This window comes from Palaemon carinicauda, chromosome 32 (genome assembly GCF_036898095.1).
Source record: "Palaemon carinicauda isolate YSFRI2023 chromosome 32, ASM3689809v2, whole genome shotgun sequence".
Classification (NCBI taxonomy): domain Eukaryota; kingdom Metazoa; phylum Arthropoda; class Malacostraca; order Decapoda; family Palaemonidae; genus Palaemon; species Palaemon carinicauda.
This window is the reverse complement of record NC_090756.1, coordinates 23835291-23979469: the sequence shown is the minus strand read 5'-3', so window position 1 is coordinate 23979469 and position 144179 is coordinate 23835291. Positions and strand designations below refer to the sequence as shown.

At 39.6% G+C, this 144179-nt stretch overlaps 4 protein-coding genes across 6 annotated transcripts in view; 1 reads left to right on the top strand and 3 right to left on the bottom strand.

Annotated features, from left to right (window-relative positions):
• The window catches only part of LOC137625334 (serine-rich adhesin for platelets-like), a 109399-nt gene extending 85996 nt beyond the window's left edge, over positions 1-23403 (bottom strand). The window contains exon 1 of the mRNA XM_068356177.1: positions 23251-23403. The gene's annotated coding sequence lies outside the window, so the exon portion shown is untranslated. The remainder of the gene's footprint in view (positions 1-23250) is intronic.
• A 3402-nt stretch (positions 23404-26805) lies between these two features.
• LOC137625333 (methylcrotonoyl-CoA carboxylase beta chain, mitochondrial-like) lies at positions 26806-102291 on the bottom strand. Of its 2 annotated transcripts, none has more exons than XM_068356175.1 (13): positions 102133-102291; positions 99478-99681; positions 82054-82218; positions 80293-80471; positions 79905-80019; positions 79233-79377; positions 77832-77977; positions 67008-67143; positions 65790-65904; positions 64620-64790; positions 38553-38678; positions 31356-31469; positions 26806-29291 (listed from the first exon to the last, which is right to left on the bottom strand). In XM_068356175.1, exons 2-13 carry the CDS (start codon positions 99665-99667, stop codon positions 29208-29210), a joined length of 1686 nt encoding a protein of 561 aa, XP_068212276.1. In that variant the 5' UTR covers positions 99668-99681; positions 102133-102291; the 3' UTR covers positions 26806-29207. The 2 variants fall into 2 exon arrangements, with proteins under 2 accessions (XP_068212276.1, XP_068212275.1); XM_068356174.1 differs by having other exon boundaries at positions 102127-102290.
• Positions 102292-105950: 3659 nt separating this feature from the next.
• On the top strand, positions 105951-130030 carry LOC137625739 (probable peptidyl-tRNA hydrolase 2). 2 transcript variants are annotated; one of them, XM_068356628.1, is made up of 6 exons: positions 105951-106042; positions 115941-116316; positions 124962-125064; positions 125742-125857; positions 126994-127082; positions 129302-130030. In XM_068356628.1, exons 2-6 carry the CDS (start codon positions 115996-115998, stop codon positions 129501-129503), a joined length of 831 nt encoding a protein of 276 aa, XP_068212729.1. In that variant the 5' UTR covers positions 105951-106042; positions 115941-115995; the 3' UTR covers positions 129504-130030. The 2 variants fall into 2 exon arrangements, with proteins under 2 accessions (XP_068212729.1, XP_068212730.1); XM_068356629.1 differs by having other exon boundaries at positions 106013-106067.
• A 1714-nt stretch (positions 130031-131744) lies between these two features.
• Positions 131745-144179, bottom strand: part of LOC137625332 (uncharacterized) — a 25636-nt gene continuing 13201 nt past the window's right edge. Inside the window, exon 4 of the mRNA XM_068356173.1 lies at positions 131745-135658. Coding sequence (XP_068212274.1) covers positions 131840-135658 — 3819 coding nt within the window. The 3' untranslated portion in view covers positions 131745-131839. The remainder of the gene's footprint in view (positions 135659-144179) is intronic.

Here is a 144179-nt window from a genome sequence, read left to right as displayed (position 1 = left end):
ACTGTGGGAAGAGGAAGGTAAAAAGTTCAGGATCTTCAACTCTGGGAACAATGAAGAAGGTAAAAAGTTCAGGAAATTGAACTAGGGAAACACAGAGGAAGACAAAAGGGTTTGGATCTTGAACTGTGGGAACAAACGATAGTAAAAAGTTCAGGAACTTGAACTGTGGGAACACAGTGGAAGGCAAAAAGTTCTGGATCTTGAACTGTGGGAACAAGTGGTGGGTAAAAAGTTCAGGAAATTGAATTGTCGAAACACAAGCGAAAGGCAAAAAGTTCCGGATCTTTAACTATGGGAACAAAAGGTGGGAAAAGAGTTCTGGATCTTGAATAGAGGGAACAAAAGGTGAGAAAAAAGTTCAGGAACTTGAACTGGGGGAACACAGGAAGGCAAAAAGTTCTGGATCTTGAACTGTGGGAACAAACAGGAAATTAAAAAGTTTAGGAACTTGAACTGTGGGAACTCATAGGAAGGTAAAAAGTTTAGGAACTTCAACTGTGGGAACAGAGGAAGGCAAAAAGTTCCCGGAACTTGAACAGTGGGAACAAGCGGAAGGCAAAAAGTTCCGGATCTTGAACTGTGGGAACAAGTGGTGAGTAAAAAGTTCAGGAAATTGAACTGTGGGAACAAGTGGTGGGTAAAAAGTTCAGGAACTCGAACTGTGGGAACACAGAGGAAGGTAAAAAGTTACGGATCTTGAACTGTGGGAACAAGCGGTTCAGGAAATTGAACTGTGGGAACACAAGCGGAGGGCAAATACTTCCGGATCTTGAACTGTGGGAACAAAATGTGGGAAAACAGTTCAGGAACTTGAACTGTGGGAACACAGAGGAAGGCAAAAAGTTCCGGATCTTGAACAGTGGGAACAAAAGGTGAGAAAAAAGTTCAGAAACTTGAACTGTGGGAACACAGAGGAAGGCAGAAAGTTCCGGATCTTGAACTGTGGGAACAAAGAGGAAGGTAAAAAGTTTAGGAACTTGAACTGTGGGAAAACATAGGAAGGTAAAAAGTTTAGGAACTTGAACTGTGGGAACACATAGGAAGGTAAAAAGTTCTGGAACTTGAACTGTGGGAACAGAGGAAGGCAAAAAGTTCCGGATCTTGAACTGTGGGAACAAACGGTGGGTAAAAAGTTCAGGAACTTGAAACTTTGAGAAAAAAATAAAGGCATAAGGTTTGAGCGCTTTAAATTGTGGGAATAAAGATGACAGCAAAAAGTTCATGAACTGTGGGAACAAGGAGGGTAAAAAGTTCAGGAACTTGAACTGTGGGAACAAGGAGGAAGGTAAAAAGTTCAGGAACTTGAACTGTGGGAACAAAGAGTAATGCAAAAAGTTCTGGCACTCAAACTGTTGGAGCAAAAAGGAAGACAAAATGCCCTGTCACTTGAACTGTAAGAACAAATAAAACAAAAAATTCCAGGAGTTTAAACTGTGGGAACAGTGAGGAAGGCAAATAATTCCAGTACTTAAACTGTGGGAACAAAGAGGAAGACAAAGTTCATGAGCTTATTGAGAACAAAGAGGGAAGCAAAAAAATTCAAGAGCTTAAGAAGTGGCAAGGCATTTTAAACAAGACAGTATAGAAGTTCATTCTGAGCCTAAACGTCTATTGGAAAACCCAAGATCCGAGCTCGGAGATCAACAGCGGGAATCTTAAAATGACTTACGAGAGCTGATCAAAACAGCACCAGAAGAAAAAATATGGCACTCGACTCAAAATAGCTTGAATGTGGATCATGAAGCGGGGCAACCGAAGTAGATAGAAGCACTCATACCCAAGAGATCATGATGAAGGGTAGATGAAGATGGTTTGGGGATGCTCTCCTCACTCCCCAAGAGAGATTAGTTCACCAAACTTATAGCATGGCTCCACAAGGCACTAAAAGAGTTGGAAGAGCCACGCCTTCATGGCTGAGGACTATGAAGAGTGAAGTAGATGATGAATAGAGTATTGTATTAAAAGCTCAAGATAGAGATGACTGGCGAAATCTAACTGAGGCCCTTTGCGTCAATAGGCGTAGGAGGAGATGATGATGACAAGAGAAGCACAGATAGCACCAGTCAGGGACGTTACCACAACCCTATTTTCCAAATACAACCCTACTTACATTTACAATCTTGGCTTGTTAAAACTAACTTTGCTTCAACTTCAACCATTATGAGGTGCTTAATCGCAGGCTGCTCGTAGCAACCAATAAGCTCAGGATGCAGACATTTCATAGAGGAACTATTCTTCATATACATTACTATGAAACAGTGAGTTTCATACTGTACACTTCAAATTGTGCTTGTTGCTGTTTAATTCACAAAGCATGGTAACTTAAAATGAGAAGTCAAAATATAATCAATATATGTAAGATAGCTTTTTCCAAAGAATATCACTGTATACTGTATATAGATAGTTTTTTCCAAAGAAAACCACTGTATATTGTATTCAGATACATTTTTTTCCAAAGAATATCACTGTATTCTGTATACAGTATAGGTAGTTTTTTTTTCCAAAGAATATCACTATTCTGTATATGTATAAGTATTTTCTATTTCAAAGAATATCACCCTATACTATATATAGATCTTATATAAGATTGAAGCATCCCTGGCAATGTTATGTGAATATTTATCTCTGTTACAAACGAGCACATACATTTTCAACTTTTAATAGAAGGAGCAGTGGATCTAAAGTACTATTGGGACTGGGCTCAGGTGGTAACGAAAGCTTCGAACGCAACCTCCCAGTGCTGCTAAGTAACCAGGGCAATCATATTCACAGAATACTTTTTGCCATCTCAATAATTAACAATAAAGAAACTGAACATGTCTTATTTCATTGAAAAATTTCTTACAATGGCGAGCTATTGAGTTTTATAAGGACTATTTCTTCTTGTGTTCTCATCTCCAAAATATAGGTGATGCCATACCTACTGGATATGTCAACATGTCACATCTTCATTACTTATCCATTTCATTAGGATACAAATATGTTTTGGCCAAGCCACTATGGATACCCAAACATAGCACCTACTAACCCAGATAAGACTTCAATTTCTTTTGACTTATCAACAGTATATGTAAGGATGCTAGAAAACTTCAAATAAATCAATCAATCAACAGCATCCATTCTCTACTCAGGTCCAGCAGCAAAACCACAACTTGGATATGCTGTGAATACCTCTTTAACATTACCAGCCAATCTTAATTATGATATGACTGTTACTGGAGTCAATATTCCTGAAAAGAACAGGAAAACTAAAAAACTTCTGACATCTAATGTCAAGTTTGGCTATACTTTGGGCTTATAGCATCCTGGTTTTCTAACCAGAGTTGAAGCTTAGGAAGTAATAATAATAATAATGATACCCAAAAGCTCGAACAGGAAAAATAGCTCATTGGGGAAAGGAAATAAGGAAATATACTACAAGAGAAGTTTAAGAATAATAATATCAAAAATAAATCTATTATATATAAGCTATAAAAACTTCAAAATAACAAGAGGAAGATAAATAAGATAGATTAGAGTACATAAGTGTATCCTCAAGCAAGAGAACTCTATCCAAAGACAGTGAAAGACCATGGTACAGAGGCTATGGCCCTACCCAAGACTAGAGAATAATTATTTGATTTTGGAGTGTCCCTCTCCTAGAAGAACAGCTTGCCACATCTAATGAGTCTCTTCTACCCTTACCAAGTGGAAAATAGATACTGAACAATTACAGTGCAGTAGTTAACACCTTGAGAGAAGAACAATTGTTTGTTAATCTCTGTGTTGTCAAGTGTATGAGGACAGAGGAGAATGTGGAAAGAATAGGCCAGACTATTCAGTGTACAGTATGTGTAGGCAAAGGAAAAATGAGATGTAACCAGAGAGAGGGATCCAATGTAATACTGTCTGGCCATTCAAAGGACGCCATAACTTTTTAGCGGTAGTATCGACAAAGTTTTTTATCAACTCCCCAATCAAATCTTGATAAACCTTTCAGAACATTTAGGAAATTTTTTCAGCATCCTTTAGATTGTCTATACGATCCGCCCAATTATGTTTTTCATCAAGGGCCATACCTTTAAATTTCACCTTTTATTCATTGGGTAAAATATAATCTAAAGAGATGGAATATGTTATTTTCATTAGTAAAATAAATTTTTGAATATACTTACCCGATAATCATGTAGCTGTCAACTCTGTTGCCGACAGAAATCTACGGACGGGATACGCCAGCGATCGCTATACAGGTGGGGGTGAACACCACAGCGCCATCTGTGGTCAGGTACTCTAGTACTTCTTGTCAACACCACCTCAATTTTTTCCTCGGTCCACTGGTTCTCTATGGGGAGGAAGGGTGGGTCAATTAAATCATGATTATCGGGTAAGTATATTCAAAAATTTATTTTACTAATGAAAATAACATTTTTCAATATTAATCTTACCCGATAATCATGTAGCTGATTCACACCCAGGGTGGTGGGTGGAGACCAGCATACATGTTAACACAGAAGCTAAGTATCCCGTATTTTATTTTATTAGTTATTCAAAAATAACATAAAATAAATAAGTACCTGGTAAGGAAGACGACTTGAACCATTACTCTGCCTTTATTAAGTACGTCTTTCTTACTGAGCGTAGCGGTCCTCTTAGGATGCTGAACGACTCTTAGGTGCTGAAGTATAAAGGGCTGCAACCCATACTAAAGGACCTCATCACAACCTTTAACCTCGGCGCTTCTCAAGAAAGAATTGACCACCCGCCAAATCAACAAGGATGTGGAAGGCTTCTTAGCCAACCGTACAACCCATAAAAAGTATTCAAGAGAAAGGTTAAAAAGGTTATGGGATTATGGGAATGTAGTGGCTGAGCCCCCGCCTACTACTGCATTCGTTGCTACGAATGGTCCCAGAGTGTAGCAGTTCTCGTAAAGAGACTGGACATCTTTGAGATAGAATGATGCGAACACTGACTTGCTTCTCCAATAGGTTGCATCCATAACACACTGCAGAGAACGGTTCTGTTTGAGGGCCACTGAAGTAGCCACAGCTCTCACTTCATGTGTCCTTACCTTCAGCAAAGCAAGGTCTTCTTCCTTCAGATGAGAATGTGCTTCCCTAATCAGGAGCCTGAATAGGTAAGAAACTGAGTTCTTAGACCTTGGAAGAGAAGGCTTCTTGATAGCCCACCATAAGGCTTCTGATTGTCCTCGTAAAGGTTATGACCTTTTTAGATAGTACCTAAGAGCTCTAACTGGGCAAAGTACTCTCTCCAGTTCGTCCCCCACCAAGTTGGACAGGCTTGGGATCTCGAACGACTTAGGCCAAGGACGTGAAGGAAGCTCGTTTTAGCAAAAAACCGAGCTGCAAGGAACATGTAGCCGTTTCAGATGTGAAAACTATGTTCCTGCTGAAGGCGTGGATCTCACTTACTCTTTTAGCTGTTGTCAAGCACACGAGGAAAAGAGTTTTTAATGTGAGGTCCTTAAAAGAGGCTGATTGGAGAGGTTCAAATCTTGATGACATAAGGAACCTTAGGACCACGTCTAGATTCCAGCCTGGAGTGGACAACCGACGTTCCTTTGAGGTCTTAAAAGACCTAAGGAGGTCCTGTAGATCTTTGTTGGTGGAAAGATCCAAGCCTCTGTGGCGGAAAACCGCTGCCAAAATACTTCTGTAACCCTTAATCGTAGGAGCTGAAAGGGATCTTACGTTCCTTAGATGTAACAGGAAGTCAGCAATCTGGGTTACAGTGGTACTGGATGAGGAAACTGCATTGGCCTTGTACCAGCTTCGGAAGACTTCCCCTTAGACTGATAGACTCTGAGAGTGGATGTCCTCCTTGCTCTGGCAATCGCTCTGGCTGCCTCCTTCGAAAAGCCCCTAGCTCTTGAGAGTCTTTCGAAAGTCTGAAGGCAGTCAGACGAAGAGCGTGGAGGTTTGGATGTACCTTCTTTACGTGAGGTAGACGTAGAAGGTCCACTCCTAGAGGAAGAGTCCTGGGAATGTCGACCAGCCATTGCAGTACCTCTATGAACCATTCTCTCGCGGGCCAGAGCGGAGCCAACCAACGTCAGCCGTGTCCCTTTGCGAGAGGCGAACTTCTGAAGTACCCTGTTGACAATCTTGAACGGCGGGAATGCATACAGGTCGAGATGGGACCAATCCAGCAGAAAAGCATCCACGTGAACTGCTGCTGGGTCCAGAATCGGAGAACAATACAACGGGAGCCTCTAGGTTATCGAGGTAGCGAACAGATCTATGGTTGGCTGACCCCACAGGGCCCAAAGTCTGCTGCAAACATTCTTGTGAAGGGTCCACTCTGTGGGGATGACCTGACCCTTCCGGCTAAGGCGATCTGCCATGACATTCATATCGCCCTGAATGAACCTCGTTACCAGCGTGAGCTTTCGATCTTTTAACCAGATGAGGAGGTCCCTTGCGATCTAGAACAACTTCCACGAATGAGTCCCTCCCTGCTTGGAGATGTAAGCCAAGGCTGTGGTGTTGTCAGAGTCCACCTCCACCACCTTGTTAAGCTGGAGGGACTTGAAGTTTATCAAGGTCAGACGAACCGCCAACAGCTACTTGCAATAGATGTGAAGTGTCCTTAGCTCCTGATTCCATGTTCCCGAGCATTCCTGTCCGTCCAAAGTCGCACCCCAGCCCGTGTCTGATGCGTCAGAGAAGAGACGGCGGTCGGGTTTCTGAACAGCCAAAGGTAGACTTCCTTGAGAAGAAAGCTGTTCTTTCACCACGTGAGAGTAGACCTCCTCTCTTCGGAAACAGGAACTGAGATCGTCTCTAGCGTCATGTCCTTTATCCAGTGAGCCGCTAGATGATACTGAAGGGGGGGAGGTGGGGTCTCCCTAACTCGATGAACAGTGCCAGCGATGAAAGTGTCCCTGTTAGACTCATCCACTACCTGACTGAGCATCGGTTCCTTCTCAGCATGCTCTGGATGCAATCTAGGGCTTAGTATATCTTTGGGGCCGACGGAAAAGCCCGAAAAGCTCGACTCTGAAGATCCATTCCCAGGAGACAATGGTCTGGGATGGGACGAGCTGGGACTCCTCAAAATTGACCAGGAGGCCCAGTTCCTTGGTCAGATCCATAGTCCATCTGAGAATCTCCAGACAGCGACGACTTGTGGGAGCTCTTAAAAGCTAGTCGTCTGACGGAGCCGGACACAAGATCATGGTACTGCTGCACAGTCTGTGAACTGTCAACCATGGGGAAGCGAGGAAGTACAGTGACAACCCGAAGCTGTCTAGACTGTCTGGGTCGTACAGACAACTCCTTATCGGGTTGCTGAGGTTGCCGCACTGCGTCACAACAAGACACTTCTGCTGGTTGTTGAACGTCTTCCCAGTGACACACTGACTCCGTAAACAAAAAATCCTCTAACAAGGACTAAGCTTGGACTGCATGTCTTGCAACACAGCTCAAGGTCTATGGGAGCAGGTGTGGTAACAGACGGGGTTAGCGACTGAAGTGGAACCATTACCCTCCCTGGAAGCATGCTATGCTTAAATAAAAGTCCATAGGAGGCTAAGCAGCTAAAGGCTCCTCTCCAAATGACAGAGTCCTCAAGGGAAAATCAGAAGGAGGGAGAATAGCACTTTCTCATCTACAGGAACCATATCCGAGAAAAGCTAAGTTCTCTCAGTGAGGGTTTCACTGGTGCAAAAGCAGCAGACTAGAAGGCAACGTTATGAAACTGCTTGACAGTCTAGTGAGTTGGCAACAACCAAAGATGTGTGACTGAGAAGCATGCGGTAAGGTATGCAGAGCATGCTGTATGTAGAGCATGCTGTAAGGTAAGCAGAGCATGTTGCATGGCGTGCGGCTTATGCTGCATGGGATGAGGCTCATGCTGCATGGGATGAGGCTCATGCTGCATGGTATGAGACTCATGCTGCATGGGATGAGGCTCAAGCTGCAAGGGATGAGGGTTATGCCGCATGCGTTGAGGAGGATGCCGCATAGAATGAGGCTCCTGCCTCATGGGTTGAGGCGGTTGCCGCATAGCATGAGGCTTTTGCCTCATGGTTTGAGGAGGATGCCGCATAGCATGAGGCTCCTCATAAGCATGAGGCTGCCTCATGGGTAGAGGAGGATTTTTAAAGAAATCTGAACCTGACACTAATCTAGCTGTCCGAGGATTTACCTGGTGAGAAATCAGTCTCTTTACCAGCGAGTTTTACCAGATTTCCCCGGGCCACCACGTGACACAATTGGTAGTAATTCATTCAAATTACCCCTAATGAGTCAATATGGATAAATATCAACACAACATCGTGTTCAAATAGAAATAAATTTCTACCTCATACTTGGGATCGAACGCTAGCCCCTTCTAATGAAAGGCCAGGTCGAAACCAACCATGCCACGAGAGCCCATTCAAGAGTTGAGGTTCTTGCCTCAAGAGTGGAGGTGGCTGCCGCAAGAGTTGAGGCTGCTGCCTCAAGGATGGTGGAGGTTGCCGCAACGCAAGAGGTTGCTGCATAGCGCTGGTATCTGGCAACTCCCAATGCGGCAGCTCACGCGTGGAGGTAGGTTGAGGAACCTCAACATCATACGTCTGGCAGGGTGGACTGCGCAGAGGTGGAGTTGAGGTTGCTGCCTCGAGGATGGTGGAGGTTGTCGCACCGCAAGAGGTAGCTGCCTCGAGGATGGAGGAGGTAGTCGCAACGCAAGAGGCTCCTACCTCAAGGGTAGAGGAGGTTGCTGCAAAGCATAAGGCTCCTGCCTCAAGTGTTGAGGAGGTTGCCGCGTGGCAAGAGGCTCCTGCCTCAAGGAAAGTGGAGGTTGCTGCACAGAGCTGGTATCTGGCAACTCCCAAAGCGGCAGCTCACGCATGGAGGTAGCTTGAGGAACCTCAACATCATACGTCTGGCAGGCTGGACTGCGTAGAGGTGGAGGAGCGCTCGCAGGAGGAGGTGTGTTAACCTTCTCTGCCTGAAACTCCTGCATCAACACCGCAAGCTGAGACTGCATTGTCAGCAGCATAGACCACTAGAGTTAAAGAAAGACAACAACAAACGGAGCTACTGTCCGTTGAAACTGAGGGTCTAAAACAGCTGGTGCGGCAACAGACGGAGTTACTGTCTGTTGCGATACCACCTTGCCTCTCTGGGAGGTGTGCAGTTGTCGTACTGCAGCAAGTCCGAACTGACCCAGTGCTAATGGCACCACCTAGGAGTTGGACTTGCGCGGAAGGGACCGACTTGCACTTAAAAGCTGCAAGATTTGGTCCATGGTTTCTGCGAGAAACCTCTTCCGCAGACGAGGAATAAATGGGCTCTCTCGTCTTTGTGTGGGTGGGGTGATCACGTCGGCTACGTGAGTTGGTTACACCCGAAACCACGGAGGGAAACGTCTGTTCGTCGATCAAGGCCTGCTGAACCCATAAGTCCTTCGACATTACTTCTCCCCTGGGCTTGGGAGCTTGTAAGAGGTCCCAGACTAGGCGAACAACTGGCACGAACAGACGAACCCTCGAACGCAACACTGTAACACTTTGCGCTTATCACTTTCTTTTGATTTTCTGTTTGCACTTATTTCACTGAACTCGAAACTTTAAGTGGTTTGTACCTGAAACACGCAATTCTATCCTTCATTAAAAGTTAGTAATTGCGAAAACAGTATTACAATGTAACAGAAAAACATAATGAAAGATAAATAATTCAGTGGCTGGAAAAGAGATTAAACACTAGATCAAATAAACTACGTTAAAAATCTCTCACCGCATAAAGTCTGAGAACAAGAATAAAACTCTAGAAACGTTTACCTTCTTCCCCTAAAGAGACTAGGAAGAAGAGCAAAAACGATAACAACGTTACCCGCTTGAACGAAACGTTTATCCTCCTCTCTCTTCCTCCGTCTCTATCTCTCTCTCTCTCTCTCTTGACTTAGCACCTGAGAGAAGAGCCCAATTATATATATCGTTAAAACATGTTATTGTTAAAGGAAAAAAAAAAAAAACTGAAAGGTTTCCCAAATAAAAAGTTCCTTTATAGAATAGAACCATTTAAGCTAAGAAAGAATGAACAAAACGCTAGAATCGGTTTACTCTTACTGCAACGTGACACCGTGATAGACTCTCTCTCTATCGTAACGATAGAGCGCAAGTTGAACGTTCTGAATGTCAACAACTGCAGAGACAAAACAAAACGTTAGTTCAACTTTGAAAACAGTACAAGACTATCAAAGAAATTCTTTCAAAAACTTTAAAATGGCATAATATGTTAACAGGTAAAAACGAAATGACGGGCTCAAAGTTAATTAACTTCGGTTCCAAGAAAAGACCGCCTACTATTAGGAAAGGTCGAATATAAACAAATATAAAAATTAATTTTAATAAGTTTATAATAAAAGGAAGTTAATCAAAGAGGCCTATAAAAGGCGGAGAGATATAAAATAAATCTATAACTTTGTTAAGCAAAATTAAGAGAGTCTATACTCTCTTCGACACCAACACTTCCGTCTAAGGGAAGGGTCGGCCATTTAAAAGTGAAAGAGAGTTCATACTCTCTTCGTACCAAAATTAAATAAAAAATTAAATCAAATTAATTCCAAAAACTTGCTAAGCTAATGATATAGCTTCCTGAATAGCGAAGGCTAAACTCTAGAGCAAATACATCACCAAATCGTGAGCAATAACTCCAGAATCAACAGCGTATCCATGTAGGTCTAGCCGGAGGCACGACAGAGGAAAAATTGAGGTGGTGTTGACAAGAAGTACTAGAGTACCTGACCACAGATGGCGCTGTGGTGTTCACCCCCACCTGTATAGCGATCGCTGGCGTATCCCGTCCGTAGATTTCTGTCGGCAACAGAGTTGACAGCTACATGATTATCGGGTAAGATTAATATTGAAAATTCCTTAGTAGCCCACCATTTTGAGAACCTTATGATGGTACACTCATGCACGCTATTCTATCTTGTTTCCCTTCCGCTTGTTTCTATAAAGTTTTCATAGTTTATATAAGATAAATCTAATTTAATATTGTTAATAATCTTAAAATATTTTATTTTGATTGTGCATTACTTCTCTTGCAGTTTATTTATTTCCTTGTTCCCTCTCCTCACTGGGCTATTTTTCCCTGTTGGAGACCTTGGGTTTACAGCATCATGCTTTTCCAACTAGGGTTATAGCGTGCTTGCTAACCGAATCAATAGATTCTTGCATGTATTCAACAGGTAGACGCTGCATCATATCCAGTACAATATAAGGCAAAACCCTCAATAAATAGTGAGCCTCTTAAAACTCTGCTGATGACATTCTATATCTTCAAAGACATAAAGCTTGTATATGTGCGGGAACAAACATACTAACAAATCCTTCAAGTTACCCCAATAAGAGTCTAGAGATGTTACGCTGTAATCAAGATGATCAGTCTTAGAAAAATAAAGTACTGTAGTTTGCTAATGATACAAACATCTTCAAGGACAAATCAAAAACAATGAATGTACATTAAAGGTTTGACAGACTTTCAACAAACCTTCACAAACACCTCCATAAACTAAGGATTATATTACACAAAAATAGCAACGTAGTTCTCAACTGACTTAACCCTTTTACCCCCAAAGGACGTACTGGTACGTTTCACAAAACTCATCCCTTTACCCCCATGGACGTACCGGTACGTCCTTGCAAAAAATGCTATAAAATTTTTTTTTTCATATTTTTGATAATTTTTTTGAGAAAATTCAGGCATTTTCCAAGAGAATGAGACCAACCTGACCTCTCTATGACAAAAATTAATGCTGTTAGATCAATTTAAAAAAAATATACTGTAAAATGTGCTGGAAAAAAAATAACCCCCTGGGGGTTAAGGGTTGGAAATTTCCAAATAGCCTGGGGGTAAAAGGGTTAATCTGTAGCTTATTTGGAATGTGCCATAATAGGATGAAAGCAGCAATGTGCAATAAGGCCAGGAGTGATTCTCATGGAATAGTTAAATTTTGGTAGATTTAGAGAAAAGCGGCTAATCCAACAAAACGTGGACCCTAAATGCCAAGTCATATTTTTCAACACTAATTCTGACAACCAGAATTAACTTGCCAGAATAAATGGATTTGCAGGTAATACACAATGCATAGTTACTAAAGTATTGAATTAACCCTTTTACCCCCAGGCTCTTTGGAAATTTCCAACCCTTAACCCCAAGGGGGTTATTTTTTTCCCAGCACATTTTGCAGTATATTTTTTTTAAATTGCTCTAACAGCCTCAATTCTTGTCATAGAGAGGTCAGGTTGGTCTCATTCTCTTGGAAAATGCCTGAATTTTCTCAAAAAATTATCAAAAATATGAAAAAAAAATTCTTATAGCATTTTTTTGCAAGGACGTACCGGTACGTTCATGGGGGTAAAGGGATGGGTTTTGTGAAACGTACCAGTACGTCCTTTGGGGGTAAAAGGGTTAACTTGCTAGAGTAATTGCATTTGCAGGTAATACACAATGCATAGTTACTCAAGTATTGAATTAATTGAGTGTAACCCATCCTTACCCCTAAGCCCCAAAGTAATTATTGAGCCAACACATATCCCCCTGATATAGTAAATATCGAAAAAAATGTTATTTTCATTAGTAAAATAAATTTTTGAATATACTTACCCAGTGATCATATAGCTGTCAGCTCTGCTGCCCGACAGAAAAACCTACGAACGGAATACGCCAGCGATCGCTATACAGGTGGGGGTGTACATCAACAGCGCCATCTGTCGAGCAGGTACTCAAGTACTCGATGTCAACACAGAACCAATTTTCTCCTCGGTCCACTGGGTCTCTATTGGGGAGGAAGGTTGGGTCCTTTAATTTATGATCACCGGGTAAGTATATTCAAAAATTTATTTTACTAATGAAAATAACATTTTTCAATATTAAACTTAGCCGGTGATCATATAGCTGATTCACACCCAGGGGGGTGGGTAGAGACCAGCATATATGTTAACATTAAGAGCTAAGTATTCCGTATTTCATTTTAGCAGTTATTCAAAATAACAAACATAAAATTAATAAGTACCTGGTAAGGAAGTCGACTTGAACAATTACTCTGCCTTTTTAAGTACGTCTTCCTTACTGAGCCTCGCGATCCTCACAGGATGCTGAGCGACTCCTAGGAGCTGAAGTATGAAGGGTTGCAACCCATACTAAAGGACCTCATCAAAACCTCTAATCTAGGCGCTTCTCAAGAAAGAATTTGACCACCCGCCAAATCAACCAGGATGCGAAAGGCTTCTTAGCCTTCCGGACAACCCAAAAAACAACAATAAAAAACATTTCAAGAGAAAGATTAAAAAGGTTATGGGATTATGGGAATGTAGTGGTTGAGCCCTCACCCACTACTGCACTCGCTGCTACGAATGGTCCCAGGGTGTAGCAGTTCTCGTAAAGAGACTGGACATCTTTAAGGTAAAATGATGCGAACACTGACTTGCTTCTCCAATAGGTTGCATCCATTACACTCTGCAGAGATCTGTTTTGTTTGAAGGCCACTGAAGTCGCGACAGCTCTAACTTCATGTGTCCTTACCTTCAGCAAAGCATGGTCCTCCTCATTCAGATGGGAATGAGCTTCTCGAATCAAAAGTCTGATATAATAAGAAACTGTATTCTTCGACATAGGTAAAGAAGGTTTCTTAATGGCGCACCATAAAGCTTCTGACTGGCCACGTAATGGTTTAGTACGTTTCAAATAGTACTTAAGAGCTCTTACAGGGCATAGTACTCTTTCTTGTTCATTTCCAACCAAATTAGAAAGGCTTGGAATCTCGAACGATTTGGGCCAAGGACGAGAAGGAAGTTCGTTTTTGGCTAAAAAAACCAAGCTGTAAGGAACATGTAGCCGTTTCAGATGTAAATCCAATGTTCCTGCTGAAGGCGTGTATCTCACTGACTCTTTTAGCTGTTGCTAAGCAGACGAGGAAAAGAGTTTTCAAAGTGAGATCTTTTAAAGAGGCTGATTGAAGTGGTTCGAACCTTGCTGACATAAGGAATCTTAGTACCACGTCTAAGTTCCAACCTGGTGTGGCCAACCGACGCTCCTTCGAGGTCTCAAAAGACTTAAGGAGGTCCTGTAGATCTTTGTTGTTGGAAAGATCTAAGCCTCTGTGACGGAAGACTGCTGCCAACATGCTTCTGTAACCCTTGATCGTGGGAGCTGAAAGGGATCTTTCCTTCCTTAGGTATAAAAGGAAGTCAGCTATCTGAGTTACAGAGGTACTGGTTGAGGATACTGATACCGACTTGCACCAGCTTCGGAAGACTTCCCACTTCGACTGGTAGACTTTGAGAGTGGATGTCCTCCTAGCTCTAGCAATCGCTCTGGCTGCCTCCTTCGAAAAGCCTCTAGCTCTCGAGAGTCTTTCGATAGTCTGAAGGCAGTCAGACGAAGAGCGTGGAGGCTTGGGTGTACCTTCTTTACATGCGGCTGACGCAGAAGGTCCACTCTTAGAGGAAGTGTTCTGGGAACGTCTACTAGCCATTGCAGTACCTCGGTGAACCATTCTCTCGCGGGCCAGAGGGGAGCAACCAACGTCAACCTTGTCCCTTCGTGAGAGGCGAACTTCTGCAGTACTCTGTTGACAATCTTGAACGGGGGGGAACGCATAAAGGTCTAGATGGGACCAATCCAGAAGAAAGGCATCTATGTGAACTGCTGCTGGGTCCGGAATCGGTGAACAATAAATTGGGAGCCTCTTGGTCATCGAGGTTGCGAACAGATCTATGGTGGGTTGGCCCCACAATTCCCATAGTCTGTTGCATACATTCTTGTGAAGGGTCCACTCTGTTGGGATGATTTGACCCTTCCGGCTGAGGCGGTCTGCCATGACATTCATGTCGCCTTGAATGAACCTCGTTACTAGGGATATGTTTCGATCTCTTGACCAGGTGAGGAGGTCCCTTGCGATCTCGTACAACGTCATCGAATGAGTCCCTCCTTGCTTGGAGATGTACGCCAAGGCTGTGGTGTTGTCGGAGTTCACCTCCACCACCTTGCCTAGAAGGAGGGACTTGAAGCTTCTCAAGGCCAGATGAACTGCCAGTAGCTCCTTGCAGTTGATGTGCAACTCGCTTTGAACCGCATTCCACGTGCCAAAGCATTCCCGACCGTCCAATGTCGCACCCCAGCCCGTGTCCAATGCGTCCAAGAAGAGAAGGTGGTCGGGGGTCTGAACAGCCAGTGGCAGACCCTCCCTGAGGAGAATGTTGTTCTTCCACCAAGTCAGTGACGACTTCATCTTCTCGGAAATAGGAACCGAGACCGCTTCTAGCGTCTTGTCCTTTCTCCAGTGAGCAGCTAAGTGAAATTGAAGGGGGCGGAGGTGGAGTCTCCCTAACGCGATGAACTGGTCCAGTGATGAAAGCGTCCCTATCAGACTCATCCACTGTCTGACTGAACATCGGTCCTTCTTCAGCATGGACTGGATGCATTCTTGGGCTTGACTGATTCTGGGGGCCGACGGAAAAGCCCGAAAAGCTTGACTCTGAATCTCCATTCCTAGGTATACTATAGTTTGGGATGGGAAGAGTTGGGACTTTTCTATATTGACCAGGAGACCCAATTCCTTGGTCAGATCTAGAGTCCACTGTAGATTCTCCAGACAGCGACGACTTGACGCAGCTCTTAAAAGCCAGTCGTCCAAATAGAGGGAGGCTCTGATGTTTGCTAAATGCAGGAATTTGGGAATATTCCTCATCAGTTTGGTAAAAACTAGAGGTGCCGTTCTTAGGCCAAAGCACAGGGCTTGGAACTGGTATACAACCTTCCCGAAAACGAACCTTAGAAAAGGTTGGGAATCTGAGTGGATGGGGACGTGAAAGTAAGCGTCCTTTAGGTCTAACGAGACCATCCAGTCTTCCTTCCTGACCGATGCTAGAACCGACTTTGTCGTCTCCATGGTGAACGTCTGCTTTGTGACAAAGACATTCAGAGCACTGACGTCTAGCACCGGTCTCCACCCTCCTGTCTTCTTCGGCACTAAGAAGAGGCGGTTGTAGAAGCCCGGGGATTGATGGTCCCGGACTATGACTACCGCTCCCTTTTGCAGTAAGAGAGACACCTCTTGTTGTAAGGCTAGTCTCTTGTCCTCCTCTCTGTACCTGGGAGAGAGGTCGATGGGAGTTGTTGCTAGAGGGGGCTTGCGCAAGAATGGAATCTTGTACCCCTCCCTTAGTAACTTCACAGACTGTGCGTCTGCGCCCCTGTTCTCCCAGGCCTGCCAGTAGTTCTTGAGCCTGGCTCCCACTGCTGTCTGAAGAAGGTGGCAGTCAGACTCTGCCTCTAGAGGACTTGGAACCCTTCTTCTTGCTCCCACGTTGACTTCCGGCACGAGCACCTCCTCTGCTGGAGGCTCTGCCACGAAAGGGCGGAATGAACCTTGAAGCTGGAGTGTCCATCCTGGGTCTAGGCACGGAGGGCAAAGGGGTGGCTTTGCGTGCGGATGACGCCACCAGGTCATGGGTGTCTTTCTGGATCAAGGAGGCAGCAATCTCCTTGATCAACTCTTCAGGGAAGAGACACTTCTAGAGTGGAGCAAACATAAGCTCCGACTTTTGACATGGGGTAACTCCAGCTGACAAGAAGGAGCAAAGGTGATCCCGCTTCTTGAGGACCCCAGACACGAAAGAAGCCGCAAGCTCACTAGAACCATCCCGTATGGCTTTGTCCATGCAGGACATGATGAGCATGGAAGTTTCCTTATCAGAAGGGGAGGTCTTCCTGCTCAACGCTCCCAAACACCAGTCCAAGAAGTTAAAGACTTCGAATGCACGGAAAACTCCCTTCATAAGATGGTCCATATCCGAAGGAGTCCAGCAAATCTTGGAGCGTCTCATAGCCAACCTGCGGGGAGAGTCTACCAGACTTGAGAAGTCGCCCTGGGCAGAGGCAGGAACTCCCAAGCCGAGAACTTCTCCCGTGGCATACCAGACGCTAGATCTGGAAGCAAGCTTGACTGGGGGAAACATGAAGGATGTCTTCCCAAGTTGCTTCTTGGACTGCAACCACTCTCCCAGTACCCTTAAAGCTCTCTTGGACGAGCGAGCGAGTACGAGCTTCGTAAAGGCAGGTGCTGCTGACTGCATGCCTAAAGCGAACTCAGAGGGAGGCGAGCGTGGTGCTGCAGACACAAAATGATCCGGATATAAATCCTTGAACAGCGCAAGCACTTTCCTAAAGTCTAAGGAGGGAGGCGTGGTCTTGGGTTCTTCGATGTCCGAGTGTAGTTCGTCAAGATGTGCAGCTTCGTCATCATCAGAGATACCATCGTCTGAATGTTGAGGAGGAAGAGGCAACGGAGTAGGCTGGACGGCTGAGTCCGGCAGCACGGGAGCATGCGTGGCTGCACTGGACCCAACGTCATGCCACTGTTGGTCAGTCTGAGAACTGGCAACAACCAAAGCTGAGTGGGTGCGCAAAGCGTCTACTCCCGACTGTGGAAGGATAGCGGAGACCACCGTGGGTTGCGGAGGCTGACGCACCGCGTCAAAACACGGCAGCCTAACTCCACCCTCCTGTTGTTGCGGTAGCTCACGCACGGCAACGGAGGGTTCCGTGCGTCTGTGAACGTCAGCATGCGTCTGGCAGGGTCGACTGCGCATGGGTGGAGGAGCTCTCACAGCTGGAGTGTGGGAGCAGGCAGCCTCAGCGTCTGCTGGGCGCACAACCGTGGCAGGTTGTAGGCTAACGGGTGCAGCGTCAGCCTTCTCCGCACGAAACTCCTGCATAACAGCAGCTAACTGAGTCTGCATAGACTGCAGCAAAGACCACTTAGGGTCTACAAAAGCGGGTGCGGCAACAGACGGAGTTACTGTCCTTTGTGACTGAGGGTCTATAACAGCGGGTGCGGCAACAGACGGAGTTACTGCCTGTTGCGGTACCACTTTGCCTCTCTTAGGAGGTGTGCAGTCGTCGGAGGACTGCAGCGAGTCCGAACTGACCCAGTGGCTACACCTGGGCCGTTGGACTTGCTCGGAAGGGACCTTACGTTTAAGAGGCCGTGAGACCTTGGTCCATCGTTTCTGTCGAGAAACCTCTTCCGCAGACGAGGAATGAACGGGCTCACTCGTCTTCTTGTGGGTGGGACGATCTAGGTAAGATACGTCCGAAACCACGGAGGGTACGTCTGTCCGCTGATTAAAGCCTGTCGAACCCTTTGGTCGTACGACATTGCTTCTCCCCTGGGCTTGGGAGCTTGCAAGAGGTCCCGGACTGGGAGGACGACAGGCACGAACAGACGCACCCTCATGCGTAACACTGACACTTTTCACTGCACTGACACTCACTTCACTTCCCACTGCACTTTTACCTTTCAACTCTCTGACGTCAGCCATGAGTTGATTGCGGTCATTCGCCAATGACTCGACTCTCTCACCTAGAGCCTGGATGGCACGCATCATATCTGCCATTGAAGGTTGATGAGAGCTAGCAGGGGGGTCGGGTGCAACCACTACAGGGGAAGGAATAGGTTGAGGGGCATGGGGAGAGGAAAAATCAATTGAGCGAGACGAACTCCTCCTGATCCTATCCTTCTCTAGCCTACGTGCATATTTCAGGAATTCTTGAAACCCGAATTCCGAAAGCCCAGCGCATTCCTCACATCGATCTTCCAATTGACAGGCTTTACCCCTACAATTGGAACAAACGGTGTGCGGATCGATAGAGGCCTTCGGAAGACGCCTTGAACAGTCCCTAGCGCTACATTTCCTGTACTTGGGGACTTGAGAAGGGTCAGACATCTTGAATTAGTCAAAGGGGGGAATTCAAAATCTATCCAAGTCGTCAACAAATAATCCAAAATCCAAAAAAGAATGCAAGGAAGTATTGAAGATAACTTCTGCACAGCGATAGCTAATAACCAGAAATGAATACTTCACCAAATAACGTGAAAATCAATCCAGAAAACAAGAGCGTATTCAGTAGGTCTTGCCGGTGGCACGACAGAGAGAAAATTGGTTCTGTGTTGACATCGAGTACTTGAGTACCTGCTCGACAGATGGCGCTGTTGATGTACACCCCCACCTGTATAGCGATCGCTGGCGTATTCCGTCCGTAGGTTTTTCTGTCGGGCAGCAGAGCTGACAGCTATATGATCACCGGGTAAGTTTAATATTGAAAAATACAATTTCCTACAGAAATACAATACTGTACATTTAACCTGAAGCCTATTGTAAGAAAATAGGGCTATAATAAAAATATCCTTAGTCTACAAGATGAAGAATGGAGAAGTATTCATATAAAAGCTCAAGATAGTAACGAATGGTGAAATCTATCAAGGCCCTTTGCGTCCATAGGCGTGGAAGATGATGATCATGACTAGCCTTGACTAAATATTTACTATTTCTCAAGATTTCTCAATATTGAAGGATTTGGTAAGATTTCTCAATGCTCTAGGAAATGGAAAGATTTAGGTCCACAAGTTTGATATTTCTTTTTTTTTCTCATGTGCCATAGAAGAATAATGGAAAATATCATAATTAACAGCTGTTTTTATTATAAACTTAAGCATAAATGAATGCAGTAGAATCAAATTCCTACCTAAAATGTACCTATTGTAGGTCATACAGCCACCAAGATCAAATGACCAAGGGCACTTTAAAGAATGAATTGAATATAGGATTTAGGCATTAAGCCAAGCACTGGGGCATCAAAGGCCATTCAGTGCTATATAACGAAAATCATTCAATCATATCTGTACACTCACACCATTTAGTATCATTTTAACCTTTAATACAAATCGTAACACTTTCATACAATAAAATCTAGATGTGAAATAAATAGGGATTAAAAGGGTAAAATAAATAAACAAATTAATAAAATCAATTATAGCTCGTAATATAACCCAATACTTTGTATAAATTTTCTCAAGTTCAGGGTATTACAGTTTTCCCCCAATATATCTCTTAAAGGTTTGTCCTGGAGTTTAAAGAAGTCAACAGGTAAAGGAGAAAGAAAGGTGCCTAACCCCAGTGATGCATAGTTCGGTGTTACGTTAGGATAAGTTACTTGAATTTGTTGCGTTATGGTGGGTTTACATGGTCAAACGGTTCTTCAAACACATTTCGACCGACAAGTGTTTGAAGTGATGTTCGAACGTGTGAACAGGGTATTTGGTTGTCGAACACGTTCCTCGAAAGGTTCAAAGAAAGTATGTTCTCGCCTGACTTTTGTGGGTGGAGCTTCATTGTCCATAAACATTATGCATTTGTGGCTGACTCCACCTCTTCGAACTGTCTGGTAAGCAGGTTCGACGAACTGTTTCACTGTGTCAACCGCACTTTAGTTTAAGTTATAGTACAGTACTCGAGTCAGGAGAAAGAATTTATGTATAGTATATTGGACAGGGGCAAGGGGCTAGCTCATACATGACATTGTCCTAACTAAGGTTAGGTTAGGTAAGGAAGAATTGTATCTTAGTGTACTTTTACCACTTTCGGAGAAAATCTGTTCACAGTCAAATCAACCGATCTACAGCGCTTATATTGTGAGCTTACTTCACAACAGCTATTAATGCTAACCACTTGGGGTACTGTATTCTAGTTTACCCCCAAATCACTAGTGTGCTATATTTGGAGAAGGTGCAAGAAATGGTTTGCCAAAATATATACAAGACACAAAGTAGGTTAAGCAAAAAATAAAACTTCATGTACTTCAAAAGAAATCAATATGTCACATTACTAACAAATATGGATTCTTTTTATGGTTACATGTTATTAATGTACCACCTATCACCCTACCATACAATTCAATCCTAAACAATTTGCTAAATGATCATTAAAATGATAAATCAACATCAATTACTGGGTACCTTCAAATAAACTTTTTCATACCTGAAGTATGATGTTTATCAAGAACCTCTACAAATCATAGGACATTTCCCACTTAATGCCAAAATCGTCGGAAATGATTCCTATTCAAAGTACGGAGGTAAACTTTTATTAGAATACAGTATTACATAGTCACTATTTTTTGGTTCTTTTCAAAGATTTTTCCCATGCCCGATAGCTCTTCTGGAAACCCGGTCTATGTTTTCCATGTCATCACAGTACATATACACATACCATACTACACATATAGCCTTAGTCTTCTTATCATTCATGCACATCAATTGTGAACAGCTTGACTAAGCGAATAATGCCAATGACGGCAACTGGTATGAATCAGTAATTTTTAATATATCCCTGTACTGATGTTGCTTTACTTTTTACCACTTTTTACCAAATCTATTACTCAAAGTTAATTAAGGGAGGCAAAACACTCGGCCATGCATAAGCAACGACCTCAATTAGGTTAGGTTACAAAGCATACGTTTCCTGTAAGGAGGGCGAGGTTACTTACTTACTTTTACGGGTTTATTTCTCGCCCTCCATCAGACACTAAAGGTCTGTTCAGGTGGGCCTTGGTGTGTGAAAATAATTTCTTTCCAGTTAATATTTTGCTCTGTATCATTATCAGTTATTTCGCTAGCATTTGTATTCAGGCTTAATAGATTTCAGGTCACTATTATAACACTTTCTAAAAAGATAAGTCTTCAGGTTTTTCTTGAAAGCTGCCACATTTTTGCTATTCTTGACATCGAGTGGAAGGTCGTTGAAGAGTCTTGGTGCAGCATAGCTGAACGTTCTTCCTCCTATTGCATGATTCACACTAATTTTGAATAGTCTATGTGGGTCATCAGCATGTCTAACTCTTACAGCAGCGCTGGTAGCTTCAGGGTAGGGGACCAAGCAATCACGAAGATATTTAGGCTTATCACTTGTAAGTGCTTGAGAGTCAACAAGCAAATCTTAAATTCAATTCTAGCCTTAACAGGTAACCAATGTAGATCAATCAATGCAGGAGTTATTCTCTCTCTTAGTTTAATGCCTTTTATCAGTCTAGCCGCCCGGTTTTGCACATTTTGAAGCTTTCTTAGTAGTGGGTCTCGAATCCCAATCCAACAGATCGCAAGGCAGGAACGCTTCCAATAGGATATCACACACCAAAAGGAAAGAGAAAAACAGTTAATAGTAGAGGCCCATGGTGAGATAGACCCCTAGGCTAGGTAGAGATGTATGAATCATATCATTCAGCCGATTCGCTTGAATTTTGAGATATTCCGGCGTGACGGTCTGCACGATCCCCCGGTCTCAGAATTCTCCTTGATAATCTGCGCATGCGCGAACATTACCGTTTACCAGTGCATACGAGGCTGATGTTTTATTTTTCTGTAATGTTAGCGTGCGCAGCTCAACATTACCGCTTGCCAGTACATACAAGCTTGATGTTTTATTTCCATGCGAGCGAAGCGAGCTAATGGCGGAAAAGAACCATTATACAATGTCAAGGAGAATTCTGAAACCGGGGGATCGTTCAGACCGTCACACCGGCATGGCTAATAAGGAGATAATACGCATTCTGCGCTCGACATATTATTGCTGTAAGATGAAGCAATGCTACGCTTTTTAAAAATGTGGTTTATCCAATCCGGCAGAATTTTATTTAAATCTTATAAATTCCATATTCAAATAGTGCTTCATATTAGGGTATATCAGGCCAATATAAAGAAAATTTTCCCCATACAGAAAAAACGTTTTGACAAGTAATATTTAAGACATAGCCTTTCCAACAAACTACATTCACTAAGGGGTTTAAGGTAGCCACCATTTTTGTACTAAACTGCAGGTTCGTTTACTAGTTACCATTAATATAAGGGGTTAGTAAAATAACTAACATTAAAGTCAGCGATGTAACTATGTTAGTAACATCAAATCACATGAAGAAAGTGTTTAGCAGAAACGTCAATAAATACCAGATGATATACAAACAAAACATTAAATCACACACATCTAATTCCCCTAAAAAATTTTTCCTCTAGTATATAAAAACGAGAGAGAGAATAACCCATTCTGGGTAGCATGTCAATTGAAATGACCCAGAATCTGGGTCAACATTCCCATAGTTATGAAAAAAAAAAAAATCGTTTATTCACCTTGACCTGGCCCTTCCAACATCGAGAAAAAAACATATTTGAAACGTTTCTACCGAGTTTGTCAATTGTCCCAAAATACAATAGACGATGATATAGTTAAGGATAAACCTTCTATTATGTCTGTAATATATAAAACCTTTACTATAAAACGAGAAATGATAAATGACGATTATTTTTTTTTTCCACTCAGCGAAGGGTTTGTCGCTCATAGCAGATATTTAAAGGAAAGAAGTCTTTCCTAATCAATACGTTGCAACCATATACAGAATGACAGCTGCACTGTCACATACTCACATTACAGCGTCTGGGGCGTCCTCATTCTTTGCCCTTAAGACCCTAACATGTTAAATTATCCTGATGGTTAAGACGGGGGAGGGTCAGGGACTTCGTTTCGCCCCCATCGGCGAAACACAGCTGATCATAACAACGTCTGCAGTGACACTGAGATCGAACTTCTGTTTTCTGCTACAGAGCCAATCAAATTAGAGTCTATTGTATATGTGGTTTCCTCCACACATTTATGAAATAAGAATAAATATATAATCTTAATAAATTAATATATTTTATAATATATTTATTAAATAATATCATTGTTAGGCCTGTCATTGATATATTTATACTAACATGAATTATATCGATATTTTACTGACCCCGTTAATTCAAATACCGCGGTTTATAGCAGACGAAACTAATTAAAATAGCTTATCATTAAATTTTATCGCTATGAATCGTATAAATATATTTTTGGTAAAAAAATATCTTATTCTTTGCCTCTTTATAGAGCTATTAACCATATTGACAATTCATTAACTCTGCCGATATAAACGACGTATTTCGCGGCATAGCAGACGAAACAAAACTGCAATATCGTATAAAAAAAAATTTCCTCACCATAAGAAAATAGTAAATGCACCAAGATATATTGATTTAAAATAATTTAATAAAGTAGAATTTGTTTTCCAATAGCCTTATTTTCTACTAATTAATAAATTATGAATAATTATATAGGAAATGGGAATTTTTTAGGTCTACAAAGTTCATGGGTGACTCATTTTTTTAGTGGCTGATCACAATTTCATTAGGAATATGCTGACATTTTCCATTTTTATATTAGTGGTTAACTTTTTATAAACAGAGGAATCAAATTATAAGTTAGAATTTATGATTAAGTTCATATTAGTTCAATGAGATTAAAGCAATTGTTTGATTTTTATGTTCATAACCTATATGATCTGATCCTTATCGTAAAATAATTTTATGAAGTCATAGTCTACCATTATTTACAAGGTTATTTTGTCTGTTTTTTAATATTAGATATTTGGGATTATGGTAAAGCTTTTATATTGGACTCATCATCATCTCTTCCTACGCCTTTTGACACAAGGCCTCGGTTACATTTCGCCAGTCGTCTCTATCTCGAGCTTTTAAATCAATATTTCCACATTCATCATCTCCTACTTCACGCTTCATAATCCTCATCCATGTAGGGCTGGGTCTTCCAATTCTTCTAGTGCCTTGTGGAGCCCAGCTAAACGTTTGGTGAACTAACCACTCTTGGAGAGTGTTTAGTCATAATGCCGAGAACTATCTCTATCTACCCCTTACCTTAATCTCATCCTCATATGGCACTCTAGTAATCTATCTTATAGTTTCATTTTTAATCCTTTCTAAATGATGAAACATAATGATGCCAGAGCTAAACATGGGATGATGGGTGTAGTAATGGAGTCTTTATAATAAGCATCCATTTGGGAGAGAGTATTGCTACATGCAGATTCATATTAGATATGCTACTAATGCTGTGATTCACATTAAAAGGGTATAAGTAAAAGATTCTAATAGGGCTCTAATCTACCCTATATAATAACTAGCAGTGTCTGACTATATATGTATATATATATATATATATATATATATATATATATATATATATATATATATATATATATATATATATATATATATATATATATATATATATATATATATATATATATATATATATATATATATATATATATATATATATATATATATATATCTATATATATATATATATATATATATATATATATATATATATATATATATATATATATATATATATATATGATCATGCTCAGTTCTTGCAGTCCCTTGGTAGAGGGAAGAAGGAGTAGTCATAACCTGGTAAGAGGGGGAAGTATGTGTAGCCTATGCTTATAATTCAACAGCTACACTTCATTACTGCAAGGCTCCACATCCCCTTCCTACAATCCTTGGTCTCCATAGCTACCCCAATTCTATTTTTTCTTTCTTTTGCAAACAAAAAATTCCCTTTCTTGATTCACTGCCCTTTTACAAATGTTGATTAAATTCATTCCACTATAAAATACGCCACCTATACGAATCAAAACCTGTACCGTTCTTCAACGCATTAACTTTCAGTAAAAATAAAAATGGAAGCGCTATTACTATTATTCTTCTTCTTCTTTGTCTAGATCTTTTCCCACTTCTATTTGGGGTCGATGTTTCTGGACAGCTTTCTCCATCTACCTCTGTCCCACACCTCATCACCGGTTAATCCCTTTGATCGAAGGTCATCCTTGATACAGACCACCCACCTTCGCTTTGGTCTCCCTCTCCATCTCACTCCCCGTACTTACATTTCCATCACTCTCCTCCCAATATACTATTCATCTCTTCTCATGATATGACCATACCACCTCAGTCTACTTTCTTGGATCTTATCTGATAGTTTTTTAACTCCTGTGGTACCCCTAATTACCTCATTCTGTCCGTATCTTATCTATTCTTGTCACCCCACACATCCATCTCAACATTCTCATTTCTGCCACATCCATCTTCTTCTCTTCTGTCTTCTTTATTGCCCATGTCTCCGCTCCATACATCATTGCCGGTCTCACAACTGTCTTGTTTGAGGGTACCCTTTGGGCACACTATTCTATCTTATTTCTCTTCCTTTTGAATTGTTAAAGGTTTTACATTTTTTATATGAAATATTAATTTCAATGTTGTCACTGTTCGTAAAATATTTTATGCTATTACTATTATTATTATTATTATTATTATTATTACTTGCTAAGCTACAACCCTAGTTGGAAAAGCATGATGCTATAAGTCCAGAGGCTCCAACAAGGAAAATAGCCCTGTGAAGAAAGGAAACAATGAGATATTAAATATTTTACGAAGTGACATTAAAATTAATATTTCTTATATGAACTGTAAAACCTTTAACAAAACAAAAGGAAGAGAAATAAAATAGAGTAGTGTGCCCTAGAGTACCCTCAAGCAAGAGAACTTTAACCCAAAACAGTGGAAGACCATGGTTCAAAGGCTATGGCACTACCCAAGACTAGAGAACAATAGTTTGATTTTGGAGTGTCCTTATCCTAGAAGAGCTGCTAACCATAGCTAAAGAGTCTCTTCTACCCTTACAAAGAGGAAAGTGGCCACTGAATAATTACAATGCAGTAGTTAACCCCTTGAGTGAAGAATTGTTTGTTAATCTCAGTGTTGTCAGGTGTATAAGGACAGAGGAGAATATGTAAAGAATAGGCCAGCCTATTCTGTGTATGTGTAGGCAAAAGGAAAATGAACTGTAACAAGAGAGAAGGATCCAATGTAGTACTGTCTGGCCAGTCAAAGGACACCATAACTCCCAAGCTGTAGTATCTCAAATACAGTACTTTAGTGTGAGGTTCAAGATGACTTGAATTGAACACAGAACACACCATCTCTACTCCATCCAACATTATGAAACAGTCCTATTTTATATCACAATTCAATATTTACATATACCATTCATTACAGAATCAGAGGGGAAATAAAAATAATAGCAGTAAGAAGCACAGTATATTCACAATTTCAAAAAAATTACGAATACCAATAATATTACAAAACTATTGCCTAGTTTTTCTTACCTTACTTGCATTGATATAGTTGCATAACAGAAAGGCACCATTAAAAAGTAATGCTAGAATAATTCTATAAGGTAAAAACAAACTTATGCTACCAAATACCGCCGTAATAGAAACAATGAAAGATGTGAACGCATCATTTCATTCGTGTTACTTGGTATTTTCTGAGCAACTTAAGGTCCTTCCACACGAGGGGCAAGTGCACGGCGGCCAGACAGTTACCAGTTTTGTTGTATGGGTGACGATCACGAGTGTAGATGACGTCATAGAGGAGGAAACACGGGCAAACTATCGAAGTGGCCTTGCCCATTATTGAGGTACTAGGTAGGCGCCTGACTATTGTCAGACGCAACTCTGACCGCACTCTGCCCAGGGTCTGGCCCATGTTATTCATTCGCCTGCCTGTGCCTACTGACTGCCTTGGACTTTTTGATCTGGTAACAATGTTTCAAAGCGAAAGAATTACCGGCAAATCAGAGTCTCCGCCTTGCAATTGCCCTCCGTATGGAAGGGCCCTAAAAATCAGGTTCTTGCTCATGCCCATAATAAGTCAAATGTAAAATTTTCCAAGGCAATGAATGCCTGGCAAGAAACTACAAGTACTTATTAAAATTGCATTAAACTCTAATATAGTATGGCTCAATCTATTCCCTGTTGATTCTTTTGCATATTTCTACATAACAATGGATAATGGCATACAGTACTCTTAAGGAGGTAAGATATTGAACAAAAAAACTAATTTACTGAGGTATTTCTTATGCAAGACTATATATGTGAATCAATATATTTACATTTTTCTTCTTAGAGAATAATTCTAATTAAACCTTCCTACGTGTATTGCATAAAAATGGTAAAACAGTACATAAAATCATTCTAAAACAATTTTCATATTTACATTCATACTGTCGTTACAACTTTATGGAAGATTTCAATGCCTTAAATTTGCTCATACATAATTCAAAGTTTTAATATGAAATAAGAGATGGATAGATTGCATATAAGACCTTCCCCAGATTGACTCATTTCAGCTGCAGAATTTTGAAGCTTCTTTCTTTTGTACGTGAAAATGGTTGGAAGTGCAAGTGCATTTTATCAAGTAGTTCAGCAGGGTGGGCTGTGGCACACCAGCAGTACCAGCCAAACTTGGCTAAATCCCTCGTCAGGCTGGGAGAAGCAGAGAGAGGAAAGGTCCCTTTTTGTTCCTTTGTTTGATGTTAGCTACACCCCAAAATTGGGGGAAGTGACTTGGTAAATAGATAGATAGAGTAGTTTAGCAAAACCACTGGATCACATTTCTAGATTCTGATACAGCTCACCAATAAAGGTTTGTTTTTAAAGGAGAAAATTCTAGCAGGGTAAGTTAAGAGTAAAGGAAAGCTAGATGGGATGGGTCCAAAAAAAATACAGTACAGCTGTAGATGAAAAGTTAAATGCAAAAGGCAATGTACTCTTTGCCAAATGTACACTGTACAGACCTTGAGTGACATATAAGTATGCCATATAAGGTACACTGATGGGTGGATAAAAGGCGGTGAAAAATTCTAATACAACAAAGTTGAAAATGCTGGATACTAGGAGGGATGGCTTCAATGGAAATAAATGATAAGTACATACGCATACATACATATACCAAGGCACTTCCCCCAATTTTGGGGGGTAGCCGACATCAACAAATGAACAAAAACAAAAAAGGGGACCTCTATTTTCTACGTTCCTCCCAGCCTAACAAGGGACTCAACCGAGTTCAGCTGGTACTGCTAGGGTGCCACAGCCCACCCTCCCCCGTTATCCACCACAGATGAAGCTTCATAATGCTGAATCCCCTACTGCTGCTACCTCCGCGGTCATCTAAGGCATCGGAGGAAGCAGCAACTGGTGTTGAAAAGATGCTACGAAGAACCGCACCTACCTTAATAGCCTTTAATGAGCCTCAGGTCTCAACAGTTTAGAAATTGAAGTTTTTGTAAAGTAGTAGCTATGTTTTATGAATGAACACAAGACAGAGAACCTATTTCAAATGAGCTACCCACAAAATTTTCATCAAAGAAATCATTCATTCCAATACAGGTTTCCAAGAAAGCCACAGCAAACAGGCAAGTCCTGGACCTACCAGGTTTGGACCGATATGCACAGAGTCCTAATTTTAGAAAATATGCATAATCCCTGAAAAATTCACACTACTGTTTCATAGCTAATATAAAAATCTAAAAATATATAGCACCTCTTTTCTTCTGTTTGGCTACAAAGAGCCATAACCACAATCATTACAGTAAGAAATCCTCTAAGATCTTTATTAAAAGTATTTATGTAAATTACATATCTAAAAATGTATTAAAGTCTGAACACTGGGAAATCCTTTGAACTATTCACCAGCGATTCTTGCTGGCGGCATATTTGCAAGCATTTGGCAACAACCTGCGAAATACGTGGAAAAATATAATCAGTAATTATGATTAATACTGCAATAAACTATCAGTACAAACAAAATATTTAAAAAGAACTGCAGTCCTTCAATATCACTCGGAGCTACAAAAAAAAAAAAAAAGGACCATAAAAATTCAAATGTAAAATGTACAATTATAAATGGATGAGATCATGGTGAGCGGTAAATGGAGATGATTTGGGCACGCTCTTTGCACTAACCAAGAGAGATTAGTTCAACCAACATTTAATGGGGCTCCACCAGGTATCAGAGGAGTTGAAAGACCCAGGCCCACATGACTGAGGACTATGAAGCATGAAGCAGGATATGATGAATGGAGAAATTTTAAATTAAAAGTTCAAGATACAGACAACTGGTGAAATCTAACCGAGGCTTTTTGCGTCAATAGGCGTAGGAGATGATGATGATGAAAATAATTGGGATAAACGTGTAAAGAAACGCCTGAAAAAAAAATACCAAAACAATATAAAACATCTAAAACAAAATTAAACTGTAAAAAATTATGAAAAATAAGGAACAAATTTCGATGTTATGGAACTTGAAAACACTTTCACAAGAATTATTCATAAAAATAAAGAAAATGATTTGTCTCACAATTCTTGTAAAAATACTGTCAAAGTTTCAAACCATAGGTGATATTCATCTAAAATTGGCTTTGGAAATTTAGTAAAAGCTACATATTTTTGCGTACACATCTATTGAACATTGCATCAATTTCACGATCAGAGTAAAATATTTATCAATTTATCATTTTTCCCTTTTATTTCCTGGACAGATTAAAACCAGGCGCCAACTTGCCATACTTTGTTACAGATTGAAAGGATTCTCGGCAGACTGGATCCACGAATGGTTCCTTTGATAGAAACAGATCCTCAGAAGCAGACGGTAAGAATTATTATCAAGACTTGAAATTTATCAGTTGAGAGAGAGAGAGAGAGAGAGAGAGAGAGAGAGAGAGAGAGAGAGAGAGAGAGAGAGAGAGAGAGAGAGAGAGAGAGAGAATCCTGTCTATAGCTTGTTATTTTCCTTATAAATAAAACGTATTCTGTTTTATTTCTATTGAATATAAGTTCAGCGTAAGATCCTTAACTTACAAACGTTCGGAGATAGACACAAATCCAAATGAAAATAACAAAGATAATGAAATACTGTACTGTAAAAAAATAATAAATCATTTGACACAGAAAGCAAAACGACATTTGTAATAACCTGATATCTATTTCATATGAAACCCAGCTCTTGCTTGAGGGTACACTCGCGCACATTATTCTATCTTATTTCTCTTCCTCTTATTTTGTTAAAGTTTTTATAGTTTATATAGGAGATATTTATTTTAATAACGTTCTTAAAATGTTTTATTTTTCTTTGTTTCCTTTCCTCACTGAGCTATTTTCCCTGTTGGAGCCCCTGGGGTTATAGCATCCTGCTTTTCCAATTAGTGTTGTAGCTTAACAAGTAATAATAATAATAATAATAATAATAATAATAATAATAATGATAATAATCATTTTTATTGACTTTTGTAACTGGAAATCATAGGCATGGGATTCAGGTTAGGCCTACCCTACGCCAAAACTTAACAGAATTCAACTTACAAACAGCTTCTTGAAACCTATTAAATAAGTTGAGGACTTTCTGTATACTAATAAACTAAACTATTTATCATTGACAAATCATCAGCAAAGTGTAATGTTAAATTATACTTCTCTATTTCTTAACCCTTTTACCCCCTGGCTATTTGGAAATTTCCAACCCTTAACCCCCAAGGGGTTATTTTTTTCCCCAGCACATTTTGCAGTATATTTTTTTTAAATTGCTCTAACAGCCTTAATTTTTGTCATAGAGAGGTCAGGTTGGTCTCATTCTCTTGGAAAATGCCTGAATTATCTAAAAAAAATTATCAAAAATATAAAAAAAAAAAAATTTATAGCATTTTTTGCAAGGACGTACCGGTACGTCCATGGGGGTAAAGGGGCTTTTGTGAAACGTACCAGTACGTCCTTTGAGGGTAAAAGGGTTAAACACGTCGCACTCACCTTCCTCGTATCTGAAGGAACTATGATCCCATCGATGAGAGACTCTGCGGCCATGTAAAACGAGCTGCCAACAGGAAAATTGAATGCAGAAAGAGATCTGGGTTTCTTTTTGTCCTGAAAAGAAATATATAATCATGAGATAATTAAATAAAGTGGACCATTCCTAATATGGTATGGTGAAAGAAGCTCAAACTAAGACCTGGTAACAGTAAATTCAGTCCTAAGCTCAAATGTTCATGGGAAGTGAGACTAATATTATGACAGGAAACATTTTCTTTAAAATTTGGTTTTGAAACTGTAAGATGTATGTGAGAAATGTAGACAGAAATTATAATACTTGTGATACTTTTCAAAGGCATTTATTTATTGCACATATGAAGGTTGACGTACTGTACAAACAGATAGGCAATACTAACAAGACCGAAGTTATTTTCCTAAAATAAAAAAGCAAATTATGTATAGGGGCACTATACAAATCTGGTAACTCTTGAAATTGCCCTAAAAGGCAAATCTGGTAACACTTGAAATTCCCCTAAAACAGGGAAAGCAAATCTGGTAAATCTTGAAATTCCCTAAAACAGAGAAGCAAATCTGGTAACACTTGAAATTGCCCTAAAACAGAGAAGCAAATCTGGTAACACTTGAAATTGCCCTAAAACAGAGAAGCAAATCTGGTAACACTTGAAATTGCCCTAAAATAGAGAAGCTAATCTGGTAACACTTGAAATTGCCCTAAAACAGAGAAACAAATCTGGTAACACTTGAAATTGCCCTAAAATAGAGAAGCTAATCTGGTAACACTTGAAATTGCCCTAAAACAGAAAAGCAAATCTGGTAACACTTGAAATTGCCCTAAAACAGAAAAGCAAATCTGGTAACACTTGAAATTGTCCTAAAACAGAAAAGCAAATCTGGTAAGACTTGAAATTCCCCTAAAACGGAAAAGCAAATCTGGTAACACTTGAAATTCCCCTAAAACGGAAAAGCAAATCTGGTAAGACTTGAAATTTCCCTAAAATGGAAAATCAAATCAGGTAACACTTGAAATTGCCCTAAAACAGAAAATCAAATCTGGTAACACTTGAAATTGCCCTAAAACGGAAAAGCAAATCTGGTAACACTTGAAATTCCCCTAAAACGGAAAATCAAATCTGGTAACACTTGAAATTCCCCTAAATCGGAAAAGCAAATCTGGTAAGACTTGAAATTCCCCTAAAACGGAAAAGCAAATCTGGTAAGACTTGAAATTCCCCTAAAACCGAAAATCAAATCTGGTAACACTTGAAATTGTCCTAAAACAGAAAAGCAAATCTGGTAACACTTGAAATTCCCCTAAAATGGAAAAGCAAATCTGGTAACACTTGAAATTCCCCTAAAATGGAAAAGCAAATCTGGTAACACTTGAAATTGCCCTAAAACAGAAAAGCAAATCTGGTAACACTTGAAATTCCCCTAAAATGGAAAAGCAAATCTGGTAACACTTGAAATTCCCCTAAAACGGAAAAGCAAATCTGGTAACACTTGAAATTCCCCTAAAACAGAAAAGCAAATCTGGTAACACTTGAAATTGCCCTAAAACAGAAAAGCAAATCTGGTAACACTTGAAATTCCCCTAAAACAGGGAAAGCAAATCTGGTAACACTTGAAATTCCCCTAAAACGGAAAAGCAAATCTGGTAACACTTGAAATTCCCCTAAAACAGGGAAAGCAAATCTGGTAACACTTGAAATTGTCCTAAAACAGAAAAGCAAATCTGGTAAGACTTGAAATTCCCCTAAAACGGAAAAGCAAATCTGGTAACACTTGAAATTCCCCTAAAACGGAAATTCAAATCTGGTAACACTTGAAATTGTCCTAAAACAGAAAAGCAAATCTGGTAACACTTGAAATTCCCCTAAAACGGAAAAGCAAATCTGGTAACACTTGAAATTCCCCTAAAACAGAAAAGCAAATCTGGTAACACTTGAAATTGCCCTAAAACAGAAAAGCAAATCTGGTAACACTTGAAATTCCCCTAAAACAGGGAAAGCAAATCTGGTAACACTTGAAATTGCCCTAAAACGGAAAAGCAAATATGGTAACACTTGAAATTGCCCTAAAACAGAAAAGCAAATATGGTAACACTTGAAATTGCCCTAAAACGGAAAAGCAAATCTGGTAACACTTGAAATTCCCCTAAAACAGAAAATCAAATATGGAAACACTTGAAATTGCCCTAAAACAGAAAAGCAAATCTGGTAAGACTTGAAATTCCCCTAAAACGGAAAAGCAAATCTGGTAAGACTTGAAATTCCCCTAAAACGGAAAAGCAAATCTGGTAAGACTTGAAATTCCCCTAAAACAGAAAAGCAAATCTGGTAACACTTGAAATTCCCCTAAAACAGAAAAGCAAATCTGGTAAGACTTGAAATTCCCCTAAAATAAAAAAGCAATTCTGGTAAAACTTGAAGCTAATTAATCTTATCAGATTATGCAAAGGTAAATTTAGCACGCATTTCTCTTCATATATTACTTGCTTCAATAGCTTTTTTAATGGCCCAAATTCCTCTAACAACTGATTGAAATATTTTTCTCAAATAAAATATAAATGCATATATATTATATACTCTATAATGAAAAAGTAATTTGGGGCTTTTTTGTTCTATAGAACTGGTAACATCCATGACTGGTGATCGCCACACTGGGGTTCGAGTCCCGCTCAAACTCGCTAGTTCCTTTGGTCTCTACAACCTCAACATCCTTGTGAGCTAAGGATGGGGGGTTTGAGGGAGCCTATAGGTCTATCAGCAGAGTCATCAGCAGTCATTGCCCGGCCATCCTTGGTCCTAGATTGGGTGGAGAGGGGGCTTGGATGCTGATCATATATATACTGTATATGGTCAGTCTCTAGGGCATTGTCCTGCATGATAGGGCAATGTCACTGACCCTTACCTCTGCCATTCATAAGTAGCCTTTAAGCCTTTAAACACATAGCTGAAGAATAAGGCTTTAACTCCTACTAGACAGGTGGGATGCCAGCATCCAAATTCATATGATGAATCAGCAAATGGATAGGATGTTGCCATTTGGGAGTTTTCTGATTACACTAGGGTAACTGAAAACACCCGTCAGGGAGATGAAGTGAGCTAGGGTGGCCTGGCGCATAGATGTTAATAAAAAACTTGAAATGATCCATCTAATAAGTAAGATGTTAAAGATGTAAAATGTTAAAGAAAAAACTATTCCCCATAAGTACTTAATCAATAAAAGCTGATGAATAACATCTTTATTGTACTTTATCTTTATTGTACTGTATCTTGAAAAGTGGATATAAACCCAAAATGGCCTTCCCTACACCTAATAACTATAAATCATACCATAGAGAAAAGAAAATTCCATTGACTGTGTTGGTTGCAGACTCAAGAAGAGAAGCTGTGTCGATTAGTGACAGAGTTTGGAAGGGTGTGTGAGAGAAGGAAGTTGCGAGTAAATGTGTGTAAGAGTAGGGTAATGAGGTACACAAGAGGTGAGGGCGGTGAAAGACTGGATGGAGTGTTGAATAGAGAGTTACTTGAGGAAGTAGATCAGTTTAAGTACTTGGGGTCTGTTGTTGCTGCAAATGGTGAAGTGGAAGCAGATGTACTTCAGAGGGTGAATGAAGGATGTAAAGTGCTGGGGTCAGTGAAGGGAGTGGTAAAGAATAGAGGGTTAGGAATGAACATTAAGAGAGTTCTGTATGAGAAAATGACTGTACCAACTATGATGCATAGATTGGAGTTGTGGAAAATGAAAGTGACGGAGAGACTGTAATTGAAGAGATGAAGTGTCTGAGGAGAATAGCTAGTGTATCTCGATTGGATAGGGTTAAGAACAAAGTAGTAAGAGTGAGAACTGGTGAGAGGAATGAATTAGCAGCTAAAGTGGCTATGAATGTGTTGAGGTGGTTTGGTCATGTAGAGAGGATGGAAAATGGCAGTCTGCTAAAGAAGGCAAGAGTTTGGGTGGATGAGTGAAGTGAAGAAAACAGTAGGGGACAGGAGGATAGATGTGTGAAAGGCAAAAGAGTATGCTAGGAATAGAAATGAATGGCAAGCGATTGTGACACACTGTAGTTTTCACAGACCCTGCTGCTACCTCGGGTCACAGCTGAGGTAGCGGCAGAAGCAAAGTCAGCATATGAAACTTCATTTGTGGTGAAAGATGGGGGGAGAGTGGGCTATGGCACCCTAGCAGTTCTAACTAAACTCGGTCGAGCCTCTCGTCAGGCAAGGATGAACAAAAGAAAATTTTCCCTTTTGTTTCTTTAGATGTTGGCTAACTACCAAAATTGAGGTAAGTGCCATAGTAAATAGAAAGATTCCAAGTACAGTGGAACCTCTACACACGAACGTATCTACATCCGAATTTTCCAACATCCGAAGTAAAATTCGAGCAAATTTTTGACTCTACACCCAAATTTTATTTCGACACACGAAGTAGCAATTTTCGTCGTACCGGTTGTATCCGAATTTTTCGACACGCGAAGTACAATTCGAACACGTTCCGACTCTACACCCGAATGTTTTTTTCGACACCCGAAGTAAACAATACTCGTACGCGTAGTCGGTGCTCATAGCGCCTGAAGTGTTTTTTATTTCCGCCGATAGAAGGCAGCACATCGACCTAGGAGGGACGCTCAATTAGCGCGGCTTGGGTCAGTCCTCTGTTCTCGTCGGCTTCTTGCGATTGTGCTCTTTGCGTTCTAATATTAACTGTGAATTAATCGTGATTTTTTACGTGCATCCATTAACGATAATTTACGTAAATCATGGGTCCAAAAAGGCTTAGTTTTGCCAGTGGTAGTGGTAGTGGTGAGAAAAGGAAGAAGGAAATGCTTTCTATAGAAATTAAGCAGGAAATTATTGAAAAACATGAGCGTGGCATCCGCGTGAGTGAACTTGCTAAACAGTATGGCCGTAATATGTCGACGATCTCGACAATCCTTAAACAGAAGGAAGCTATTAAAGCAGTGAAACCTTCTAAGGGGATCACTATAATTTCCAAACGCCGTACCCCTATCATAGAAGAGATGGAACAACTTCTACTAGTGTGGATTAAGGATAGAGAGATCGTTGGCGACACCATCACCGAAACCGTTATCTGCGAGAAGGCGCACGCCATCTTTACGGACTTGAAGGAGGAGAGCTCTGGGGGTGATGCTGGGGAGAGTTCAACCGAGCCTTCCTCAGATGATTTCAAGGCATCTCGTGGCTGGTTCGAGAAATTTAAGAAACGGTCCGGGATTCATTCAGTTGTTCGCCACGGAGAGGCTGCTAGTGCGGACACAAAGGCTGCAACTGACTTTGTTAAGAAATTCGAAAATATCGTAAAGGAAGAAGGCTACGTAGAGCAGCAGGTGTTCAATTGTGATGAAACCGGGCTGTTTTGGAAGAAGATGCCGAGTCGAACCTACATCACTGCTGAAGAGAAGAAATTGCCTGGGCATAAGCCAATGAAGGATCGGTTGACTCTTGCTCTATGTGCCAACGCTAGCGGGGACTTTAAAGTCAAGCCCTTGCTTGTTTACCATTCGGAGAACCCTAGGGCCTTTAAAGCACACAACGTCGATAAGGATCAGCTTCATGTTTTCTGGCGATCCAACTCGAAGGCCTGGGTCACTAGGCAATTCTTTGTGCAATGGGTAAACCAAGTTTTCGGTCCTTCTGTGAAGAAGTATCTTCATGAGCAGAAATTGCCTTTAAAGTGCCTGCTATGCCTTGCCAATGCACCCGCTCACCCCCCCGGACTTGAAGATGATATCTTCGATGAATACAAGTTCATAAAGGTGCTGTATCTTCCACCAAATACCACCTCTATCCTCCAGCCCATGGACCAGCAAGTCATCTCTAATTTTAAGAAGCTGTACACCAAGCACTTATTCAAGCAGTGCTTTAATGTCACGCAAAGCACCAACTTAACTTTGCGTGAATTTTGGAGGGGCCACTTCAATATCGTGCACTGCTTAAAGATCATTGATCAGGCTTGGGTGGGATTAACTCGACGGACCCTCAATTCTGCATGGAAGAAGCTGTGGCCTGATGCAGTTTCTCCCCGAGATTTCGAGGGTTTTGACCCCGAACCTGATCCCGTGGTCGGTGCAGCAGAAGCCGTAGAGGAAATAGTCTCCCTTGGCAAGTCCATGGGTCTGGAGGTCAACGCAGATGACGTTAAGGAACTCATCGCCGAACATCACGACGAACTGACGACGGATGAGCTCAAGGCACTCCATGCTATGTCGGAGCACATGAGTGATGACGAGGAAGAGAGCGAGGAGGTAGAACATGTGTTAGGTTCAGCGCAAATAAAAGAGGTGTTAGGAAAATATCAAGACGTGGTCGACTTCATCGACAAATACCATCCAAAGAAATTGCAGGTTTGTCGTGTAGTTTCTCAATTCGATGATGTTTGCCTAACGCACTTTCGAAACATTCTGAAAAGCCGTAAGAAGCAATTATCTATCGATGCTTTCTTTAAAAAAACTGCGAAGCGAACTCGCGATGAAGAGGATGTAAGTGAACCGAAGAAAACGGCAAAGAGTGAAGAGGAAGAAAGTGAAACACAGAAAACGGAAAAGAGTGAAGCAAAAGAAATTCAGTCAATTTTAAATGTAAGTGATAGTGATTAAAATTACGTAATCATCAAAAAGAAAAAAAGAAAATGTAAAAAAAAATATAAAATGTAAAAATAAAAAAAAAAATAAGCTAAGTTATGTTAAAGTTCACTTAGTGTAAGTTAGAATAAGTTACGGTAGTGTTACGTTTATCGTAGTTAACCTCTCTACCTCCTCGCCGTCCGTCCGTCTCCTCTCTCCTCTCTGCGTAGCGAAGACGAACAACACCTGCGCTGGAGTTTCTAAGGTAAAGTGACGCTAAAAACCCGTTTCTTATTTATCATTTTTTGCTAATTCTTCTTATTTACATGTCTATTCTTCTTATTTACATGTCTATTATCTAATTTAGTGTTCATTATTCTCATGGGAAAGTTATGTGTAGTAGTTTATTAAGAAGTTATCATAGGTTTTTGGGCTCAACCACGGATTAATCCTATTTCAATGTATTCTTATGGGAAAATTCGTTTCTACATCCGAACAATTTCTACATCCGAAGTTGGTTCTGGAACGGATTAAATTCGTATGTAGAGGTTCCACTGTAATACTAAATATAAAGCTAAGTACTTTACCTTTCCACCTGCACCTGAGGATTCTGTGGGCTTCGCGGGAAGAGGGACACAAGGTGGGTTCAAAGTGTGGGTCACCGTAGTACCCGGCCATGAAAAAATGAAGTTTGGGGAAAATGATGGTCCACACTGGAAAGGAAAGAATAAAATGCAAAGTTATACAAAGGTGTACAAAGTTTTACAATAGAATGATAACTTACATGGACCTATCAATATTAATCTACAAATTTACAAAAAATTTAGCTCACATTCACTGAAACAAAACTATAGTAATCAAGATACAAATCCCTGAAGTATTGATTTAACTGTCCGCCCCTAAGGAATATCTTCTAGTTTCAAAACTGAAATATAAAGCTATACCAAGATTGAAGTTAATTAAACCACCGAAACCTTAATACAACAGCTTTTGCAAGTACTACACTGCAATGTGAGCTTATCATCAATTCTCAAGTTGCTATGTTCAACTCTTTAAGTAGGTAAGAATTGCTACCTTACAGGCCACCTTACTTATTACATATAGCACATTAATTGCACAGATAATGAGTCACCTGACCCATGAAATTTTATTTCAACTATAATAACCTGGAAATGGCAAATAATCATTATACTGTCTATATAATCAGGATTTCTAACAAAACACATCAGTACACGACTCAAAACGCTTTAATCTCATGGGGTTCGATAGAAAATTTTAAAAATCAAATAATAATCATTAACCCTTTTACCCCCAAAGGACGTACTGGTACGTTTCACAAAAGCCATCCCTTTACCCCCATGGACGTACCGGTACGTCCTTGCATAAAATGCTATAAAATTCAGGCATTTTCCAAGAGAATGAGACCAACCTGACCTCTCTATGACAAAAATTAAGGCTATTAGAGCAATTAAAAAAAATATACTGCAAAATGTGCTGGGAAAAAAATAACCCCCTGGGGGTTAAGGGTTGGAAATTTCCAAATAGCCTAGGGGTAAAAGGGTTAAAACTGCATAAAGATTAGTCAATCCCAACCTTCCCCCATAGATGTACAGCACGTCTGAAAGAAATAAACTTGAACAAGCAAAATTATGGAAGAAGTAAAAATGTTCCAAATAGAACTTTAAACGGTTCCCAGTTTTATTTACAATGGAAGCCAAACAGGTACAAAAATCTACAATTATGATACATGTATTATACCAACACCATCACATAAGAAGTATCTAATTTTTACGGTGATGTTTTCTTAATGCTCAAGTGGTTAATTGACAGGAGGTAAAAATGTCTAATGGGAGAAGGTTGATAGTGAAGAAAGGAGAAAATATTGCTCTGATTAAGTCATTATCATATTTATCATGTGATAGACTCGAAATGATATCAATATAAAAATTTAACAGTTATTTCATTTCTATTGAGGTAGAAACAATTAAAAAATCACAGAAGCAACTAAATTTTAAAGTAATTGGTATATTTAAAAAAAATACTTTAGTGTAAACAAAATGTATAATTATTTACAGCAAAAAATGTACTCTTGCTTGAAGGTACACTCGGCCACGCTGTTCTATCTCATTTCTCTTCCTCTTGTTTTTCTTTAAGTTTTTATAGTTTATATATGAAAGATCTACTTTAATGTTGTGACTGTTCTTGAAATAATTCATTTTGTTTCTTTATTCCTTCTCTTGTAGTTTGGTTCTTTCCTAGCTACCTATCCTCACGGTGCTATCTTTTGCTGTTGGAGCCCTGATGTTTATAGTATCTTGCTTTTCCAGCTAGGATTAAAAACGATCTTGTAAATATCATAATCATAATAATAATAATAATAATAATAATAATGATAATAATAATAATAATAATGAATAATAATAGTAAAAATATATAATAATAACAAATAATGATAGTGTTAAATAATAATAATAATAATAATAATAATAATAATAATAATAACAATAAATAATAATAATTAATAATAATAATAATAATAATAATAATAATAATAATAATAATAACAATAAATAATAATAATTAATAATAATAATAATAATAATAATAATAATAATAATAATAATCATAATACAAATAATAATAATAAATAATAATATATAATAATATCAATAATAATAATAATATTAATAATTAAAAATTAAAAATAATAGTAATGATAATAATAATACTAATAATACTAATAATAATAATAATAATAATAATAATAAATAATAAATAATAAAAATGATAATAATAAGTAATGATTATAATTATAATAACAATTAATTATAGTAATCATTATTAATTACATTATCAAAAATTATAATAATTATAATTAGAAGAGGTAGGGGTTGTATGAATCAGATTTTTACGGTACGGCAGATATGCGAGAAATATTTAGCAAAAGGTAAGGGGGTGTATGTTGCGTTTATGGATCTGGAGAAAGCATATGATAGAGTTGATACGGAAGCAATATGGAATGTGATGAGGTTATATGGAGTTGGTGGAAGGTTGTTGCAAGCAGTGAAAAGTTTCTACAAAGGTAGTAAAGCATGTGTTAGGATAGGAAATGAAGTGAGTGATTGGTTTCCGGTGAGAGTGGGGCTGAGACAGGGATGTGTGATGTCGCCGTGGTTGTTTAACTTGTATGTTGATGGAGTGGTGAGAGAGGTGAATGCTCGAGTGCTTGGACGAGGATTAAAACTGGTAGACGAGAATGACCATGAATGGGAGGTAAATCAGTTGTTGTTTGCGGATGATACTGTACTGGTTGCAGACACAGAAGAGAAGCTTGGAAGATTAGTGACAGAATTTGGAAGGGTGTGTGAGAGAAGGAAGTTGAGAGTTAATGTGGGTAAGAGTAAGGTTATGAGATGTACGAGAAGGGAAGGTGGTGCAAGGTTGAATGTCATGTTGAATGGAGAGTTACTTGAGGAGGTGGATCAGTTTAAGTACTTGGGGTCTGTTGTTGCAGCAAATGGTGGAGGGGAAGCAGATGTACATAAGAGAGTGAATGAAGGTTGCAAAGTGTTGGGGGCAGTTAAGGGAGTAGTAAAAAATAGAGGGTTGGGCATGAATGTAAAGAGAGTTCTATATGAGAAAGTGATTGTACCAACTGTGGTGTATGGATCAGAGTTGTGGGGAATGAAAGTGATGGAGAGACAGAAATTGAATGTGTTTGAGATGAAGTGTCTAAGGAGTATGGCTGGTGTATCTCAAGTACATAGAGTTAGGAACAAAGTGGTGAGGGAGAGAACGGGTTTAAGAAATGAGTTAGCAGCTAGAGTGGATATGAATGTGTTAAGGTGGTTTGGCCATGTTGAGAGAATGGAAAATGGCTGTCTGCTAAAGAAGGTGATGAATGCAAGAGTTGATGGGAGAAGTACGAGAGGAAGGCCAAGGTTTGGGTGGATGGATGGAGTGAAGGAAGCTCTGGGTGATAGGAGGATAGATGTGAGCGAGGCAAGAGAGCGTGCTAGAAATAGGAATGAATGGCGAGCGATTGTGACGTAGTTCCGGTAGGCCCTGCTGCTGCCTCCGATGCCTTAGATGACCGCGGAGGTAGCAGCAGTCCGGGATTCAGCATTATGAAGCTTTATCTGTGGTGGATAATGTGGGAGGGTGGGCTGTGACACCCTAGCAGTACCAGCTGAACTCGGTTGAGTCCCTTGTTAGGCTGGGAGGAATGTAGAGAGTAGGGGTCCCCTTTTTGTTTTTGTTTCTTTGTTGATGTCGGCTACCCCCCAAAATTGGGGGAAGTGCCTTGGTAAATGTATGTATGTATAACTAATAATAATTATTAATAACAATAATTGTTGATAATAATGATTATTACTACTACTAATAGTAATAATAATAATAATAATAATAATAATAATAATAATAATAATAATAATAATAATAACTAAAAAAATAACTATTAATAATACTGAGAATAATTATTAATAATAATAATTATCAATAATAACAATAATTATTATTATGAATAATAATAATAATAATAATAATGATAATAATAACAATAATAATAATAAAAATAATAAAAATAATAATAAATAATAATTAATAAAAATAATCATTAATAAAAATAATCATTAATAATAATAATTAATAATAATGATGGTTATTAATAATAAAAATATCAACAATATTATTGATAATTATCGATAATAATAATTATTAATTTGAATAATAATCATTAGTAATAATAATTAATAATGATAATAATAAAAAAAATAATAATTGTTAATAATAATGATAACAATAATATTAATTAATAATAATAATTATCATTAATATGAATTATTACTAATAATACTAATCAATACATTATAATTATTAAAAATAATTACTAATTAAAAATATTATTTATAATATTGAAAATTATTATTAATAAAAAATATTATCAATATTAAAAACATTTAATAATAATAATGATTAATATTAATAAAAATTATCAATTCCAATAATCATAACAACAATAATTATGAATAATTATTCATAATAAAAAAATAATAATAATTAGTAATGATAATAATTATTATTTCCAATAATCATTAGTAATATCTCTTAATGATAATAATTATTAATAATAATAGTTAATAATTATAACTAATAATAATAATAATAATTAATTATATCAATTAATAATAATTTATAATAAATACTAATAATACTAATATTAATTAATAATAATAATAATTAATAATACTGATAAATAATAATAATAATAATTATAATAATCTTATTAAATATAATAATAATAATAATAATAATAATAATAATAATAATAATAATTCCTAATAGAATAATACTTATTAATAATAAAATAACTAAGATTAATAATAGTTATTATCAATAATAAAAAAAAATTAATAATTTTCAGTAATATTAATAATAATCAATAATAATAATAATAATTAATATTAATGATTATTATTATTAAAAAGTAATTATTATCAATAATGAATAATAATCATAATTATAATATTTATCATAATGATAATTATTAACAATAATAATAATGATAATCAATTATTATAATATTAATAATAATAATTTTTAATTATTATTTTAACAATAATTGTTATTGATAATAATTATATTTATTCAAAATCATAATAATTATTGATAATACTATTCTTCTTTAAAATAATTGTTAAAAATAGTAATGGTTATTTTTATTAATAATAATAATTAATGATAATAATAATTCACAATAATAATAATTATTTTCTATAATATCGTTAATAATAAAAAATCATAATAATTAATAAAATTAATTACATATAATGATAATTATAAACTATAATAAAAATTAGTAATAATGATAATAATAAAAATTATCATTATTATTACTAATAATAATTACTAATAATATTAAGAATAATTATTGATAATAATAATAATTTACGATGGAAATAATCAATAATAATTATTACTTTATAATCATAATTACTAATGATAAAATATTATAACAATAATCATTTATATAAATAATAATAATTATTCACAATATTAATAAAGATTATTAACCCTGGATAGGTACGATGGGTCGTTCGCGACCCCGAGCGTAAAAAAAAAACAGGTTTTTCTCACGTGACTCACCCCCGTGACTGAATTTGTGGGTGATCGACCTGCAGGAGGTGTCTCCCCTACACGCTCTAGTAGTGTCCAGATGTGCATTGCTGTAGCTGTACTCCTTCCCCGATTTCTGAGACGCGTCGGGGTCGAGCGCGACCGAGTTTACCCTTCTAAGGTAGTTTGCATAATTATCAAAGTTATTACGTATTATGAAATTGTCGTAGAATGGTGCAACTTGTATAGGTTATCAGTTGAGGAAAGTCTTGGTGGATTGTTTGGCTACCATGTGCATGATTTTTTTTTTAGTTAAAATGTCGTTCATTACCACGAGGACCATTTTACCGCGAGTGCCCCTTTTTCATTTTTTTTCATTTTTTTGCCAAGTCATTTTTCCGTAAGATATTGCCAAATAGTGTCGTAAAACTTTTGCTTGTTTAGTGTTGGAAAGTGTGTCTAGATGATCTGGCTACCCATGCATGACTTTGTTTTTGTCAGATACGACGTAGTTATTGGTATATTGGGTATTTAACTGCGGTTACCAATTTCTGTTTTTTTTCAATATTTGTAAAAATTACTACGTAGTAAGGAATTGCCGTATATTATTCATTTTTTTTTTCATGTTTATGTGTTAGAAAGTGTGCCTTGATGGTTGGGCTAACACGTGCATGTCTTTTTTTTTATCTGAGATGCCGTATATTAGAATGTCGGGCATTTTACCGCGAGTACCCCTTTTTCATTTTTTTTCATTTTTTTGTCAAGTCATTTTTCCGTAAGATATTGCGAAATAGTGTCGTAAAACTTTTGCTTTTTTAGTGTTGGAAAGTGTGTCTAGATGATCTGGCTACCCATGCGTGATTTTGTTTTTGTCAGATACGACGTAGTTATTGGTATATTGGGTATTTAACTGCGGTTGCCAATTTCTGTTTTTTTTCAATATTTGTAAAAATTTACTACGTAGTAAGGAATTGCCGTATATTATTCATTTTTTTTCATGTTTATGTGTTAGAAAGTGTGCCTTGATGGTTGGGCTAACACGTGCATGTCTTTTTTTTTATCTGAGATGCCGTATATTAGAATGTTGGGCATTTTTCCGCGAGTGCCACTTTTTATTTGTTTTGCATTTTTTTGCTTAGTCATGTTACCGTAAGGAATTGGCAAGTAGTGTCGCAAAACTTATATCTTTATAGTGTTGGAAAGTGTTTCTAGATGATCTGGCTACCCATGCCTATTTTTTTTTTAGCCAGATATGGCGTATATATAAGTATGTGTTCGATTTTCCTGTGATTGCCATTTTTTTGTTTTTTCCCATTTCTTTCAAAATTACTACGTACTAAGGAACTATCACAGAGTAATGATTCATTTATATGTTTATTTGTCGGAAAATGTGCCTTGATGGTTTGCCTAGCACGTGGCTGAAATTTTTTTTTCTGAAATGCCGTATATTAGAATGGCCATTTTTCCACGAGTGCCCCTTTTTATTTGTTTTGCATTTTTTTGCTTAGTCATGTTACCGTAAGGAATTGGCAAGTAGTGTCGCAAAACTTATAATTTTATAGTGTTGGAAAGTGTTTCTAGATGATCTGGCTACCCATGCCTATCTTTTTTTTTTTAGCCAGATATGGCGTATATATAGGTATGTGTTCGATTTTCCTGTGATTGCCATTTTTTCGTATTTTCCCATTTCTTTCAAAATTACTACGTACTAAGGAACTATCACAGAGTAATGATTCATTTAGATGTTTATTTGTCGGAAAATGTGCCTTGATGGTTTGCCTAGCACGTGGCTGAATTTTTTTTTTCTGAAATGCCGTATATTAGAATGTTAGCCATTTTTCCGCGAGTGCCCCTTTTTATTTGTTTTGCATTTTTTCGCTTAGTCATGTTACCGTAAGGAATTGGCAAGTAGTGTCGCAAAACTTATATTTTTATAGTGTTGGAAAGTGTTTCTAGATGATCTGGCTACCCATGCCTATCTTTTTTTTAGCCAGATATGGCGTATATATAGGTATGTGTTCGATTTTCCGGTGATTGCCATTTTTTCGTTTTTTCCCAATTCTTTCAAAATTACTACGTACTAAGGAACTATCACAGAGTAATGATTCCTCTAGATGTTTATTTGTCGGAAAATTTTGTTTACTTTTTTTTTTGATTGAATATCATCAAATTTTTTTAGCTAAAATATTATATTGTTTTACATTTTTTTTTTTTCGATTTTATTTCCCTTCAAAAAAATTTTTTTGGGTCAGAATTTCAATTTTATAGTCGTAAAATAATCGACAATTATCCAGCAACCCACCATACAATTTTTATGCATATCCAATAATAATTAGATTAGTAAATAACACCTTGAAATTGACATACCCTTCCTACATTTCAAGTGGCAGATTAGGGAGTCTGAGTCAGTGTGGTTGGCGGCCATTTTGTGGACATATCCGAAGCGTAAGCTGCCCTATCTATATATATTCTTGTTCCCTATAGAATTTGTGATATTTTGGTATATTTTTACCTGCATAAATATCATATTATATATTAAATATATGTATTTTTTTACGAAATTTCTAAGTACTCAAAAAATTACCTTTAGATATGGCCCCTGATATAAATGTAATTTACAAAATAATGAAGATTTTTTTACATATTTCTATTTTAGGATAACATATGTTTATTCCCTAAAAAAATTAGCCACTTCCTATTTCATTTGGGTACCCAAAAAAATTCATGAAATTTGGACAAATTTTTTTGGCCAAAAAAAGTTACTCTTTTTTTCTCATTTCAGATCTTCACCTCCATGGGTCTGACTTCATCCAAAATACATCAAGATGTGTCCTAAACATTCAAGAATCAATTCCTAAAAGGATTTGTGTATATATGTATAAACTTTTTTTTTATGAATTTTTATGTCAGGTCTTTTTTTTTCTACTTAATTTTTTAAAATATTTATAATAAAGTTTTTCTGCAGATGAGTAGTATTTATTTTTACAGTTGTTTTAAGCATTCATTGAAGTTTTTTTTGGCAAAAGAACAAAGGAGGTTACTGCAAAAACTGATTTTTCAAGAATTTTTTTTGGCGTCGGGGTCGTTCGCGTCCGAGTATACCCTTAAAGGGGTGTCCGAGGAGCGTACCTATCCAGGGTTAATAAGGATAATAATAATAATAATAATTTCAATAACAACAATAATAATTATCATTATAAATAATAACTATTAATAATAATGATAGTAATAATATGAATAATTATTATTATCAATATTAATTATTCATAATAAAATCAATCATGAATAATTATCAATAATAATAATAATCATTAATAATAATAATAATAATAATAATATTAACGACAAATAATAATAATAATAATAACAATAATAATAATAATAATAATATTAATAATAATAATATTAATAATAATAATTCAAAATAATGACAATTAATACATACATATACCAAGGCACTTCCCCAAATTTTGGGGGGTAGCCAACATCAACAAATGAAACAAAACAAAAAAGGGGGACCTCTACTCTCTACGTTCCTCCAGCCTAACAAGGAACTCAACCGAGTTCAGCTGGTACTGCTAGGGTGCCACAGCCCACCCTCCCACATTATCCACCACAGATGAAGCTTCATAATGCTAAATCCCCTACTGCTGCTACCTCCGTGGTCATCTAAGGCATCGGAGGCAGCAGCAGGGCCTACCAGAACTGCGTCACAATCGCTCATCATTCATTCCTATTTCTAGCACGCTCTCTTGCCTCTCTCACATCTATCCTCCTATCACCCAGAGCTTTGTTCACTTCATCCATCCACCCAAACCTTGGCCTTCCTCTAGTACTTCTCCCATCAACTCTTGCATTCATCACCTTCTTTAGCAGACAGCCATTTTCCATTCTCTCAACATGGCCAAACCACCTCAACACATTCATATCCACTCTAGCTGCTAACTCATTTCTTGCACCCGTTCTCACTCTCACCACTTCGTTCCTAACCCTATCTACTCGAGATACACCAGCCATAATCCTTAGACACTTCATCTCAAACACATTCAATTTCTGTCTCTCCGTCACTTTCATTCCCCACAACTCCGATCCATACATCACAGTTGGTACAATCACTTTCTCATATAGAACTTTATTTACATTCATGCCCAACCCTCTATTTTTTACTACTCCCTTAACTGCCCCCAACACTTTGCAACCTTCATTCACTCTCTGACGTACATCTGCTTCCACTCCACCATTTGCTGTAACAACAGACCCCAAGTACTTAAACTGATCCACTTCCTCAAGTAACTCTCCATTCAACATGACATTCAACCTTGCACCACCTTCCCTTCTCGTACATCTCATAACCTTACTCTTACCCACATTAACTCTCAACTTCCTTCTCTCACACACTCTTCCAAATTCTGTCACTAATCGGCCAAGCTTCTCTTCTGTGTCTGCAACCAGTACAGTATCATCCGCAAACAACAACTGATTTACCTCCCATTCATGGTCATTCTCGTCTATCTGTTGTAATCCTCGTCCAAGCACTCGAGCATTCACCTCTCTCACCACTCCATCAACATACAAGTTAAACAACCACGGTGACATCACACATCCCTGTCTCAGCCCCACTCTCACCGGAAACCAATCACTCACTTCATTTCCTATCCTAACACATGCTTTACTACCTTTGTAGAAACTTTTCACTGCTTGCAACAACTTTCCACCAACTCCATATAACCTCATCACATTCCACATTGCTTCCCTATCAACTCTATCATACGCTTTCTCCAAATCCATAAACGCAACATACACCTCCTTACCTTCTGCTAAATATTTCTCACATATCTGCCTTACTGTAAAAATCTGATTCATACAACCCCTTCCTCTTCTAAAACCACCCTGTATTTCTAAGATTGCATTCTCTGTTTTATCCTTGATCCTATTAATCATTACTCTACCATACACTTTTCCAACTACGCTTAACAAACTAATACCTCTTGAATTACAACACTCATGCACATCTCCCTTACCCTTATATAGTGGTACAATACACGCACAAACCCAATCTACTGGTACCATTGACAACACAAAACACATATTACACAATCTCACCAACCATTCAAGTACAGTCACACCCCCTTCCTTCAACATCTCAACAACACCATCCATACATCCATAATTAATAATAATTATAATCAATATTAATAGTAATAATTTATAATAATAATAGTTATTGAAAATAATTATCATTAATAACAATAATAATAATAATAATAATAATAATAATAATAATAATAATAATAAAAATTAATACTAATAAACATTTATAATAATAATTATTAATATAAAATAATTGATAATAATAATAATTAATAATAATAATAATAATAATAATAATAATAATAATAATAATAATAATAATAATAATTAATAATAATAATTAATAATAATTATCAATAATAATTATTTAAAACAAAAACAATTAATAATAACATTAATTATTTATAATAATAATAGTTAATAATAATAAAATTAATATTTATAAATAATAATTATAATTACTAAAAATAATATTAATTATTGGTTATAATAACAATTATTAAGATATATTATTTATTGATAATAACAATTATCATCATTATTATTATTATTATTATTATTATTATTATTATTATTATTATTATTATTACTATTTTATCTCAATAATAAGCAAAATTATTAACAATAATAATATTAATTATCATTATTAAAAAAAGTAAATACTAATGATAAAAAAATATTATTGATATTAAAAGAAATTAATAATAATAATTAATAATAATAATTATCAATATTAGTAATAATCCTTAATAATAATTTTTAATTAATAATAATTATTAATAATATTATTAACAATTATTATTAATAATAATTAAAATATTGATAATTATCATCAATAACAATAATTATAACAATAATAATAACAAAAATAATTATTTATAATAACAATTATTAATAATCATAATAACCATTAATGATAATAATGATAATTAATAATAATAATTATACATATTAATAATAGTTGAAAATAATATTTATCATCATTATCACAATGATAATGATAATCATTTTTATTATTATTATTATTATTATCATTATTATTATTATTATTATTATTATTATTATTAATAATAATAATAATAATCATAATAATAATAACAATAAACAGTAATAATAATAATAATAATAAATATATATAATTAATAAGCATAATTGATATTATAATTAATTATTATTAATAATTATATTTATTAATATCATATTATTAATAGAAATAAAAAAAATATAATAATAATAATTGATATTAATAATAGTAATTAATAATAAAAATATAAATTAATAATAAAAATTATAATAATTAATATTATAATATTAACTATTATTAACAATAATTATAAATAAGAATAATAATCATTGACAATAAACAAAAAATTTTTAATAATAATAATAATTTTTTATAATAATATTAATACTAATAATAATAATTTTAAATTATAGCATAATAATATTTATAAATAATAATAATAATAATAATAATAATAATAATAATAATAATAACAACAACAATAATAATGATAATAATTATTAATAATAATAATAATTAATAATAATAATAATAATAATAATAATAATAATAATAATAATAATAATAATAATAATTGATGATAATGGTGGTTATCAGTAATAAAAATAATTATCATTATTAATGATAAATAATCATAATGAAAATAATTACTAATAATTAATAAAAATAATTATCATTAATATTTATAAATAATATAAATAATAATAATAATAATAATAATTGATAATATTATCATTAATAGTAATTATCAAAATTAATAAAAGACAACAATAATGATTAATAATAAAAATAATAATGATAATTATTTGAAATAACAATTAATAATGATAATTATTTATAATAACTATAATAATATTAATAATAATAAATAATAATATTATTCATTATTAGTATCAATAATAATAATAATAATAATAATAATAATAATAATAATAATAATAATAATAATAATAATAATAATAATAATAATGAACTAAGGAACCTCGGTAACGAGGCTATAATATCGACAATCAAAAGCCACAGTAGTGTTGAAATATATTATTGTAAAATGGTGAAAAATATACAAGGAGAGACTTCCAGATACTGCTCCGTATCCCTCCTCAGTCCTACTGACGGTTAAACAATGGAGGGATCGTTACAACAGTGAAAAAAAAAATAATAACAACTGGTTCAAGGCGGATGGATCTAAGTGTTGGTCAGGTAATCCCTGTCCGGTTGTTTCTGTTGGCGAGACGGCTGGAACGGCGAAGTGGTCGTTCAGGTGATTCCAGCTGAGCAGACACTCCATCGGTGCCATGACTGGCTGTAATAACCTCAGTGCTATGACTGGCTGTAATAACCTCAGTCATCTGAGGTTATTACAGCCAGTCATGGCACCGATGGAGTGTCTGCTCAGCTGGAATCACCTGAACGACCACTTCGCCGTTCCAGCCGTCTCGCCAACAGAAACAACCGGACAGGGATTACCTGACCAACACTTAGATCCATCCGCCTTGAACCAGTTGTTATTATTTTTTTTTCACTGTTGTAACGATCCCTCCATTGTTTAACCGTCAGTAGGACTGAGGAGGGATACGGAGCAGTATCTGGAAGTCTCTCCTTGTATATTTTTCACCATTTTACAATAATATATTTCAACACTACTGTGGCTTTTGATTGTCAATAATAATAATAATATGGATTATTAATAATAATATTTTAAAATTATATAAATAATTATTATAATATCAGTAATAATATTAATTATTATTAATGAAAATAATAATTACTACTAATAATAGAAATTATTGAAAATAATGATAATAATTTCTAATAAATTATTATCATCATTAATAGTAATAATAATTAATAATAATAATTTTCATTATTAATAATAATATTAATAATAATTAATAATAATAAATATTAGCAATAACAAAAATGAAAATAATTATTAATATTTATAGTTATTAGTAATAATAATAACCATTAATAATAATAATGATTAATTATAATAAATAATCATAAATATAAAAATAACAATTAATAATTATTAATAATAATGTTAATTATTATTATTAATAATAATTAATATTAATTATTATTAATAATATTCATTATTCATATTAAAATTAATTAATAATATTTATTATCACTTATAATAATGATTATTAATAATAATAATAATAGATATTATTTTAAAAAATAATAATTAATGATAGTTATTTAAAATAATAATTATTAATAATTAATAAATAATAATAAAAATATTTATAAATAAAAATAATTATTAATGATAATAATATTAAAATTAATAGTAATTAATAAAATCAATAATAATCAATAATAAAAATAATATCATTTTTATTATTGTTAAAAATAGTTATTTATAATAAAAATAATATATTATCAGTAATAATAATTGATAATGATAATTATTAATAATATTCATTTATAAATATTATAAAATTTATTTATTGTTAATATTAATAACCATTATAAATAATAATAGTAATTATTAATAATAATATTTAATAATATTCATAAAAAAATAATAATAATTATAAAATATAAAGATTTGCAATAATAAAATTAACAACATTAATAATAAAAATCATTATAATTGCTAAAAATGAATAATAATATTTATAATAGTCATTAAAAACAGTAATAGTTTCAAATGATAATAGCAATAAATAATAATTATCACAATAATTGATAATATTAATTACTAATAATAGTAATAACTATTTTTAAAAATAATTGGTAATAAGTAATAATAATAATTATCAATTACTGTATAATAATTAATACTAATAATAAATATGATTAATAATAATAATTATATATATATATAATATTTTTATATCAATAATAATTATTAATAATAAAAAATTATAAAAATAGCAATTAATAGCAATAATGATAATGAAAAATAACAATTATTATTTTTATTGATAATGATTATTATTACTTATTACCATTACTAATAATAATTTTATAATTAACAATAATAATTATTATTATTAATTATCATCACTATATTATTTATTATTATTAATAAATATTATTAAGTATTATTATAATTATTAGTAATAATAATAAATTACTATCATTAATAATTATTATCATCATTAATAATTCTTATTAATTATTATCAATTATTATTATTATTATTATAATTATTATTATTATTATTTCAAATACTTATCATTATCATTAATAATTGATAATAATAATAATTAATATATACATACATACATATAAATATACATATATATGCATATGTATATGTATATATATATACCTATATATATATATATATATATATATATATATATATATATATATATATATATATATATATATACATATATTTAATTATATATATATATGTATATATATATATATATATATATATATATATATATATATATATATATATATATATATATACATATATTTAATTATATATATATATGTATATATATATATATATATATATATATATATATATATATATATATATATATATATATATATATATATGTGTGTGTGTATATATATATTAATATATATATATATATATATATATATATATATATATATATATATATATATATATATATATATATATATATATATATATATATATATATATACACACACATATATATATATATATATATATTAATATATATATATATATATATATATATATATATATATATATATATATATATATATATATATATATATATATATATAACGGATTTTGAGCGAAGCGAAAAATCTATTTTTGGGTGAGATAGCCATGGCGTCCTGATGGAAGGTTCCTGTTTGGTAGCTTCCTTGGGTATAAGACTACTAAGATATTCCCAGAGAATTTAACCACAGGTTATCACAGAATTCTAACTTCTGGAGCGAGTATCTCAAAGGTTTCCCTTTAAGACATCGTAATACAACAGGGGACACGCATGTCTGAACGTGCCACATAGCTATCTCCACCCCGAACAGAGTTAATGCTTCGGTGTGTAAGGGCTGAGAATAGCTGGGAGCCGTTCCACAGCTAATCTCACTCGTGGCTACTACTGATACTCGAGACGTAAACAAACGGACGCCATTGCTCTAATGACGTCACGCGCGTCTTTATCCTGGCGCCAGTTGCTGCCCATCACCATGATACAATTGTGTAGGGTGGGAACAAACTGAACGAAGTAGTAGGGAGGGTCCATCAGGACGCCATGGCTATCTCACCCAAAAATAGATTTTTCGCTTCGCTCAAAATCCGTTTTTTGGGCTCAAGCCATGGCGTCCTGATGGAAGAGTACCAGAGAATCAATGTATCGTGGTAGATTTTCCCCCAAGGTTAAGTGCCTAGGCATTGACAAAACAGCAAAGTAATCTTAGGTAAGAACCCTAGGAACGAAGTATCCTGCCCCCCATTGGTAGGAAGTACCCATGGGCTATGCCGACGTCAAAGTGGTATTGAAGGGCTATTCATCTTGACAGAAGAACTTGTAAGAGCTTAGAGATGAAGCAGAATGTTTGATATTTGTATAGGAACATTCTGAAGTAGGTCAGTGGTGGTTGGGCACTGAGTATAGAGTTCATCTCCTGATTATCAGAAGTAAGTATTCGTGTAGGAACCTTACTGAGACAAGGTGAATATAATTTAGGATTAGACATCTTAAATTCTTCATGACCATAAAGGAGGAGTAAATAAAACTATGACAGTATGTATTTCATAGTAAGTAGGAGCTGAAAGAGACGCATAAGTAATAAAATAGAAATTTTATTTCACAATGCAGAAATTAAATAATTTACAGCAAAAGTAAAGTTCATTTACAGTAATAATAATGTACATAGAAATAAAGGCTTGCTCTTGAATCTGAAAAGGAATTTCAGGATTAGTAGGTACTCGTTCTCGAGGAACGCAAGTCTTTAAACAACACATCATGCTCAAGGCATGCGGCACTTGTGTGACACTATGACATTTCACCTGGGATAAGAACAGTTATAAAAGCACTAAGTGTTTTTAGACATCACTATGAATCGCTCGAGGGTCAACATAGGCACCCGAAGAGTTAGAGTCCCAAGTAACTCACTGTTCTACGCAGAGTTAGGTGCAGGTTTCATAACACTACCTGCGGCTACCACAAAATGTTTGATTTCGTGCACTTGTTTCGCATAATGTTTAAAGAAAACTCGCGAGGACTTCCAGCCCGTAAAGTTTTTAAGGCTCTCAAAGTCCATGCTCTGAAAGAAGTTCAGAGAAGATGCCACTTTTCTAGGATCATGACCAGCGGGTGTACTGTTCGGATCCGCTCTGCGAATGAAGTAGGTGATTTTCGCTCTTAATTGTTTCAGTGACAGGTCGCTGCCCGATGTTTCTCCTTTGAAGAGTTGGCCTCCACCAAAGTTCGAAGTTCTGCGAAGATAGACCTTGAGACTCTCTACTGGACATAGAGAGACATCCTCCTTCAGGGGGCATATTCTCCAAGGGCCCCATCTTTTGGTGGGTAATTAATTTTTGGCGAGAAACGTCGGATCAGGGGAGAGGGTCACTTCTCCTGAATCAGCAAACAGGATGTGTCCCTCCTCTCTTGATAATGCCACTATTTCGCTGACTCGAGCTCCCGAAGCGAGAGCAAATAAAAATATAACTTTCTGAGTCAGATCCTTGAGGGGGCATGAATCGTTGTCCAAGTTGGAGGCGAAATGGAGCACCTTGTCTAGTGACCAGGAGATCGGTTTCGGAGGGGGTGCTGGGCGTAGGCGAGCACATGCTTTTGGTAATTTGTTAAAGATGTCGTTGGACAGATCAATTTGGAAAGCATATAGAATTGGTCTAGTCAAAGCCGATTTGCAGGTTGAAATCGTATTGGCTGCTAATCCTTGTCCATGAAGGTGAATGAAGAAGGACATACAGAAATCAATGGTGATTTCTTTAGGATTTTTTGCTTTAACAAAGGAGACCCATTTCCTCCAGGATGATTCATATTGCCGTCTCGTGGATTCGGTCTTGTATTCCTCTAGGAAGTCTAGACTTTTCTTCGAGATCCCAAACCTCTTCTTTGCGGCAAGGGAGAGAAAATCATGAGATGAAGGTCCTTGATTTTCGATGATGAAGCGAAGACAGTCGACTTCTGTACTTGTTGAGAGAGAACTGGGCCCGGGAGAGGGATCAGCTTGGGCTGCAGCTCCAGGACCAGGGGGTACCAGTTGCTCCGGGGCCACTTGGGAGCCACTAGGGCCGCTGTCCCTTTGAAGGTTCTCAGTTTGGAGAGGACTTTCAACAGAAGGTTGGTGGGAGGGAACAGGTATATCTTGGACCATCTGTTCCAGTCCAGTGACATGGCGTCCACCGCTTCTGCTTTGGGGTCCTCGTACGGGGCTACGTACAGAGGAAGTTGATTGTTGTCGCTCGTTGCAAAGAGATCTATCTGAAGTTCTGGGACTTGATGAGAGATGAAGGAGAATGATCTTGCGTCTAGAGACCATTCCGACTCTATCGGGTTTGTCCGAGATAGAGCATCCGCTGTCACGTTGCGGAATCCTTGAAGATGAACTGCAGACAGGTGCCACTTCTTCTTCTCCGCCAGACGGAAGATTGGGAGAAGCACCTGATTTATCTGGGGCGATCTTGAGCCCTGGCGATTGAGACAACGAACTACCACCGAGTTGTCTAGGGTTAGACGGATGTGGATCGAGGGCGGCGGGGATAACTTCTTCAGAGTAAGAAGGACCGCCATGGCCTCCAAGATGTTTATATGGAACGTCTTGAATAGTGGAGACCAGGTCCCTTGAGCTTGTTTCAGGTGGGAGTGACCTCCCCAGCCCTCCAGTGAGGCATCCGTGTGGATGTTGAGAGATGGAGGAGGGTGTTGGAGAGGAATGGACCTTTTCAGGGCCTTTGCTTCCGACCACGGCTTTAGGAGGCGTCGAAGTCTGTTTGGAAGCCGTCTCTTGAGGTCTCTTCGAGCGATGGATGCCGATCGTCTCCAGACTCCCGCGGCATCCTTTAGCTGTGCGCGAAGCACTGGGTTTGTCACTGAGGCGAATTGTAGAGAGCCTAGAACTCGTTCCTGCTGTCGTCTTGAAATGCGTTTGGATTTCAGTAGTCGCTTGACAGACCCTGCTATTTCCTTCCTTTTCTTCTGGGGGATGGAAAGGCGGTGTGACTGAAGATTCCAGTGGATTCCCAGCCACTGAAACTTCTGAGCTGGAGAGAGGCGAGATTTCTTCTCGTTGATCTTGAATCCCAGGTGTTCTAAGTACTGGGTAACTTCGTCGCAAGACTTTGCACACTCTTCGGGCGATGGAGCCCAGACTAGCCAGTCGTCGAGGTAGGCCATCACCTGGACGTTTCTTAGGCGGAGCTGTTGTACTATGGCATCCGCCAGCTTTGTGAAGATCCGAGGGGCCACATTGAGGCCGAATGGCATGGCCCGGAAGGCGTAGCTTTTCCTTTGGAGTCGAAATCCTAGGTAGGAGGAAGCATGATGGTTCATTGGAATGTGCCAATAGGCATCCGCCAGGTCTATAGAGACCGTGTAGGAACCTTGAGGCAGAAGGGTCCTTATTTGTTGAAGCGTCAGCATCTTGAATTTGTTGTTCTCTATGAACTTGTTGAGGGGGGATAAGTCCAGAATGACTCTGAGCTTGTCTGAGTCCTTCTTGGGAACGCAAAACAGTCTCCCTTGGAACCTGGTGGACTTTACCTTCCTTATCACCTTCTTGTTCAAGAGGTCTAGAACATATTCTTCCAGAATGGGGGTCGATTGTTGAAAGAACCGCTGGAAGATTGGGGGTGGTTGCACCCAACTCCAGCCTAGACCGTTCTTGATGATGCTGTGTGCCCAAGGATCGAAGGTCCAACGATCCTGGAATTGGCGGAGTCTTCCTCCCACCGGAAGCACTTCATTGCTTCTGGTGTCCCGAGGACTTGTTGCCTCGGCCGCTAGCTCCCTTTCCTCCTCTACCTCTGGAGGGACGACGAGAGGCGTCTCTGCTTGCACCCCTGGACGAGCCTCTACCTCTGGCATGAAAGGTAGTGGATGGCTGCTCAAAGGCAGGGGTGAAGACCGGTGACTGTGACAACACCGGTTGGGGGACCAATTGAAAGGTCTGCTGTGGTTGGGCAACCACTTGGGAGGTAGCGGGTCCCGGAAACTGACGTCGTTGTTGACGTTGCTGGGGTTTTGGCTTCTGAGGTTTCCTCTTAGGCTGAGGTCCATCGTCCTGAGAGGGTTTCCTTTTTCTGGACATGCCCCACTTGTGGAGAAGGTTCCTATTCTCCGTGGCGGCTCTGTCAGTTATTTCCTTGACAAGGTCAGAAGGAAACAGGTGCTTTCCCCAGATGTTGGAGGAAATCAGCCTCCGGGGTTCGTGTTTCACGGTGGCACCGACAAACACGAATTCACGACAGGCTCTACGAGCCTTTATGAAATGGTACAAGTCCTTCATTACTGTAAGTAAGTGGGATTTGGCTAGTACCATGTAGTGATCAGGTACTCTTGTGTCACAGGCCATAACTTCAAGTTGGACTTGATGAGAAAGAGATGCCGCAAGCCTCTCCTTCGTGTCTTGTTCCCGGCGAAGGAGGTGATCATTGAGCTTAGGGAGGTCCTCATTAAACTGACGTCCGGCGACGTCAGGATCGAGCCTACCCACGACGAAAGTATGTTGAACATCTTTCCATTGTCTAGTGTCAGGGGGTGTCACGATGGAGAAGGGTCTGCACTCCTCCAGTGCAGGGCAGGGTTTTCCTTCTTCCGCCGCTTTAAGGCATGCAGCTAAGGCCTTTTCCAGGAAAGGAAGAACCGCAGTGTCAGGTGCGACATAAGTAGGATGCTTCTTGCTCAAGGCAGGAAGCTTAGAGCAGGTAAAGCCCCTGCTCTTAAATGCGGAGGCTAGCATAGCCTGGGCCTTTGCGAGATCGAACACTATCTCTTCTTTAGGTTCGGTCTCCTCCTTCGAGGCAGGTTCGGAACGAAGCCGGACGTAACAGTCCGGGTAGGCCTCGAAGCTTGGGAAGAACTCCACATCTTCCAACGGGACCGTGCCAATCTTGTCACTAACAAAGATCCTGCCGGTCGCAATAACCATATGCTCTGCATACCTCCACGGGTTGGCATGAGAGCAAGCTGGGAGATCCTTAACCGAGATCTTCTTCGGTTCTCTGGATCCAATCATTGACCTGATGGACTCCTGGTTCTCCTTCAGTCTGTCGTCCATGACAGCTCTAATCAGCCGGATCAGTTCTTGGGTAGACGAAGAGGGATCCGGGGTCGAGGAGGTAGACGGAATGGACACATCCGTCGGTGTAGGAGTAGGCGGAGGGATGGATGAGGGAGGAGCTCCAAGCTCCGACTCGGTGTATTCCACCTTGTCTTCGTCCTCTTCGGCTCCTTGAGCCATAAGCGTCTTCTCCGTGTCTTCCGAGACGTCAGAGATCTGCTCATCATCCTCGGAATCTAATCGACACTCATGCATGGACTGAGCCATGACCACATCAGGTTCCACCGTAATTTGGACAGTGGGGATTGCGTCTTTCGGAACCACTGAGTCAGGGGAGGCCTTAGGGAACAACAGGGACCTCAGTTCTTCGGTGGCCAGGTACGGTCCGGTAGCATTTTTCTGAAAGCCACGCACCCACTTGCGCAGCTTTTCGCGAGAAATGTCTCTAACCTCCGCTGAGGGAGGGTTATGGAAGGCCTCAACTAGGTGGGCCTGGCAGACCGTACAATCCAGTGGATTCCAGAACTTCAAATCCCCTTTCTTGTCTGCACAAGGGGCGTGAGTCCTACAAGCCGTATGCCCGTAAAACTGCGGGCGTTTCACAGCGCAGAAGGCGAAGTCACACTTCATCTGCTCCTCCTGTGGAAGAAAGAGAAAATGAGTATGGGGGAGTCATAGGAATGGCTCTTAAACTAAGTTAATATTAATCATTAATTTTAACTTAAGAAAGTGTGATGCATAGAGAATGAAAACAGTAAAGGAGAACACGCTCCATGCATCTCGCCCGGCTGGTTACCATAAGCTTGGTCCTGGGATAATCCAAATGACCGAGATCATTGGATATAGTTTCCTAGGATTCCCATTATATTGGAACTCCATGGAAAGCCAAGGACAAGGTTGGGATCGAATTCATTCAGTTCCCAGTTAAGAGCCAGAAGGCCTCATAAAGGTAACTGCTTCTGGCAACCAGCCGTGCTAAGATGCACATAGCATGCTGGAATTAGAAGAATGCAAAGAGACAGCATGATCACTAATAAAGCAGTACTAGGTACTGATCTTAAAAGCAAAGCAGCTTATCTATTTGCTATGTAGGGCTATCTTAGTCTTATGATAGCTACAGTGAGGGGGTGCAAGTATTCTTGACGCCTCCGGGGCATCCGGCAAGCCGCCGGCATGCCGGAGCTCGCTCCAGCATAGATTCTGGCATTAGAACAGACAATTTTCAAAAGTCAGTTAGATACCAGGATGGCGGCCGCCGGCACAGCGGCGGCACGCCGGCAAGGAGTGGCGGCTCCGGCAGCCGGAGGATGCCAGGTTGGTGACTGGGATAAGGATGGTACAGGTAGTATCGGGTTGCTGGCAGTATATGCCGGCACTCCGGTGATCGACCGGCAAGCGGACGATTAGATAGGAGTAGGAGAGCCGCCGGTAGTAGCCGGCGGCAGCCGGCAGTCCCTCGGTACACGGGGGGCTGGCGGCAAGAATAGGGAAGTCACCAAGAGGGAGGCAGGTATTGCCGACAGTAGAGGCGGCAAGAGACTGGCACCCGGATAGATAGAGAGACAGGGGGAGGGGGGAAGGAATGCAGGAAGTACCGTCAGGGTTCCAGACATCCCTCCCCTCCCTGAGAGGGTGTACCCATGATAGAGACAGGCTCTAACATCCATAAGCAGGGGTCACTAGGGACCGGGAGCAGGTAGCCCAAGGGAGGGCTAGGGAACACCCAAGAGGGGGGGGGGAGACTCCCCTATGCAGAACTACACTAGTAACTAACCTTATAGGACACTATGAAGGTATATGTACCAGAGCGGACTGCACAGGGAAGCTCGGGTAGCCCTACTCATCCACCCTAAGGAGGATTTGTAGGACAGGGGACAGATGAGTATAAACTAACCTAAGCATAGGCTAGGCTATACAAGAGATAGGTGGGGAGGGAGAAGAGAGAGGTCTTCCCAGGAAGGGTTTCTGTACCAGAGCGGCCACTAAGGGAAGGGAGGACACTCCCTAACCTAAGATCAGGCTGATCGGCTAAAACGGTGCAAGAGTACAGTTTCAGCATGGAACAGAGAAACCTTCCTAACCCGACCTAGAGCAGGGCTAAAAGTCCTGAACTAGGCAAGGAAGAAGACATATCGCTATCGCAGGAAAGTCATAGACTATCCTAGCCATAGAGGTAGGCTAGCCTAACCTCACTCTCAGACGCAATCCTAAAGGGGGTTCATTCCTTTAGGGAGGACTGAGAGGCAATATATATATACTCTATTAGACAATTAATCCCTTTACTCAGAAAAGGGATCAAGGCTAAATAGAGGGAATGCCAAGGCAGGGGATGAAGGAAGCATATAGGGGTCCTAAGGTTAGGTTAGGCTAGAAAGAATCACTGACTAGCCTATCCCCTATATGGTCCCTGAAGGCGAAAACATTTGCATCACTAGTCAAAAGTATTGTAAAATAATAATGCCACTATCTTCATAACTTAGTCTAGGATCACTAATAAATCATGCATGAACACTTGTATGTAGGCTCCTGGCCTGGGGGCTATAGTAGCCGACTGGTATGAGGTCAATCGATGACCGATAAAAAGCGTCTAAACACGATATAAAAGTTCCTAGCTATGAAGACTAAATAAACTAATGTATTCGATTAGTATATAATGCCGGAAGCGTTGTTGTGGCTAACTAAATAAGACATGCAAAACAACAACGACGCCATAAAATGGCGGGTCCGGTAGAGGCACAGCTCTGCCACAAAACATCAATTATTTCGCAAAATAATATTTACTTTACGGCCAGAGCTTAATTAAACAATACTGGAACCTTGTACTCAACTTTCCAGAAGAAGGCGAGGCTGAAGGTAACGACATAGCGAAGATGCAAAGCGATAAAGTTAACACAAGGGAAAATCCGTCTAAGTAGGGCAGCTACTAAACAAAGGATGGAGACGCGCGTGACGTCATTAGAGCAATGGCGTCCGTTTGTTTACGTCTCGAGTATCAGTAGTAGCCACGAGTGAGATTAGCTGTGGAACGGCTCCCAGCTATTCTCAGCCCTTACACACCGAAGCATTAACTCTGTTCGGGGTGGAGATAGCTATGTGGCACGTTCAGACATGCGTGTCCCCTGTTGTATTACGATGTCTTAAAGGGAAACCTTTGAGATACTCGCTCCAGAAGTTAGAATTCTGTGATAACCTGTGGTTAAATTCTCTGGGAATATCTTAGTAGTCTTATACCCAAGGAAGCTACCAAACAGGAACCTTCCATCAGGACGCCATGGCTTGAGCCCAAAAATATATATATATACATACATAGGCTACATATATTTAAACAAATGAAATAATATTTACTAATAATTAAAATAATCAATTTTAATAATAGTTATTAATAATAAGTTTTATTAATGATAAAAATTAATAATAATGATGATATCAATAATATAAATAATAATAATAGTAATAATAATGACTAATAATATTTAGAATTAATAATAAAATAATTCATTAATAATAATCATCATAATTAATAATATTAATAATTGAATAATAATGAATATTATTATTAATAAAAATTTATTAAAATAATAATAATTATTATTAAAAATACTAATAATAATCATTATCCTTATCAATAATAACAATTTATAATAGTTATGGAAATAAAAATTTTCAATAATATTGATAATTATTAATTATAATAATCATAATATATATAATAATACTTATTATTTATAATAATAATGATAACTATTATTAATAGCAATAATAAATAATATTCATTATTCATAATAATTATTAATAAAAGTAATAATAATAATAATCAATAATCAGAAATAATAATAATAATTAATTATAATAATCAATAATTATAATAATTAATTTTAATAATAATGATAATAAATAATATAATTAATAGTAATAATTAATAATTATAATAATCAATAATAATTATTATTAATAATTAATAATAATAACTAATATTAATAATCAATATTAATAATAATTACTAATAATAATAAATAATAATAAATAATAATAAATAATAATAATAATTATTACTATTAACAAAAATATTCATAAGTAATAATAATAATAATAATAATAATAATTGATTATTATTATTAATAATTATAATTATTATTATTACAAATAATAATAATCATTAATAATAATAATTAATAATAATAAATCTTAATAATAATGATAATGATTAATAATAATAATAATTAATAATAGTAATAACTAATAATATTAATAATCATTAATAATAAATAATAATAATATTAATTAACATTAATAATTAATCATAATAATAATAATAATAATAATAATAATAATAATAATAATAATAATAATAAATAATAATTATAATTAAATAATTAATAATTAAGAAATAAAATAATTAAATAATGAAAACTTAATAATTAAAAATACATAATACGTAATAAATAATGATAAACAATTATAATAATAAATAAAAAAAAATAATAATATAATAATAAATAATAATGATAAATAATAATAAATAATAATAATAATAATAATAATAATAATAATAAATAAAAACAACAACAGCAATAATAATAATAATAATAAAAATAATGATTAAAATAACAAATAAATAACAAAATAATAAAGGGAATAATAATAATAAATAATAATAATACAAATAATATTAATAATAATTAATAATAAATAATAATATTTATTAATAATAATAATTATTAATCATAATAATAATAGTAATAATAAATAATAATTATAATTAATAATTAAAAAATAAAATAACTAAATAATGAAAACTTAATAATTAAAAATACATAATACATGATAAATAATGATAAACAATTATAATAATAAATAATAAAAAAATAATATAATAAATGATAATAAATAATAATGATAAACAATAATTAATAATAATAATAACAATAATAATAATAATAATAAATAAAAACAACAACAACAGCAATAATAATAATAATAATAATAATAAAAATAATGATTAAAATAACAAATAAATAACAAAATAATAAATTAATAATAATAATAATAAAGGGAATAATAATAATAAATAATAATAATACAAATAATACTAAAAATAATAATAATAATAATAATAATAATAATAATAATAATAATAATAATAATAATAATAGCAATAATAATAAATAACAATACTAATAACAGTAGTAGTAGCACTAACCATAGTGTAATTATCATCTGCATGACAGTTTCCGATATTAATCGCTATCTTGGGGACGGTTATGCAAGAGAGGGCCCCCATCATTGCAACCCTTCCTTTGATGGCTTGATAGGACTCTTCGGTAGTTAAACATTTCACAGAAGATTCGTAAAATGGTAAGGGACCTGAATTCTGAAATAGATTATCTTTATAAATTCTCGATAATATATTCAATGCAATTGTTGTTAATATTATCATTATTACGTAATTTAACCCTTTTACCCCCAAAGGACGTACTGGTACGTTTCACAAAACCCATCCCTTAACCCCCATGGACGTACCGGTACGTCGTTGAAAAAAAATGCTATAAATTTTTTTTTTTCATATTTTTGATAATTTTTGAAAAAATTCAGGCACTTTCCAAGAGAATGAGACCAACCTGACCTCTCTATGACAAAAATTAAGGCTGTTAGAGCAATTTAAAAAATATATACTGCAAAATGGGCTGGGAAAAAAATAACCCCTTGGGGGTTAAGGGTTGGAAATTTCCAAAGAGCCTGGGGGTAAAAGGGTTAACCAGACGACTTAGTCAAAACACTTAGAATAAGAAGGCATTACATGTATATAGTGAGGAACTGATTTTACCTCATGATAATAATAATCTATTTTATAACCAATAATTTCTATATATAGATTAAATAACAGGTCTGGTAACTCGAAGAGCGTGCGCTCATCTTTTAGAAATTTCAATTCAGTATTGTGGAAAAGAAATACCAGCCATTTTGCGTGATTCTGAGCTCATCAATTCTATAAAAAAAACAGCCAACTCTTTAACATTCAGTGACAATTTACAATAGGAGCACAAAGGATTTTGTGTTAAATACAAAAAGATTTAGCAATATCGATATACCAAATAATCTCTTCCCTAAAATAATGGATAAAAAGAAAAATCTACAAAATTTCTAAAAAAATATCATTCTACAGAATGATATTGATCATAAATTTCAGATAAACTTTCCTCAACATAAACAGCTTTATATACAAATATGACAAAGTAATTATCTATATTTAAAAAAATAATAAAATAAAAAACAACATAAAAGACAACTATATTTTAAAGGTATTCTTTTATAAAAATTCAAATTATATCACCAAACTAAGAGGGGAAAATGAAGACGACAAGACACTCACCTGCAAGAAAATAACTGGTAGTTTCCTTTGCTGACATATCTGCAGAAAGTGTGATCCTTTCAGGCCATCTTGGTAGGATAAGGGCCCAGCATTAGCTATCACTCCGACGCACCTCCTGAGATTGAGAGTTTACTTCAGTGTAACTTAACCCTTTTACCCCTAAAGGACGTACAGGTACGTTTCACAAAACTCATCCCTTTACCCCCTTGGACGTACCAGTACGTCCTTGAAAAAAAAAGGTATTTAAATTTTTTTTTGCATATTTTAGATAACTTTATGAAAAACTTCAGGCATTTTCCAAAAGAATGAGACCAACCTGACCTCTCTATGACGAAAATTAAGGCTGTTAGAGCAATTTAAAAAAAATATATACTGCAAAATGTGCTTGAAAAAAAATAACCCCTGGGGGTTAAGGGTTGGAAAGTTCCAAATAGCCTGGGGGTAAAAGGGATAAAGCCATGCAATATTACCTCGGCCTTCACATAGATATTTAATAAATATCACTGCAGGTTAGAGGCAATAAAGAGAACAGACTATCAATAACATCAATGTCCACAATCAAGTTGACTATTATGAAACGGATTTGTTTCAATTCCTGCCTATATGCAATCAGTAACTAATCAGTTCTGGGTCCACTACGAGGTCTGTTCCACCCACAATTTCATGGCGTATTTGTTGTCCCCGTGAGGACAAGGAGACTGGTTCCAGGAATCTTTGCATATATATATAAAATCTTTTTCTGGTTCCAAGGGACTTTTGGATACTGTATTTGTACAATCCTCTGATGGTTCTTGAAAATCCTTGCATACTTGTACAATCCTCTGTTACCTAGGAACCTTTGCATATCTATAAAATTTTCTACTAGTTCCCTGGAACTCTTTCTACTAGTTCCCTGGAACTCTTGCATATTAATACAAATTTCCAGAAACATATTAGTACAATCTTTTATGGGTTCTCAAAATAATTTGAAAGCTGAAAATTGGAGCTGGATAAATTCCAAGACACGGGAAAAGACCTGAGGTACGAATGAATAGTCCACATCTAAAATAGCATTACTATATATCTACTTACCATAGTACTTCCCTCAATTTTGAGGGTAGCCAACATCAAAGAAACAAAAGGGAGATATTTCAATTTCCTTGTCTGACGAGGGACTCAGCTGATGGTAGGCAATGCATTATGAATATCTAATAATAACTTGAATAAAAACCAACCTACCCTTCGATAAATGCATAACCTGAGGTCAGATTCTTCCCATACTGTTGCTTGAACTCTCGAAACCGTCCCCCGTCAACAATCCTTGCAATGACGCCATACAATTTCTTCCTGTCAATAGCTTCGATGCCACTTAAATCTGAAATTTCCAAATAAAACATTAATAACAAAACATAACCCAAAGTTATCAGTTTGTTTGTATGAATAGGCCCATGATGTACAGTTGGATACAGGAGTCGCTGGTACACCTTGCTACGAAGAAGTGGCCCCTGTGATACCTTTACTTCGTGGCAAGTAACCAAACAGATAGTGTAGGAAGAGACGGCAGAGGTGGTGGGAAGGGAAAAAACACAGGAACTCTCTATGCAGTGAGGGTGTGGCTGGGTGCCCTTCTTAAGAACAATGTTTAAAGGCTTAAAGGCCACTCATGAATGGCAGGACAATGCCTTAGAGACTAACCATATACACATATGATCAGTGCCCAAGGCCCCTCTCCACCCAAGCTACGACCAAAGAGGGGCAGGCAATGGCTGCTGATGACTCAACAGATAGACCTATAGGCTCCCCCAAACCCCACCATTGGCCATCACAATCCAGAATTCCTGCGTACAACTGTTAAATAGACAGATATTTGGCCTTTCATGGCCTCATCTAAACATTCATGGTCCGTATTTTCTGCTAATCTCTTCCATTCCAAGTCATAAGCTTTGCAATTTTTTGAATTCTCTATGTAATAATCTGGTTTGTTGTACTTAGTACAGTGTACTAACTATAGTCCATTTCTTTTAGCGATGCATATTTGCACCGACTCGCAGCGGTGCCCTTTTAGCTCGGAAAAGTTTCCGGATCGCTGATTGGTTGGACGAGATAATTCCAACCAATCAGCGATCACGAAACTTTTCCGCGCTAAAAGGGCACCGCTGCGAGTCGGTGCAAGGATGCATCGCTAAAAGAAATGGACTGTAGATCAAACCAAATTATAAACAGTGATCCAGTCTTTGATATGTAGTTTTCTAACTTGAAAGGTAAAAATAAGAAAAATCTATAAATGTAGCATGAAAAGATGCTCTATGCAACTCACAATCATTATGTTTTAAATTTTTTTTTTCATGCAGCACTATCAAAGAATAAGAAACCATCCAAAAATCGGTGCTACTATAGCGTGATTCCTACCCGCATTTTCTCTTCCTACCTCAATATGAAGATTCAAATCTACTATATTATTATTATTATTATTACTATTACTAGCCAAGCTACAACCCTAGTTGGAAAAGCAAGATGCTATAAACCCAAGGGCTCCAACAGGGAAAAATAGCCCAGTGAGGAAAGGAAATAAATAAATGATGAGAATAAATTAACAATATATCATTCTAAAAACAGTAACAGTGTCAAAACAGATAAGTCCTGCATAAACTATTAACAACGTCAAAAACAGATATGTCATATATAAACTATAAAAAGACTCATGTCAGCCTGGTCGACATAAAAACATTTGCTCCAACTTTTAACTTTTCCTACCATGCAAACAACCAAATAATGTAATATTCCCCTTCCAAGGTGTTATTACAAGAGTAACGTTTCAATTAAGCGTTACCAAACCAATTAAACAAGCAAACAGTGCAAAAAAAAAAAGCCATTTTACCTAACCTAACCTAAAGTGCATTTTATGGATTTTTCAGCATGTTTTATAGAATAGAATAGATTAAAATAGTGTTAAGAAGTAGGTTTTATCTATCCTCCTTTGGTAGGAATCATCTCATACCCGAAAAATAAGGTAGGAATCACACTACAGTAGAATCCTGATGGTAAGAATCACACTATAATAGCACCCAAAAAACTTTACAAATTACTGTATTGCAAAAGGAAAACATTAACTATTTCTTTCAACATGAAAATATATTTACAAAAATTTACTAAATATCTAAGGTTTGTTCAAAATGGCTAAGGCAGAATATTGTTAAAATCTATTTTTGAAGTAATTCCATACATAGTGAAAAAAAATATTGCAAGACCAGCAATTTTTGCACATACATAGTCTTAGGATTTGTTTGCCGAAGACTCAATAACAATATAGAATAGCTAGAGTTATTGGGCAAGCAGTTGGGTTTCCTAACCAACATACAGCAGGTTCTAAACTTACAAACTTAACCCTTTTACCCCCAGGCTATTTGGAAATTTCCAACCCTTAACCCCCAGGGGTTAATTTTTTTCAGGCACATTTTGCAGTATATATTTTTTAAATTGCTCTAACAGCCTTAATTTATGTCATAGAGAGGTCAGGTTGGTCTCATTCTCTTGGAAAATGCCTGAAATTTCTCAAAAAATTATCAAAAATATGCAAAAACAAAATGTAAATAGCAGTTTTTAAATCTTTAACTTAGCCGGTGAATATATAGCTGCAACTCTGTTGCTAGACAGACAAAAAACTGTACAAAAAAAAACTCGCTAGCGATCGCTATACAGGTTGCGGGTGTGCTCATCAGCGCCAACTGTCGGCCAGATACCAAACTCTATGTAAACAAAGACTAAATTTTCTCTCTGTCGACGTGTCGACAAGACGTACTTTACTCGCTGTTGAAACCTGGAGTTTTTCCCATCATCTTTGGTGAAGTACTATATTCTGGTTTGAGCTTTCGCAGTGCAGGTGTTTTATCTTCATCTTAAATCTTGAACTCGTTTTGGATAGATTTAATTTTTGGTGACAAAGAGAGTATGGACTTTCTTTGACTTTTAAATGGCCGACCCTTCCCTTAGACGGAAGTGTGTTTAGGTTTTTAGTAATTATCTTATCACGTTATAAATTAATTATAGTTTTTCCTCTTCGATTAACTTTCCATTTATAATAAACATAAAAAATAAATTTTTAATGTTTTGTTTATATGCGACCTTTCCTGAGAGTAGGCGGTCCTAACTTGGAAACCGAAGTTAATCAACGTTGAGCCCTTTAAATCGTAAATAGCTTTTAAAGAGCTAAGGATTTAAAACTTTTTAAATGAAATATTTTATGAAAGAATTTCTTTGAATAGTCTTCGTACTGTTTTCAAAGATGAACTAACGTTTAGTTTATTTATGCTACGCAGTTTGCGCTCTATCGTTACGATAGAGAGAGAGTGTATCACGGTTTCACTTTGCAGAAAGAGTAAATCGATTCTGATGTTTTGTTCATTCTTTCAAAGCTTAAATGTTTTAAATTCTATTTTAAAGGAACTTTTTAATTGAAAAACCTTTCAGTTTTTTCCTTTGGTCAAATAACATGTTTTTTTGACGAAACGTAATTGGGCTCTTCTCTTAGGTGCGAAATCAAGAGAGAAAGAGAGAGAGATATAGAGACGGAGGGAGAGAGAGGAGAGAAAACGTTCCGTTCAAGCGGGTAACGTTGTTCTCGAGTTACTCTCGTCCCTAGTCTCTGTACGGGGAGAAAGGATAAAACGTTTTTAGTTTTATTCTCGTCCCCAGGCAATGTACGGTGAGAGATTGAAAACATAGTTTTGAATGAACTAGTGTTTATTCTCTTCCCCAACCACTGAATTTTTTTTTTTTTTTTTTTTTTTTTTATCTTAAAAGATGTTTACTGTTTTTTTCTGGTATTAATATGCTTGCATTATACGCCTGATTTCGCATTTACTACCTTTTGATGAGGGTAGAATTGCGTGCTTCAGGTAGAAATCAGTAAAAGGTTTGATTTCAGTGTAATAAGTGCAAAACAGAAAATCGTAGTGATAAAGTGTATTGCGCAAAGTGTTACAGTGTTGCGTCCGAGGGTTCGTCTGTTCGCGCCTGTCGTTCACCTAGTCCGGGACCTCTTGCAAGCTCCCAAGCCCAGGGGAGAAGTAATGTCATACGACTTATGGGTTCGAGAGGCCTTGATCAACGAACAGACGTTTCCCTCTATGGTATCGGGTGTATCTTACCAAGATCTCCCCTACCATAAGGCGAGAGAGACGTTTTTCTCCTCGTCATCCGAAGGCTTTTCGCATAAGAAACCTGTAACAAGGTTTCGAGACCCTTAAGCGAAAGTCAGTCCTTTCAGGACAGGTCCAGCGTCCTGGTTGAGCCATTAGGACAGCTCTGACCCTATGCAGTCATCGGAAAACTGCTCGCCGCCTAACAAAAGCGTAACACAGACTCCGAGAGTCTTTTTTGTTGGCCAAGTGTTGCGGTCACAGATGTTACCCTCGTCTCTTACCGCAACCATTTCCGTGGATCCTTAATGGGTTGTACGGCAAGACATGCAGAATATGCTTGCCTCCCTTATGGAAGACTATTCTGCCGATTAGTCCGTTGAGTCTAGCCGTTTATCTCATCGATATCCTGGCTTTCAGCCAACCTAACGTTCCTTTGTGCATCCTGTTGACGTTGGCGTAGCTAAGTCACGTCAGTCAGGTTGTTTAGAACCACACTCGATGCGGTCTCGTGTGGATTTTCAGCCACATTTGGACGTTAGGCCACTTGCTGATGCTCCTGTTGACGTTCAGGACGTTCGCTGACAATCGGAGTTGACTTGTTTTGACGCTGTGCGTCAACCTCCGCATTCTAGAGTTGTTTTGACTGCTCAGTCTAGACAGTCAAAGCAGTCTCGAGTGGACGCTGTGCGTCCCCACGCACCTGTTGTTGTTGACAGTTCAGTTGTTGACAGTTCACAGACTGTCAAGCAGTTACATGACGTTGCGTCCTGGTCCGCTACTAATGCACCAGTGTGTGTGGACTCTGCTTGTAAAGCATTGCCACCACGGTAGGTCTCTCCCTTGCTTGAGACTCAGCTTTTATCGGACAAGGTTCCTTTAGATGAGGAAGTTGCTGTTCCCCCTCCTACTGATATTCCCTTGAGGACTCTGTCAGACGGAGAGGAGCCTAAAGCTGCTTAGCCCTCTATGGACTTTAATTAAATCATGCTGATTTTTAAGGATATTTGTCCGGATCTTTTTGTAACTGCTGCTCCTCGTTCGCCTAAACGTCAGAGCTTACACTAGGCCTAGCTACTTCGAAGCCATTGTTTATAAGCTAGTGCTCTCTCGCTCTCCTAGAGAGCTTTACGTCTGCTAGGCGACTGGTTTATCACCAGGAGGAGTTTGGGGGATACAGCCTTTGCTTTCCCTTCTTTTAAACTGGTTTATAGAGCGAGAGTCTGATATGACACGAGAGAAGTTCTCGGCTTGGGAGTTCCTGCCTCTGCCCAGATAGACTTCTCAAATCTCGTAGACTCTCCCTGGCGCCTGGCCAGGAGACGCTCCAAGTTTTTTACAGGTCAACTTCACAGCTGTTTTCGAGCCTTTGAAGTTTTGCTGTACAACTATGTCATGCATTAACAAGGCTTTCAGGGATGGAAAGCGGTACCGCCTCAGTCGCTAACCCCGTCTGTTGCCGCACCTGCTCCCGTAGACCCTAAATGGGCTTTGCTGCAAGACATGCAGTCCAAGCTTGCGTCCTTGATAGAGGACTTTAATGCGGAGAAGGTTACTGCTGAACCTTCTGGCCAACAACCTTCCAACCGGTCGGTTGTGCGTCCTGTTGACGCTGAGGTAACCTTCTCGCGTCTACCAGTTGAGGTGGTTCCTCCACCGATGCGACCCAGTGTGGGTTGCCAGCCGCACGTTGACGTTAAGCGACGCTCGGAGGTGGTTGTTGACGTTCAGGACGTTCAACAACCATCAGAGGTGACTTGTTTTGATGCGGTGCGTCAACCTCAGCAACCCGGTATGGTGTTGACTGCACAACCCAGACGGTCTAGACAGTCTCGGGTGGACACTGTGCTTCCTCGCGCACCCATGGTTGTTGACAGTTCACAGACTGTGCAGCAATTCCATGACGTTGCGTCCGGCTCCGTCACGCATGCACCAGTGCGACCGGACTCAGCGAGCCAGACGTTACCCACTCCGTTGCCGTTTCCTCATCAGTTTTCGGATGAGGAACTATCTGATGAGGACGTTGCTGAACAACAAGACGATCAGCCCCCAGAATAGATCAAGCCCTGCTATCCATCCAGAAGATGCTGAAAAAGGAACGCTGCTCAGTCAGGCTGTGGATGAGTCTGGTGGGGACGCTGTCATCCCTGGAACAGTTTGTATCACTAGGAAGACTACACCTCCGTCCTCTTCAATACCATCTGGCTTTTCACTGGAAAAAGGACAAGACGCTAGAAGCGGTCTCGATCCCGATTTCCGGAAAGATAAAGTCTTGTCTGACTTGGTGGAAGGACAATATCAACCTAAGAGAGGGTCTTCCCCTGGCTGTTCAGACTCCCCACCACGTTCTCTTCTCGGACGCATCGGACTTGGGCTGGGGCGCGTCACTGGACGGTCGGGAATGCTCAGGTCTGTGGAACTCGAGTCAGAGGAGCATGCATATCAACTGCAAGGAGCTGTTGGCAGTTTATCTGGCCTTGAAAAGCTTTGAGTATCTCCTTCGAGGCAAAGTGGTGGAAGTAAACTCGGACAACACCACGGCCTTGGCGTACATCTCCAAACAAGGAGGTACCCACTCACTGACGTTGTACGAGATCGCAAGGGACCTGCTCATCTGGTCAAAAGGTCAAGACATCTCCCTAGTAACGAGGTTCATCCAAGGCGACTTGAACGTCATAGCAGATTGTCTCAGTCGGAAAGGGCAAGTAATTCCAACAGAATGGACCCTCCACAAGGATGTGTGCAAGAGACTTTGGGCCACTTGGGGTAAACCATCCATAGATCTCTTTGCAACCTCGCTGACCAAGAGGCTTCCAATCTATTGCTCTCCAGTCCCGGACCCAGCAGCAATACATATAGATGCTTTCCTCCTAGATTGGTCACATCTGGATCTCTACGCATTCCCACCGTTCAAGATTGTCAACAAGGTACTGCAGAAGTTCGCCTCTCACGAAGGGACAAGGTTGACGTTAGTTGCTTCCCTCTGGCCCACGAGAGAATGGTTCACCGAGATACTTCGATGGTTAGTAGACGTTCCCAGAAGTCTTCCTCTAAGGGTAGACCTACGTCAGCCACACGTAAAGAAGGTACTCCAAAGCCTCCACGCTCTTCGTCTGACTGCCTTCAGACTATCGAAAGACTCTCGAGAGCTAGAGGCTTTTCGAAGGAGGCAGCCAGTGCGATTGCTAGAGCAAGGAGAGCGTCTTCCATTAGAGTCTACCAATCGAAGTGGGAAGTCTTCCGAGACTGGTGCAAGTCAGTTTCTGTATCCTCGACCAGTACCTCTGTAGCTCAAATAGCTGATTTTCTCTTATACCTGAGAAAAGGACGATCCCTTTCAGCTCCCACTATCAAGGGCTACAGAACCATGTTGGCATCGGTCTTCCGGCATAGAGGCTTAGATCTTTCCAACATAAAGATCTGCAAGACCTCCTTAAGTCTTTTGAGACCACCAAGGAGCGTCGTTTGGCTACCCCTGGATGGAATTTAGACGTGGTACTAAGATTCCTCATGTCAGACAGGTTGGAGCCGTTACAATCAGCCTCCCTGAAAGATCTCACTCTTAAGACTCTTTTCCTGGTATGCTTAGCCTCGGCTAGAAGAGTCAGTGAGATTCATGCCTTCAGCAAGAACATCGGATTTTCGTCGGAAAAAGCCACTTGTTCGCTGCAACTTGGTTTTCTAGCCAAAAATGAGCTGCCTTCTCGGCCTTGGCCTAAATCTTTCGATATTCCCAGCTTATCGGAGATCGTAGGCAATGAACTAGAAAGAGTCTTATGCCCTGTTAGAGCTCTTAAGTTCTATTTAAAGCGTACTAAACCTTTACGAGGCCAATCTGAAGCTTTATGGTGTTCAGTTAAGAAACCATCCTTGCCTATGTCAAAGAATGCTTGGTCAGACTTTATCAGATTGTTAATACGAGAAGCTCATTCACATCTGAGTGAGGAAGACCGAACTTTGCTTAAGGTGAAGACGCACGAAGTTAGAGCTGTAACAACTTCCGTGGCCTTTAAGCAAAATATATCTCTGCAAAGTATAATGGACGCAACCTATTGGAGAAGCAAGTCAGTGTTCGCGTCATTTTTACTTGAAAGATGTCCAGTCTCTTTACGAGAACTGCTACACACTGGGACCATTCGTAGCAGCGAGTGCAGTAGTGGGTGAGGGCTCAACCACTACAATTCCCTAATTCCATATCCTTTTAATCTGTCTCTTGAAATGTTGTTTTTTATGGGTTGTCCGGAAGGCTAAGAAGCCTTTCGCATCCTGGTTGATTTGGCGGGTGGTCAAAGTCATTTCTTGAGAGTGCCCAGATTAGGGGTTTGAGGAGGTCCTGTTGTATGGGTTGCAGCCCTTGATACTTCAACTCCTAGGGGTCTGTCAGCATCCTAAGAGGATCGCGAGGCTCCGTAAGGAAGACGTACTTATAAGGCAGAGTAATCGTCTAAGTCGACTTCCTTACCAGGTACCTATTTATTTTGTTTTTGTTATTTTGATAACTTCTAAAATGAAATAAAAACTCTTAGCTCATAAGATGTAAACATATTTAACTGGTCTCTACCCACCACCCTGGGTGTGAATCAGCTATATATTCACCGGCTAAGTTAAATATTTAAAAATGATATTTTAATTATAAAATAAATTTTTGAATATACTTACCCGGTAAATATAAATTAAACGGCCCTCCCTTCCTCCCCAATAGAGACGCAGTGGGATGAGGAGAAAATTGAGTCTTTGTTTACATAGAGTTTGGTATCTGGCCGACAGTTGGCGCTGGTGAGCGCACCCGCAGCCTGTGTGGCGATCGCTAGCGAGTTTTTTTGTACAGTTTTTTGTCTGTCGAGCAACAGAGTTGCAGCTATATATTCACCGGGTAAGTATATTCAAAAATTTATTTTATAATTAAAATATCATTTTTTGCAAGGACGTACCGGTACGTCCATGGGGGTAAAGGGATGAGTTTTGTGAAACGTACCAGTACGTCCTTTGGGGGTAAAAGGGTTAAGATTTGTTTGCCAAAGACTCCATAACAATATAGAATAGCTAGAGTTATTGGGCAAGCAGTTGGGTTTCCTAACCAACATACAGCCGGTTCTCAACTTACAAACTTAATAGGGTTCAAGTAGCTGATTTTAAGTTGAATTTCGATAGATTTTGGCCTAGGGTAGGCCTAACCTAAAATCCATGAAGTCAATAAATAGGTTTCATATGTAATAAACAACTACATACATACATATACCAAGGCCCTTCCCCCAATTTTGGGGGGTAGCCGACATCAATCAAATGAAAAAAGGGGGACCTTTCCTCTCTATGTTCCTCCCAGCCTGACAAGGGACTCAACCGAGTTCGGCTGGTACTGCTAGGGTGCCACAGCCCACCCTTCCCCGTTATCCAACTGGTTATTACAAATGTTGTTTTGCTTACTCTATTAACCCTTTTACCCCCAAAGGACGTACTGGTACGTTTCACAAAACTCATCCCCTTACCCCCATGGACGTACCGGTACGTCCTTGCAAAAAACTGCTATTTAAAATTTTTTTTGCATATTTTTGATAATTTTTTGAGAAACTTCAGGCATTTTCCAAGAGAATGAGACCAACCTGACCTGTCTATGACAAAAATTAAGGCAGTTAGAGCAATTTTAAAAATATATACTGCAAAATGTGCTTGAAAAAAAATAACCCTTGGGGGTTAAGGGTTGGAAATTTCCAAATACCCTGGGGGTAAAAGGGTTAAATGATATGATATTGTTTTATTACAATATTTCTTTATCTTATCTTTGTTATTTTTAGTTGGATTTGTTTGTAAGTTAAATGTTTGCAAGTTGGGAGCCTTCTGTATTGTATGTAGAAGTCATTTTCATAGCAAGGATAGTGGATGGTTCGCCTTCCTCTTTTAGTTATTATGAATGAGGTCTAGTTATTTGCCGCTTTTTCCTTTCTAAATTACACCAAAATTTAGAGACAGTTTAATAATCACTTAAAAATGTAAAGCTGTATATCTTCAATGACAAGGACTATTTTTAATAAAGACTCATACAGTCAGAATACCTCATAAAAGATATTACATGCATAGTACGAGTGATCAACTATTAATGGTCTGTGCTTATTATATATCATTTAGTATTCCAAATCCTTTTGCAAATAATTCTAACAATCAATAGATTTCTTGTATGTGAATTTCTGTACTGATTTCTGAAAACCTTTTCTCCAACTGGAATGTATTCAATTTTGGAACCTGCTCAAACGAACACCTCCCAGTTTAGGGTATGAACACTTGCGCGTAGCTATTCCTTTCATACAAATATATAGTTAAATATTTCAGAAAAGTTACAGAGAGGAATTATATGAGCTTATGCATGCAACAATGAAATTTGAATAACTGGACCAAGAGCCCAGTCTATTTGCAAAATGATGGAATTCATAGACTCGAACCTCACCTAAGCATAACTAAAACAACATACAGTAAGAATAGAGCATCTTATACAATGGCTAACCTATAAATTACACTTGGTCATGAATCTCAATACTGTATTTATTAGAGTATTCTAAATTTTCTTTAACCCTTTTACCCCCAAAGGACGTACTAGTACGTTTCACAAAAGCCATCCCTTTACCCCCATGGACGTACCGGTACGTCCTTGCAAAAAAATTCTATAAATTTTTTTTTTTTCATATTTTTTATAATTTTTTGAGAAAATTCAGACATTTTCCAAGAGAATGAGACCAACTTGACCTCTCTATGACAAAAACTAAGGCTGTTAGAGCAATTTAAAAAAAAAAATACTGCAAAATGTGCTGGGAAAAAAATAACCCCTTGGGGTTAAGGGTTGGAAATTTCCAAATAGCCTGGGGGTAAAAGGGTTAAATTCATTGTATACAATGTGATGCAGAAAGTGAAAAATCCCTCACAAATACAGCATTACCATTCAAAGTGGAAGCATCCAGAAGTGGGTCCTCAGCTTCCGGCGAGACTTCAACAGGGTCTAAATTTAAGGTCGTGACGAGGTCACGCAGAACCTCAAAGCTCTCTTCTTCTGTTTGGGCAAAGTAATCGGTGACACCGCTCACACTGAAATCAAGAGGTCAACATTCTCTTAAACATCTTGGATGACTATTACTGACGCCAGTGTTAAAGGAATATTATTTTCCGCACTGCGGCTCTCATACTCTGAATATAAGATACTTTTCATTACAATGGCGCTTATCAAAATAACCTTGGGAACAGTTACCATATAGTTTTCAAATCAGACGATTATGTAGGGATAATTTCTTCTTCTTTTTCTTTTGTGCCCTAGATTTTTCATGATGGCAAAAGTTTGGCTGATCAATTTTTTTCATGGGAAAATGAGATTTCAGCAGTTTTCCTGAGATATCTATAGGCTTACTGCTAATGATGATATCCTTTTCAAGTCCAAACTCCTCATGGTAACATAAACAAGCATCTAAATTGGCACTTTTAATATGAGACACAGATGGAACTATGTAAATGCTATTTCATTCATCAGCTCCGTAACACCAAAAATTAATGAATTGCCAAAAACAGTCCGGTATCACAACTTGACAGGTCAATCACGCCAGTGGCAATGGAAAAATTGGTGCAATCTTTTCTGTATAACATAAACAGCACCTTGGCATTTAAGTATCTAGCTTAAACCTTAATTCATGGTTCCAATTTCTAGGTGGGGCAAGTAGAATCAGAGATGTGTTATGGTGTTACTTCTAAATTCTGTGATAAAACTTTATATACATTGTAACAGATGAATATTTCATCCACATACTGTATTATGGTATAATTATTAATATATTATAAATAATCCAATTGGTTTGAATAACAAAATGTAAACATAATGCAAACATTTAAGATCCTCCATTTTCCTCACTTTCTCTAGTTCTTCAGGAGCAATATAATATTTACAGTGAGTTTATGTATTGTAAATGATGCTTACACTATTTTACCGAAGTGAAGACAATACAACATTCACAAGGCCACACAGATTCCCGTTTATCTTACGATGATCAACAATTCCTGAACTGACGTGACTTCTACTTTTTAGCAAGCAAATATTTTTTTTAGATGATGATGTTTTTCTGGATCTCAACTATATAAAGATGTTACCCCATTCCAACAATAGTTCTTCAGATCTTCACATAAATGAAATAGTGTTCCAATTAGAGATGAGCCAATTTTCCTTGGATTAATTAAGAAATTTAAGGTGACAGATCTATAATTCTAATGTCTGAAGGAACATCAGGAAAATTAACAACTTGAAAGAGAACCTACATCAAACTACTCTATTATGAAGACTCCTTTTCTGACCAATTACCTGCAATGAACTGTGGCACCCCCTAAATCTTCCGAGGATATTTCCTCACCCGTCGCGGCCTTCACGAGAGGCGGACCTCCCAAAAAGATGGTTCCAATTCGTGTAACAATCGCAGCATCTTCACACATCGATGGTTGATATGCACCTAGAAAATAAATCTCATATGAGCTATCTTTCCACCAAGCATAAATTGAGGCCCACATGTAAATGAAAATTAAAGTAACCATAAAAAAAGGAAATGTTTGCATGTTCTTTGCACTCCCCAAGAGAACTTAGTTCAACAAACTTTCAACTGGGCTTCACAAGGCACTAAAAGAGTTTGAAGACCCAGGCCTACATGGCTGAGGACTATGAAGCGTGAAGTAGGAGATGATAAATGGAGAAGTATTGATTTAAAAGCTCATGATAGAGACGACTGGCAAAATCTAACCGAGGCCTTTTGCGTCAATAGGCGTAGAAGGAGATGATGATCATTAAATGTAGAAAAACCTTAAGAATGAGGCAAAAGATACAGATGACCATTCAATAATTGCTTTTATTTCTGAAGCTTTTCCTTAGAATTCAAGCGTGCATAAAATATTGTGAGATTCCCATGTAAGAATTACAATTTGATTAATCAATTACTAATCTCTCTCATTATATCAAATACAGTACTGTAACACAAGCATTTACCTCCAGCGGTGCAAGAACCACAAACGACAGCCAGCTGTGGGATTCCCTTGGACGACATAACGGCAGGATTATAAAAGCCACGACCTCCGTGTTTCTTATCGGCAAACAGATCATGCTAAACAGAAACGGATAAACATAGTCATTTCCTATTCATATAAATGCTTAACATAATAATAGTGACAGAGTATATTTGAAAACACAGCTAGTTCAAATACAGGGAAAAATTTATGTATATCTGAATTTTAATTTCAAAGTTACTACAACTTTAAGGACATAAATCTTACGGAACATACTACACTAGGTTACCTATCTAAAGTCCTTCTCTTTATGCCCTTATCTCTAAATGATAAAAAGCTTTTCTAACTTAAAATATAGTTCAAGAGTATACCTGGAGAGGTAAAAATCCTCCTGCTGAATCAACCAGGTAAATGCAAGGTAGGCGATTAATCTCACCGAGTTCTTGAGCCCGAATCAATTTCCTCACTGTAATGGGGTAAAACGTACCGCTCTTTACCGTTCCATCGTTGGCAATGACCATGCTGTATCTTCCGTGAATCTTTCCAATGCCTGGAAGTGGAAATTTGAAAGATCATTATTTTGAATCACTGGGTAATCAAAAGGCGACTTCTTAGCCGCCTTCTTCTTCTTAGTCCCGAAGAGCACCCACTGGATCTCACTCCAGTTAGCACACTCCGGGCACGTAGAGGCAGGGGAACACACTTTCCCCCTACACGTGGAGCACAAGGAGTGGGGATCAATCTCAGGTTGATCCATAATGCAACGCTAAAACACCCAGAGACACAAGGATACAAAGGGAAAGTAAAAGGGAAACACGTGGGTAACACGCGGTAAGCACAAAGAATCGGGGGACACAAAGGGTCGCACAAGGTAAGAGAGAGCGCGGCGAGATGTTGATCACGCCGCGACCAGAAACTTACTGACGATTCAACCTGAGCTAGCACGCTGCCCGACCCCGGGTCGCCTCAGGGCACGTATCACACTGCCTGAGGTTGACCCCGTAGAAAACGGAAAGAGGGTAAACTATACAAAAAGGTGGTCGGTTAGGTAGAGTTACCAGTAACTCCTAAGAAGGTAGTTCTAGGTAAGTAACCGTGTTGGAACAAAGAATTTTTAAAAAGTTTCATAAGGATAAACCTCAAATTTTCAGTTATGAATACTGCTCACTACATGATAAGTTGGCTTAGATATTAAGTTGTATTTGAAAGAAGCTTAATTTGGTATTCCAAAACTGTAGTATATCAAAATTGAAAAAAGAACTTCTAAAACAAAATGGGATAACATCACACTTACACATGGTAGACCATTTGGTAGAAATCTAGAAAATTATATTCATAAAATGACAAATTTGGAAATAATGTCGTCGAAAACATAAGCGAAGAGACTTTGATAGATAAGGGGGCACGGTTCCTTGCCCTTGCTGCCACTTTTCGCTTAACTATTCATTAAACAATTCAACAGCCATCCAGCTTCGAGCTGAAAACATACTCCTTATCTAAAGAACGACGGTTTATATTCACGTAAGAACAAATTAAAAGCCAAACACTGCAGCAAACTCATGTGGAGAATGTAAAGAAACATAAAACCCATTGTACAATACAGTCTTGTACTCAGAATACATGTCAGCTCTATCCTATTGCTCCTGTTAGTTTATAAACACTATTTATTCTATTAATCACTTTGTTTATTCTAAATAACAATTCAGCAAATACTTGTCAAACCACTTAACCCTTTTACCCCCAGGCTATTTGGAAATTTCCAACCCTTAACCCCCAGGGGGTTATTTTTTTCCCAGCACATTTTGCAGTATATTTTTTTTTCAAATTGCTCTAACAGCCTTAATTTTTGTCATAGAGAGGTCAGGTTGGTCTCATTCTCTTGGAAAATGCCTGAATTTTCTAAAAAAAAAAATTATCAAAAATATGAAAAAAAAATTTTTATAGCATTTTTTTGTGAGGACGTACCGGTACGTCCATGGGGGTAAAGGGATGGCTTATGTGAAACGTACCAGTACGTCCTTTGAAGGGTAAAAGGGTTAAAACATGCGTGACAGCAAGGCAGTTTGAAATGAGTAAGAAAATGTTTCAGATAACGGTAATTTCCTCTGACACTATGTCCTCGGAAAACTTACCACAAATTGCAGCAGCTGATGGAACATCACCGTATGGCTGACCTAAGCCAGCAAGCAGAGCAAACTCGAGAAAATCTGTATCGTCATCCAAAATGTGCTTCAGTTTATCACGAACCAACATCTTACGATTTCTTTTAACATGCAGAGCAATGCCTTTCTCTCCTCCTATAAAAAAAATGTTATTTTCATTAGTAAAATAAATTTTTGAATATACTTACCCGATGATCAAATAGCTGTCAGCTCTGCTGCCCGACAGAAAAACCTACGGGCGGAATACGCCAGCGATCGCTATACAGGTGGGGGTGTACATCAACAGCGCCATCTGTCAAGTAGGTACTCAAGAACTCGATGTCAACAACGAACCAATTTTCTCCTCGGTCCACTGGGTCTCTATTGGGGAGGACGGGTGGGTCCTTTAATTTATGATCATCGGGTAAGTATCTTCAAAAATTTATTTTACTAATGAAAATAACATTTTTCAATATTAAACTTACCCGATGATCATATAGCTGATTCACACCCAGGGGGGTGGGTAGAGACCAGCATTACATGTTGACATTATTATGAGCTAAGTATTCCGTATTTCATTTTAGCAGTTATTCAAAATAACAAACATAAAATAAATAAGTACCTGGTAAGGAAGTCGACTTGAACAATTACTCTGCCTTTTTAAGTACGTCTTCCTTACTGAGCCTCGCGACCCTCATAGGATGCTGAGCGACTCCTAGGAGCTGAAGTATGAAGGGTTGCAACCCATACTAAAGGTCCTCATCAAAACCTCTAATCTAGGCGCTTCTCAAGAAATGACTTTGACCACCCGCCAAATCAAGTAGGATGCGAAAGGCTTCTTAGCCTTCCGGACAACCCAAAAACAATAATAAAACATTTCAAGAGAAAGATTAAAAAAGGTTATGGAATTAGGGAATTGTAGTGGTCGAGCCCTCACCACTACTGCACTCGTTGCTACGAATGGTCCCAGAGTGTAGCAGTTCTCGTAAAGAGACTGGACATTCTTAAGATAAAAGACGCGAACACTGATTTGCTTTTCCAATAGGTTGCGTCGAATATACTTTGCAGAGATCTATTTTGTTTAAAGGCCACGGAAGTTGCGACAGCTCTAACTTCGTGTGTCCTTACCTTCAGCAAAGCTTGGTCTTCCTCATTCAGATGGGAATGAGCTTCTCGTATTAACAGTCTGATAAAATAGGATAAAGCATTCCCTGACATAGGCAAAGATGGATTCTTAACTGAACACCATAAAGCTTCAGACGGGCCTCGTAAAGGTTTTTAAATAGAACTTAAGAGCTCTTACAGGACATAATACTCTTTCTAGTTCATTTCCAACCATACGATAAGTTTGGAATATCGAACGATATTGGTCAAGGCCGAGAAGGCAGCTCGTGTTTGGCTAGAAAACCAAGTTGTAGAACATGTAGCCGTTTCGGATGAGAATCCGATGTTCTTGCTGAAGGCATGAATCTCACTGACTCTTTTAGCTGTGGTTAAGCATATCAGGAAAAGAGTCTTAAAGGTGAGATCTTTCAGGGAGGCTGATTGAAGCGGTTCGAACCTGTCTGACATAAGGAATCTTAGTACCACGTCTAAATTCCAACCAGGTGTAACCAAACGACGCTCCTTCGTGGTCTCAAAAGACTTAAGGAGGTCCTCTAGATCTTTATTGTTGGAAAGATCTAAGCCTCTGTGACGGAAGACTGATGCCAACATGCTTCTGTAACCCTTGATAGTGGGAGCTGAAAGAGATCGTTCTTTCCTCAGATATAAGAGAAAGTCAGCTATTTGAGTTACAGAGGTACTGGTCGAGGATACGGATACTGACTTGCACCAGTTTCGGAAGATTTCCCACTTCGATTGGTAGATTCTAAGGGTGGATGTTCTCCTTGCTCTAGCAAACGCTCTGGTTGCCTCCTTCGAAAAGCCTCTAGCTCTCGAGAGTCTTTCGATAGTCTGAAGGCAGTCAGACGAAGAGCGTGGAGGCCTTGGTGTACCTTCTTTACGCATGGCTGACGTAGAAGGTCCACCCTTAGGGGAAGTGTTCTGGGAACGTCTACTAGCCATCGAAGTACCTCGGTGAGTCATTCTCTCGCGGGCCAGAGGGAAGCAACTAGCGTCAACCTTGTCCCTTCGTGAGAGGCGAACTTCTGCAGTACCTTGTTGACAATCTTGAACGGAGGGAATGCATATAGATCTAGATGTGACCAATCTAGTAGAAAGGCATCTATATGAACTACTGCTGGGTCCGGGATAGGTGAGCAAACTATTGGGAGCCTCTTGGTTATCGAGGTTGCGAAGAGATCTATGGTTGGCTGGCCCCAGGTGGCCCAAAGTCTCTTGCATACATCCTTGTGGAGGGTCCATTCTGTTGGAATTATTTGTCCCTTCCGACTGAGACAATCTGCTATGACATTTAAGTTGCCTTGGATGAACCTCGTTACTAGTGAAAAGTCTAGACCTTTTGACCAGGTGAGGAGGTCCCTTGCGATCTCGTACCATGTCAGAGAGTAGGTCCCTCCTTGCTTGGAGATGTACGTCAAAGCCGTGTGTTGTCCGAGTTCACCTCCACCACTTTGCCTTGAAGGAGAGACCTGAAGCTTTTCCAGGTCAGACGTACTGCCAGTAGCTTCTTGCAGTTGAAATGCATTGTCCTTTGACTCGAGTTCCATAATCCCGAGCATTCCCTACCGTCTAATGTCGCACCCCAGCCTACGTCCGATGCGTCCGAGAAGAGAACGTGGTTGGGAGTCTGAACAGTCAGGGGAAGACCCTTTCTAAGGTTGATAAAGTCCTTTCACCAAGTCAGACCAGACTTTATCTTTCCGGAAACCGGGATCGAGACCGTTTCTAGCGTCTTGTCCTTTTTCCAGTGAAAAGCTAGATGGTATAGAAGAGGACGGAGGTGTAGTCTTCCTAGTGACACAAATTGAACCACGGATGACAGTGTCCTAACCAGACTCATCCACAGCCTGACAGGGCAGCGTTCCTTCTTCAGCATCTTCTGGATGGATAGCAGGGCTGGGGGTAGATCGTCTTGTTCAGCAACGTCCTCATCAGAGGGTTCCTCATCCGAAACTGATGAGGAAACGGCAACGGAGTGGGCAACGTCTGACTCGCTGAGTCCGGTCGCACTGGTGGATGCGTGACGGAGCCGGACGCAATATCATGGTACTGCTGCACAGTCTGTGAACTGTCAACAACCATGGGGACGCGAGGAAGTACAGCGTCAACCCGAAACTGTCTAGACTGTCTGGGTTGTGCAGTCAACACCCTACCGGGTTGCTGAGGTTGACGCACTGCGTCACAACAAGTCACCTCTGCTGGTTGTTGAACGTCTTCCTAGTGACACACTGAACGTCAACAACCACCTCCGAGCGTCGCTTAACGTCAACGTGCGACTGGCAACCCACACTGGGTCGCATCGGTGGAGGAACCACCTCAACTGGCGGACGCGAGTAGGATACCTCAGCGTCAACAGGGCGCACAACCAACCGGTAGGAAGGTTGTTGGCCAGAAGGTTCTTCTCCGTATTAAGTCCTCTATCAAGGACACAAGCTTGGACTGCATGTCTTGCAGCAAAGCCCATTAGGGTCTACGGGAGCAGGTGTGGCAACAGACGGGGTTAGCGACTGAAGCGGAACCATTTACCATCCCTGGAAGCCTTGTTATGTGTGACATAATAGTACAGCAAAACTTCAAAGGCTCGACAAAAGTTGAGAAGTTGACCTGTAAACAACTGGAGCGTCTCCTGGCTATGCGCCTGGCCGAGTCTACCAGAATTGAGAAGTCTACCTGGGCAGAGGCATGAACTCCCAAGCTGAGAACTTCTCTCGTGTCCTATCAGACTCTCGCTCTATAAGCCAGATAAAAAGAAGGGAAATCAAAAGGCTGTATCCCTAAAACTCCTCCTGGTGCAAAAACCAGTCGCCTAGCTGACGTAACGCTCTCTAGGAGAGCGAGAGAGCACTAGCTTAACAACAACGGCTTCGAAGTAGCTAGGCCTAGTGTAAGTTCTGACGTGAGGCGAACGAGGAGCAGCAGTTACAAGATCCGGACGAAGATCCTTAAAAAATCATCATGATTTAATTAAAGTCCATAGGAGGCTAAGCAGCTTAAGGCTCCTCTCCAAATGACAGAGTCCTCAAAGGAATATCAGTAGGAGGGAGAACAGCACTTTCTCATCTACAGGAACCTTGTCCGAGAAAAGCTAGGTTATCTCAGTGAGGGTCTCACTGGTGCATTAGCAGCAGACCAGAAGGCAACGTTATGTAATGCTTGACAGTCTGTGAACTGTCAAAAACTGAACTGTCAACCACAACAGGTGCGTGAGGACATACAGCACTGGTGCATTAGCATACAGACCAGAAGGCAACGTTATGTAACTGCTTCACAGTCTGTGAACTGTCAAAAAACTGAACTGTCAACCACAACAGGTGCGTGAGGACATACAGCACTGATGCATTAATAGCAGACCAGAAGGCAACGTCATGTAACCGCTTGACAGTCTGTGAGCTGGCAACAACCAAAGCTGTGTGGGGAAGCCTCAACTCCTGACTGACTAGACTGCTGCGGGCGAGTGGCGGTAACCACAGTGGGTTGCGGAGGCTGACGCACCGTGTCAAACTACGGCAGCTCAACTCCACCCTCCTGTTGTTGTGGTAGCACACGCACGTCAACGGAGGGTTCCGTGCGTCTGTGAACGTCAGCATGCGTCTGGCAGGGTCGACTGCGCATGGGTGGAGGAGCTCTCACAGCTGGAGTGTGGGAGCAGGCAGCCACAGCGTCTGCTGGGCGCACAACCGTGGTAGGTTGTAGGCTAACGGGTGCGTCTGTGAACGTCAGCATGCGTCTGGCAGGGTCGACTGCGCATGGGTGGAGGAGCTCTCACAGCTGGAGTGTGGGAGCAGGCAGCCACAGCGTCTGCTGGGCGCACAACCGTGGTAGGTTGTAGGCTAACGGGTGCAGCGGCAACCTTCTCCGCACGATACTCCTGCAAAAAAGATGCTAACTGTGTCTGCATAGACTGTAGCAAAGACCACTTAGGGTCTACAGCAGCAGGTGCGGCAACAGACGGAGTTACTGCCTGTTGCGGTACCGCTTTACCTCTCTTAGGATGTGTGCAGTCATCGGAAGACTGCAGCGAGTCCGAACTGACCCAGTGGCTACACCTGGGCCGTTGGACTTGCGCGGAAGGGACCGACTTGCACTTAATAAGCTGCGAGACCTTGGTCCAAGGTTTCTTACGAGAAACCTCTTCCGCAGACGAGAAGTAAATGGGCTCTCTCGTCTTTGTGTGGGTGGGGCGATCTTGGGTAGATACGCCCGAAACCACGGAGGGAAAAACGTCTGTTCGTTGATCAAGGCCTGACGAACCCATAAGTCGTTCGACATTACTTCTTCCCTGGGCTTGGGAGCTTGCAAGAGGTCCCGGACTAGGTGAACGACAGGCACGAACAGACGAACCTTCGGACGCAACACTGTAACACTTTGCGCATATCACTTTATCACTTTGATTTTCTGTTTTGCACTTATTTCACTGAAATCGAAACTTTTACTGATTTCTACCTGAAACACGCAATCCTACCCTTCATTAAAAGGTAGTAATTGCGAAAACAGTCGTATAATGCAACAGAAAACATATATAAAGATAAAGAATTCAGTGGCTGGGAAAGAGACTAAACACTAGTTCAAATAAACTACGTTTACAATCTCTCACCGCACATAGCCTGGGAACAAGAATAAAACCCTAGAAACGTTTTACCTTCTTCCCCTACAGCGACTAGGGAGGAGAGTAAAACGAGAACAACGTTACCCGCTTGAACGAAACGTTTTCTCTCCTCTCTCTCCCTCCGTCTCTATCTCTCTCTTTCTCTCTAGATTTCGCACCTGAGAGAAGAGCCCAATTATATATCGTCAAAACATGTTATTTGCTAAAGGAAAAAACTGAAAGGTTTTCCAAATAAAAAGTTCCTTTAATTTAGAATTTAATCCATTTAAGCTAAGAAAGAATGAACGAAACGCTAGAATCGGTTTACTCTTACTGCAAAGTGAAACCGTGATACACTCTCTCTCTATCGTAACGATAGAGCGCATGTTGAACGTCCTGAACGTCAACAACTGCGTAGACTAAAAAACTAAACGTTAGTTCATCTTTGAAAACAGTACGAGACTATCAAAGAAATTCTTTCATAAAACATTAAATTTAAAAAGTTTTAAATTCTTTAAAGGTTAAATACGATATAACGGGCTCAACGTTGATTAACTTCGGTTCCAAGTTAGGACCGCCTACTAAAAGGAAAGGTCGCATATAAACAAAACATAAAAATTTATTTTTATATGTTTATAATAAAAGGAAAGTTAATCGAAGAGGCCTAATAAAGGCGGAGAGATATAAAATATATAGATCTATAACGTGTTAAGCAAAATTACTAAAAACCTAAACACACTTCCGTCTAAGGGAAGGGTCGGCCATTTAAAAGTGAAAGAGAGTCCATACTCTCTTTGTCACCATAATTAAATCTATCCAAAACGAGTTCAAGTTTTGAAATGAAGATAAAACCCCTGCATAGCGAAAGCTCAAAACTGTTATAGTGTACTTCACCAAATAGTTGTGAAAACAAATCCAGTTAGTAACAGCGTATTAGGTAGGTCTTGCCAGTGGCACGACAGAGAGAAAATTGGTTCTGTGTTGACATCGAGTACTCGAGTACCTACTTGACAGATGGCGCTGTTGATGTACACCCCCACCTGTATAGCGATCGCTGGCGTATTCCGCCCGTAGGTTTTTCTGTCGGGCAGCAGAGCTGACAGCTATATGATCATCGGGTAAGTTTAATATTGAAAAAATCATGGTAATTAAGTAATGACACTGCCATGAATAGATGTTGTATGGCAACTTTTATTTGAAAAGGTTTTTAATGTATATGATTAATGAAATATACGATACCAATCATAGTAAATCTAGATATGAGAAAACTGTAGAGAAAAAGTTGAAAAGTCATGTTACAAAGTTTGTTACTATTATTATTATTATTAGGCCTGTGAGGAAAGGAAACAAGGAAAAAATAAGGGATTTTGACGTAGGAAAAATCTATTTCTGGGCGAGGGACCTGTGCCGCCCAGTGAATAAGCTCCTATTAGCACTTATTCTTAGGTAATTTACTGCTAAATATACCAGAGAAAAAATGTAAAGGAGTGCTAGGTTAACTAGCTCGCTCACCTATTGGTGTCGGTATAAAATTGGGCGTATAATCCAGAGGTCCCGCACTATTTAGATTCATCCATGACAAAGACCCCAATAGAGGAGAGCCGTTCAACCTCACTCGGCACCAGCAACTCTGCATCCGCTCAGAACCCAACTCCTTAGCACCCAAAGTTTGGGGACTCCAAGGGAGAGGAGCTGGGAGGGTTCACTGGGCGGCACAGGTCCCTCGCCCAGAAATAGATTTTTCCTACGTCAAAATCCCTTTTCTGGGCTTGAACCTGTGCCGGCCAGTGAATATATACAAGAGAAATGTCACCAAACTTGCAAAATAAAGGAAAAACATAAACATAAGGGAAATACAAGTTGCTTTAATCAGAGATGAGTGCCAAAAACAGCTATAAGGGTATCTTAAAAAGAACATAAATCCACTTGGTAGAACAATTGACCAAAAAAGGTAAGGTATAATAATGCCGTGAGTGATGATATATACAGATACAGTGATACCTCGGTAGTCGAACGACTCTATACTCGAACAATTCGGAGTTCGACCAAAATTTTCGAGAAATTTTTGCTGCGGTGCTCGACCAAAAATTCGGTACTCGACCAGCCGAACACGTGACGACCGCATGGGCTTTGTGATGATCGCGCCATCTCGGCCACTCTCGCTTGTTCGGGAAGCATCAGTTCTCTCGAGAGCGTCACTCAGACAACGCGCGATCAGCATTCGTTGTGATTTAGTGATTTTCAGTGCTTTTAATTGCTTTTTTAGCTTTCATAATGAGTCCCAAGAAAGTAATGAGTGTTAAGGGGAAGGAGAAGAGGAAAACAGTGCGAACAACGATCGAGTTGAAGAAGGAAATTATAGCGAAATATGAGAATGGTGTACGAGTGTCCGATTTAGCGGTAGAATACGGAATGGCGAAGTCGACCATTTCTACGTTTTTAAAGCATAAAGAAATGATTAAGAAGGCGAATGTTGCAACGGGAGTTACGGCGGTAACTAAGCAAAGGCCACAAGTGATTGAGGAGATGGAAAAGTTGCTTTTAATATTTATTAAAGAAAAACAGTTGGCCGGGGAAAGTGTTAGTGAAGCGTTCATTTGTGAAAAAGCGTTGCATATCTATGAAGAATTAGTGAAGAAAAGTCCGAGTACCAGTGAAAGTGATTCATTTACATTTAAAGCGAGCAGGGGTTGGTTTGAAAAGTTTCGTAATAGAACAGGTATTCATCGTGTTACTAGGCATGGGGAGGCAGCTAGTTCGGATCAAATTGCAGCCGATAAATACGTGGGGGAATTCGATCGGTACATAAATGAACAAAATTTGATCGCACAACAAGTCTTTAATTGTGATGAGACTGGGTTATTTTGGAAGAAAATGCCAGCCAATACGTACATTACCAAGGACGAGACGAAGATGCCAGGTCACAAGCCAATGAAAGATAGGCTAACATTGTTGCTGTGTGCAAATGCAAGTGGCGATTGCAAGATCAAACCCTTGTTAGTGTACCACTCGGACAACCCCCGGGTGTTCAAACGAAATAATATTTGTAAAAGTGCACTACCAGTTATGTGGCGCTCGAACACTAAATCTTGGGTCACAAGACAATTCTTTACTGAGTGGATAAACGAAGTGTTTGCCCCCCAGGTTAAGGCTTACCTCATTGAAAAGAGCTTGCCAATGAAATGTCTTCTGGTTATGGACAATGCTCCTGCACATCCTCCAGGTCTCGAGGATGACTTGAAAGAAGAATACAGCTTTATCAAAATCAAATTCTTGCCCCCCAATACTACTCCCATACTCCAGCCCATGGACCAACAGGTCATTTCAAACTTCAAAAAACTCTATACCAAGGCCCTTTTCAGAAAGTGTTTTGAAGTGACCAGTGACACGAAGTTGACCCTAAAGGAATTCTGGAAGGAACACTTCAGCATCCTCAACTCTGTTAACATGATTGACCAAGCTTGGCGAGGTGTGACCTATAGGACATTGAACTCTGCCTGGCGTAAGCTGTGGCCATCATGTGTCACAGAGAGGGAGTTTGAAGGTTTCCAACCAGAGGCGGGTCCAAGCACTGCTACCCCTGTAATTTCTGATGACACTGATGTCGTTGAGGAAATTGTTGTCATGGGCAGGAGTTTGGGGCTTGAGGTCGACAAGGATGATATTGATGAGCTTGTAGAAAGCCATTCTACCGAGTTGACTGTGGAGGAATTGTTGCACCTGCAACAACAACAGCAGCAGGATCTGATTGTGGAGCAGGAATCTTCAGAAGAGGATGAGGTAAGGGAGGATGTTCCAAGTTCTCTCATCAATGAAATTTGTTCCAAGTGGGCAGATGTGCAGGCTTTTGCTGAAAAATACCACCCAGAAATTGCAGTAGCAAACCGGGCAGTGCATATGTTTAATGATAGTGTCATGTATCATTTTCGAAGAATACTGCAGAGGAGGAAGAAACAATTAACAATAGACCAGTTTTTCACAAAAGAAAAGAAAGCTGCTACATCAAAGCCTGTTTCTCCTCCAAAGAAGAGACAAAGAAGAGAAGAAACCCCTGAAATAGATCTGCCCACCCTTTCATTGGAGAGAGAAACAACTCCTGAAGGAGAACTACCCCGCCACATCATGGAAGGGGACTCTCCTTCCAAGCAGTAACCTCCCCCTTCCATCCTCTCCACATCCATCCCTGTATGCCATCGAACCGCTGCTCAAAGGTATGTTCACTACAGTACAGAAAATGGTTTAAAATTGTTTTATTTTAGTACAGTAAATGGTTTAAAATTGTTTTATAGGATTTTCTGACCAATTTCATACACATTTAGATAATTATTGTTGTTTAGGTACACGTTTTATTAATATTTTGGGCCTGTTCGAGTGCTTGGGAACGGAATAGAATATATACCATTATTTCTTATGGGGAAAAAAAATTCGGTACTCGAACAAATCGGAGGTCGAACACGGATCTCGAACGGATTATGGTCGAGTACCGAGGTATCACTGTACTCAGGAGTCAAAAATTTACAAATATAATAATAGTAATCAGGTGCGAAACCAACGAATACAAATAGGGTATAAATGAGGCAGGTAAGGGGGAGAGATAAAATAACAAGGAATTAACATATGAGTTACCTGGGGGTAACTACGCTCCCTGCAGCTACTGTAGGAAATTTAAGGGCTTCCAAATATTTAAGGTAGTGTTTCTTGAACACTGAGGGTGACTTCCACCCTGTATACCTGGAAAGATCCGTAAAATTCATGTGGTGAAAAAAGTTCACCGAAGTAGCAACCGCTCTGATATCATGTGCAAGAGGAAAAGAGTCAGGACTAGCTTGTTTAATAAAATACAAAATTTGTTGCCTGATCCCTTTAATGGTAATGGTACCGCCTTGTTCTCTAACGAATAGAGGCCCCGAGGAGTTAGAGGAGGTCCGGGATAAATAAGACCTAAGAGTAGTAACAGGGCACAGAGACGGATCTTGCGTGAGGGGAACAATTTTCCAGGAGGACCATCTGTTCTGAGGGTCTTCGTTCTTAGCTAAAAAGAATTTGTTAGGTGAAAGAAGGACCTCTCCCGAAGGAAGGAACTCAATATGACCCGGGTCTCTTGACAAAGCTGCCAGTTCAGAAATTCTTGCCCCGGAAGCCAAACTCACCAGGAAAAGTGTTTTCCTGAGAAGGGGAATGTAATCACAAGAACTGTTAATGGTATCAGAAGCCAATTTGAGTACATCATTAAGGAACCAGGTAACCGGGGTAGGACGAGTAACCGGTTTCAGTCTGGCACAGGCTTTCGGAATTGAAGCTAACAAAGAGTCGGTTAAGTCTATGTTAAAACCCACTAGGAATATCTTTTTCAAGGCAGATTTAATAGTGGTGATAGTATTGGCTGCCAGACCTGATTCTAATAAAGTTCTAAAGAAAGTGACTGTAAGGTTCAAGTTCATACAGTGTACGTCTGAGTCTATCAAAAATTTAGCCAACTTTTTAACCGCAGAATCATATTGGCGGATGGTGGAATCCCGTTTATCTGATTCTAGGAACAGGGTGTTTTGAGGATCGATATTGGCACCATGCATGGCCGCAAACTTCATGAAGTCCATAAAGTTAGGGCGCTCTGAATGTTTGAGAAAGCGTACACAACGCGTGTTTGTACTATCTGAGACAGAACCGGATTGGGTATCGGGTGAGGATGTAGTCTCAACTCTCGCAGGAGAGGATACCAATTGCTCTTGGGCCAGTTGGGTGCGACCAAGGCTACTCGTCCCTTGAAGGATCTCAGCTTGTCTAGGACTTTCAGTAAAAGATTCACCGGGGGAAAGAGATAAATCCTTTCCCAGATGTCCCAATTCTGTGACATAGCGTCTGTGGCGTAGGCCTGAGGGTCTAGATTGGGAGCCACATATACTCTCAACTTGTGGTTGGACTCCGTGGCGAAGAGGTCCACTTGGAGACCCGGAACCCGAGAGAGAATCCACCGGAATGACTTTAGATCGAGTGACCATTCCGATTCTAGAGGGGAGGTCCGGGACAAGGCGTCTGCCACTACGTTCCGGACTCCCGCCAGGTGGACAGCTGAAAGATGCCAATGGTTCGAGGCTGCTAGGGAGAATATGGCTACTAGAACATGGTTCAGAGGCCCTGATTTTGATCCGCCTCTGTTTAGGCAGCGGACCACCACTTCGCTGTCGAGAACCAGACGAAGGTGTTGTCTCTTGGGTGGAGCGAGACGTTTCAGGGTTAGAAGAACTGCCATGGCCTCCAGCACATTGATGTGAAATTGGCGGAATAAGGGAGACCAAAGACCTTGAACTTTCCTGAGCTGAGAATAGCCTCCCCAACCTGATAGGGATGCGTCCGTGTGAATGATTAACTTCGGAGGCGGAAATCGAAGGGGAACTGACTTTGACAGATTGTTGGCCCTTGTCCAAGGTAGAAGTCTTTCCCGGAGAATGGGAGGAAGGCGGACTTTCCTGTCCCGGAGCTTCCGGTTCGCCCTCGAACGCCAGACACGATTGATATCTTTCAATTTTGCCTTCAGAAGTAGATCCGTCACTGAAGCAAATTGAAGGGACCCTAGGATCCTCTCTTGGAGTCGTCTGGAACTTACTTTGTCTTTGAGAAAGCGTTTGGTGTTCATTGCAATCTCTAACCTCTTGGGTTTGGGAAGACACAGAGTATGAGATATAAGATCCCATTGCAGGCCGAGCCATTGGAACTTTGATTTCGGAAGAAGACGGGACTTCTTGAAGTTGATCTGGAAGCCTAGAGATTGAAGGTATTGGATGACTCTGTGAGTGGCTTTTAGGCAATTTTGGGAGGTGTCTGACCAAATGAGCCAGTCGTCCAGATAGGCTACTACTTGAATCCCTTGATTTCTGAGTTCCTGAACAGCAACTTCTGCTAACTTTGTGAAGATCCTTGGGGCGATGTTGAGCCCAAAGGGCATCACCTTGAAGGAGTAATTTTTGTCCCCTAGGCGGAAGCCTAGATACGGACGGAAGTGTCTCGCTATCGGGACGTGATAATAGGCGTCTGTAAGATCGATAGAGGTGGTGACGGCCCCACGGGGAAGTAAGGTCCGCACCTGCGAGACGGTAAGCATTCGAAACTTGTCGCATTGAATGGACAAGTTGAGAAGGGATAGGTCTAGAATCACTCTTCTCTTGTCCGAATCCTTCTTCGGGACACTGAACAGCCGACCCTGAAACTTCAGGTGTTTCGTTTCTTGTAAGGCGTTCTTTTGTAACAGGTCCTGGACAAATTCGACAGAGTCCGGAGTGGAATGTTGATGAAATCTGTTCGGAGGTGGAGGTCCTTGAATCCAACTCCATCCCAGTCCCTTGGAGATGATACTGAAAGCCCAGGGACTGAACCTCCATTTGTTGCGGAAGGCATAAAGCCTCCCCCCTACCCGCTGCACCTCAGTATTGGTTTGAGGAGTTGCCTCCACGTCCGCCTGGGAAGTTCTTTCCCTTGCGAAAGAATCTACCTCTACCTCTGTTCTGGTTTGAACCACGATGGTAGCCTCTACCTCTGTTATAACTCTGGGAAGAGCCTTGAGCCTCATAAGACTGGTTAAAGGCTGGAGAGGTGGTGGAGGCACCGGGAAGCTGGCTCTTAGGGAGCAGAACGGTGACATAGTCGTCCGATGAAGGAGCCCGAGAGGTGGAAGGCTGTGCAGGAGCAGCAGGAGATGGAGGAAGAGGCTGACGGAAAACAGACGAACTACTCTGCTGTTGCCGGAACTGGGTGGAGGTATACGGGCGGAGCTTCTTCCTACCCCGGGCTTGGTAATTTGCGGGATCATATTTCCGCTTAGGAGTCAAACTCCAACGGGTTTTAAGGCTCTGATTAACCCTAGTAGCCTCTGCCAAGACTTCCTCCACAAGATCCTCAGGGAAAAGATTTGAACCCCAGCAAGAGGACCGGATAAGTTTATTAGGCTCGTGCCTAATAGTCGCCTTAGCCAGGACGTGTTTGCGGCACCTACGTTTGGCAATAGCAAAGTCATATAGATCGAAATATAACGACTGCAAAGTAGCCTTATTGAGAGACTTAAAGATACTCTCAGTATCATAAGTTAAGGCTATCGACTCCGTAGACGTGGCCAAGTTCAAAGTTCAACCAACACGTAGGCGGGAATCATACTCCTGTTTAATAAGGGATTCCGGGAGACGGGGAAGCCGTTCGCTAAACATTACCGACGCACAGTCGGCTGTTAGCTTGCCAGAAGTAAAGGTGGTATGGACATTGTCCCAACACTCATTACCTGAAGGAAGAAGGAGGGAGATCGGGTCTACCTCTCGGATGGGAGGCAAGGGCTTCTCCTCCAGAGCATATTGAAAAGCCAGTTCTGCAACCTTATTGACGCATGGAGTCACGGTATTCTTGTCCATTAAGAACATTGTGAACGAACTTTTATGAGGCGTCAACATGGTATTGGTGCAACCAATATCATTCAGAAACCTAGCCCAAACAGATTGGGCTTGTTCCTTTGGGAAAATGACAGTCTCTTTGGGGACCTTATCCAGCCGAACCAGAGCTTCCTCGGTAAGCCTGGCATAACCATGAAATGGAAATGCGAGACCAGGAGGAAAGAATTCAAAGTCCTCTAGGGGACGAGTGCCAAGACCTTCCAATGTTAACATCCTGTCTGAAAATGGGGAATGAAGAGCCATGCGCCAAGGGTTATTCTTGGTAAACGGCGGAAGCTTAGAGGCATCCGGGATGAGAGAGCTTTGAACTCGCTCCGGAGCACCCTGCTCTAATGCCCCAAGTCTCTGACCAATGTTAGAGAACATCGTGTCCATCTTGGCCTGCATTTCCGACACCAACTTAGCTTGCATCTCCGACACAATGCGAAGCATGGCTGATTCGGAAAGGCCCGGATTAGGAGCAGAAGTGGCGGATTGTACTCCCGGGTCGTGAGACTTAGAGGAGGAGCCGGAAGCCTTAGATGACGGGTTCGTATTAGACTTGGAACTATGGGAAGCCTTGTGGGGCTTACGAGCTTTTGGCAAAGTCCTAGATATAGACTTATCTTTGGGGGGAACCGGGTGTGATCGGTGAGACGAATCACGATCCCCAGAAAGACCATGGAAAGAAGAGAGATCAGATGAAGAAGAAAGAGCGGGGCTGAGGATAGGAATCTCAGCGCCGGTAACACCTGCCTCACTTACCACCCTACCTGCATCCGGATCATCCAACAACATAGGTTCGACGTCCAAGTTCATGGAGGCAACATTGTCTTCCAGATCTCCGGGGGCATCCAACGGATCTTGTTCCTGGTCTATGAATCCCGCAATAGTGGCATCAATGTGGGCAATGATGGGTGCCGCAACATGCCTAGCCACAGCGGCTGAAGACTTGGCATTAGGGTAGATCAATGCACAGTAGTCTTCAGACAGGACGTAAGGCTGTTTGGATTTCACATTCCGGGCAAATCCCCTAACCCACACTTTCAGTGTGGCCCGAGCCGCAGTCTTCTGCTCCGGGGATGCCTGAAATAATAGTGGGAATTACCGAAAGGAAGATTCCAGGAGGTCCTTCAAGACCATAGAGATCTTACTAAATAGTGTATGTATACCAAAAAGAGATAAAATAATTAGAAAGATAACATAGCCAACGGGACTCACCGAATCAGATCCGAGGGTGGTGATGAGGTCAAAACAGACCATACAATTATCAGGGTGCCAGACCACGATGTCTTCCAGCTGAACTCCGCAGAGGGCGTGAGACCTACAAACAGTATGGCCACAAGGCTGGTGAAGGACAGCCGCACAGGCCGTCGTCTGACAATGCCCCATCTATAAAAAGAATAGTATATGAGAAACTGTAATTCTCTTAAGTAGGGGCGGGTCCGGAGGACCCGGACTAAACATAAGTCTAACTTAAAACTAGAGCTTAACTGTAATACTCTTAAGTAGGGGCGGGTCCGGAGGACCCGGGCCTAAACATAAGTCTAGCTTAACTGTGATACTCTTAAGTAGGGGTGGGTCCGGAGGACCTAGGCCTAAACATAAGTCTAACTTAAGACTAGAGTATAACTATCCATTCCGGTCGAGCCGGGATCATAAAGAAGGATGCAACAAAGAATTAAGACACATGGTGTCTGATTTCCCGGAGCGAGGTTAAGCCCCGGGCCGGGAAATAAAAGTACATCCATAAACCAATATATATAGGAACTCCGGGATAGTGATCTGTCATATATAATCATATATAATCATAGAAACTGTTATAAATAAAGAGGGGGGCGGAACTGTAGATAAGAACCGCCAACAGAACCCGGAGGGTTTCGTATAACATAATAAAATTGTGATAGGTGAATATAAAATAGGGTGCACCGGGATCCTACTCTGTTGAAAGGTGGCCAACCCGTCTAGACAGAGACGAAACCGCCGGGACACCCGGAGGACAAAGTCCAAAAACACTGAACTACCCCCTCTAAAAGGAGGGAAGGCAACGGTCCCCTAGGAGAGGGGGGAGAGAAGCCTAGCCACCAACCTAGCGAGAGGGGGAGCTTGGGGGAGGATCACGTGATACGGAGCAGTAGGGCTACCAACTGACGATCCCCAAACACTACCAAAACAGATCATACGGAGTAATAAGCACAAATATTCATTATAAAGTAATAGCGTTGAAAAATATATGAATATACACATAAAAAATTAGGGCAAGGCATGCAACATAATAAATAAATCCCAAAGGACAGCAACCTGATGGCTTAAATAATAAAAATTGCCGCCCAGAAACGAAGGTCGGCAAGCCATCTACGATACGTAACTGATATCGGCCCTAAATATGAACCACAAGGGTTCTAAACGCTAAATAATGAATATCCACAATAAAACATATAAAAATTTAATTAATAATAAAAATAATACACTTAGTAACACCGCGAGTGAAACTAAAAGCTCTCAAAACAGGAGTACCAACTGTAAGCGGAATCAAGCAAGATCGATATGATCGAAGAGAATAAACTCCTATAATTTAAATATTAAACAATCTAGATTGCTCAAAACACAGCAAAACATAGCTTGGTACTTAACTTAGACGGTGTCTCCTGGGAAACCGATGAAGAAGCCATAATCCAAGAAAAATAAGGCAAAACACGAGAGCACAAAAAAGCGGGTTACCATACAGGCGTGCTAAAAAGGAGTTGTGTTCTGAGCGGATGCAGAGTTGCTGGTGCCGAGTGAGGTTGAACGGCTCTCCTCTATTGGGGTCTTTGTCGTGGATGAATCTAAATAGTGCGGGACCTCTGGATTATACGCCCAATTTTATACCGACACCAATTGGTGAGCGAGCTAGTTAACCTAGCACTCCTTTACATTTTTTCTCTGGTATATTTAGCAGTAAATTACCTAAGAATAAGTGATAATAGGAGCTTATTCACTGGCCGGCACAGGTTCAAGCCCAGAAAAAGTATTTTAAGAACAGTAACATTAAAATAAATAATTCCTATATAAACTACAAAAAAAATTAACAAAACAAGAGGAAGAGAAATAAGATAGAATGGTGTTAAATATTAGATGAAAAATAAAGGTCAAATTTTAAACTACGGCACAGTACTTGAATCTATAATATATTGTATATCTTATGGTACAAATTTACTGTTTCTGTTTCCTCTTACTTTCATCTCTACAATATACTGTACACTATAACAAGTGACAGTTAAAAAACCACACTAAAGAATATTATTTTCTCACCTCCAGCCAAGCACATGGCATTGAGTTGTTGAAGTTCCGCTAGACGTCCTTCGGCTTTAGTCTTGCCCTCTACCAGCTGAGGACAAGAAACGTCAATAGTGTCCTGAAGAACGGGAAACGGTCGAGGTCTCGTAGACAAATTCCTGGTGAGCGTAGATGCAGTGCATCTCACCAACTTTTTCATTAACATTTTGAACTGTTTTTCTGAAAATAAGTTTTAAGTAGAGTAATTTGCATTTTATTAGCTATAAAAGTCTGAATTTTAGAAGTGATTTGTATTCTATTAGCTATAAAATACTCAATTTTAGAAGTGATTTTTATTTCTATTAGCTAAAAATACCTGAATTTTAGAAGTAATTAATTCTTATTAGCTATTAAAAACAGAGTCCTTTAAAATAGGGATTGTCTTCAGTGGAGCTGTAATGGCTGTTGAAATTGGTTATGTGTTAATTGAAAACCGATGGTGAGTAGCCCCGCCCATTTGCCTTACAGACTGTTCACGTTTGACCTTAGGCTCAGGACTGAAATGGATGGTTAAGGGGGAAGTTTTATAACTCAGGTTTGTATAGCTAGAAAAATTACCAAAAAGAGGGGCACTATGTAGAGCGCAGACCTCCGCCGCGGCAGCTTATTTCTTGGCCTTGTGCTCGACCTTGACCTTTGACATTAACATGTATTAATTGGCGTGGAGTTTCTATACACTCAAATATGAACCAAGTTTAAAGCCTCTGTGACAACAATGTCCAACCTTATGGCTGATTATGTGGATTGGACATTATGCTTGACCATATTCTTGACCTTCCAAAATTTAATAATTTCCAGCTTTTAAGTTCATATTTAATGGCTTTGGTATATTCTATTCAGCGTTCTCCTCTGGTCTCGCATAATGATTTTGCAGTCAGACATTTATCATGTTTCTTCAGTGTATTCCGTCGCCAATTTTTTCTAGTGGTAACGAGTTCACCTAGTTTTCGCATCGCGGCAGATCGATCTCTGTTCAAGACTGTGAGTTTAAGCAGTTTACTGGGGAGGCCACTGCTGTGGCTGGGCACCACAGTGGGGGTTAGGCTTGCCTGGCTGACATTCTGGTAAGCATCTATTCTGCTGAAATTGGAACTCAAACAAGAAACTTTTAAACTTTGAAAGGAAGCAGAAAACACAAAAACTAATCTCGCTAGACTGCACCTAAGATTGAAGTTGATTCAGGCAACACTTTGCACTGTCACCAACCACAAAGTTTAAGTTTCGACATCCCCATTGCACATAAGAATTCTATGGAAAATAAACTTAAAAAACATATATGGTCTTAAAGACCAAAACATATGATATGCCTGTGTTGTACGCTCATTCAATTATCTGTTACAGTGTTTGATCATCACATCATTACAAAGTTAGTCATCAAATCCTCAAAAATTTTACTCCACTTAAGAAATTCAATATCTTAGTTTATATTTCATTTATCATTTTACATTTTTATCTCATGTTTGGGAGATCCCACAAACAACATAGCGACATGTTAGTGCCCTTTGCCTATGACCTTCCAGGTAACAACCCGAGTTGCCCGTGCAGTACTTTGAGCCGGTGTGACGGTCTGAACGATCCCCTGGTCTCAGAATTCTCCTTGATAATCTGCGCATGCGCGAACATTACCGTTTGCCAGTGCATACGAGGTTGATGTTTTATTTTCCGGTAATGTTAGAGTGCGCAGCTCAACATTATCGCTTGCCAGTACACATGAGATTGATGTTTTATTTTCCTGTAATGTTAGCGTGCGCAGCTCAACATTACCGCTTGCCAGTACATACGAGCTTGATGTTTTATTTTCATGCGAGCGAAGCGAGCTAATGGCGGAAAAGAACCATTATACAATGACAAGGAGAATTCTGAGACCGGGGGATCGTTCAGACCGTCACACCGGCCTTATGCACAAGAGAAGAATATGTTACTATTTATGGTACTCTAGATCAGAGAGGGGTGAATCTATACCTATGGCAGTCACTATTAAACACCAAAAGCTTATGTTTCAACCTAACCTAACCTAGGACAGCATATCCTTACTTAAAGCCCTTGGATATTGATGTATCAGATATTAGATGATAAACATCAGAGCCTTTGTATATCAGCGGCCAGTTCCTCCAGCGTGCATAAAAAATGAACACCAACTAACCTAATGCCCCCTTTCGACCACCCTCATATTGCTGTATTCTTAGTCAGCCGTCATCATATATATATACCGACTCCAACCTAACCTAACCTAGGACATCATGTCCATAATTAAAGCCCTTGTGTATGGATGTATAGGACAATATTAGATGGTAAGCAACTTTGACTTAAAAAGACTCCAGTTATGGTCATAGAAATTGTTCAAAATACCTAAAAAAATAAAAAATAAACTTTTTTCTATTCTGCAAATTGGTTACTGCTTACCAATAGAATTCTACTAACCCTCGAACTTCAATAAAGCGACCTTCCTTAAGACCAAATATACAGTACTTAATCACAGTGTATATTAGTATCTCCAAACGGTGCATATGTATATATTTCATATAGGTCAAGTTAAATGTACCATAGCGGAGTTAAACCTCCCCACCCTAATTTAAGTGAGACAGAATTAATATATGACAAATGCAATAAACAAATTAATATTACTTTTACTTATATGAATAATAGATGAAAGCTTATATCTTTTCCTGGCAACGGTAGTATACCGGTAATTGAACTTTGCACTACTAATCAGCTGATTACGTTCATTCACAAATCACAATTATAGTAATGGTTCTCTATCGATAGACTTTATAGTTGATAAGCTTTAATTCACTAGTCACTAATTACTAGTCTATATATATATATATATATATATATATATATATATATATATATATATATATATATATATATATATATATATATATATATATATATATGTATATATATATATATATATATATATATATATATATATATATATATATATATATACATATATATATATATATATATATATATATATATATATATATATATATATATATATATATATATATATATATATATATATATATATATATATAAAATTCAGTACTGTACCAATAATAAACATAATAAAAGCAAAGAAAGAAGAAGATATTAGAACAGGTTAAGTAGTTAAGTTTAGTAGTATAAGAATATAAGAATGATAAAGACAGAAATTAAACAAAAATGTTATTATAATAAAATAGTAGTGTATATGTTTCAATAAATAAGTAAATATGAAGATACCAGGAGAGCAGGAGGATATATTATTGTAGGACAGAGGGGGAAAAAACTTATACAAAACAGTGGTTGTAACAAAAATATTTGCTAAAGAAATATTTGGAAAACTTACAGTACAGAATATATGAAATATATATATATATATATATATATATATATATATATATATATATATATATATATATATATATATATATATATATATATATATATATATATATATATATATATATATATATATGTATATATATATATATATATATATATATATATATATATATATATATATATATATATATATATATATATATATATATATATATATATATATATATATATATATATATATATATATATATATATATATATATATACATATATATATATATATATATATATATATATATATATATATATATATATATATATATATATATATATATATATATATATATATATATATATATATATATATATATATATATATATATATATATATATATATATATATATGTGTGTGTGTGAATGACCATCAAGTAGTCTTTTTTTAGCACCATAGAAGAAACAATATTATATCATAGACTTGGATGAAAATAAATGAATTAATAGAAAGTTAATTGTAAAACTCTCATAGAAACTTGTAGAGTATCATTATTGAAGAAATTTGTAGTAAATTTTATAATATGTAATAATCAAAACATGGGGAAATGCTGAAAGTTTCAGAAAAGTATTATGGAAAACATAAAGGATACAGAATGAGAAATAAAAGGCCTGAAAAAAATAATAATTGATGGGAATGGCTCACAGCCTTATAATAGAGTAATAAATCAGAGTAATGTAATTCTAGCAATGAAAGGAAAACAAAAACAAGATTTTATAAAAAGAAAAAAAAATAGTCCCATTGTTTTTATAGGTCAAGAAGCTTTGCATTTACCTGTTATTTGATAAAATACCCGAAAATCGACCTTTCAAGTTAACATTGTGGCGCATTAAAATAAGGGAATAAAAAGAAAAAAAAAAACTCAAATTAGTAGTAGGAAAAGAATTGTTTTCTTCAAATTGGCTTCTTTTCTTAGACAGTTTAGTTGTATAAGTTTGCTTTTGTCTACAAAGCCATATATATAATCAATTCCTGGCTAGTACAGAGGTAATTTGTTCGCCTAGCATTCGCATGGCAGCTGATTGGTCCCACCTCGGGAACATAAGTTTATGCTGTTTAATGAGGAGACAACTGCTGTGGTTGAGCACTATAGGAGCTGGGCTTGCCCAGCTGACGTTCTGGTGAGCATCTATTCTGGTGAAACTGGAACTGAAACCAGACACCTTTAACCTTTAGTTAATATTAGTATTCTTTACAGATTCATAAATGGTTGAAATTACATAAATAGCTCTTCAGATGAAGGATTTATCTTCTATGTAACCCAGAATGAGAAATTATCACATATGTAATAGTTAGAATAGTTAATATTACATGTTTAAAACAAATGACGTAATATGTCATGTTGGTTGAAGGAGCTAACCCTGGGACTTGCTGTAGTCATTCAAATCGTAAACAGGACATACAATGCAAACCTCAGCAATTTGACATTCTTCTTAACGTCAACACATTGTCTCAGCGTGTGAAAGTTTGTGACGTCACCGGATGCAGGTGTCTTCCGAGTTTGTGACGTGACTAATATAAACTGAGCATACGATATCTGTGATATCGATAAGTTAGGCAGTTCATATCTATACTTCACCAGAATTGGTCATCTGGACCAACCCAGCTTCCTCCAGTGATGGAGATGTTTAACTCTGTTGTTTTTATAGAATAAATACTTAAAAACTATTAAGATGTATTCAGTTATCCATTTACATACATCTGAACACAACACATACTCAATGTGTGCTTATAACAGTAGTACGCCAATACATACACGTATGACTGGCTTGTGTAGAACTGATATTTTTTTATGGATTGAAAATCTATTGATTTTTTTCGATATGATATCTAACATTATATGCTTTTGACATTATGATTATCAATCAATATTCTTTAAATATTTCTAAAGCAATAAATTATCGGATAGGTCACAAGTCTTCTTATAGTTTGTATGTGAAAGATGTTTTAGTGTTACTGTTCTTAATAAATTTAATTTTGTCTATTACTTTTCGTATAATTTGCTTATTTATTTTCTTTCCTCACTGGGCTATTTTTTCCCTTTTGGAGCCCTTGGGCTTATAGCATCCTGCTTTTCCAATTAGGGTTGTATCTTAGCTATTATATTTTGTTTATTACATTTCATATAACTTATTTCATTTCCTTATTTCCTTTCCACACTGGGCTATTTATCCCTGTTGGAGTCCTTGAGATAATAGCATCTTGCTTTTCCAACTAGAGCTGTAGATTAGATAATAATAATAATAATAATAATAATAATAATAATAATAATAATAATAATAATAATAATAATAATAATAATAATAATAATGATAATAATAATAATAATAATAATAATAATAATAATAATAATAATAATAATAATAATAATAATAATAATAATAATATTATTATTATTATTATTATTATTATTATTATTATTATTATTATTATTATTATTATTATTATTATTATTATTATTATTATTATTATTATTATTATTATTATTATTATTAGCCAAGCTACAACCCTAGTTGGAAAAGCAAGATGCTATAAGCCCAAGGGATAAATAAATGATGAGAATAAATTAACAATATATCATTCTAAAAACAGTAACAGCAGCAAAACAGATATGTCCTATATAAACTATTAACAACAACAACAACAACAACAATAATAATAATAATAATAATAATAATAATAATAATAATAATAATAATAATAATAATAATAATAATTTAATAAAAGGTTCAGATATAACCCACAAAAATGTGGTGGGCCGTTACATAGACGTGAGTCCCACCCGCTAACTTGTTGCATGCAATCAGGGTTGCCATTCGTACGATAATTATAGTACATGTACGATTATTTTGGGTCCGGTACGATGTACGATACATACCTAAGGTATAAACAATGTAGGTGTGTGTGGGTTTAATTAAACAATTATACTAAAATATTTTGAAATAATTCAATCATGTAACACCCTAATAATTATATTGAAACTGTGTACGATAATTTTGGTTGAAAAACGACAATTTTAAGGCTCATGTACGATAATTCAGTCGAAATAATCTGGCAACCCTGCACGCAATGAAATAATAGAAGAAGAAGAAGAGGCTACGATGTAAACATTGGACGCATTTAAAGGGGAAGGAATTACTTATTAGGTTAAAGGTAACTCGTTTTCTTCTTGCAAGAGGTGGGTGAGGCCTCTGCAATCACCCGTCTCTTAATAGTGATGTTAATTACATTTTTGGGTGATTGTGATTTGGTTTTTATCAGTGATTTTTTGAAGTTTTAAAGCATCGTTTTGAGTGGAATCTCAGACTGCAGCTATGGGGTGTAAAGACCAAATTTCTGTCTGTCCATAGAGGAAGCTTATCTGTCGATCAGTTTTAATATTGTAGTTAATGGCAGAAATTGTATTCCTGGGTTTAAAATAAATTATCATATTTTTTTTTAAAGAAATTTAGATTTCAGTTCGACCAGAAATAGGTTCCAGATTTTGGAAAAATTGTATCATAGTTTATTATAAAGAATTAGAATTTCATTTCAACCAGAAATAGTTTCCAGATTAAAAAAAAAAAAAGGTCGCAGTTTTTTTTTTTTTTTTTTTTAAAGAATTCCAATTTCCTTTCGACCAGAAATAGTTTCCAGATAATAGGAAAATTGTATCGTAGTTTTTTTTAGGAATGAAAATTTCATTTACTCCTGAAATAATTATTATTTTGTTTTGGTGGAGTGAGAACGGATATCGTTATAGGAAAACACGGAAAAACTCTAATAAAGAAATCCAGTTTTATATAGAAAATCGATAGAATTAAAGGCCAGACTTGTTGAAAACACTATATACTATAGGAAAATTTGTTTTTACTATTTGCAATGTTATCCCGTGTTTTTCAATATTAAACTTACCCGATAATCATGTAGCTGTCAACTCCGTTGCCCGACAGAATTCTATGGAGGGATACGCCAGCTATCACAATACTAGAAGGGGGTGTATTTACCAGCGCCACCTGTGGCCAGGTACTCAAGTACTTCTTGTTGACACCTCCTCAATTATTCCTCTGTCGTGCTTCCGGCAAGACGTTCTGGGATACGCTTATGTTCTTGGAGTATTTTCACGACTTTGGTGAAGTATTTCTCTTTGATTTCGGCTGTCGCTTTACTGGAAACTTCTATATTAGCTTAGTTAGCTTTTGGAATTAATTTGATTAATTTTGGTGACGAGAGAGTATGAACTCTCGTTCACCTTTCAATGGCCGACCCTTCCCTTAGACGGAAGTGTTGGTGTCTAAGAGAGTATAGACTCTCTTTCTTAATTTTGCTTAACAAAAGTTATAGATTTATTTTATATCTCTCCGCCTCTTATAGGCCTCTTCGATTAACTTCCTTTTATTATAAACTCATTAAAATTAATTTTTATATTTGTTTATATTCGACCTTCCTAATAGTAGGCGGTCTTTTACCGAAGTTAATAAACTTTGAGCCCGTCATTTCGGTTTTACCTGTTAACATATTATGCTATTTCCGCCACAGAGTTTGAAAGATTTTCTTTGACAGTCTCGTACTGTTTTCAAAGCTGAACTAACGTTTTGTTTTGTCTCTGCAGTTGTTGACGTTCAGAACGTTCAACTTGCACTCTATCGTTACGATAGAGAAAGAATGTTCACGGTTTCACGTTGCAGTAAGAGTAACCGTGTCTAGCGTTTTGTTCATTCTTTCTTAACTTAATGGTTTTGATCCTAATAAAGGAACTTTTCAGGTTTTTTTTTTTTTTTTTTTTTTCCTTTAACAATAATATGTTTTAACGATATATATGATTGGGCTCTTCTCTCAGGTTCTAAGTCAAGAGAGAGAGAGAGAGAGAGAGATAGAGACGGAGGGAGAAAGAGGATAAACGTTTCATTCAAGCCTGCCAGGCGTACGAGTAACGTCGTTATCGTTTTTTTGCTCTTCTCCCTAGTCTCTTTAGGGGAAGAAACTAAACGTTTCTAGAGTGATCTAGTGTTAAGTCTCTTTCCAACCACTGATTTATCTTTCATTAGATTTTTCTGTTACATTGTAATTCTGTTTTCGCAATTACTAACTTTGAGAAAGGATAGAATTGCGTATTTCAGGTACAAACCACTTAAAGTTTCGAGTTCAGTGAAATAAGTGCAAACAGAAATCAAAGTGATAAGTGATTAGTGCGTGAGGGTACTTTTGTGCGCGCCAGTCGTCCTCCCAGTCCGGGACCTCTTGCAAGCTCCCAAGCCCAGGGGAGAAGCAATGTCGAAGGGCATAAGGGTTCAGCAGGCCTTGATCGGCGCACAGAAGTATTCTCGGTGGTTGTGGGCGTGTCTTACCGAGACCGTCACTCCCACCCGCAGACGATTGAGCCCTTATTTTGCTCGTCTGCAGAAGAGATTAGGGGAGAAAATAAAGGCAGAGTAACGCTGGTCTCAGGTCTCAAGACTTCTTAAACGTTAAGTCCAGACCTATGCCAGACGTACGAAGTTAAAGTTCACAACCCGAATGCAGTCATTGGGTTAGCTCTGACTCTCCTCAGTCATCAGTTGATTACACTCCGACTAAGAGGAGTAAGGTTCTGCCACAACAGATCTCTGCTGTTAAGGCTTTACCACAGCAGAACTTAGTGTCTGCCGACCCCAAGTTAACTCTACTGCAGTCCATACAGTCACAACTTTCGGTCTTGATGCGTGAGTGTCGGGCTGAGAGTGTTGCACCGCCTGCACTCCCTCCACCTGTTCTCGCTGCACCTGTGCTCGCCCAGCCTGCACCTGCTCCGCCTGGTCGCAGCACCATCTGCCAGGCGTACGATGTTGTGAACTCTACTACAGTCCATGCAAGCACAGCTTTCGGACTTGATGAGTGAGTGTCGGGCTGAGAGTGTTGCTCCTCCGCCTCCGCCTACACTCCCTCCTCCTACACTCGCTCCGCCTGATCACAGTACCATCTGCCAGGCGTACGATGTTGTGGACTCTACTACAGTCCATGCAAGCACAGCTTTCGGACTTGATGAGTGAGTGTCGGGCTGAGAGTGTTGCTCCTACGCCTCCGCCTACACTCCCTCCTCCTACACTCGCTCCGCCTGATCACAGTACCATCTGCCAGGCGTATGATGTTGTGGACTCTACTACAGTCCATGCAAGCACAGCTTTCGGACTTGATGCGTGAGTGTCGGGCTGAGATTGTTGCACCTCCTGCACTCCCTCCACCTGTTCTCGCTGCACCTGTGCTCGCCCAGCCTGCACCTGCTCCGCCTGTGCTCGCCCAGCCTGCACCTGCTCCGCCTGGTCGCAGCACCATCTGCCAGGCGTACGATGTTGAACCACTTTCGGAGTTTGCTGTTCACAGTGTTGTTCAGCCTCAGCCTTCTTTAAGGCAACCCTTGCTTTGGGATCAGGAGAGTTACACTCTTCCTCCTCCTCCCCTTGCTGCTCCACCAGTGGTGCAACTCTCGGTTGGGGTACAACAACCTCTCCCCTCCGTGAGTCTGTCTGCTCAACCAGCGCTGCACCGAGTTCAACCCTCATCTAGGCAAGCTCATCTACTCCATGCACTTGCGCCTCAGGAGCCTCAGCTTGCTAGAACTTTACCTTGTTCTGCGCAGCTTCAACCTTCTCATGCTCCACTCATCTCTCAGGAACAGGAACGGACTACTCCGCCTCCGTCCTCCGCTCAGCTGGTGCAATCCTTGGGTGCAACTCTTGCTAGGAGTCAACCTCCTTCACCCTTGCACCTGCCTTCTGCTCCGTCTGTTGTTCAGCCTATGCAGTCTGAACCTCAGGTTTTCCCTCAAGTTGAGGTAACCTCTGTTGTTGTTCCAGCTCGTTCTGACTCTGCTGTTCAGCATACCATGGTTTAAACCCCATGCAAGCATGCATAAAGCACTCTAGCACTGGTCATGGAATTTCTGAGAAATGTTAAACGCCATGCACACGCTCTGCTTTCCTTTCAGCAGGCTCTGCTTACAGCAGGCTCTACTTACTACATGCTCAGCATTCAGCATGCTCTGCATTCAGCATGCTCTGCATACAACATGCTCTGCATACAGCATGCTCTGCATTCAGCATGCTCTGCATACAACATGCTCTACATACAGCATGCTCTGCATACAGCATACTCTGCATACATCATGCTCTGCATACCTTACCGCATGCTTCTCAACACATCTTGGGTTGTTGCCAACTCACTAGACTGTCAAGCAGTTTCATAACGTTGCCTTCTAGTCTGCTGCTTTGCACCAGTGAACCCTCACTCAGAGAACTTAGCTTTTCTAGGATAAGGTCCCTGTAGATGAGAAAGTTCTTTTCTCCCTCCTTCTGATATTCCCTTGAGGACTCTGTCATTTGGAGGGAGCCTTTAGCTGCATAACCTCTTATGGACTTTTATTTAAGCATAACATGCTTACAGGGAAGGTAATGGTTACACTTCAGCCGCTAATCCCGTCTGTTACCACACCTGCTCCCATAGACCTTGAGCTGTGTTGCATGACATGCAGTCCAAGCTTAGTCCTTGTTAGAGGATTTTTTGTTTACGGAGTCAATGTGTCACGGGGAAGACGTTCAACAACCAACAGAAGGGACTTGTTGTGACGCAGTGGGCAACCTCAGCAACCCGTTAAGGAGTTGTCTGTACGACCCAGACAGTCTAGACAGATTCGGGTTGTCACTGTACTTCCTCGCTTGCCCATGATTGACAGTTTACAGACTGTGCAGCAGTATCATGATCTTGTGTCCGGCTCCGTCAGACGACTGGCTTTTAAGAGCTCCCTCAAGTCGTCGCTGTCTGGAGATTTTCAAATGGACTATGGATCTGACCAAGGAACTGGGCCTCCTGGTCAATTTTGAGGAGTCTCAGCTCGTTCCATCCCAGACCATTGTCTCCTTGGGTATGGATCTTCAGAGTCGAGCTTTTCGGACTTGTCCGTCGGCCCCAAGGACCTTCCAAGCCCTAGAATGCATCCAGAGCATGCTGAGAAGGAACCGATGCTTAGTCAGGCAGTGGATGAGTCTAACAGGGACACTTTCATCGCTGGCCCTGTTCATCGAGTTAGGGAGACTCCACCTCCGCCCCCTTCAGTATCATCTAGCTGCTCACTGGATAAAGGACATGACGCTAGAGACGGGCTCAGTTCCTGTTTCCGAAGAGATGAGGTCTACTCTAACGTGGTGGAAGAACAGCATTCTTCTCAAGGAAGGTCTACCATTGGCTGTTCAGTCCTCCGACCACCGTCTCTTCTCGGACGCATCGGACACGGGCTGGGGTGCGACACTGGACGAACAGGAATGCTCGGGAACATGGAATCAGGAGCAAAGGACACTTCACATCTATTGCAAGGAGTTGTTGGCAGTTCATTTGGCCTTGATAAACTTCAAGTCCCTCCAGCTTAACAAGGTGGTGGAGGTGAACTCCGACTACACCACAGCCTTGGCTTACATCTCCAAGCAGGGAGGGACTCATTCGAGGAAGTTGTTCGAGATCGCAAGGGACCTCCTCATTTGGTCAAAAGATCGAAAGCTCACGCTGGTAACGAGGCTCATTCAGGGCGATATGAATGTCATGGCAGATCGCCTCAGCCGGAAGGGTCAGGTCTTCCCCACAGAGTGGACCCTTCACAAGAATGTTTGCAGCAGACTTTGGGCCCTGTGGGGTCAGCCAACCATAGATCTATTCGCTACCTCGATGACCAAGAGGCTCCTCTTGTATTGTTCTCCGATTCCAGACCCAGCAGCAGTTCACGTGGATGCCTTTCTGCTGGATTGGTCCCATCTCAACCTGTATGCATTCCCGCCGTTCAAGATTGTCAACAGGGTACTTCAGAAGTTCGCCTCTCACAAAGGGACACGGCTGACGTTGGTTGCTCCCCTCTGGCCCGCGAGAGAATGGTTCACTGAGGTACTGCAATGGCTGGTCGACGTTCCCAGGACTCTTCCTCCTAGAGTGGACCTTCTGCGTCAACCTCACGTAAAGAAGGTACACCCAACCTCCACGCTCTTCGTCTGACTGCCTTCAGACTATCGAAAGACTCTCAAGAGCTAGAGGCTTTTCGAAGGAGGCAGCCAGAGCGATTGCCAGAGCAAGGACGACATCCACTCTCAGAGTCTATCAGTCTTTATGGGAAGTCTTCCGAAGCTGGTGCAAGGCCAATGCAGTTTTCCTCAACCAGTACCAATGTAACCCAGATTGCTGACTTCCTGTTACATCTAAGGAACGTAAGCTCCCTATCAGCTCCTACGATCAAGGGTTACAGAAGTTTGTTGGCAGCGGTTTTCCGCCACAGGGGCTTGGATCTTTCCTCCAACAAAGATCTACAGGACCTCCTTAGGTCTTTTGAGACCTCAAAGGAACGTCGGTTGTCCACTCCAGGCTGGAATCTAGACGTGGTCCTAAGGTTCCTAATGTCATCAGGATTTGAACCGCTCCAATCAGCCTCTTTTAAGGACCTCACATTAAAAAACTCTTTTCCTCGTGTGCTTAGCAACAGGTAAAAGAGTAAGTGAGATCCACGCCTTCAGCAGGAACATAGGTTTCACATCTGAAACGGCTACATGTTCCTTACAGCTCGGTTTTTTGGCTAAAAACGAGCTTCCTTCCCGTCCTTGGCCTAAGTCGTTCGAGATCCCAAGCCTGTCCAACATGGTGGGGAACGAACTGGAGAGAGTACTTTGCCCAGTTAGAGCTCTTAAGTACTATCTAAAGGTCAAAACCATTACGAGGACAATCAGAAGCCTTATGGTGTGCTATCAAGAAGCCTTCTCTACCAATGTCTAAGAACTCAGTTTCTTACTACATCAGGCTTCTGATTAGAGAAGCAAATTCTCATCTGAAGGAAGAAGACCTTGCTTTGCTGAAGGTAAGGACACATGAAGTGAGAGCTGTGGCTACTTCAGTGGCCTTCAAACAGAACCGTTCTCTGCAGAGTGTTATGGATGCAACCTATTGGAGAAACAAGTCAGTGTTCGCATCATTCTATCTCAAAGATGTCCAGTCTCTTTACGAGTACTGCTACACCCTGGGTCTATTCGTAGCAACGAATGCAGTAGTAGGCGAGGGCTCAGCCACTACATTCCCATAATCCCATAACTTTTTAACCTTTCTCTTGAATACTTTTTATGGGTTGTACGGTCGGCTAAGAAGCCTTCCACATCCTTGTTGATTTGGCGGGTGGTCAATTCTTTCTTGAGAAGCGCCAAGGTTAAAGGTTGTGATGAGGTCCTTTAGTATGGGTTGCAGCCCTGTATACTTTAGCACCTTTGAGTTGATTCAGCCTCCCAAGAGGAACGCTGCGCTCAGTAAGGAAGACGATCTTATTAAAGGCAGAGTAACGGTTCAAGTCGACTTCCTTACCAGGTACTTATTATTTCATTGTTATTGTGGATAACTGATTATATGAAATATGGGATACTTAGCTATCCTTTAATCTTGTACACTGGTTTTCACCCACCCCCCTGGGTGTGAATCAGCTACATGATTATCGGGTAAGTTTAATATTGAAAAATGTTATTTTTATTAATAAAATAAATTTTTGAATATACTTACCCGATAATCATGATTTAATCGACCCTCCCTTCCTCCCCATAGAGAACCAGTGGACCGAGGAATAATTGAGGAGGTGTCAACAAGAAGTACTTGAGTACCTGGCCACAGGTGGCGCTGGTAAATACACCCCCTTCTAGTATTGTGATAGCTGGCGTATCCCTCCATAGAATTCTGTCGGGCAACGGAGTTGACAGCTACATGATTATCGGGTAAGTATATTCAAAAATTTATTTTATTAATAAAAATAACATTTTTCTATAATTTTACCTTAAAATGTCCTGACTAAACTACTTATTTTCAGTTTTAAGGGTTCTGCTTTAGCAAGTTGGGTATTATCATATAATTTACTTGAAAATTAGGTTGGTTAGGTTAGGGTATATGTCTACTTAATTTTTGAGCTGCGACTCAACTTCCTCCAGATGCTCTCTCCCAAACTTATTACTTTTGATCTAGTTGATCATAATTTTTTTTTTGGCTGAAGTATAGGCAGATTATTTGGCTCCAGAATAGAGTCTTGTACTTTACTAGGCTAAAATTTATCAGCTGACCTTTGACCTGTGTCCCACCATGAGAAAAAAGTTCATATCAGGCAATGGGCCACATGGCATAATTATCCTAATACAAAAGAAATATGTTCCAGGTATGTATATATTTCAGGACATTGTTCATCTTTAAGTTTAATAGGCTTGCTTAAAGTTTAGATAATCCTATAGTGAATGGATAGAAATTAGTCTAGTATGAGGCATAGAATCCAGAGAGACTGCTGAACGTATGCACATACCTTGTGAGAGATAAACGGTAGTACCATTTCAAGCGAGATTCTTCGTGACATCTCTTAACCCTTTTACCCCCAAAGGACGTACTGGTACATTTCACAAAACTCATCCTTTTACCCCCATGGACGTACCGGTACGTCCTTGCAAAAAACTGCTATTTACATTTTTTTTGCATATTTTTTATAATTTTTTGAGAAACTTCAAGCATTTTCCAAGAGAATGAGACCAACCTGAACTCTCTTTGACGAAAATTAAGGCTGTTAGAGCAATTTAAAAAATATATACTACAAAATGTGCTTGAAAAATAATAACCTCTGGTGGTTAAGGGTTGGAAAGTTCCAAATAGCCTGGGGGTAAAAGGGTTAACTAGGAGTGCTGGACCCTGCTGTCTGACATGACGTAAAGCAATGTATGTCATACGCTTCATCGCCTTTTAGCCAATTTTTCAAATTTCTTTGTACAACGTGCGCAACTATTCTACGGTATTAACCTGATCCTAACCAAAAGATTTTATAAAATAACCTAAAATTGCCAAGGAAAAAGGCTGTCATTATCAACCTTTTCAAACACTAAAAATATATGTTATACAGTAATATAAAATTACTTAAAGATTTTTCATTCAAATCTATGAATTCTGTGAGTTTACTTTTGCATTACTTCTAAATTTAAACCAAATCTTTTAATTTTCATCACATATCAATGCCATTTGTTCCATCACTTTATTATATGAATACTGCATTACCCTGGGTCTTTTGTATGTCAGTGGCCAATTCCTCCCATGTGCATAAGAAATGGACACCAACTAACCTAACCCCCCCCCCCCAGCCTAATCTACAAGCTGTCTTTACCTACTTAACTAACGAGGGCTAACGTCCCCCTGCGACCCCCTTACACTACCGTACACTTAGCCAGCCGTCATCATACATACAGGTGGCCGCTATCATACATACAACCCTTAACCTGTTTACCATTCCTAGCTGATTTAATATTTAAATTGCATGTTTTAAATTTGAGTAAATCAAGAAGGCGCGGCCATGAAGTGGCTTTTACCATGACATGTCCAACTATACATGTATGGAAGCATCTTTTTTTTTCCATATGAATCTTAGTGACTGTACACATGAAGCATAACCATTGTCAATGCTTCCCTTGTGCTTAAGGCATATTTCCCTTATTGGTGTAAATTTTCTTCTCTCGTTTTGTTTTCTCCATATAAAAAAAGCCCAGTTTTCCCACGGTGGTTTCATATATTCATTAGTTGTTCGAGATCAAGAAACATGAGAAGATTTTTTCCTAACTCTCATTGTCAAATGCAAATAAATCACATCTTTGTGAAGTGTTCTAGAACAAATTACTGTAATACTGTTTATATAAACTCATTTGAATTCAGTAAGAATGAAAAGTATAATAATAAAAAGATTTTTGCCCACTGTAAATTGTTTTACCTAAGTAAGTGGTTACAAATCTAATTTGTTGACTGAAATAATGAAATTTAAGTTTTGTATTCAGTGACCTATTGGGTTTAAAGGTATTGTGAGGAGATTAGAAGTGCAATGCAGATAGAACTTTAGTAAATTCAATACAATTTGTTCAAATTATAGGATGGGAAAACTCTGGTGCTATATTCATTTGTTAACAATTACATAAGTTATTTGAAAATAAGAAGCACTTACATAATAAGAAGCACTTACATTAAGTAGATGTGATACATTTTAAGTGACTGTATACATTTATATTTTGCTTTACAGATTGGCAACTTTATTTTTTTAAGACTGTTCATATTGCTAAATAGCGTCATCCCAAATGGAAGATCTTGGTGAAATTTCTGCTGAGAAAACCAATATGGAAGATCTTGGGGAAGCTGCTGCCGAGAATTCCAAAATGGAGGATGGTGAGGCTGCTGCCGAAAGTTCCAAAATGGAAGATGTTGGCGAAGCTGCTGCCGAAAAGAAATCTGATATGGAAGACCTAGTTGCTGCTGAGAAATTGGATATGGAAGGTGCTGGCAAAGTTGCTGCTGAGAAGAAATCCAATTCTGAAGCTTCGCCGCAAAAGAAGGATGCCAATCCTGTTTTCCTGGAGAATTTAGTGGAGATGGGAATGGGAAAACGCTTGGCGAAGAAGGTAACTTTTATTTTTATTATTATTATTATTATTATTATTATTATTATTATTTCTAGCTAAGCTACGACCCTAGTTGGAAAAACAGGATGCTCTAAGCCCAGGGGTTCCAACAAGGAAAATAGCCCAGTCAGGAAAGGAAACAAGGAAATAAGAGAAGTAATTAATAAGTAAAATAAAATGGTTCAAGAACATTAACAACACTAAGATGAATATTTCATATATAAACTATAAAAACTTTTACAAAATAAGAGGAAAATAAATAAGATAGAACAGTGTGCCCAAGTGTACCCTCAAGCAAGAGAACTCAAATGTCTCAATTTGTATTCATGGATAAAGTATATTCCTGCGACTGTACAAAGCCTTGTGGTACAAAGATTCTTAGCTTATTTTTTTAGTTTCTGAGGAGAGACGGCTGTTACTGGTAGGTTAACAGTGACATACTCCAGATGGCCTTGTTTGCTGCTGTTTTCCCCCCCCCCCAAGTCTCATTTTCCAAGTTTGTTTTCTCATGCTGTTTGTAAATTTTAATGTCCGTATCTATCCTCAGCATCCATTGTTTTATTTCAGGGTACGGACATGGGCTCTAATACTGCCAGTTTAAGCATTCACATAAATAACAAACTTGTTAACCCTTTTACCCCCAAAGAACGTACTGGTACTTTTAAATATTTAACTTAGCCGATGAATATATAATAGCTGCTGCTCAGCGGCTCGACAGAAAACACACACAAAAACTCGCGAGCGATCGCTATGAAGGTTGCGGGTGTGCCCACCAGCGCCAACTATCGGCCAGATACCACACATGCATGTAAACAAGCCTTCAATTCTTCTCTGTCGACCTTGACGACAAGATGTATCAATACTCGCTGTATAACCTGGAGTTTTCTCAACATATTTGGTGAAGTACTTCATTTTGGTTTGAGCTTTCGCAGTGCAGGTGTTTTTCCTCAACTTAAACTCTTGAACTCTTTATTGGACAGATTTAATTGTTGATGACTTGGATTGTTTTTTTGGACTTTCTTTGACTGATTCAAGATGGCTGACGCTTCACAAGCCCCTAGATTTCGTAAGTGTAATGGTAGGGACTGTAATAGGCGTCTTCTAAAGGCCTCTCTCGACCCACATACTGTGTGTTCTAATTATCGGGGTAAAACCTGTCAATTAGGAGATCGGTGTGAGGAATGCGTGGGCCTTTCGGAATTCGATTGGCTCGAATACGATAAGTATTCTCGTAGGCTAGAGAGAGATAGGGTAAGGAGGAGTTCCTCTAGGTCAGTAGATTTTTCCTCTCCACATGCCCCTGACCCTAATCCTTCCCCTGTAGTGGTTGTACCTAACCCCCCTTCTGGCACTCAGGAACCATCTATGCAAGACATGTTACGTGCTATTCATGCCTTGGGTGAAAGAGTTGAAGCGTTAGCAACTGATCGTAATCAACTCATGGCTGACGTTAAAGAGCTTAAGTGTCAGAGTGCCACAGTGGAAAATAGTGGGAAAGTGATCAGTGCGCAAAGTGTTGTGAACAGTGTTGCGACCGAGGGTTCGTCTGTTCGTGCCTGTCGTTCACCTAGTCCGAGACCTCTTGCAAGCTCCCAAGCCCAGGGGAGAAGTAATGTCGTACGACTTATGGGTTCGAGAGGCCTTGATCAGCGAACAGACGTTCCCTCTATGGTATCAGGCGTATCTCACCAAGATCGCCCCTACCATAAGACGAGAGAGCCCATTTTCTCCTCGTCATCCGAAGGCTTTTCGCATAAGAAACCGTGGAGCAAGGTTTCTAGGCCCCTTAAGCGAAAGTCGGTCCCTTCAGGACAGGTCCAGCGTCCTGGATGTAGTCATTGGGACAGTTCTGACCCGTTGCAGTCATCGGATGACTGCTCGCCGCCTAAGCAACAACGTTACACAGGCTCAGAGAGTCTTGGTGTAGGCAAGGTTGTGCCGTCTCAGACGTTAACCCCGTCGTTTACCGCACCCATTCCCGTGGACCCTAAATGGGTTATACTGCAGGACATGCAGACTAAGCTCGCCTTCCTTATGGAAGACTATTCTGCCGATAAGGTTCACGTTGATCCTAGCCGTTTATCTCATCGAGATCCTGGCCTTCAGCCGCCCAAACGAACCTTTGTGCGTCCTGTTGACGCTGGCGTAGCTAAGTCACGTCAGTCACGATATGTAGAGCCTCACTCGATGCGGTCACGTGTTGACTTTCAGCCGCATTTGGACGTTAGGCCACTTACTAATGCTCCTGTTGACGTTCAGGACGTTCGCCAACCAGCGGAGTTGACTTGTTTTGACGCTGAGCGTCAACCACCGCAGTCTAGAGTTGTTTTGACTGCTCAGACTAGGCAGTCAAAACAGTCTCGAGTGGACGCCGAGCGTCCTCCCGCACCTGTTGTTGTTGACAGTTCACAGACTGTTAAGCAGTTACATGACGTTGCATCCTGGTCCGCTACTAATGCACCAGTGCGTGTGGACGCTGCGTGTCAAGCATTGCCAACCCCTTTGCTTGTTACTCAGCAGTTGTCAGATGAGGATCCTTCAGATGAGGACGTTGCTGACCCTCAGCATGATGATCATCCTTCGGATGTAGACGAACCCAGAACAGTTCCTCCATCAATGGACTTTAAGAAAGTCATGTTAATTTTTAAGGAGTTGTTTCCCGATCACTTCGTCGCTGTTGCTCCTCGTTCGCCACCGTCTGAGTTTGCTCTAGGCTTACCTGCTAACATGCCAGCCTTTACAAAACTTGTGCTCTCTCGCTCTTCCAAGAGAGCTTTACGGCTTTTAGGCGACTGGTTGGAAACCAAGAGGAGTTTGGGGAAGACGGCCTTTGCCTTCCCTCTGTCTAAACTCTTGTCTAGATCGAGCGTCTGGTATGCCACGGGAGAAGTTCTCGGCTTGGGAGTCCCTGCTTCTGCCCAGGGTGACTTCTCAAGCCTTGTAGACTCTCCCCGCCGCCTAGCCATGAGACGCTCGAAGATTAGTTGGTCCTCCTCGGACCTTGACCATCTGCTGAAAGGCATTTACAGAGCCTTTGAAGTTTTCAACTTCCTTGACTGGTGTTTGGGAGCCTTAAGTAGGAAAATCTCATCGGCTGATAGAGATGTCTCCTTACTGATTATGTCCTGTATGGATAAAGCCATCCGCGATGGTTCCAATGAGCTCTCCTCCTCTTTTACGTCGGGAGTCTTAAAGAAGCGAGAGTCCCTTTGCTCTTTTCTTTCGGCAGGAGTTACTCCCTGTCAGAGATCTGAACTGCTCTTTGCTCCCTTATCAAAGTTTTTGTTCCCGCAACAGTTGGTTAAGGACATAGCTTCTTCACTCGTGCAGAAGGACACCCATGACTTGGTGGCGTCCTCTGCTCGCAAAGGGACTCCTTCTACATCCTTTTCAGCTAGACCTAGGATAGACACTCCGGCATCCAGATTTATTCCGCCCTTTCGTGGCAGAGCTCCCAGCAGGGGAAGTACTCGTGCCGAGGGAAAGAGAGGAAAGAAGAGAGGAGCCAAGTCCTCACGTGGCAGAGTCTGACTGCCCACAGCCTCAGACAGCAGTAGGAGCCAGATTGAAGAACTTCTGGCAGGCCTGGGAGAAGAGGGGCGCAGACCAACAATCTGTGAGGTTGCTCAGAGAGGGGTACAAAATTCCATTTGTACGCAAACCTTCTCTAGCGATTTCCCCCATCGACCTCTCTCCCAGGTACCGAGAGGAGTCAAAGAGACAAGCCCTAAACCTAGAAGTGTCTCTATTGCTAGAGAAGGGAGCGGTGGTGAAAGTCTCGGACCTTCAATCACCGGGGTTTTACAACCGTCTCTTCCTAGTACCGAAGAAGACAGGAGGTTGGAGACCGGTGCTAGACGTCAGTGCACTCAACGTCTTTGTTACGAAGACAAAGTTCACCATGGAGACTACGAAATCAGTCTTAGCAGCGGTCAGAAAGGGAGACTGGATGGTCTCTCTCGACCTAAGAGACGCGTACTTCCACATCCCCATACACCCAGATTCCCAACCGTTTCTGAGGTTTGTTTTCAACAATGTGGTATACCAGTTTCGGGCCCTGTGCTTTGGCCTAAGTCCTGCTCCTCTCGTGTTTACGAGGCTTATGAGGAATGTTGCAAAATTCCTCCATTTATCGGGAATCCGAGCCTCCCTTTACTTGGACGACTGGCTTCTCAGAGCCTCGTCCAGTCATCGCTGTCTGCAGAATCTTCATTGGACATTGGATCTGACCAAGGAATTGGGACTTTTGGTCAACCTCGAAAAGTCCCAGCTGATTCCATCCCAAACTATACTGTATTTAGGGATGGAGATTCGCAGTCCAGTTTTTCGGGCTTTTCCGTCTGCCACCCGAATAGAGCAAGCCCTGCTCAAAGTCCAACTGATGTTGAAGAGAGAACGGTGCTCAGTCAGGAATTGGATGAGTCTAGTAGGAACTCTATCATCCCTGGAGCAGTTTGTCTCGCTAGGAAGGCTACACCTTCGACCTCTCCAGTTCCATCTAGCCTTTCACTGGAAAAAGGACAAGACATTAGAGACGGTCTCAATCCCGGTCTCCGAACCAGTAAAGGCATGCCTGAATTGGTGGAACGACAATATCAGTCTGAGAGAGGGACTTTCCCTAGCAGTTCAGAACCCAAACCACGTACTATTCTCAGACGCGTCGGATATGGGTTGGGGTGCGACCCTGGACGGTCGGGAATGCTCAGGTCTGTGGACCTCAAGTCAGAGGAGCATGCACATCAACGGCAAGGAGCTTTTGGCAGTCCACCTGGCCTTGATGAAATTCAAGAGTCTCCTTCTAAACAAAGTGGTAGAGATCAACTCCGACAATACCACAGCCTTGGCATACATTTCCAAGCAAGGAGGCACCCACTCCCTGACGCTGTACGAGATCGCAAGGGACCTGCTCATTTGGTCAAGAGATCGAGGCATCTCCCTGTTAACGAGGTTTATCCAGGGCAACTTGAACGTCTTAGCAGACTGCCTCAGTCGGAGGGGTCAGGTAATTCCTACGGAATGGACCCTCCACAAGGACGTGTGCAAGAGTCTTTGGGCGACTTGGGGTCAACCCACCATAGACCTCTTTGCAACCTCGATGACCAAGAGACTTCCAATCTATTGCTCTCCAGTCCCAGACCCAGCAGCAATGCACATAGACGCATTTCTTCTAGATTGGTCTCATCTGGACCTATATGCATTCCCACCATTCAAGATTGTCAACAAGGTACTGTAGAAGTTCGCCTCTCACGAAGGGACAAGGTTGACGTTGGTTGCTCCCCTCTAAGGGTAGATCTGTTACGTCAGCCCCACGTAAAGAATGTACACCAAAGCCTCCCCGCTCTTCGTCTGACTGCCTTCAGACTATCGAAAGACTCTCTAGAGCTCGAGGCTTTTCGAAGGAGGCAGCCAGTGCGATTGCAAGAGCGAGGAGAGCTTCTACCATTAGAGTATACCAGTCGAAGTGGAAAGTCTTTCGAGACTGATGCAAGTCAGCATCTGTGTCCTCGTCCAGTACCTCTGTAGCCCAAATCGCTGATTTTCTCTTACACCTGAGAAAAGTTCGCTCCCTTTCAGCTACCACGATCAAGGGCTACAGGAGCATGTTGGCTTCGGTCTTTCGGCATAGAGGCTTAGATCTTTCCAACAATAAAGACCTACAAGATCTCCTTAAGTCTTTTGAAACCTCTAAGGAACGTCGTTTGGCAACTCCTGGATGGAACTTAGACGTGGTCCTAAGGTTCCTCATGTCAGACAGGTTTGAGCCATTACATTCAGCCTCCCTGAAGGATCTCACTCTCAAGACACTTTTCCTAGTGTGCTTGGCTTCGGCTAAAAGAGTCAGTGAACTGCATGCCTTCAGTAAGAACATCGGCTTTTCTACAGAAAAAGCTACTTGTTCTCTTCAACTTGGTTTCCTGGCCAAAAATGAACTGCCTTCTCGTCCTTGGCCTAAATCTTTTGATATTCCTTGCTTATCAGAGATCGTAGGCAACGAACTGGAAAGTGTGTTATGTCCTGTTAGAGCTCTTAAGTTCTATTTAGCTCGTACTAAGTCATTACGAGGTAAATCTGAGGCATTATGGTGCTCAGTCAAGAAACCATCATTGCCTATGTCAAAGAATGCTTTGTCATATTTTATCAGATTTTTAATACGAGAAGCTCATTCCCACTTGAATGAGAAAGACCGATGTTTGCTTAAGGTTAAGACGCACGAAGTTAGAGCTATAGCAACCTCCGTGGCCTTCAAGCAAAATAGATCTCTGCAAAGTATCATGGACGCGACTTTTTGGAGAAGCAAGTCAGTGTTCGCGTCATTTTACTTAAAAGATGTCCAGACTCTTTACGAGGACTGCTACACACTGGGTCCATTCGTTGCAGCGAGTGCAGTAGTGGGTGAGGGTTCTACCACTACAATTCCCTAATTCCAATATCCTTTTTTAATCTGTCTCTTGAAATGTTTTTTAATATTGTTTTTTTGGGTTGTACGGAAGGCTAAGAAGCTTTTCGCATCCTGGTTGATTTGGCGGGTGGTCAAAGTCATTTCTTGAGAGCGCCCAGATTAGGGGTTTGATGAGGTCCTGTTGGTATGGGTTGCAACCCTTCATACTTCAGCTCCTGGGAGTCTTTCAGCATCCTAAGAGGATCGCTGGGCTCCGTGAGGAAGACAGACTTACAAGGCAGAGTAATCGTCTAAGTCAGCTTCCTTACCAGGTACCTATATATTTTGGTTTTGTTATATTGATAACTGTCAAAAAAAAAAAAAAAAACTCTTAGCTTATACGCTGTAAACTTAATTAACTCTGGTCTTTACCCACCGCCTTGGGTGTGAATCAGCTATTATATATTCACCGGCTAAGTTAAATATTTAAAAATGATATTTAAATTATAAAATAAATTTTTGAATATACTTACCCAGTGAATATATAAATTAAAGGCCCTCCCTTCCTCCCCAATAGAGACGCAGCGGGACGAGAAGAATTGAAGGGTTTGTTTACATGCAAGAGTGGTATCTGGCCGGTAGTTGGCAATGGTGGGCACACCCGCAACCTTCATAGCGATTGCTCGCGAGTTTTTTTTGAGTATGTTTTCTGTCGAGCCGCTGAGTAGCAGCTATTATATATTCACCGGGTAAGTATATTCAAAAATTTATTTTATAATTAAAATATCATGTTATTTGAAGTAATGCCTTAGTGTTTTGTGACTCACCAGTTTAAATGTCAAAGTTATTTGAAGTATTGCCTTACTGTTTTGCTGGTCACCAGTTTAAATGTCCAAGGTATTTGAAGTAATGCCTTAGTGTTTTGCTGGTCACCAGTTTAAATGTCCAAGGTATTTGAAGTAATGCCTTAGTGTTTTGCTGGTCACCAGTTTAAATGTCCAAGGTATTTGAAGTAATGCCTTAGTGTTTTGCTGGTCACCAGTTTAAATGTCCAAGGTATTTGAAGTAATGCCTTAGTGTTTTGCTGGTCACCAGTTTAAATGTCCAAGGTATTTGAAGTAATGCCTTAGTGTTTTGCTGGTCACCAGTTTAAATGCCCAAGTTTTTTTTAAGTCTTGCCTTAGTGTTTTGCTGGTCACCAGTTTAAATGTCCAAGGTATTTGAAGTAATGCCTTAGTGTTTTGCTGGTCACCAGTTTAAATGCCCAAGTTTTTTTAAGTCTTGCCTTAGTGTTTTGGTGGTCAACAGTTAAAATACCCAGGTTATTTGAAGTATTGCCTTGTGTTTTGCTGGTCACCAGTTTAAATGTCAAAGTTATTTGAAGTAATGCCTTACTGTTTTGCTGGTCACCAGTCTAAATGGCCAAGTTATTTTAATTATTGCCTTATTGTTTTGCTGGTCACCAGTCTAAATGGCCAAGTTATTTGAATTAATGCCTTATTGTTTTGCTGGTCACCAGTTTAAATGTCAAAGTTATTTGAAATATTGCCTTAGGCTTTTGGTGGTCACCAGTTTAAATACCCAGGTTATTTGAAGTATTGCCTTGTGTTTTGCTGGTCACCAGTTTAAATGTCAAAGTTATTTGAAGTAATGCCTTAGTGTTTTGCCGGTCACTAGTTTAAATGTCAATGTTATTTGAATTAATACCTTAGTGTTTTGCTGGTCACCAGTTTAAATGTCAAAGTTATTTGAAGTATTGCCGGTCACCAGTTTAAATGTCAAAGTTATTTGAATTACTGCCTTATTGTTTTGCTGGTCACCAGTTTAAATGTCAAAGTTATTTGAAATATTGCCTTAGGCTTTTGGTGGTCACCAGTTAAAATACCCAAATTATTTGGGACATGTATCTTCAGGCCAATTTTAACCCTTTTACCCCCAGGCTGTTTGGACATTTCCAACCCTTAACCCCCAAGGGGTTATTTTTTTCCCAGCACATTTTGCAGTATATTTTTTTCAAATTGCTCTAACAGCCTTAATTTTTGTTATAGAGAGGTCAGTTTGGTCTCATTCTCTTGGAAAATGCCTGAATTTTATAAAAAAAATTATCAAAAATATGAAAAAAAAAAAAAAATTATAGCATTTTTTTGCAAGGACGTACCGGTACGTCCATGGGGGTAAAGGGATGAGTTTTGTGAAACGTACCAGTACGTCCTTTGGGGGTAAAAGAATTAATGTTTTAAATTCAAACCGTTTTCTTATATGACAGGCATTGGTGTGTACAGAAAACAAGAGTATAGATGCAGCTTTGGCATGGATTGCTGAACTCGGAGCTGAAGAAATGGAAGCCCTCTGCGAAAGTAGTGATAACGGTAAGTTTAATCATACAGGTTTCTTGATATTTTTTTCAATGCAAAGTTGTCTCAAGTGGATGCGAGCTAGCACTAGTCAGTGTTACGTCTTCAAAACCTCAAAGTACTGTTCAGATGTTGTCTCATCTTAATTTGGTTGTTAATATTTGTTTTTACAGAATATTGTTTAGATTGAAGCTGGTCGGGGCATTTTGAAAGAAGTAAATATGGTTGTAATGCTTCATATGAATTTACAGTTTATGTAAAATGTATTGTGTACAGATGTTTTTTTTTTATAAAGATGATTGTTTTTACCATAATAATACTGTTGTTGATATTTTCTTTCACAGATTTTAATTAGAAAATTTCAAGTTGTTATACTCTACAGTAATTTATTTTATTGTATTTAGATTTCAAAATTAAAATATCTTACAGCCATATCCTGAGAAAATATTTACAGCGTGCTACAGTATCATGCACGATTTCTGTAAAGTCTTGTCAATACTGGAAGTTGGTAAGATTTAAGTAGAAAAGCCTCTGAAGATAAACTTGATATGATGTGGATTTACATTGTGTTCATCCTCTCAGTCTTGTGCTTTATCAAAATTTGGAGTTTGATTGAACTTGCATATAGTTGGGAGTGTAAATTTTATTGATGTATGGAAGTCATTACGTTTTTTTACTTTCTTTCTTTCTAGAATCACCAGATAGTGACGAGTGGGAAGACTGTGACGAGGAAGACGATTTCTGCTACAAAATGGTCTTTGTCGTCAACACGGAATTAAATATGGGCGTCGGGAAAGTTGCAAGTCAGGTGCGAATGAATTGGATTGCCTTAATTTTCTTCATATTTCTGTTGTATGTTGGTATTTGTTCTTCCTGGTGATAGATCATACAGAAGATCAACTTACAAACTTAATTAGTTCTAAGAAGCTGGTTGTAAGCTGAACTTTGGCCTAGTGCAGGCCGAATCTGAATTTCATGCCTATGCTTTCCAGCTACAAAAGTCAACAAATAGGTTTCATATGAAATAGAGATCAGGTTTTTACAAATTTTGTTTTCCTTACTGTATTAAATGATATAATATTGTCAGGCTGGGAGGAACGTAGAGAGTAGAGGTCCCCTTTTTGTTTTGTTTAATTTTTTTTGTTTTGTTTCATTTGTTGATGTCGGCTACTCCCAAAAATTGGGGGAAGTGACTTGGTATATGTATGTATGTATGTATTACTGTATTTCTTTATCTTATCTTTGTTATTTTCAGTTATTTTGTGTTTGCATCTCCAAATGCTTGTAAGTTGAGGAGCTTCTGTAGAAGCAATTTGGCTCAAAGGGAGATGCTCCTTGCTCACTTTTAGTATCCAATCATCTCTGGTTTATGTTAAAGAAGGCCCGAGAGACAGTTGTCAAAGGTCAGTGTGTTTGACCGAGTCAGGTGAAGGAAAGCCGTCAGAGACATCGACCTCGCATAGATGTGGGAAAAGATGCAGAAAAAGAAGTGTGCATATTTGTTTCGAAACTTTTTCACCTTTATTTCCACCCATTTACATCTTTTTAGTGGTGCAAGTAGAAGAATGTGTTAGGAATTTGTAGGAAGATCAAAGGGCATCCTTTGGCTAGTAAAATTTTCATATAAAATATTGATTAGTATATTTTATATGGCTTTTTGCAGTTTTTATAATAATTCTGCTAATGTTACTTGTCTATATAAACAGATATTTCAAAATGTAAACATTTCTGACTGACTGTCTGAGAGCCCCCGTCCGGAAATAATGTCCGGGCAGTCTGTGTGTGTGTGTGTGTGTGTGTGTGTGGGTGTGTGTGTGTGTGTGTGTGTGTACGTGAAACATTTCTAGTGTCAAGACATGAATTTATAATTTACGTAACAAACTAAATATTTTTTATTGCGAGTTTGAAGCTTGCCAATTCTTTTTTTTTTTCTTTTTCATACAGGTAGGGCATGCTGTGCTAGGCCTGTACCGGCTACTGATGGAGGATAAGGAAAAATATGAGGCAAGCTTAGAGGAATGGGAAGAATTTGGGTAAGTCATTATTTTTATAGCATTTCTCATTTCTATAGATGTATAATATTTAGGGTAATATTCACAATGGTCCTACAATCTTCTTGATCTATCTTCTCTGTAATGTCTAATGTTTTTATGTTGAACATACCGACATAAATCTCTTTTTTTATAGTTTATATATGAAAGATCTATTTTGATGTTACTGTTCTTAACCCTTTTACCCCCAGGCTCTTTGGAAATTTCCAACCCTTAACCCCCAGGGGGTAATTTTTTCCCAGCACATTTTGCAGTATATTTTTTTTTTTAATTGCTCTAAAAGCCTTAATTTTTGTCATAGAGAGGTCAGGTTGGTCTCATTCTCTTGGAAAATGCTTGAATTTTCTCAAAAAATTATCAAAAATATGAAAAAAAAAATTTTTTATTGCATTTTTTTACAAGGACGTACCGGTACGTACGTCCATGGGGGTAAAGGGATGGCTTTTGTGAAACGTACCAGTACGTCCTTTGGGGGTAAAAGGGTTAAAGTATTTTATTTTAATTGTTAATTACTTCTCTTGTAGTTTATTTATTACCTTTCCTCACTGGACTATTTTTCCCTGTTGGAGCCCATGGGCTTGCAGCAGCCTGCTTTTCTAACTAGAGTTGTAACTTAGCAAGTAATAATGATAATTCCCACTATTTTTTTTTTGTTATCTCAAGGAACTTGAGTCCTGTATGTTTCAGGTTCATTTGTTTCTGATCCTCTCATTCATAAGACCAATTATACCTGTATTGAACCCCGACTACTCAAGACAAATACTTTACTGCCAACATCATTCTCTCTCGATGGACTATATGTCTTCTTCTTCTTCTTCCCGGCTGGTTCCCATTTTTATATGGGGTCGCCGTTGCGGATGAGCCGTTTCCATCTTTTTCTATTCTGCGCTTCTGCCTCATCAATCCCCTTCTCCTGTAAGTCTCCTCTCACACAGTCCCTCCATCTCTTTCTTGGTCTCCCTCTTCTTCTTCTTCCCTGAACCTCCATCTCCATAGTATGTCTCCCAACGTGGACTATTTGTATGGTCCTAATTTTCATTCGTTTGTTTTCCACTCGCTTAGTTGTCCAATTTCTTTATAAACATTGCCTTCTTCCAATGTCTCTCATTAAAGAACACACCCTTTAGGTGACCTTTGGAAAACCATATGAGGTTCTTATAAAATTGTGAAATCCAAAGTGACCTAGTTTTACCTATTCCTGGGTCAAACTATTTCTCGTCTTTCCTGGTCAAACTATTTCTCGTCTTTCCGGGTCAAACTATTTCTCGTCTTTCCGGGTCAAACTATTTCTCGTCTTTCCGGGTCAAACTATTTCTCGTCTTTCCGGGTCAAACTATTTCTCGTCTTTCCGGGTCAAACTATTTCTCGTCTTTCCGGGTCAAACTATTTCTCGTCTTTCCGGGTCAAACTATTTCTCGTCTTTCCGGGTCAAACTATTTCTCGTCTTTCCTGGTCAAACTATTTCTCGTCTTTCCTGGTCAAACTGTTTCTCGATTCCTACTCGGACCATTTCTCGTCTTTCCCACTCAGACCATTTCTTGTCTTTCCCACTCGGGCTATTTTTCATATTTCCTACTCGGACTCTTTCTCGTCTTTCCTATTCAGACCTTTTCTCGTTTCCTACTCGGACCACTTCTTGTCTTTCCCACTTGGACTATTTCTCGTCTTTCCCACTCGGGCTATTTTTCATATTTCCTACTCAGACTCTTTCTCGTCTTTCCTGCTTAGACTCTTTCTCATCTTTCCTACTCAGACTATTTCTTATCTTTCCCACTCATACTATTTCTCCTCTTTCTTACACAAACTATTTCTCGTCTTATAGGAACAAATCCTTCTGGGTAGCTCTGCAGGTCTTGAAAGTTGACCTACGTTATAGAATAATTTTATACTTTTCATTTTTTAAATGGCAAAGTGAGTTATCCTTTTTTAAATGTCTGCTATAAACATTGAAAATATTAATTTTTAAGTATACATTTTATTCAAATCAAATTTTATCTATTTGGTTGTCATTATTTTGATGCTTGAATAACTTATATTTCTGAACTGTCAAAATACTTTGTAAGCAAATTGAAGGTCAGGAATGAGTTTATTGCAGTTCCTTGACCTTTCTCCTCGTTTTCATTATCGCGAACTCCTAGCAGAAATTCGCTTTGAAAGACAAATGCAGTAACTATGATACTTTTTCTGTCTTCCTCCTACAGAGAAAGGAAAATAACATTGAAGGCCAAGAATTCTCAAGAGTTGATAACACTCCAGAAGAAGGCTGAAACTCTCCACTTGCCAACTTACTTGGTGCAGGACGCAGGGAAGACGCAAATCCCCATAGGATCGACAACAGTTTTGGCTATATTCGGCGATGAAGAAGCTGTCAACGAAATTACGGGGAAGTTGAAGCTTTTGTGACGGAATCACGTGTTTCCGTGGGGACTTGCAAGATTTGTCCTTGCCTAAGGACATTAAATGTGACTTTATGTTGTGAGAAGACTCCAAAGTGTTTGTTGTCAATCAGCTTTCCTGAGAACCTTTACAGCCTATAATCTAAATAAGAAATCACCATGAAGTACCTTGACAATGATACCTGAAACACAGAAACCTCATAAAAGTGTGTCCTTCACCTTTATGTACTATGAAATTTTAATACCCTCTTTTCGTTGCTAAAGTTACGTCGGTTATCACAAGACAAGTACTCATAATTCCATACAGAACATTTTACTGTTGTGATATTTATTAATGTACTGTGGCAGCTCTCTAGTTCTTATGGACAGATTTTGTGGTTTTCTTTTATTTCAAGAGTTATCTTTAGAGCCATAGGAAAAAGCTATGGTCACATTAATAATGACATACTTGAATAAGAACTATTTACAGTCATTTCCATATTGTTTTTTTTATTATTCAAATAAATATGATATTATACCCTTATGTGGCCTAAATTTGTTTTTTTTTACCTGCTGCCCAATTTGTAAATGTAAGATATTGTAGCCATTAATAACATGAAAATTCAAACGAATTGACGGGTGGAAAAGCTATGTAAAATTCAGTTAAAGGCTGTGAATCCAGGCATAAAAGGGTGGGTCAGGATCTCTAAACACAGCCATGTCCCTGCCTTATTCTCTAACCTTGTCCTTCCAATGATTCTCAGAGTGTTATTGGGGGGAGGTGTTCCTTGGCCAGTAATGTGCCATGTTGTAATTAGCCATGTGTTTTATTTTTCTTTGGTTCAATTCTGTTTCAAGAGACATTGATCTACAGTAATATTGCTGCAAAGGTCCTCCATGGATGTCTACCAAGGAAAGGGGGCTATCTTTTGTAACTGGTGCCATAGAAATTATATTTCTCCAGTCAGAGCCAGATCAGAGGAGCGTCATGTGATAACGCGACACGACCAGAGAACTTACTGAAGCCTACGACCTGGGAAACATGTGGCCCGACTTGGTATTGCCCTCGGGGCACGTTCTCCTCCGCTAGGCCTATCATTATAGAAAATGGGAGTAGGGTAAACTACACAAAACTGGTCGTTTGAGAGGAGGTTCCAGGTAACTCCTAAGAAAGTGTTTCTCGGTAAGTATGTTAGGAAAAATACAAATTAATACTTTGTGATTTTTCTTGTTTTTCTTCAGATAGAGCAGTACCCCTCAATCTCAGCAGTAAAAGGCTATTGGTCAGATTAAGGGGCCTGGGCTTTTCCACCTTGTGAGAATTATCTGTACTTATAAAGTGATAAGAAGTCTTGCCCACCTCGGGAACTCCGGCTTCAGAATTGGAATGTGAACCGTGTTCGCAAGTCTCTTGTGTGTGTGTGTGTGTCTCATACGAACCTTTGAGAAGGATGTTGAACAGATCGGTCCTTTTGCTAGTGCTAGCAAGCTTCAAGACATTATGTAACTGGTCCTTCCATAAGATGTAAAGAAGCCTCCTTTACATTTATTCCTGAGTTTGTGTCCAAAACCCAAACTCCAGGGGTTCTACAATACCAGTTTCAAGTCCTTCTACATGTGTTCCCTTCAAGTGACATCCATAGAGGATCAGGAGTTGCTTCTCTATCCGATGGAAGCACTACAATGCTATCTTAAGAGGTCTCAGCGCTTCAGACCTGAGCATCAATGACTAAAATGAAAAGCAGAATGATTGGCCTGGTTTTCTTTCTTTCCCTTCGTTGGGAAGGGGAACAGAAATTGCCGTTGTGATGGACTGGATGTCGGATGCAGGGAAGCATCATACTCTTAGGGGGTTGGTAGAGTTATCACCTTTGCTCTTCACTCCTGTATAAAGCCAGGTGCATTGATGGTTCCATAGAAAGTTAAACCAACCCGATATTGGTTCACGGGGACATCTGCATTCCTGAGGATGTGTCTCCTATTAAAGGTCAATTGTTTTTTGCAGGAAAAAATAAATTTTTAGCAATTTGTATTTTTCCCAAGTATACAGACCTGAGTTCTATAAGTCACGCTTCTCACCTCAACCACCCTGCAACTCCCAGGCCTAAAGGTCAGAAGTGCTAGAATGTCTGACTGATGGGTGCTTCGGGCTTTCCGTTCACCACCTGTTGGTATTTATAACTATCTAGTTAAATTCCAATGGCTGTATCAGCATTGCTGAAGTCATACTCTTATCAATGGACTCAAGGTTTAAATAGTTAGGACAAATCCAAATCACTTTTAAAAATTGTAATATTATCAACATCTAACTTTTTACATCTATACATTCACCATCAAATTGAAATTTTACAGTTATATAAAATGTTATTTCTGTCTAGGTGGATGTTGGTATGAATTTTCTTGCATATTTGCTCTCAATATATCATTGTTATATTGTACATTTGACATATAAACTGGGGTAGATAGAGTAGATGTTTGAGAATTATTTTGAGATCTATTATCTAAAAGAGAATCTTGCTGTTGTGGCTGTCCTACGACAACCGAGTGCAGCTGTGGGTTGGGAATGTGATGAGTCTGCTGCTGCTGTGGCAAAGACCTTGGGTGCTGAGTCTGCGGCATTGTGCCACTTATCTGCTGCGTCTGAGGCATCCCACGGGGATGCTGGACCGAAGGGATAGCCTGTGTTTGCTGTGTCTGGGCCATTATTACTATGTGCTGCGGTTGGGTTATTTGATGAGAGGGAGACATAACCACGGAGTGAGGATGTGTCAGACCACCAACCATCTGTGGCTGAGATATGGCAACGTGGGGCTGCGGAGGGACAGCTCCTGAATGCTGGGACTGGGTCAGCACGCTTACGTGTTGCGACTGGGCCATAGTGACCGCGTGAGGGTGAGACTGGGTCACATGCCCTGTGTGAGCCCCTTGAGTAATACCACTTGAATGTTGTGTTTGAGCTAGAGAGGCGGAGTGAGGCTGTGGCTGAGACATGTCAAGGAAACTGCTTGCACCGAGTGTTTGCTGTGTCAGAGTATTATTTGGCATTAAAGATGTTGTCTGAGACTGAGCGTAAAGTTCCGTTTTCTTATCGGACATAAAACAAGCAGCTCTAGGCTCCGGAAGTGTGTTGAGACTATGAGGATTCCTACCATCTGCCGTATCTGTGTTGCACTTCTTACTTTGGGGGACAGAAACTGATGAAGTATTGGCAACCTGACAAAACCCAGGCGAGTTATGCTTGGCAATGTGACGAGCAAGGTCAGACTCCCTTACGTACAATTTATTGCAGATATGACAGCGATGTGAGGGGGATACTGAAGGCTGTGGGTGCCGTTTCTGATGAGCTGTCAAGAGTTGGTGGTTGAGGAATTCTTCTCCACAAATACTGCACTTGAAAGAATTCTGCCGCTCGTGAGTCAGGACGTGCCTCTTCAGACGACTAGGTGTAGCGTACTTCTTGTTACAGATGTGACAAGCTGGGAGATCATCGGATTTGCCTGAATTCTCGTGCAGGCGTTGGTGTCGCCCCAGTGAATCCTGGGAGGTGAAGTGACGGCCACAAACAGAGCAGACAAGTTCTCCAGTGTGTGCCTTCATATGAGCACGTAGCTTATACTTAGTGACATACAGACGACCGCACACATTGCAGGCCCAGGGACGAGCTCCGGTATGTTGCGCTTTGTGCGTGTCCCTCGTAAACTTGAGGGCAAAAGTCTGACCACAAATGTCACAAGCAAAGGGTTTATTAGTGGCATGAGTTGCCAAATGTGCATTCAAATCGCTTTTCACTCCAAACCCCTTGTGGCAGACGTAGCAGGAAAACCGTTTCTGGTCAGCCGGAGTGTGACATTTTAGACAGTGGTCTTTCAAGTACGCAGATTTGGTGAATGTTTTGCCGCACGTATTGCAAACCCAGGGTCTCTCCCCTGTGTGGGTCAAGTGATGCTGCTTCAGTTTAATCAATCGACCGTAAGTCTTTCCACAAACAACACACTCCACCCGTTTCCCTCCGGCACACCTTCGAATCTCAAACGGAGTTTCCATGGGTTGGTTTCCTGCATAATTCATGGAACTGGAATTGGTCTTCACAGGGTTATGAAGAACAAGATCTTGACCCCTCTGAAGGTCAGTTAGGCCCTGAGCTGCTTGGAGATCGGCAGGATCCCGGCCACAGTGACGGACTTCCTCAGAATCTGGGCAATTTATGCCTGGATTGTGGCTGGGATGGTTTTGTCTAGCTTCGTTTGGTTTCATACAAAGCATACTGGCTGGTGCCAAACCATGGCTGTTCGATGAAGGCGGAGCAAAGATTTGTGTCGTAGGCGGTGGTACCGAGCTCGTTAAGGAATTATCATTATCTGATGGTTCTACAGTATTGGCGGAGGGGCAAACAGAGGTCATGTGCGTTAGGGGACGAGTCTGCAAGGACACTTCGCTCTCTCTCCCGGCTCCTTGATGCATTTCACTCTTGGACTTCAAAGCTGCAGCAGATGCTTCGGCTTCTCTAGCAGCTTGAGCTGCCCGCTCCACTCTCTGCTTGAAATTAATCCGGTCATCATCGTCACTACTTGACGAGGAACTTGATGAAGATGATGAAGAGCTACTCGAAGTCACCGAACTAGAATCATCATCGCTGTCTTCTTCACCGTTATCATCATTGTATTCGTTATGCTGTTCATCACTCCCAGATTGGGCTACTTTTTGATTGGGAGCTACGAAGTTTTCGGAAGTGCTGCTTTTATCTTTCATGAAAGAATAGAAACCAAACTGAATGTCGGTAGTTTCCAAGGTTCTTTCCTTCTGGTTTAAGACTGGTGTCTCTGCTGGAAGTCCGTCATTTGCATTACAATCCACATCCTCTTGCAACAAACTCTTGTCACCTTCTGCTGGAGTATCTCTGGATAAACTTTCACTCGTTTCTTCCTCATGAATAACAAGAGTACAGCTGTTATCACCATCGATACTCTCTTCACTTATGACTGTACCTAATGGTGTTTCACTATTCATTTCACAAACATCACTACGAGGAGTTTTGTCTGAAACTCCGGACTCGTGACTCGCGCGGCTGTGGTCTAAATCCAAGCTGATATCACAGCTGTTAGCCTGAATTTCATTTTCACTTAAATTATCGTCATTTGTACCATCACGATCAACATCACTGTCTAAAGAATCATTTGGGGAACTGACATTGCTTGTCGAATCATTCACATGATCATCTATGTGCGCAGAATCATTTGTTTCATCGGTAGTGATTTTCCCACTAATAACTAATTCATATTCGCTTTTCCCATCACTACTCATTTCAACATTCTTGAAGTCGTTCTTCGCAGTAACGCAGGATTCTGGCTCAGCCTCAGTTAAGTCCTCTTCCCTCTCCACGTTCTGATTATCTGAATCTTTTTTATTTGAAAACTTTTGAGGAAACTTATTAGAAACACTCATCATATCATCTGAGGTACTTCTACTAACTGAGTTACTCTCCGCGCTGTCATTGATACTTTTAACATTTTTTACCTCAGTATTTTCACGATGTCTTTTCAATAACCTCAAGTTGGTTCTTGATTTCCTTGTTCTCTTTCGGCTTCTTTTCCCTTTAACTTGCGTCTTCTCTAAGCCTGATTTCCCTGTGTTTGCCTCCCTGTCAGAGTCCTGCAATATCTTTAATGCACACTGTGCTCTCGTGCTTTCGTGACCCTCGTCGGACAATCGATCGGGAAAGTCTGCATTCTGTTGCACCAAAGGAGACTTGGAAGAAAATGGATCAGGATCCTCATTATCCTCTGAGTTCTGTGGAATTTCCGTGGGAGATAAATCGTTATTTTCCTCAGCTACGTCATCATTACCACAGACGGAACTGTAGCCCTCCTGGTAGTCATCATCTTGTACATAACTTTCGCTGTTAACACTGTCATGTTGATAGGAGTCTTCATATTGCCCTTCGCTCTCTCTACCCGATTTCCCATCCATTTCCTCTTCATTCTGACTCTCCTGTTCCCCCCCTTCCGGATACACGTCGTCGACGGTGGAGGCGAGTAGAACGTAGCACTCGCCCTGCACCCACCGCACGACTGTCCCTGAAGTGTATCTGTGGATGTCGCTATGCTGGGGTTCAGGGAGCTGGGAATTATCCCATCCACAACTGCAGCTGTCGCCTTGTACTTCATGACTCAGTTCGTCCAGCTTCTGTGAAGGAGAAAATACACAAGTCAAGTCAGTTGCAGAGCAGCAAACAAAACATTATAATTGAAAATTAAAGCAGAAAACAAAATATTTTGTTACAATATTTATATTTCAATGATATAAACCACTGCTAATTGCCTTAGTCACTTACTTAAGCTATATAAAGCAATGGTTTGTTCTTCCTTTAATCACAAAAACCTTTTGGATCTCGAGTTCAGTAGATACAATTTAGTTTAAACAAACTTTATACATATGGAATTGAAAAGAAGTGGAGAATTTATTTGTATTTTGTGAGATCATACTTTAGTTCAAAGGCATTGGAGAGGGCGCATCAGGCAACAGACCCCCTAATGTAGGGATCGCGGTGGAGAAGAAGAAGAGGATACCTACTAGACGATAATACTCCAATTAAAACGCATTTAAAAGGTAAATTGTATTTTCCTAGCCATACATACATACATACATATACCAAGGCACTTCCCCCAACCTTGGGGGGTAGCCGACATCAACAAATGAAACAAAAACAAAAAAGGGGACCTCTACTCTCTACGTTCCTCCCAGCCTAACAAGGGACTCAACTAAGTTCAGCTGGTACTGCTAGGGTGCCACAGCCCACCCTCCCCCGTTATCCACCACAGATGAAGCTTCATAATGCTGAATCCCCTACTGCTGCTACCTCCGCGGTCATCCGAGGCATCGGAGGAAGCAGCAGGGCCTACCGGAACTGCGTCACAATCGCTCGCCATTCATTCCTATTTCTAGAACGCTCTCTTGCCTCTCTCACATCTATCTTCCAATTAAAACAAATTTAAAAAGTAAATTGTATTTTCCTAGCCATACAAGCCTAAATCCTTTACGATAGGGAATGTCTTCAGCAGTGGTGGATTGGCTATCAAAATTGCTGATGAGCCAGTTAACGATAGGTGGTGAGCACGGGTAAGTAGCCCTGCCCACTCTCCTGTGAAACCATTCTCCACTTTTGATTTTGGTTGGGGGATCGACTTCGGGCTTGGAAAGAAACGCACCACAAAATTTTCCGGCCACAGGCCCAGGGCAACGGCGAGGATGCTCCATTACGTAACACTAGGACACCAAGAGACACAGGGACACAGAGGAAAGGATAGGGAATGAACACGTGGGTAACGCGTGGTAGACACAAAGGGTCGCACTGGGAGAGGAGAGCGCGGCGAGATGATAATCACGTAGCGAACAAAAACTTACTGAGGAGCACGACCTAAGCAAGCATGCTCTCCGACCCCGGGTCGCCTCAGGGCGCCTATCACTCCGCCTGGGGTTGACCCCCCATAGAAAATGGGAATAGGGTAAACTACACACAATTTTGGTCGGTTGGGAGGAGTCTCCCAGATACTCCTAAGAAAGTAGTTCGAGGTAAGTATGTTAGGAAAAATACAAATTACTTAAAAATTTGTGATTTTATTGGACTTTGGTTTGTAAAGCTATGAAAAATGTTATTTTGATAATAAAATAAATTTTTGAATATACTTACCCGGTGATTATAATAGCTGCAACTCTGTTGCTCGACAGAAAAACTCTACGGAAAAATTCGCCAGCGATCGCTACACAGGTAGGGGGTGTACTCAACAGCGCCATCTGTCGTTCAGATACCCAGTACTCATTGTAAACAAAGAACTCAATTTTCTCCTCGGTCCACTGTGTCTCTATTGGGAGGAAGGGAGGGTCCTTTAATTTATAATCACCGGCTAAGTATATTCAAAAATTTATTTTATTATCAAAATAACATTTTTCAATATTTAACTTAGCCGGTGATTATAATAGCTGATTCACACCCAGGGGGGTGGGTAGAGACCAGCAAAAAATGTTTACATCATATGAGCTAAGAATTTTTATTTCATTTTAGAAGTTATCAAAATAACTAAACAAAATAAATAGGTACCTGGTAAGGAAGTCGATTTGAACAATTACTCTGCCTTTTTAAGTACGTCTTCCTTACGGAGCCTCGCGATCCTCTTAGGATGCTGAGCGACCCCTAGGAGCTGAAGTATCAAGGGTTGCAACCCATACAACAGGACCTCATCAAAACCTCTAATCTAGGCGCTTCTCAAGAAATGACTTTGACCACCCGCCAAATCAACTAGGATGCGAAAGGCTTCTTAGCCTTCCGGACAACCCAAAAACAACAATAAAAACATTTCAAGAGAAAGATTAAAAAGGTTATGGAATTAGGGAATTGTAGTGGTTGAGCCCTCACCCACTACTGCACTCGCTGCTACGAATGGTCCCAGAGTGTAGCAGTTCTCGTAAAGAGACTGGACATCCTTAAGATAAAAAGACGCGAACACTGACTTGCTTTTCCAATAGGTTGCGTCGATTATACTTCGCAGAGATCTATTTTGTTTAAAGGCCACGGAAGTTGCGACAGCTCTAACTTCGTGTGTCCTTACCTTCAGCAAAGCTTGGTCTTCCTCATTCAGATGGGAATGAGCTTCTCGTATTAACAGTCTGATAAAATAGGATAAAGCATTCTTTGACATAGGCAAAGATGGTTTCTTAACTGAACACCATAAAGCTTCAGACGGGCCTCGTAAAGGTTTAGTTCGTTTTAAATAGAACTTAAGAGCTCTTACAGGCATAAGACTCTTTCTAGTTCATTTCCAACCATACGATAAGCTTGGAATATCGAACGATTTTGGCCAAGGTCGAGAAGGCAGCTCGTTTTTGGCTAGAAAACCAAGTTGTAGAGAACATGTAGCCGTTTCAGATGAGAATCCGATGTTCTTGCTGAAGGCATGAATCTCACTGACTCTTTTAGCTGTGGCTAAGCATACCAGGAAAAGAGTCTTCAAGGTGAGATCTTTCAGGGAGGCTGATTGTAGCGGCTCGAACCTGTCTGACATAAGGAATCTTAGTACCACGTCTAAATTCCAACCAGGTGTAACCAAACGACGCTCCTTCGTGGTCTCAAAAGACTTAAGGAGGTCCTGTAGATCTTTATTGTTGGAAAGATCTAAGCCTCTGTGACGGAAGACTGATGCCAACATGCTTCTGTAACCCTTGATAGTGGGAGCTGAAAGAGATCGTTCTTTCCTCAGATATAAGAGGAAGTCAGCTATTTGAGTTACAGAGGTACTGGTCGAGGATACGGATACTGACTTGCACCAGTTTTGGAAGATTTCCCACTTCGATTGGTAGACTCTAAGGGTGGATGTTCTCCTTGCTCTAGCAATCGCTCTGGCTGCCTCCTTCGAAAAGCCTCTAGCTCTCGAGAGTCTTTCGATAGTCTGAAGGCAGTCAGACGAAGAGCGTGGAGGCCTTGGTGTACCTTCTTTACGTGTGGCTGACGTAGAAGGTCCACCCTTAGGGGAAGTGTTCTGGGAACGTCTACTAGCCATCGAAGTACCTCGGTGAACCATTCTCTCGCGGGCCAGAGGGGAGCAACTAGCGTCAACCTTGTCCCTTCGTGAGAGGCGAACTTCTGCAGTACCTTGTTGACAATCTTGAACGGAGGGAATGCATATAGATCTAGATGTGACCAATCTAGGAGAAAGGCATCTATATGAACTGCTGCTGGGTCCGGGATTGGTGAGCAAAATATTGGGAGCCTCTTGGTCATCGAGGTTGCGAAGAGATCTATGGTTGGCTGGCCCCAGGTGGCCCAAAGTCTCTTGCATACATCCTTGTGGAGGGTCCATTCTGTTGGAATTATTTGTCCCTTCCGACTGAGACAATCTGCCATGACATTCAAGTTGCCTTGGATGAACCTCGTTACTAGTGATATGTTTAGACCTTTTGACCAGGTGAGGAGGTCCCTTGCGATCTCGTACAACGTCAGAGAGTAGGTCCCTCCTTGCTTGGAGATGTACGCCAAAGCCGTGGTGTTGTCCGAGTTCACCTCCACCACTTTGCCTTGAAGGAGAGACCTGAAGCTTTTCCAGGCCAGACGTACTGCCAGTAGCTCCTTGCAGTTGAAATGCATTGTCCTTTGACTCGAGTTCCATATTCCCGAGCATTCCCGACCGTCTAATGTCGCACCCCAGCCTACGTCCGATGCGTCCGAGAAGAGAACGTGGTTGGGAGTCTGAACAGCCAGGGGGAAGACCCTCTCTTAGGTTGATATTGTCCTTTCACCAAGTCAGACAAGACTTTATCTTTTCGGAAACCGGGATCGAGACCGCTTCTAGCGTCTTGTCCTTTTTCCAGTGAAAAGCTAGATGGTATTGAAGAGGACGGAGGTGTAGTCTTCCTAGTGACACAAATTGATCCACGGATGACAGCGTCCCTACCAGACTCATCCACAGCCTGACTGAGCAGCGTTCCTTCTTCAGCATCTTCTGGATGGATAGCAGGGCTGGGGGCTGATCGTCTTGTTGTTCAGCAACGTCCTCATCAGAGGGTTCCTCATCCGAAACTGATGAGGAAACGGCAACGGAGTGGGCAACGTCTGGCTCGCTGAATCCGGTCGCACTGGTGGATGCGTGACGGAGCCGGACGCAATATCATGGAACTGCTGCACAGTCTGTGAACTGTCAACAACCATGGGTGCGCGAGGAAGCACAGCGTCAACCCGAGACTGTCTAGACCGTCTGGGTTGTGCAGTCAACACCCTACCGGGTTGCTGAGGTTGACGCACTGCGTCAAAACAAGTCACCTCTGCTGGTTGTTGAACGTCCTGAACGTCAACAACCACCTCCGAGCGTCGCTTAACGTCAACGTGCGGCTGGCAACCCACACTGGGTCGCATCGGTGGAGGAACCACCTCAACTGGCAGACGCGAGTAGGTTACCTCAGCGTCAACAGGGCGCACAACCGACCGGTTGGAAGGTTGTTGGCCAGAAGGTTCTTCTCCGCATTTAAGTCCTCTATCAAGGACGCAAGCTTGGACTGCATGTCTTGCAGCAAAGCCCATTTAGGGTCTACGGGAGCAGGTGTGGCAACAGACGGGGTTAGCGACTGAGGCGGAACCGTTTACCATCCCTGAAAGCCTTGTTATGCGTGACATAATAGTACAGCAAAACTTCAAAGGCTCGACAACAGCTGTGAAGTTGACCTGTAAACAACTTGGAGCGTCTCCTGGCTAGGCGCCAGGGAGAGTCTACCAGAATTGAGAAGTCTATCTGGGCAGAGGCATGAACTCCCAAGCCGAGAACTTCTCTCGTGTCATATCAGACTCTCGCTCTATAAACCAGTTTAAAAGAAGGGAAAGCAAAGGCTGTATCCCCCAAACTCCTCCTGGTGAAAAACCAGTCGCCTAGCCAACGTGACGCTCTCTAGGAGAGCGAGAGAGCACTAGCTTAAAAACAACGGCTTCGAAGTAGCTAGGCCTAGTGTAAGCTCTGACGTTTAGGCGAACGAGGAGCAGCAGTTACAAAAAGATCCGGACGAAGATCCTTAAAAAAATCATCATGATTTAATTAAAGTCCATAGGAGGCTAAGCAGCTTTAGGCTCCTCTCCATCTGACAGAGTCCTCAAGGGAATATCAGTAGGAGGGAGAACAGCAACTTCCTCACCTACAGGAACCTTGTCCGATAAAAGCTGAGTCTCTCACTGGTGCATTAGTAGCGGACCAGAACGCAACGTCATGTAACTGCTTGACAGTCTGTGAACTGTCAACAACTGAACTGTCAACCACAACAGGTGCGTGAGGGCGCACAGCGTCCACTCGAGACTGCTTTGACTGCCTAGACTGAGCAGTCAAAACAACTCTAGAATGCGGAGGTTGACGCACAGCGTCAAAACAAGTCAACTCCGATTGTTAGTGAACGTCTTGAACGTCAACAGGAGCATCAGCCAGTGGCCTAACGTCCAAATGCGGCTGAAAAACCACACGAGACCGCATCGAGTGTGGTTCTAAACAACCTGACTGACGTGACTAAGCTACGCCAACGTCAACAGTAAGCACAAAGGAACGTTAGGTTGGCTGAAAGCCAGGATATCGATGAGATAAACGGCTAGACTCAACGGACTAATCGGCAGAATAGTCTTCCATAAGGGAGGCAAGCATATACTGCATGTTTTGCCATACAACCCCTTAAGGATCAACGGAAATGGTTGTGGTAATAGACGAGGGTAACGTCTGTGACCGCAACACTTTGCCTACAAAAAAAGACTCTCGGAGTCTGTGTTACGCTTTGTTAGGCGGCGAGCAGTTATCCGATGACTGCATAGGGTCAGAGCTGTCCTAATGGCTGTAACCAGGACGCTGGACCTGTCCTGAAAGGACTGACTTTCGCTTAAGGGCTTCGAAACCTTGTGACAGGTTTCTTATGCGAAAAGCCTACGGATGGCGAGGAGAAACAACGTCTCTCTCGTCTTATGGTAGGGGAGATCTTGGTAAGATACACCCGATACCATAGAGGGAAAACATCTGTTCGTTGGTCAAGGCCTCTCGAACCCATAAGCCGTTTGACATTACTTCTCCCCTGGGCTTGGGAGCTTGTAAGAGGTCCCGGACTAGGTGAACGACAGGCACGAACAGACGAACCCTCGGACGCAACACTGTAACACTTTGCGCCTCGGACGCAACACTGTAACACTTTGCGCATATCACTTTATCACTTCGATTTTCTGTTTTGCACTTATTTCTACCTGAAACACGCAATTCTACCCTTCATTAAAAGGTAGTAATTGCGAAATTAGTCGTATAATGCAAGCTCATAATACCAGCAAAAAACAGAAAACATATTTTAAGATAAAAAGAAAAATCAGTGGCTGGGAAAGAGACTAAACACTAGTTCATATAACTACGTTTTCAATCTCTCACCGCACATAGCCTGGGGACGAGAATAAAAACCTAAAAACGTTTTATCCTTCCTCCCCGTACAGCGACTAGGGACGTGAGTAACACGAGAACAACGTTACCCGCTTGAACGGAACGTTTTCTCTCCTCTCTCTCCCTCCGTCTCTATCTCTCTCTCTCTTTCTCTCTTGATTTCGCACCTAAGAGAAGAGCCCAATTATATATCGTCAAAAAAAAAAAAAAACATGTTATTTGACTAAAGGAAAAAACTGAAAGATTTTTCAAATAAAAAGTTCCTTTAAATTAGAATTTAAAACATTTAAGCTAAGAAAGAATGAACAAAACGTCAGAATCGATTTACTCTTACTGCAAAGTGAAACCGTGATACACTCTCTCTCTATCGTAACGATAGAGCGCATGTTGAACGTCCTGAACGTCAACAACTGCGTAGCATAAAAAACTAAACATTAGTTTATCTTTGAAAACAGTACGAAGACTATCAAAGAAATTCTTTCATAAAATATTACATTTAAAAAGTTTTAAATCCTTAGCTCTTTAAAGACGATATAAAGGGCTCAACGTTGATTAACTTCGGTTTCCAAGTTAGGACCGCCTACTCTCAGGAAAGGTCTATATAAACAAAGCATTAAAATTTATTTTTATATGTTTATAAAAAATGGAATGTTAATCGAAGAGGCCTAATAAAGGCGGAGAGATATAAAATATATAGACGAAATTCTATAACGTGATAAGATAATTACTAAAAGCCTAAACACACTTCCGTCTAAGGGAAGGGTCGGCCATTTAAAAGTGAAAGAAAGTCCATACTCTCTTTGTCACCATAATTAAATCTATCCAAAACGAGTTCAAGTTTTAAGATGAAGATAAAACACCTGCATAGCGAAAGCTCAAAACTAGAATAGTGTACTTCACCAAATAGTTGTGAAAACAAATCCAGTTAGCAACAGCGAATTAGTAGGTCTTGCCGGTAGCCCGACAGAGAGAAAATTGAGTTTTTTGTTTACAATGAGTACTGGGTATCTGAACGACAGATGGCGCTGTTGAGTACACCCCCTACCTGTGTAGCGATCGCTGGCGAATTTTTCCGTAGAGTTTTTCTGTCGAGCAACAGAGTTGCAGCTATTATAATCACCGGCTAAGTTAAATATTGAAAAATATAAGTTACTTATAGAAAAAACTTTCATCCTTTAAAACAGAGAGACTCATTTATTAGTGAGAAAAGTTCCCCTAGAACCAAACTACACTCTGTCAAACTCTTTTAGATTGCTGTGGTGTGGACAGATATCGTACAATGCCAATTTTGTTATGGTAATCATACATACATACATACATATACCAAGGCACCTCCCCCAATTTAGGGGGGTAGCCGACATCAACAAATGAAACAAAACAAAAAAAAGGGGACCTCTACTCTCTACGTTCCTCCAGCCTAACAAGGGACTCAACCAAGTTCAGCTGGTACTGCTTGGGTGCCACAGCCCACCCTCCCACATTATCCACCACAGATGAAGCTTCATAATGCTGAATCCCCTACTGCTGCTACCTCCACTGTCATCTAAGGCATCGGAGGCAGCAGCAGGGCCTACTGGAACTGCGTCACAATCGCTCGCCATTCATTCCTATTTCTAGCACGCTCTCTTGCCTCTCTCACATCTATCCTCCTATCACCCAGAGCTTCCTTCACGGGTAATCATAGTAATCATGGTAATCATAGAATTAAGAAATTTATTGAAATAGTTTTATTTTTTTTTAAATGTAGTGCTTAGATTTTAACAGATATTTTAATA

Coding starts and splice junctions, on each gene's coding strand:
- LOC137625739 (XM_068356628.1), top strand. CDS start 115,996: ATGGAAGATCTTGGTGAAATTTCTGCTGAGAAAACCAATATGGAAGAT. Junction 125,858..126,993: donor TCGGGAAAGTTGCAAGTCAG/GTGCGAATGAAT, acceptor TTTTTCATACAG/GTAGGGCATGCTGTGCTAGG. Junction 127,083..129,301: donor GAGGAATGGGAAGAATTTGG/GTAAGTCATTAT, acceptor TTCCTCCTACAG/AGAAAGGAAAATAACATTGA.
- LOC137625333 (XM_068356175.1), bottom strand. CDS start 99,667: ATGTTAATGAAAAAGTTGGTGAGATGCACTGCATCTACGCTCACCAGG. Junction 80,472..82,053: donor ATCAGCTGCTGCAATTTGTG/GTAAGTTTTCCG, acceptor TTCCACTTCCAG/GCATTGGAAAGATTCACGGA. Junction 38,679..64,619: donor CAGATGATAATTACACTATG/GTTAGTGCTACT, acceptor TTTCCTTTCCAG/TGTGGACCATCATTTTCCCC.